At 36.2% G+C, this 105668-nt stretch overlaps 4 protein-coding genes across 11 annotated transcripts; 3 read left to right on the forward strand and 1 right to left on the reverse strand.

The window, feature by feature from the left end:
* Positions 1-13457: 13457 nt before the first annotated feature.
* LOC18424065 (squamosa promoter-binding protein 2) lies at positions 13458-23338 on the forward strand. Its single transcript, XM_011630596.3, has 2 exons — positions 13458-13962; positions 22712-23338. The coding sequence occupies exons 1-2, from the start codon at positions 13628-13630 to the stop codon at positions 22920-22922; spliced, it is 546 nt and encodes a 181-aa protein (XP_011628898.1). The 5' UTR covers positions 13458-13627; the 3' UTR covers positions 22923-23338.
* A 4752-nt stretch (positions 23339-28090) lies between these two features.
* LOC18424066 (Zn-dependent exopeptidases superfamily protein) lies at positions 28091-36337 on the forward strand. Of its 4 annotated transcripts, none has more exons than XM_088847582.1 (11): positions 28091-28517; positions 28796-28853; positions 28947-29051; positions 29805-29942; positions 30293-30368; positions 30463-30518; positions 31397-31522; positions 35147-35286; positions 35507-35579; positions 35668-35742; positions 35918-36337. In XM_088847582.1, the coding sequence occupies exons 7-11, from the start codon at positions 31460-31462 to the stop codon at positions 36245-36247; spliced, it is 681 nt and encodes a 226-aa protein (XP_088703708.1). In that variant the 5' UTR covers positions 28091-28517; positions 28796-28853; positions 28947-29051; positions 29805-29942; positions 30293-30368; positions 30463-30518; positions 31397-31459; the 3' UTR covers positions 36248-36337. The 4 variants fall into 4 exon arrangements, 3 of the variants coding, with proteins under 3 accessions (XP_088703708.1, XP_006828743.2, XP_088703707.1); XR_016041255.1 differs by having other exon boundaries at positions 28101-28517; positions 30293-30362; positions 31314-31522; XM_006828680.4 differs by having other exon boundaries at positions 28101-28517; positions 30293-30362.
* A 4905-nt stretch (positions 36338-41242) lies between these two features.
* Positions 41243-93010, forward strand: LOC18424070 (uncharacterized). 5 transcript variants are annotated; one of them, XM_020661614.2, is made up of 14 exons: positions 41243-42313; positions 44807-44893; positions 53207-53310; positions 53571-53621; positions 56825-56996; positions 57137-57436; positions 71294-71497; positions 71592-72107; positions 72257-72466; positions 74077-74265; positions 90141-90313; positions 91515-91667; positions 91775-91859; positions 91971-93010. In XM_020661614.2, the coding sequence occupies exons 1-14, from the start codon at positions 41612-41614 to the stop codon at positions 92373-92375; spliced, it is 3351 nt and encodes a 1116-aa protein (XP_020517273.2). In that variant the 5' UTR covers positions 41243-41611; the 3' UTR covers positions 92376-93010. The 5 variants fall into 5 exon arrangements, with proteins under 5 accessions (XP_020517273.2, XP_088703711.1, XP_088703709.1 ...); XM_088847585.1 differs by lacking the exons at positions 41243-42313; positions 44807-44893 and adding an exon at positions 47323-47746; XM_088847583.1 differs by lacking the exons at positions 41243-42313; positions 44807-44893 and adding an exon at positions 47735-48161.
* Positions 93011-95839: 2829 nt separating this feature from the next.
* Positions 95840-101740, reverse strand: LOC110008570 (putative flavin-containing monooxygenase 1). Its single transcript, XM_020676638.2, has 4 exons — positions 101174-101740; positions 99464-99700; positions 97719-98076; positions 95840-96296 (listed from the first exon to the last, which is right to left on the reverse strand). The coding sequence occupies exons 2-4, from the start codon at positions 99591-99593 to the stop codon at positions 95909-95911; spliced, it is 876 nt and encodes a 291-aa protein (XP_020532297.2). The 5' UTR covers positions 99594-99700; positions 101174-101740; the 3' UTR covers positions 95840-95908.
* Positions 101741-105668: the final 3928 nt, after the last annotated feature.

Consider the following 105668-nt stretch of genomic DNA (forward strand, 5'->3'; position numbering starts at 1 on the left):
TCAGTCTATAGGTGTGTTAACCGAGGAGTTGATGGGTGAAAGGAGTTCGAAGTTGAAATCTCTTCAAGATTTTCGTAGAGCTAAGGAGCTATATTAGAAGCAATGATCAAGGATAAAATGGTTAAAGGAGGGTGCTCTGAATACTAAGTATTTCATTCTATTGCGAGTGCGAGAAGAAAGCAAAAGGATATTTCTGGTTTGACTATTCCTAGTATTGAGTCAGATGATAGTGTGGCAATGGAAGTGGCTATTATTGACTATTTTAAGAAGGCTTTTTCGACGGAGGTGAAGTTCAATTCAAAACTAGAAATGGTACCTTTTAAAGTTTTGACAGTAGAGATGAGTTCTAATTTAGAGCGTAACATCTCTATGGAAGAATTAAAGGGGGCCGTTTTTGCTCTACCTGATGATAAGGCTCCAGGCCCATATGGTTTTCCTCTTTCTTTCTTCCATAGTTTTGGAACTCGATTAAGTCTGAATTATTAAAGATGGTTAGAGCTTTTATGACTAAGGGTGAGATATTCAAAGGGGTTAATGCCACTTATATAGCTATTATCCCCAAAAAATCAGTGATAGCAGAATTATCAGATATTAGGTTCATCGGTCTTCTGACCAGTCTTTATCAGATTGTGGCAAAAGTCTTGGCTGAAAGATTGAAATCAATCTTACCTTTTCTTATCTCTAACACTCAATCTACTTTCATTCAGAATCGTCAAATCACTTATAGTATTTTGGTGGCTCAAGAGTGTATTCATGATAGAGTGAAAAGTCAAATTCCTGGAGTCATTATTAAATTTGATATAGGAAAATCTTATGACAGAGTTGAATGGGGGGTGCTTATAGAATTTCTTAAGAATATGAGTTTTGGGGCTAAATGGAGGAATTGGATCCTTGGATATTTATCCTCTGCTCATTTTTTAATACTTTTTAAGAGAAGCCCGATTGGTTTCTTTAAGGCTTCCAGGGGTCTTCGCCAAGGGAACCCCATGTCACCATTCATTTTTTCAATCTATGCAGAATGTTTTACCTGATGATTCATAAAGTGGAAGGTTGTGGGAATTTCTCTGGTTTTAAAGTGGATGAGATGGTTCCAAGAGTTTCTCATTTTCAATATGCAGATGATGTATTTATTTTTTATGAAGCAGATGAGACGCAAGTGAAAAACATTGCTCGATTTTTAGATTGTTGTGAGGTGGCTTTGGGTTTGAATGTCAATTTCTATAAGACCTCAATGATAGATACTAACCAGTGTTTAAAAAAACGCCGAGTCGAACTGGACTCGCCAGGTTCGACTCGAGAATCACCATGGACGGTTCGAATCGGTGAAAAAAACGGGAATCGTCTGGTTCTAGAGAGAACCGGATGATTCTGCACAGTGACTCGCCGATTCACTGTACGGAATCGGCGAGTCCCGTACGAATTTTTTTTTTTTTTTTTTTTTTTTTTTTTGTTTGTGTAATCCATGATAGATTTTTTTGTAATCCTTGATCGATTTTTTTGTAATCCATTATTGAATTTTTTTTTTTTTTTTTTTTTTGTAATCCATGATCGAATTTTTTGTTTTTTTTTTTGTTTTTGTAACCCATGATAGAATTTTTTGTAATCCATGATCGAATTTTTTGTAATCCATGATCGAAATTTTTTTTTTTTTCTTGTAATCCATGATCAAATTTTTTGTTTTTTTTTTTTTTTTTTGTAACCCATGATAGAATTTTTTGTAATCCATGATCGAATGTTTTGTAATCCATGATCGAAATGTTTGTTTTTTTTTTGTAATCCATGATCGAAATGTTTGTTTTTTTTTTTGTAATCCATGATCAAATTTTTTGTTTTTTGTTTTTTTTGTAACCCATGATAGAGTTTTTTGTAATCCATGATTGAATTTTTTGTAATCCATGATCGAATTGTTTTTTTCTTTTTTTGTAATCCACGATTGAATTTTTTGTTTTTTTTTGTTCGTTTTTTTTTTGTAATCCATGATCGAATTTTATGTAATCCATAATCGAATTTTATGTAATCCATGATCGAATTTTTTGTAATCCATGATAGAATTTTTTGTAATCCATAATTGAATTTTTTGTAATCCATGATCGAAATGTTTGTTTTTTTTTCTTGTAATCCATGATCGAATTTTTTGTTTTTTTTTTTTTGTTTGTAACCCATGATAGAATTTTTTGTAATCCATGATTGAATTTTTTGTAATCCATGATCAATTTTTTTTTTTCTTTTTTTGTAATCCACGATGGAATTTTTTGTTTTTTTGTTTTGTAATCCATGATCGAATTTTATGTAATCCATGATCGAATTTTATGTAATCCATGATTGAATTTTTTGTAATCCATGATCGAATTTTTTGTAATCCATGATCGAATTTTTTGTAATCCATGATTGAATTTTTTGAAAATTTGTGATGTTTTTTTTTTAATCCATGATCGAATTTTTTTTTGTAATTCATTATAGAATTTTTTGAAAATTTGTGATTTTTTTTTTTAATCCATGATCGAATTTTTTTTTGTAATCCATGATAGAATTTTTTGAAAATTTGTGATTTTTTTTTTTAATCCATGATCGATTTTTTTGAAAATTTGTTAAAATTTTTTTTTAATCCATATTATTCAAAGAGAAAATGAGAGAGATGATGATTCTGAGGCCACCCTATCCTAGCCATATTATTCACATATCGAGTCCCAACAGCAACAATGTAGGGATGAGCACGATAGTGTAGGTGAGCATGAAGGATGAACAAGCTTCGGAGATTTTAGATTGGGAACACAACAAAACACTAACACTCAGAGATTTGGGAATAGTCAGACGCCTGCTAATATCAATGATTCGTTTTTAGGTCGAATCAATGAATTGTTAAACGAATTTAATCAATGGCACCAGCGTGACCAAGAAGAACAATAACGTCGTCTATCATTTTATTTTTAGATCATATGTTACTAATTTTATGCTTTATTGTAGTCCATGTATGTTGATATACTTATTCTATGATAATTCTATGTTTATCCTTTTGTGTGATGTAAATTAAATGCTGAATGGCGGTTCATGCAGGGAAAGTACATATCAATATTCGCATATTCATTCAAAAACATGAAAATTCTTAATGGAGTACCCTCATTTCTTATTGAATTCCTAAAAAACAATATTTATAATGAATTTTAATAATTTTTTCGGATTTTTTTTAAGCTTTATTTTGACCGATTCACCCGATTCCCGATCCGGATCGCCGATTCGCCGATCCGGATCGGTTTTTTGGGTGCCCGATCCGGGTCACCGATCCGTTTTTTAAACCATTGATACTAACTGTTCTCAAGCCTTGATTCAATATTTGGCAAATCTTTTGGGTTGCTTGGTGGGCTCTTTCCCCTTTACTTATCTGGGAACGCCAATCTAAAATTCTAAGCACTCTATAGCGGTTTGAGAAAAGGTATTAGAGAAAGTCCAAGTGAAGTTGGACCTTTGGAAACTGAAATACCTATCTATCGGTGGTAGGGTTACATTGCTAAGTTCTTGTTTAGCTAATTTACCAATCTACTTGATATCTCTTATTCAAATGTCAGCCTCAGTGATAAAGAAAATTGAAAAAATGATGCGTAATTTTCTATAGGGATCTTTTGAGGAATAAATGAAGTATCACTTACTTACGTCCGTGTTTGTAACCCGAAGAGTGAAGGTGGTAATAGGGGTAGCGAGTTCTTATCAAATGAATTCACAAACATTAGTGAGAATAATGAGATAATTTACCAAATTACTACTCTATATACCCCTCAACAAAATGGTTTAGCACAAAGGAAAAATAAAAAATTAATAGAAGATTATTTCTATATTAATAAATTCAGTTTGACCTTTTAATTTATGAGGGTGAAGCCTTACTTTCGACTTGTATAATAACAAATAGAACTCCATATAAGAAAGTTAATAAAATCTCATATGAGTTATGGGTCAAAAAAAAAACCTTCGTTACATTTTCTAATAGTGTGGGGATGTTAGCATATGTAACATTCTCTGAACTTAAACGAAATAAACTTGGGCCAAGAATTTCTAGATGCGGATATTCTTATAATAGTAAAGTGTATAGGTTCTTAGCACTTCGTTCAAATTTAATAATAGAATCTCGAGATGCATAATTCTTTGAGAAATCAACACATAAAATTGAACATGAAAATACTAATGCTCTATCAACTAGTGAAGAATAAAATGAAGATCAAAATACTTATATTGAAAAAGATGTCATAGAACCGGGAAGGAGTAAATGAGCAAGAGGTGATCTTAAATATAATTTTAGCCTACAATGTTTTATTTGTATAGTTGAAGCAAATCAAAATAATTAGTATACGACTAGATTGGAGAGGGGCCATTACCAGTAAAATAGAGTTTGTATTAAAACTGGAAAATTTGTGGGCCTACCACTTGGTTTATAGGGTATGAATAGATTTGTAAAAGAAAACATATTGTAGATGAGTCAATTAATTAAGTGTAAGACTTGATTGGTAACCAAAAGATTTAAACAAAAAAGAAAGCAAGGACTATGTTGATACATATGACCATGTGGCAAGGATATCTACTGTACGATTAGTTTAGCAATGGCATCTATTAATTATCTAGTTATTCACCAAATGGATATAAAAATGACATTCCTAAATGATGAATTAAATAAATTTTTTTGCATATAACAACTCAAAGGGTTTGTTGTGCACGATCATGAAACTAAAGTCAATAAATTGATAAAATCTCTTTTTGAACAAAAGCAGATACCAAAGTAATGGCACAAAAAATTTGACATTGTCACCATCATCATCATCAAAACCTAATTGGGGTCGGCTACACGAATCTTTGTTTGTTATTTTGTTTTATTAAAGGTCATACCCTCAGTGAGGCTATAAATACTCATATATTTTCTCTCTACTTTTAACCATGTCATTTGGGGCCTATCTCTTGCTCTGTTTTAGCATTTTACTTGAACTGACTCACACCTCTTAACAGATGTTGTACTAGATCTACGCTACACATGGTCAACCCATCTAAGTATACATTTTCTTATCTTATCACCTATTGGTACCACACCTGAATTCTCCTGAATGTATTCATTTCAAATCTATTCTTTCTTCTCTTACCATTCATCCATCTCAACATCTTCATCTCAACTACACTCATTCTATAGGTATATTGTTTCGACATCTTTATCTCAACTACACTCATTCTATGGGTATATTGTTTCTTGACCACCCAATAGTCTACTCATAAAGTAAAGTTGGTCTCACAATTGTTTGATGGAACTTGCCCTTCAGCTTCATTGATATGTGGTGATCACACAAAACTCCAATTCAACATCTCCACTTCTCTTACCTAGCTCTAATTCTATGTATGACATCTTTAATCTCTCAATTTTCTTAAATTATCGATCAAGATATCAAAGGTTTGCTCTTTTCGATATTAGTTGGTCGTCAATCTTAACTACTTCCTTGTCTATACTCCGATTATTATTAAACATACATTCCAAATACTGTCTTAGTCTAGCTAATTTTAAGACCTAAAGATTTTAGAGAAGAAATTTGATATTGTATTGATATCAAATAGTTTTAAAAGGAATAAGCCAGACAAATGGGTGTATAGTAAAGTAATTACTTTAGGTGTGTCAAATATATGCCTTTATGTAGATGACATATTAACTTTTGGCCTTAATCTGAAAATAATAGAGGAAACTAAAGGTTTCCTAACATCTAACTTTGATTTAAAGAACTTGGGAGAGGCTGGTGTGATACTAAGTATCAAAATAGTAAGAAAAGAAAAAAGAAATAGTATAGAGATAATCTCACTACATTGAGAAAATACTCCATAAGTTTGAGCATACTAACAGTAAGCCGGTCTCTACACCAATAGGACCTCATATAAAGTTAAAGAAAAATGACAGGAGATATATATCTCAAATAGAATATATAAATGTAATTGATAATTTAATGTATCCATTGAGCATCATGAGGTCTAATATTGCATATGCCATAGGTAAACTTAGTAGTCATACAAATTGCCCTGGTAGAGAGCATTGGGAAGCAATCTCTCGAGTGCCAAGATATTTGAATTGAACTATCAATTAAAGAATATATTATATCGGTTATCCCAAGGTGTTGGCAAGATAATAGTGATACAAATTGGAATATGGAAGTCTAAGATTCACTATTAACACCAGGATAGATATCTACTTTAGGTAGGGGAGTAGTATCATGGGGGTCAATTAGGTAAACTTGTGGTTCGCATTCTACAATGAAGTCAAAATTTATTGCTCTAGATTTCGCTTATGAAGAAGCATAATGGCATAAGAATATTTTATATGACCTACAAAAGCAGCCAAAACCGGTACATGCTATCTCAATATACTATGATAATCATGCTCCTATTGCAAGATTATGTAATGATGTATAGAATGAAAATCTAGACATATTGTATGTAGACATAACTTCATAAAAATGTTAATAAAAGATAAGAGTGTTAAGTCTAGAATATGTAAGTCGAATGAAAATTTGGCTGATCTTTTGACAAAAGGCCCTGCAAGGGATGACATTGGTAAAAAATTCAATAAGAATGGGGCTAAAGTATATAAAGTAATCATCTTTAGTAGGAGGATTTTTGTAACATCAAAATTCTAGGTTCAATTCGGCAATAATATATTGTATGTGTGATAGTTTGGTTATTGGACCGAAATTTTTTAAGTGCCCATTCTAAGCAAATCTATATGGTGGATAAGTCTAATAATGGCATGCTTGTAAGTAGGTTGAGTCAAGCTCTTAATGATGTCTATGGTTTTTTATAAGTCGGGGTGTTTTAAATACAAAGGCATTGTTTATAGACACATCTATATAAATGTGGAAGTAAAATCACTTCTTATAAGATGAGACTCGTCTCTAGAGCACTTATGAAATCCAGATATAAACATGAGGCCTAAAATGTGATGATAGCTAGAAACACCAGAGGTGAAAATTATTTGTGAGTTATACTACCAACCCGTTGAACAAATAATATGATTTAAAGCTATATGCTACTATGAAATTTGATAACCTTTATAGTATGCACTTTAAGTGAAAGTTCAAGTCGAAAGATACCTTCATGATATGTAAATAATATATGGTTTCCTATATTTTTCTTATGTTTTAAAAATAATGGAGGAAATGTTAGCATTTTTGTACTTAAAAAATGCCATATAGTATTTCAAAATACTATAGTTTCAAATGGTGTTTTCATAAGGATTTAATAGATACAGAGAGAGAGAAAGAGAATGAGAATGATCGGTTTTAGTCACACATTGAAGATAGTGGAGTTGGAGAGGCATTCTCATACATCATGTTCATAGAATAAAGGAGAGAGTTTGGTTTCTTGTACGGAGTACATGCACTCATGGGTGTGCATGTGCGAGGGCACAAGGGAAGTGAATAGACACTATTAATCACATCAAGAATCACTTCTAAGAGCCACTATACATTCCATAAATAGAGGTCAAACTCCCCATTTTAAACATACTTTTTACTAAGTCGATTCTCTCTCTCCACTTTCCTCTATTGTCTCTCTCTAGAAACTGTGCAACTTTCTCTTTCTACTTTGAGGCAACTTGGGTGTTGTGTACGCTTGCTTGCTTGCTTGCTTTGTGAAGTAATAAACGAGTTTCTATTATGATATTCTCTTTCTAGATATCTTAAGGACCGGTTTGTTCGGTCTTCTTTTTACGCACTATATTTTAACTATAAGGGGGCATAATACAGTCTTGATAAAAGCTTTTTTGTAGTATTTATATTTTACATGCTTGTTTGTCATGCACCAACATGTGCTTCTACAATGCCTGTACAAGCTGTAAATGCATCTGCATGCAAGCGTAGGGAAGCTAGCATTTGTGATCTTCTCCATGAAATCCGCTCATATCAAATTGCCAAGTGCCTTTTTAAATGTGTCCGGGCGGCAAGACTGCGGCCATGACGCGCCGTCTGTTTGTTACCGGATGGTATTTGTTTTCAAACAAATGTCAAAAATATGATGTGATTTGATGCCTATCAAAAGATCTTTGCCATCTGTTAAAAAATGTGGGCCTTGTGGCTGTTGTCATAGCCGCATGGAAATATTTCCCTTGTTCAGTAGTGAATGAACATATTGTGTAGTTTATATCAGGTGGCAACATTACATGTAGAAATGAGGTTGTGGTATCCAACATAGTCTGTTTTAGTTGGAAATTGTAGATTTCATACATATTTCAAAATAGTATCAAATTTAGAATTTTTTAAGACATTCAAATCTACACCATCCCGTTAAAATGAATAGTATATATTACTACAAACTTACTCATACAAATAAGATCGCAATTTTCTATGAATTTTTTCCAAATATAAATGGCTCTATTAGTATAATCCAGTTGTACCCTTGTACTATGGTAGGAAAAAGAAAAAGAGTAACATACTTGGGGTTTTTTTTTAGTGACTTTTGGTGGATTTATTTTACCTGAATTTTTTTAATTCCTATTTGATTCTTCTCACAAACAATTTTAAAAATTAAGTAGTGGAGACTTTAGAGATTTGGTCGTCCAACAAATGGACATTCCCCAATTGAACTATGATGTGAGATATTGAAGCATTTTCTTGAGCCTTCAAACAATCCTTGTAAGAATAATTTATCAAATTACACATGACTATTTTTTATCGAATTTCAAATATCTCATCGTTCTGTATCAAATTTCCAATAACCCATCAAATAAAAAATCAAAATGGGTTTTAAAATTTATCAAACTATACCAAATGTAAAATGTTTAACAGTTCAACTTTTAAATACATTTTAATACAACTACTGAAACGAATTGCTCTATATGAAGTGCTTATAGTGTACCCCAGGGGAGCATACTTCATAATTACTTCTTGGGGCAAAAGGCATAAAATTTTTAGCATGCGAAAAATATTTGGGCTCCTATTTAGAATGATCAGGTAATTAGTTTAAAAAACATTAATTGAGTTTGTAAAATCTAAGATCTGGCTATCGATAACTTCAGCGTTCTAAGTTCAATCAATCACATGAGTTTATACTCTCCCATGGAAGCATATTGTACATTCAATTCCTTCAGTAAAATCTTAAAAATATTTTTCGTATCCCATGTTTTAGGGTTATACTTTACTCAACCAAGCGACCAGCCTAAAAGAGATAAAAAATATACACATTCTATACATGCTTTAAGAAAATTATCATCATCATCATCCAAACCTTATCTCAATTAATTGGGGCATGCTAATAGGTTCAAAATTCATGACAACATGTGGCAAAGTTTTACTTTGGTTGCCTACCTTATATAACTCAGTGTAGCGTGTGGCAAAGTTTTATGCTGGCCAAGGTAAAAAGGAATAACTTTTAAAACGCAACCTAGTCTTCCAAAAATTTTACGTTGGCTACCTCCATAACCTAATAAATGACAAAGTTTTAAGGTCCTCACCCTTGTTAGCCTAATACATTTAAAAGGGAATAACATTCTAAAATTGAATAAAGGCCTTCCAATTTTTAGCCACTAAATTTTTTTCATGGCAATGGCAAGATCACACAAATAGTATATGATATATTGTACGCGGAAGCTCTAAACCCGATGGGTTTATTTTTGACAAATAAAGTACGAGAAATAAAAAATAAAACGCATACAACAAGAGCACAAATATTTACGTGGTTCACCCCAAAAATGCTATATACACGGGTACGACAAACTGAAATCCACTATTCCAATGAAAGTTACATCAAAGATTTTAGAACATAAAGTTACCTCTCTAATTTTGACAAAAAACCTAAGTCGGGCAAAATCCTTTTAAACTTACTCTCGCAAATGGTACCACTGTTGATATATCATCTCTATTCCATAACTAGACTAATGTCTTGGAAGAGAACTTTGAGAGCAAACAAGACTTTAACTCACTAAAAGGGAAACCACCCAAAATCTCTATGAAAATCGTTTTTTTTTAATAAACAAACCTTACGATCTTCGGGAGCCTACAAGAGGCACCATCACAATGTTTCTCTTCACAGGAAGTTCTATTCGCTACGAGAAAATTGTATCATATGCACAGGAGGCTCTGCCTCCCTCTTTTTAGAGGAACTACCATTCCTATATCGTGACCTAAATAGGGCACACAAGTTCCCTGCACTTTCATTTTATATATATATATATATATATATATATATATATAGAACTTCCTATAAATATTACACATATCTAAAAAACCAAGAGATGTATCTAATAATCCTTATCTTTTTGGATTTATATTTCTTTTAGAAAACTTATCAATATCAATATCAATCTTACATAATATGGGAATATATGAATCTCACATAATATGAGAATATATCAATTCCATATAATATGATAATATCTCAATCCTACATAATATAAGATTTTCTAATGTAGATGATTTTGGATAGCACCAAAACCAACATGATACACGTTCGATAAAGTGCTCAGAGGGCTAATCTCAAAAAACTAATTTGTGTAGAATACATAAATTTTGTGGCAAAGAGATGCAATAAAACCTATAGTGTGCAATATATTAGTAGCCAATTAGATGTAATGGCTGACAACAGTTTCAAAAATCAAAATCGGGCCTGAACCGGCCAAAGTAATTCAAAAGCATAAGAGAGACGGGGCGATTCCAGGATTTCTCAAAGAGAATCACTTTGCTCTCGATCTTGAGTGGATTCAGGCGATTTCAAGTCGGCTGATCACCCAACTGCAAGCGAAGTTTTGAATACAGGGGCATGAGAATTTGTGACCTCATGCGATACTAGTGAAGACATGACCATGGATTAGGAAACATGTATCAAATGTCCAATAATCAACTGGAGTACGGAAGAGTCCCTAATGATATTTAACAATCTTTTTCGCATTTTCAATTGGAAACTTTGTTGTTACACTGAACATTTGAACTGTAGCATTTTATGCATATGTTTGGGTTTAATTTCTATATGCACATTCATGACATACCAAAATGGATTATGAAATTTATTAAATTTGTTACGAAAGGAAGGTGATGAACTTGTTAAAAATCTCAGGTATTGATAAGTAATATTTTTTTACTGTAAATCGCAGAGAGCTAGAGCTTTTTTAAGACGACCGAGAACCGTTTCTTGTTTTTTTTGTGTTTTTCATGACCATAAAATCTTAATTTATTGAAAGATGGGAAGATGCCGTTCTCCAACGTTCGGCTTTTCTTCTTAAAATATATGAAAAGTTGTCCTCAATATATGAGAAACATGAGAATTTTCCACTATCAGAGTTTTCTCTTTTTAAAAAACTTTTTAAAGATAGATAAACGTGTCGCCATCTATAGAATAAAAATAATTATTTGTGATTTTTATCATGCAATAACCAACATATCTTTCCTTGTAATTCCCATAAATTGGACCTGTAAATTTACCCACATTATTTACCATATCTTACTAAATGAAATTGTACGGGATGCAATATTTGCTTTTCTATTCGATTTCCTTTAAACCTGACTCTCTTTTTAGTATTCACGAAATGCGCATGTTGCACATACGAGGTACAGCAGGATCTTTTTCAGTGGGGACCACCAAAACGATTCCTTTTCGTCGACGGCTAAGATTTCCCGTTGGCCATCGTTCTTCAAATCTGGACCGTTAATTCAAAACAAGGATTTCAAAAAGAAGAAGAGTAGTGCGGTAGGCGCCAACCGCTTTCCCGCGACCGAATTGCTCGTAACGTCGCTCTCTTAATAACACCACCACATTTTCCATATAACAATAATCTTCACCCTCGTTATCAAAGCTTTTTTCCCACTGATTTGATTTCGCTATACCACATCAATCAATGTGATATGATATAATGCTAACCTTTTAGTGGTTAGGTTTGTAGTGAGAAAAAAAGAGTGAAAAATATCAGAATAATTTTTACCTTCATCATAAAAGCTTTTTTCCGGCGAATTGGGTTCGGTTATGGTCTTTTATACCGCATCATTCGATGTGATATGATATTATGTCTAATTTTTTAGTGGTTAGGCTTGTAGTGGGAGAAAGAGAGTGGAAAGAGTTTAGAGGAGTGAGAACCTAAAGAGAAACCAAAGAGGAGTTTTTAAAGAAAGAAAACTCTAGATAGAAAGATTTAGAGAGGGGAGAATGTAGAGAGGGAAATGGACTGAAAAAAATGGTTGAGATTGAGAGGAGAGATTGAGGAAATAGTATATTATTTAATTTTGGTATAAAGAAATCACAATCAAGTTTAGCTATGGGATGTTCAATTTAATTTATTGAAATCTGTCACAACATTTGATAAACTTTATTTTGAACTTTGTGTTTAATAAATGGCATATCTTTAACAACTCGATTTCACTTCCAACGGTTGATAATAATTGTGATCTTTTTGTATTAAAAGTAAATACTTTCATCGTATACATTTCTTTGTACTATAGAAATAAAGTACACTTTTAAAAATCTAGTAGAAAAGAATGTCTTGAAGTTAGAAAGCTTTCCAATTAATAATCTAGATCTTGAGATAGTACGGATATTAGGAAAAAACAGAATTTCAAGTTTTAAAAATAATATATATTGTAACAAATTATCCAAACCGTCTATTTTTAATATTTTTTAAATATTTACAGATCTGGTTGATCGGTACTAGTTTTTAAAGTTTAAATTTCATAATTAAGATTGAATATAGATTTTTAAATCATGGTGAGATTTTCAATATCAGAACCACATCCCCATATTCGCCTTACTTGTATAATATAAGGCGGCACCTTAAATCTCACTTATTTTACAAAGGAAAATTGTTTCATGCGGGTTGGACCGCATGACTACATATGCGGTCCAAAACATGTAAAGCATTCAACTTAAGATGGATATAAAAACAATGGAAACTAACCGTCCAAACATTTTCTTATTAGAATTATTATTATTAAATTTTTAAAATTTATTTAATTTTTCATATTCGTGATCTCCGTATTAGAGATTACGTGTCTTTAAAAAATTAAGTCCAAAAATCCACTTCAAAAATAAATTTTTTAATAGGCCTGTATTTCTACGTATGCGGAAAAGCGGGTCCTCGTACAGATAACAGGAAACAGGTGGGAAGAGCCGAGGAGTTAGAGAGAGAAACAAGACGGACTGGTAAGTAGTGAACAACGGGCTTTCCGAGAGGCATTTGACTTATGACTGGTGAGAGTAGAATTAGGGCACTTCTAATTGGACACCATACTAATTTTTTACTCCTGCACTGGACTCCACTCATTTTCTACAGAGAAAAAGAGAGAGAGAGAGAGTACTGCAATGGCGATGGTAATGGGAGCGACTGCTACACACGAGAAAAAGGGCCAGTTTCTGAAAGGACAGCACGCATAAATAGTGTTTCTCTCTCTCTCTACTGTGTGTATCCTCTTCGTGGTGTGGTGGGCCTGCCACTATAATTCCCCTTTTATTCCCTTCCTCACACTCACAGAGGGGAGGAAAACCCTAATTTTAATTCGTACGACTGAGACTGCGATGTTTGCTCTACTACCACTTCAATGACTGGTCTCCTCATGGAAGGCCTTAACTCTAGCCCTAATTTCGGGTCCGCTCTCCCGTACCGTCTCTTTCCTCCAAGATCCATAGTTTGAGGCTTGAAGCTATGGTTAAGAGATCGCTTAGAGATGGGGAGAGAAGGAAGGAGGTGAAGCAGAGGCAAGAGGAGGAAGAGGAGGAGGAAGAGGAAGAGGGAGAGAGGGTAGAGAGAGAAGAGGATGAGGAAGAAGAGAGAAAGAAGAGAGCAGCTACTGGGGTTGGAGGAGGAGTGAGAAGGGGGATGAATTTGCAGGTCCCGTGTTGCCAAGCTGATAAGTGTGAAGTGGATCTGAGGATGGCTAAGAGGTACCACAGGCGCCATAAGGTTTGTGAGGCTCACGCTAAGGCATCGGTGGTCTTGGTTTGTGGGATCAACCAGAGGTTTTGCCAGCAATGTAGCAGGTATCTTCTCTCTCTAGTTTTCTCTCTCTCGCTCTCTTTCTCTCATTAAAGGTTGTGTTTGCCTTTGTTGATGCTGCAAAAGACTGTCTTTTCCTTTAAAGCTTTTGCCTTTGCTATTTTATGCTACTTCAAACGGGTCTCCCTCTCTCGTTTGGTTGCCTGTTTGCTGCTGCCACAAATGAATCTCTTTCTCTTTGTAAAGACTGCCTTTGCTTAGTGTGCATCCTCTTTTTTTATTATGCTTTACTAATTTTTCTTACTGTTCTTGGTCAAATAGAAGGATTGAGCTGACAATATTGTTAACTGTTCTCTCACTTTTTTTTGAATATTGGATACTTATGTTGGTTGATTTCTCTCTATAACTTGGCTTTTCTCTCTCCCCTTTTTATTTGTGGCTGAAATGTGGTAGTCTTTTATTTCTTTTGTAATTCGTTACTTTTTTAGCAAGATTTTTCTTAATGGTTGTTATTGTGATTGTGTATTATGCTCACGTTGGATTATTGGTTCTTTCGCTTAGTTGATTGTCATTGATCTGTTTGAAGTTTGAATCACTTTAATGGCTTAATTTAATATTGAAGATCAATGGAAATTGGGTCCCTTTTTCTTGGCATGGCTCATTGGCCATTGTTTCCTTTCCATGTTTCTATTTATCTTTATTGTGATCGTTTGTAGGATTTGTATTTGTTGGTTAATTACAGAATTCGGTGTAGACATTTGGGTCCTTGAGTTTAAATTATTTATACCAGAGTGCTTGGCTGGTGTATTTATTGGGTATCAGTATTGATTCCTTGTATTAGATTATGTATTGTTTATGGAAAGATGGACAGAATTTGGGGGTTGTACACTCTCTCTCTCTCTCACACACACACACACATTTTCATCAGTATTATCATTTTGCTCTTTTGTAATATTTCAGTGATTTCATGATTTATCATTAATTTCCTGGTTTTTTCTTTTTATATTTTAGTAATACTTACCTTAGAGTATGATAATCCCATGTTAACAATCTATCTTGCACTGGACAATTGGGCTCTCATGCAATAAGTGTGGTTTCCGCAAATTTGACAATTGGGAACATCTTTAGAATGGTAGCTCAATGGAATATTAATATTTGTTTTTTAGGGACCTGAGGTCTCTAGTAGTTCATATAAGTTTGTTGTAAAAGTTCCCTTCTTGAGGAAAAGGTTGTTCCAAAAGTTCTCTTCTTGAGGATTGAAGGTATTGGACTTGGATGACATTGGATGCCATTTGTGCACTTGTTGACTGCTAGGGATCAGGAAAGTTCAGTGTTATGCCCAAGATGGATGTGGACAAGGCACATAACCATACGCAATTGGCGCGTTAGTTTTGGCGGATCGAAAAACCCCACTTGTCTTAGATAGTGATCCCTTTAAGGATTGTTTTTGCAGTTTAATGGGCTTGGGGTAGCACAATCCATTTTTCATGTTTCTAAGTTTCTTGTTCTCTATTATCTGTGAGGTTTTTAACAAGGTGATAAGGGGCATCAAGACTGCAGTTGATGGAGGGGTTTAAAGTGGCTCGGAGCACACAATTGTTTCTCCTATAATGCTTGTGGATGGTACTATGGTCTTTTTGCAATATTTTTGGCACAGTTTGAGAATCTCATTGTGTTGCAGGTGTTATAACATGTTGTTTTTTGCAGAGACGGATTTTGAGGAAGACTTCTATGATGGATTTTGGCTTGATGGTTGCTTATCTTGGAGAATTTGTTTGTATATTGGCATTGCAGATTTTACTTTATACCAAGCTTGCATTTAGGGTGATTACATTGTGTAAGTAAGCGTCAAAAGCCACTAGAATCGGTCGCGGATATATTTGAGAAATAATGTCCTTGCAAGGGCCAAGCCTGGCCCTGACCATGAAGGACTCATCGCTTTGACCAAGTTGTTTGTGTTTTACATTCTTGTTCACTAGTTGTCTTTCTCCTAGATGCCTATTGTGATGGTGAACTTAGATTATGAAGTGGATTTGTTTGGGTTCTTTGGGTCAAAATGCATTCTTTGGTGTTCTGTTGGCCATGCCAAGTAAAAATCGCCTAAACACCAAAAATAAAATAGAAAATTAGAAACTAAAGGAAAAATGGGGAATTTTTGGAAACAGAGCAGCATAATACGAAGGCTAAATCAATAAGAAAAATGCAAGAAAATTAGAGATAAGGTATGTGGGCCTACTTGGAGCGAAGCCGGACCCACATTCCTGGCACCTGGAGTTGGCAGCCTGGATCAAAGTTTGTCAATGTAAGGGGTTGTTTTTGTTGTGTTGAAGTATTGAGCCATATATGCTCGGTTTTGAGTTCTTTGCTTGAGTCGAGAGGGTTTTCGAGGCGATATGAATCAGGGTGGTTAAATGTGGATATAGTAAAAATTTTGGGGTTTTATAGCGACTAAGATGGGCCGAGATTGAGTAACAGAAATCTGGGCTTAGTCCGGCAAGATTGCGGTTTAGGGTGCAGGGTTTAGTACCCTAAGCTAGTGAGAGAGATAGTATGAAAGGGTTGGAGAGAGTTGGTAAGAGGGAGTGAGAAGAGTTTGTATGAGGGAAATGTTCAACAAACACCCAACTAACACAAACCCATACATCACCTCTCTCATATGAACTCTTATCACTCCCTCGTACCAACTCTCTCCACCCTTTGATACCATCTCTCTCACTAGCTTAGGGCCTAAATTGAAATCTTGCCGGACTGAGCCCATATCTCTTTTGCTCAATCTCAACCCATTAGTCATTTAAAAACCCCAAAACTTCTACTATATGCACATTTAGGCTACCGCGATTCATATCGCCTCAAAAACCCTATTGACTCGAGCAAAAAACTCAAAATCGAGCGTATCTGACTCGATCCTCTGACAAACAACATGAACAGTCTCCTCGCACCGAGAAACTCTGATCCAAGCCACCAACTCTGGGTGTCGGGCTTGTGGATCTGGCTTCACTCCAAGTTGGCCCACATACCTTGTCTCTAATTTTTCTCATTGATTTAGCCTTCTTATTTTGCTGCTCATGTTTCCAAAAGTTCCCCATTTTACCTTAACTCTCTAGTTTTCTATTTTATTTTGGATTTTAGGTAATTTTTAATTGGAACAGCCAACGTACCACCAAAGAAGCGACCGTAGGATCATTTTTCTTTTATGGTCTATAATTTGATGGAACCCCATTTTCTACCTCTGAATCGACAAGTTTAAATGGGAAATTAGGCAGAAATATTATTTTTGTCGAAATTTCACATATAAATAGTTTGGCACCCACCGAGGGGCTCGTCAAGCTTCACGTAACGCTAAGTCGTTGAAGCGACTCTCCGGATTCACTCGCAAAGGACAGCCATCAACCGGAGCCCTTTTGGGTGCCTTTTCGTTGCTTTTTGGGGTCTGGAGCAAACAAACGACAATGTAAACTGTGTAATGCAGTTTCCACTACTGTCTGCCTACTTCTTGCCTCTCTGCTTTTCCTTTCGCGCCTCTGTTCCCGGGACGGTCAGAGCTCAAGGGGTTCTCAGTAATGGAGGTAGTAACTACCTCCACGTGGCTGCTAGTGCCATCATACCCTTGAGGCCCTGGGCATCCTGACCTTTTTTCCAGGGGCCTCTCTGTCTTCTGTTCTGAGGGTTCGAAGGGTGTCACCATTAATGGCTGTGAGAGTCACGTTAACGCCTGAGTCAACTGCGTCAGACCTTGACTGTGGACTACATCCTTGGGGGTATGGTTGTGATGAAACTGAAACTTGTGTCAACAGACCTGGCATTTGCATTGGCATTTGTCGTCCCTCTCTCCTTTTGGTTCGTTTCCTTCTCTATTTTTGCTCTTTGCGCCTCCAATACTCGAGAGTGCAAGAGGTTCTTTGGACGCAGTGGTGAGCGTCGTTGATGCCATTGATAACGACATTAAAGTCAGGACCCATTATAGTTTATCATGGGTTCTGGTTTCAGCGAGGGTGTCAGTTTCACCAATGCCTATTCCAGCAGTGTCGGCCTCGGGCATTCCCCAGTAATTGAGGTTTCCTCGTTGAAACCTTGTTTTCATTCTTTTCTTTCTTTCCATTTTTTGTCCCTTTCTTTTACTCTATCAAGGGCGCCTACGCCCTCACCATAACCACGTCTCAGGAAGGGCCATACCGGATTTTGGACGCATCCGCCAGGTGCGAGTCACCCGGCACCCAATTCACTCGTTTACCTTTTCAAGGTCCCTTACCCTTCATCAAAACTGCGCCTTCAATTGGGCTTCCGATATTAGGCATGCATCGCTGGGCGCCAATGTGCCCGTGCCCTATATTCATTGACTAGACCGGCCGAGGCGCCCAGCCTCTACATTTCCCATCATGCTCCGATCGGCTCTGTCGACTTGGAGTGCCTCTCGCTTAGGCACCGTTTGTGCCTTGCAATCACTTCACTAATTGCGCACCACTGCTTGTTATCACACTCTTGCATGTGCACCTGTGTTGATCTACACGCTTGCTCACACACATGCTGCACGAGTGAAAAACGTTTTGTAAATAAGTATTTGAAAACCCTATATTCGGCCTTAAGGTTCTCGGAGCAGGCACCTAGTTCCTGGAGGAAGGGCAGTTGGGAGTGCAGGCCCACAGCAGGAGCACACCCTTTGAATATTCCCAACCCTTAAGAACACCCCACAATGCTTTGGTCCAATAACTGCTTATAGGAGTGGTCCGGACCAAAGGTGGGTGTACCCTGATACCTTACCATATTTCAAAAATCTTACACTTAGGTAGGACCCTCAACCTTGGCCTCATCCAGTAGCGGTTTAGAGGTACCCAGTGGTCTCGCTTGTCCTTGTTTGCTTAGGTCTAGCGAGATGTACTTCGACCAGGAAGTGCGAGTGTGTGACTTGGATGCCGAGTTCACTGCCTCATCGCGGCCCCAATTGGGGGGTTCGACTCACCGTTCAGGGGGGCAATATGTTGCCAGTCCTTGGGATTAAGGGACCCAGCTCACCTATAGTGGATAGTACAGCAGACCCGACTCGTTATACAGGCTGTTCTCCAAGGTTTTGAGGGGATGGATCAATCAAGCAAAAGTTAGGCATCTTCCTACTATAAGTTTATTTGTTGTCACAGGACTCAGCCCTTTTTTTTTCTTTTTTACCAATAGTCCATATGAACGCAATAGATTTGTGGTAGAATTTTTTGAGGGCCTGACTGTCAAGGGGTTTGTGTTTGATCTATTTAGCTGTCGTATTAAGATCCTGGCCTACCATTGGTGTGGGCTGGGATTATGATTATTCATTCAGGAACTAGAATAATTTGGGCCCACTACTAGTCAATATGATAAAAAATGTGACATGGTCATGTTTGGGCTAATCTATTTATGTAAAACATTGGGAGGTTAGGTCCATCCCCACATACAGCTCGAACAATTCTGAGTGTGGAGAAAGAACTGATGTCTAATAATAGTGTTGGTATAACATTGTTGCTCATGCATGCCAGTGGTGCAGGAGGCAGAAGGCTAACCATTCATTATCTTATCCAATTTTAAAAGTTCAAGTTATGGTTCTACATAGGCGGGCAGCAGAGAATAATGTTTGATAAGTTATTTCATGATTATCGAATACTACATAGTTCATATCAATCGAATCCATCAAATCAGTACTTGCTTTCCTATTATCTTTCTATGCTATTAACAAGATATTTCTATATCTCTTAATCGTACATTAGAGTTGATGATGAAATGTTTGACTTATAAGATGGAAGGTGCATGATCCATAACTATTTTCTTACCTTTTAGTCATTCCTTTTTCTTATTGTTATTTTAGGCACTTTTATGACACTTTTGGTACTTATTGAATATGATCATGAGTCAACATACCCTTTACCTCACAAAGTCTTGAGTGGACTTTAGGTTTCAAAACATAGTGTGGATCCTTTTCAAGATCAAGCGAGACTTAATGTTGAACTAGCAATGTGTCATTCTCACTAGGTTCCCAGTGAGACTGGATCCCGGGCGGGTCAGCAGCAATGACATATCTTTATATCTCTCAATTGTACATTAGAGTTGATGATGAAATGTTAACTTATAAGATGGAAGGTACATGATCTATAAGTATTTTCTTACCTTGTCATTCCTTTTTCTTATTGTTATTTTAGGCACTTCTATGACACTTTTGCTACTTATTGAATTTGATCATGAGTCGACATACCATTTACCTCATGTTATCAAGATCAAGCGAGACTTAATGTTGAATTGCAATGTGTTATTCTCGCTAGGTTCCTGGTGAGACTGGGTCCCAAATATGTTCATATTTGTTATGTCCTATTATACTTCTATTTTGTTCTGAAGTATGCACTGTCGTAAACCTTTCATTTACTTGGTTTGACTTATGCTTTAGTGTGTTAGATGCAGATCTGGCTGGCATTTTCAAGTGTCTGCGCATTGTAGGATGTCATACACACAAGCAGATGCGCACATGCACACTCACACATGCACACACACCCATACACATAAACACAGACATATATATCAGATGTATGTGTATGTAAATTAATATTACCTCTTTTCTATATAATGCCCCGTGTTATTTAAGAGTGTTTCTTTTCCTTCTGACTGCAAAATGTGTTATATTCTAAAAGCACATGGTCCTTATAGTTAGAGTAGCTACTGATTGATGGTCCCAATTGACTGAAAACTCGAGTTCATTTCAGACAACTCATGCTCTACGAACCCAATGAAAAGGATCGACTTCGGTTAGAAAAAAAATTGCCCCGAGTGGCTGCTTTTATGGAGCCTCCCATATTTAAAGTCTAGATCATGATACGTAGTTCCTCTTAGGCTATAAACCAGGCTGTTATGGGATAGAAGGCTTGATACCTGCCCCCACACCCATTTGTAGCTGTGGCCTGATTGAATTGGGATCAGCTTCATTGAGGTGGAACCAACTGATTTTCTTCAGTACTAATAATAGTGAATAGAATTTTGATATGAAATCTAGTGCAGGACGAAGGCATATTATTACATCCTTCAGGATCTTTTTATGTCATAAGTTTCTAAAGTTTGAATTGGACAGGTTCTTTGAGTGGTTGTTATCCATGAGTCTTATGTAGTTTGATTTCTTGGAAAAGCAATGAATAAAGTTTCTACAAAATCCACCACCAAGGCTGAAGGTAGGAAAGCAATAGATGTGTTAGGGAACTCGAGATACCATTGTCAGTTAACATGCTGAGAACGATACATATCATTTATTGGCTTTAATGGGAGTGTTAGTACCACTCTCATCATCTTGAGGGCATTCTTCTCTCATTGCATCCTTCTGTTCCTTTTTGCTTTTATTTTGTTGAATAATATATTGGAACTTGCAATCATTTGTATGGCTAGTTTTCATTACACCCATTATTTTATGCATATTTTTCTGAAGGGCATATAGAGTATGTACTGATCTTTTTTTCCATGCCTCTACTGGTTAGAAAATTCATTCACATGGTAGATAGTGTTTTGGCTCAACTTTTAAAGGGAAATTTGAGGTTTTGGGTATTCTATCAGCTTTGCTGAGGCTCATCAACTAAAAAAGGAAACATTGCATGTTCAGCTTGTCTGTGCATGTATAAAACAACCCCACTACACATCAGGCTTAAAAAATATTAGTGCAAAAAATTTACAGGTTTCAAAGTTATTTTATATTTATTTTGCTAGACACATTATAGAACAGCATCAAGTCAATGAGCAGCAAAGAACTTAATTAGATTTTTCAACAATTATTAGAAAGTTTTTTTTAAGATTTTAAATTATAAATTTGGGTATTTCTAAAGTAATTAATGCTAATTTAATTAAGAGATTTAAAATGCTAGGAAAACTTGAGAAGTCCTACTTTCTACTCTTTCGAAAGAGACTCTAGGAATTGGCACGAATTGGAGATAGAGCATTTGTTGAATGTGCTTAGGATAGATCTAGGGCTTCTAAAATTATATTCTTGGAAAGGGATTTTAGGAAATCTGGAGGCAAAATGAGTCATTAAGAGGATTTCAAAAGTTACACTTCTATGTATTCTCCTTAGGAAGAACGATTAGTTATTTGATTTACATAATTATATAATATAAAATGTTTCTACAAATGCATAGACATGTGGACACCCCCTTTGAATAGATTTGAGGCAACTTCTGGTGTGCAACCTTGGATGACAGCCTTAAAAATAACAGATTTCAGGAAGTCATTTTTTATTGTAAAGACCCATAATGACTATTTAAAATGAGAATAGCAAAACACTCAGCTTATTACAAAGACTCATGACTGATATTAATGAGAATAACAAGGTGCATTTTTTGGTTGGATTTTTTCAGCAATTGTGTATTTTTATTGAGTTTATATAAGGTTGAGGGGCTAAACAATCAAATTAAGGCTCACCTCAAAAATTCACTAGAAGAGGTTGGTTCGATGTCGAAAAACCTTCAAATCAATTATCTCGACCTCGAGATGTATAGATGTAAAAAAAAAGAGGGTTTTCAAGTCTGAGAAATAGTGCATCTTGTAATGCATTATCTGAGCAGTCAATTTCGATATTTTCAAGTGTTTATAGATATGCTCGATCTACACTCTTTTTGAATCTTTAATTTTATAATTAGGGATAAAAATAAATTTTCAGGCCAACACAAAGATTTTGCTACTAAAAAATTATCTTACAACACTATTTAGAGGTACGCCTTATTTTGATTGTTCAGGGCATCGGCCTTATACAAACCACACCCTTTTCTAAATGTAATCGTTTTTAATGCTTCCATCCTGTCGATGCAGATTCCATGATCTCTCTCAGTTCGATGAGGCCAAAAGGAGCTGCCGCAGTCGTTTGGCTGGCCACAATAAGCGCAGAAGAAAGACGGTCTCTGAAGCTCAGGCTGAAAGCAAGAAAATGTCCAAACATGCTAAGGAGAACACTTGTAGGCATTTGGATCGCCAAGATACACTACAAGGAGGCCCTAACTTCAAACATTTTCAGATAAGGTAAAACCTAATGACCCAGAAGCTTTGGGCCACTTATCTCAAAGCTGCAGGGTATTTGCACAAACAGCTATACCACATTGAATGCAATTTAGGAGACCAAGATATTGTCGTAAAGCTTGGACTAAGATCTCCTTATCGGTCACATTGAAGCTCAAAGTTGTTGGACAAACTCATATTTAGGAGGCGGGGACCAATATTTTTGGTCTTCATTCCTCACTGTTTATCTTGTGACGGAGACCCCATTCCTCTGCTATTGACCAGAGGTTAGAGGGGTTTATAGGTACATATAGACTGTAAACATGGAGGTGAGGCTTTGTAAGATGCGGATCAGTTGATATTTCTGTTCTATTTATTGTTGGTAGATGCAGTCAACAATTGAGGACATGGTGAATTATGCAGTTTTCTGGCTCTTTTATCTTATAAGTTCTGATGGTTTTTTTTTTCTTGGGTAGGCCTCCTCTTTTTTAAAAAAATTATAATAAAGAAAGAAAGACAAAGGAGAAAAGAATCTTCGTATAAGTTCAGGTGCATTATTCGTGAGAATCATTTTTATTTTCCTTTCAAATTTCGTAATTTGTTTGGCACATTGGTTTCATAATCATTGTGACTACATTGGGAATTTGCTTTGGCATGGTGGACATGGTAGTTATTTCAAGGGAATCCACGGCCTAACGGTAATGATTTTATCAGGTGATGGGCTTTTCTGGATTTGATAAATGAACCTCATTGTTATGTTGGTCATCTTTTATTTTTTGGCGAGAGACACACCATAACTTACCCCATTGTATTGCTGTCATAGATAATGGTTTTAGCTTGGGGGCATTATAAATTTCAGTAACTGTGGAAGTGCGTTGGGGGGAGTCTTGCAAGGAGTATTTAGGTGCAAGTGATGGTTTTCATTCGTGAAAGCATGTGGTATTTTACATGCTTAAATGCTGCATGGACATCTAGGCAGATAGGTATCGGCCGAGAGTTGTGAGTGTCTTTCTGCTTCAATTCCCTCAGAAATTTTGACGGATTTCGAGGGAAGGAATGAAGCATTCCCAACAGTTCGTCGCTGACATTGGATGGTTTAGGGACATGTTAATTTGCATGTAGGATATAAACAGGTACCATTACATACATCCATTGTCATTTTTAGTTTTTAGTTTTTAGTTTTTAGTTTGTAGTTTTCTTGGCATGTTCAGTTTATTTTGAGTGATATAACGCTAATCAAATTTTGGGTGCGAAGGAAAATAAGGGCAACCAAATGGGCAGTACAGATTGGAGGTGTGTTGACACACAATGTTCCTGAGCTAAAATCTTAGAAGTTTGTTAGAAATAGTTGTTATAGCTAAAATCTTAGAAGTTTGTTAGAAATAGTTGTTATACATGCGAACTTTTAAGAATGGGTGTGGTTTCTATAAAGGTTGCAACAATTAAGGTGCACCTCCAAATTTTATCGTAATATGTAATTTTGAAATAAAAAATTCGTAGGATTATTTAAAAATCTACTTTTACATTTAATCATAAAATTTTAAACTTCAAAAAAGGTTAAAATCAAGTAGATCTATCAATATATGAAAATCTTAAAATAGTCTGTCTAAATAATGCGTTGCAAGATGTACTATTTTTGAGAATTGAAATCTTTTTGTTTTTTTTTTCTTTTTCATATTCCTACATTTTAATGTCGAGATGATCAATTAGAGGGTTTTTCAACATTAAAACAACATTTTCCGATGGATTTTGAGGTGCATATGTAATTCTACATTTTAAGGTTGCTACTTTATATAATTTTATTCCTTTAAGAATAATTAAAAAATTCAATTATTTTATCATGGTGGAGATTTTTTAGAAATAAATAAAAATGGTAATTAAAAGTATGAAAATTGTCTCTCCCAAATTTTGAATCTCTTGTTTGAATTGGCATTAATCGTGCTTAAAATAAATTATATTCATGCTTTAAAATTTTAAAACTCATTTATATATTAGAACAGTTTCGAGAATGGTTGAAATTTCTAATTATTTTATTATAAGGTCTAAAATAAAGAATATGATAAAGGGAAAATTTTATATAGAGCTTAAGCTCTAAACAATCAAATTAGAGCCTACCTCAAAACTTTCACTAGAAGAGGTTGTTTTGATGCCCAAATATCATCAAATTGATCATCTCGACATCAAGATGCATAGACATGAGGAAAAAAATTGAATTTCGAATTTTATAAATAGTGCATCTTGTAATGCATTTTTCAGCCGTCAATTTTTCAGATTTTCAAGTTTTCATAGATTTGCTCTATCTACAATATTTTTGTAGCTTTAAATTTTATTACTAAAGATGAAAATATAATTTAAGGCTATCACAAAACTTTCCAGTATTGAAACCATATTTTCGATACTATTTGAAGGTGAGCTCTAATTTGATTGTTTAGGACCTCGGCTTTATACAAACGGCACCCTATGATAAATGTCATAAAAAAAAAGTGATTTTTTTGTGACTTTCTACTATTTTTCCTTGCAATTTCCTAAAATCTCTCCATGTTTTTTCTTACTTTAAGCTCTTGGGGTCACTTCGCTTCAAAACTACGCGTAATATGTTTTAGGGTTTGGTATAAAGAGATCACAATCACTTATAACCTTCCGATGTAGAATCAAATGGTTTAGATGGTCACAAAGTTCGAGAAATAGCAATCATTATGGATTTTAATTACCATTTGATAGATTTTAAAATTTATCAAATTACACGGGATATTAAATAATTCAAATCTTAGACGTGAGTTTATAAATTTCCATACATTCAAGCTGTATCGAGTACAATTCAGACCTATTTAGCTTGTGCCCTCCACTTCACCTCCTCATGTACCGTTTCCTTAGTGATACAATTAGTAGAAGTCTTGACCTTGTGAGAAAAAGTTTTGCCACACTTCAAAACCCTCATGGAATCACCATGTGCAATGGCCAAAAAAATCTATTTTTGTTCATGTTATGAAATTTGAAGCTTTAAAAATTTTGTAGAATTTACGGATCTGTGAATATTTGAAAATGGATAGTCTAAATAATATATTACAAAATATATGCCTTTTAGACTTGATATCCTTAAATCTACAATTCTCGAGGCAAGAACAGAGGCTAGGAAGCATGTTTGAAAGCAACGAATTTGACATTTCCAAAATGATCAATTTGATGACTTTTTTCTATGCCAAAACCGCAATTCCAGTGAGATTCGAGGTGTGACTCTTACCTCTTGCATGAGGCACATGCCTTGTACTAACCTTTTTGATACTTGGAAGGGTGAGGTTAGGGTGTATCCCAAATTGCATGCGTCCACCCTTTCAAAATCTATCTTGGGGATGGATTTGTGATCCAAAACTCTATAGATCTATCATCTCAGCCTCTATGATCATATATTAGAAAAATAAATAAATAAAAAAGAAAAAAAGAAGAAGAAGAAGAAAAAAGCTTCAAGGGTTTTTGGTGCTCCAAATACAGTAGTTAGAGGTGTTTGCAGAAGTTTGCAGGGGTTTCGGCTCCTAAATCCATTGATGACCAAGAGGGACACATGCAGTTGGGACAATGAAAAACCTGTTGGCTTTTTTTTGGGGTGAGCCAGTGGGAAGAGGACCTCTACCTTACTAGGAAATGAACCTAGGATGCAACACTGCAAATTCTCAAGTGCTAACCAATTAAGCCCGGGTTTTTTTTCTAACTTATTGATACTTAAATCCCAACCTTTTAGATATCGACCAGTTTTTCCCCCTCTTCTTTACTTTTTTCTTAGTGTCAATTTGAGGCCTTGGCAGGAAGGGTACTCTAGACCATAGTTAGCAAATCGGCGACTAATCGCCGAACTTTTCAAAAAATCAGCGATTTTTTGGAGAACGTCTAAAATGCCGCTTTTTTGGAAAGTTTGGCAAAAAATCACAATTTTTTCATAATTCCGTTAAAAACACATTTTTTATGAGGAATGAAAAAAAAGGGACAAAAAAACGTTTTTTTTTTTTTTTTTACTTGTAATTTTTTTTAAAATGATCTATTAGGACCATAAATCATTGTTAAGCACCAAGAAAAGTCATCCAATGGTCATTGAAAGACAATTGAAATATATCTTTGAGTAATAATATGCTGAGAGGCTACCAAAAAAGATGGGTCCCGAAGCAACCATATGCCAACTGATGAACCTGAAGCATCCACACCCAAAAAATCCATAGATCTATTACCCCAACCAGACGAGCATAAGTAATATTCGAGCAAAGATCCAATCTTTACTTTTTTTGTAAAATGAGACCACATCTCTCTTGCGTGAAGCGTTGTTGAGACCCATGATATTCCAACACAAGATTTTCATTCTCTCAAGTAGCCATCTCTAGTTTGTTGATCTTAAACTGATCAGCAAACACAAAACGCACCGGCTCAGAGGGTGCACGAAGTCTAGAGTTTACCTCTCATCTGTCATAGTTAATGCTGCTTAATAGATTATCAAGCTCCCTTTGAACACAACATTTATTTATGGTCTACTTCCTCTTGCTACAAGACAACATATTTTCAATTTCTTTCTTATTATTCAGTTTCAATGCATCCGTGATGTTGTATAAGGATTCACCATAAATAACTTGCATAGCATCCAAAACCTTTTAACACTTCCAAAGTATGAATTAGGAGGGCCATCTCCTTATCATTATCATCGAAACCGTCTACATCAGAAAACTGTTCAGTAGGCTCAGCAAAATCTTTCATGGCAATAGGAGGAACGACGAGTGGCTCACCGGTAAAAACACTTCCTCATTTACCGGTGATATCTTTTTCTTCCGAATACAAGTATTCTCTTTCTTTGTTTTTTCATTCTTCAAACAATGAAGATATTCATCTTTCTCAATGATTTTAAGGTAATGTAATTCTCTTCTTCAATAACAAATTTCCCAATAAAGTGGCAATAAATCTCCTCCATCTTATCTAATGTAATCAAACTCAATATTTCCCCCAACTTTGGTTATAGAAGACCTAAAAGATATTATACCCCCGCATGAGCATCTTGTCCATTATATCCTCATGTAAAACTTAATCTAGAATTAATTACAGGACTCCAAATTTTCGGGATATAATATTTTCAAATCATAGGTTAACTCATTAACCTTAATAAAAAAAATTATATTTTTTATGCTCTACCCACTTAAAAATAATAATGTCCTAAGATTAAATGGAGACCATCCAATTTTTGGGTGGTGAGATTTAATTTTGCCCACAACATATTCTCTCCCTCTCTCACGTTTTGTCATAACATATCTCTCTCCTCTCTCTCTCTCTCTCTCCCTCTCCCTCTCTCATATATATCGACTTCTCTCTCTGTAACGGGAACGTATTTAACGGCTTTTCCCTCCCTCCATTTCTCTCTCACTTTCCATATCTCGCAGAGCGGACATCAGCGCTGTGAGCCGTCGGATCTCTAACGGAACCACCGGCGCCGTTGATGCGCCTCCGACATGGTGTCCCGCTATTATCCCTCTCTCTTCCCTCCATTATTTATGCTTATCTCACTCTCTCTGCAAGTAATATCCACAGTCAATGGAAGCCCACCTCGCAATTCCTCCGCCATAGCCTCAATCGATCCCCATCTCTATCACACCGGGTAAACCCGATCTCCATAATATCTTTTCTATGCCATTCTGACTGTTTTTTTAACTTATCTATTGTCTTTTCGAGATTAATCCAAGAAATGAAGCTTTAACTTCACAAATTCGTAACTCTCTAAGGTGGTTGTCTGTTTTTTCTTATTTGGGTATCTCTTTTTTCCCCTGAATTTTGCAGGGATTGAAGGTTTATTTTATTCATAAATAAAATTTGACATAAATCATATTTTTTTTCAAAGAGGTTTCATGTTTCTTATTGTTTTGGAAATTATTGCAGGGATGGTTTGATTCAGGAAGTAAAAGAATTGGTGGGCCGTCATCCTGAGAGATTAACAGTAATTGCAAATTATACTGAATCTCGATTTAATTCAGTTTAAATCATTTTTAAATGAATTTTAATTTTTTATTTTTATTTATTTTTTGGGAAGATGGAGACATGGAAGAGTAGGAACAAGAGTTATTTTGCAGAGATTCTCATCGTTACTTTCAATCACGGGGGCCATGAAAATCCGGACAAATATCGCATTCTTCTTGTAAGCAGTGATTGTTATAAATTAATTGTAAATTTATAATTATTTTTTTTTTTTTTTGTAGGAAATTACTGAAATAGACCTGAACATTTTCCGGAATGGCAGAAGCTTACCATCTCCCCTCTATTTTCTACCGAGTTTGTGACCATTTTGCCCCTGGAGTACATATTACATAGACTATGGACCACATTGCAGGAGTCAGTGGTGTAATTGCGATATATAGAAAAATAATTGGTGTTTTGTTCATTCTTAGAAACATCTCAATAGAATATAAACAATTTAAAAGGTCGACATTATTTATGTTTTAAATTTTTGTAATTTAGAGGAAAAATATCAATTTTGAAAATTAGATGAAATTATAAATTTATAGAATACTTAGCTTCTGATCTTTTTTTTCAGAATATATTGGATTTTTTTCTGACTTGTTAAAAGGAAATAGAAAACAGTAGAAGGAAGCTAATAGACTTCCTGAAAATATTATTTAAAATTTAAAATGAAGCTATGAAATATTTGGATATTTGCTTGAGGGACTGGGGTTTAAATGGGGAGTATAATTGTCGATGGGGTCTCTTTTCAAAATGTATATTTCTATATAACTTAAGTGAAAAATCAAGTTCTACTCGTATGATTTGTCCCAGTATTTTGTGATAATATTTTTCTTTCAGTTCTGTGACTATGATAATTCCAGAAAATGGTGATACACATAATTTTTTAGAACCTGATATTATGAATTGATTGATTTATGTTTTGTGGTAGAGTTTTGGACAACATGGAAGGGAGTTGATTACCTCAGAAGTTGCATTGAGGCTGCTGGGCATCTTATGTGGAGAGTATGTTTTGCCCGGTGTGGACCCGACGTCTTTGAATCATGCATTAGAGAAGCTTGTAATCAAGGTAGCCCTGCTCTAAAGCTTTTGTATTTTTATTTGGTGGGTTGTTGGAGAAAATGCATTCTTCTTTCTATTTTTTTTTTTGAGTAATTTACTTATCAACTTGTTAGTTAGTTGGATACAACAACTGGGCGATCATGTAAAATTTAATATGTTTCTCAATCTGTTGTTATTTCCTAAAATGGAAGCATTGATAGTGTAACAAAAACTCTCTCTCTTTTATTGGATATGTGATTGTTGTCACCAAATATCAAGTTTCCTGTCATTTCTTTGTGAATCTTCTTCATTTCATTTCTCCTGATGCATATGAAGTAATATGTTTCTCATTGAATTGCTTTCTCATTGAATTGCTAGATTGTGCCAATGGAGAATTTGAATGGCCGTAAACTTGTGGAGGCAGGGGATCTTTGTGAAAGGAGGAATGGTCATTGTATATTATGACACTTTATGAAATGTGGTGGTAGGAAAAGCCTATTCTTTTGTTGGTTTGGTAGAAATGTAGCTGAAGTATGCTTGTTTGGCAGGAAGGGGAGTTGATATCAACCGGAATTGGAGTGTAGACTGGGGTAAGAAAGAGAAGGTTAGTTTTGGTTTGCATAGCATACTTTTGTTTTGTGGGATTATTTTTCCTCACTAGCCCATTAAAAAACAGAGAATTCGGTATGTTATTTCTTATCAATAAATAACTTTTATGAGCCGATAAGCGTTATGATCATATCAATATCTGATATTTGGTTTGATTCTTCATGGTTTTGTATTCTACTCTGCTGATGTTGAGCTGAAAATTGTGTTTTGTTTGAGTTTTCTGCTGTGTTACATGGACACCGACACAGGTGTTGGCATCTAACACTATTTAAGTCTCTAATATTTCTCTCAAACAAGCCGGTACAGCAAGACATGTCTGTACAATTTATTTATAAAATAATATTTTTAATGCATATTTAAAAAGCCTTTCTTATTTTTAACACGTGAGAGGGTTGGTGGTGTGGTACACCATGTTTTTCTTGCTCAACGCATCCCAATTTCAAGCCCTAAGCTTGAACCTTTTGTATCTTTAATAAACTTTAATGCTACCCATGTCTGGTGGTGTCTACACCTCCTCTTGGGTGGCGTGTCAAGGTATAACTGGTTTTATGTGGGTAACATTTCAATTTTACTTCGCTTATCTACAAGTGCTAGAGCTGGAAAACTCTTTTCTTGCTTCCATTAATGTGAACTCCCCTAACATATCAAGAAATAATGTTCATCAGCTTCCACACCAAGAAATTGTGCTCAAGTGTTTCCATGTTTGTAATTTGTTCTTATGAAACTAAGCCATCACAAGTTAGTTTAAAAAATCATTTGGTTCACATATGACGATGGTCTCCTGTTACAGTCTATTGATGCACACCTCTTCAACCTTTTGAGTTCCGAGCCCATCTCCTGAGGTTTCTTTTGTTGCTTTCTGGCAATTTTTAGGATTATGATCCTTATGAAGAAAACCCTGGGAGTGCACCTTTTAGTGAACCTGAAGCTCAGATAATGCGAAAGCTCTCCCATTCATTTCGGCCCCATATATGGGCTAATGTACACTCTGGAATGGAGGTAACTCGCATCTCAAATCTGTATTTTAGTTTATGATCTTTTATATGATGGCTCTTTCCAGTGATGCATGTTTTTCTTCATCTCTGATATCACAGTGGTACTTTTTGAGAATCAGATACTCATCAAAGACAAATTTTGCTAATATATTTTGTAAACATGTGCTACGAAACAAAGAAGCAAGAGTTAAAGGAGAGCTAAAAGATGAACCATTGATATGATAGTTCTTTCTTTTTGGTGACATATGTTTTCTGTCATCTTCCATGCTGTATAATGCACATAATTGTTTTTCAGTGCGGTAGCAAGGTTCTCCATTGATGTTCATGATATGGTTAAATGGGGATCCAATCAACAAATAATGTGATGTTCATTGTCGGTTAACAAAAGAGCACAGGCTCCTTGTGATTGGAATTTCTGAATTGTGTACAGCTTGTGATTCAAAAGTGCAAAAATGCTGCTGCTTAAGCACTCCCAAACACTTGAACCAATGGAAGAAAATCCATTTACGTTGTTCTTCTGTTAGTCTACCTTCGATCCATGCATAAACTATTGCTATGTCACTCTTGACTCTTCAAACTGATGGGACACTTGGATAACGAGTCCCAGTCAATCAATCGCAATCATGTCTTTAGGAGGACGCTTTGAAAATGTATACCAAGACTAGAGCAAATTTTCAAGCCGAAAAACAAGGCAAAATGGACACATTCAACAAGCCACTTGCTAAAAACCAAGCTAAGTGAAAGTTATAATCCTTTTACATAACAATTACAACCATTTCTAGCCTTGTATAACCACTGTAAATAAACTCAAATACCAACAACCCCGTATGGGGCAATTACATATAAAGCAAGACTAGCTTATGAATTACACTTCATAGCACAAATTAGATAAGCTCTGTCCCAAAGCTTAAATATATCATGCAACTAATCTAAACAAAATTCTAAAGAATAAAATCAACTAAACAGGGAATTAGAATGCTAAATTAAAATAGGGAAGCCATGTTTCGAACCCCTTGTGCCGGGGCCACGCAATCGATCCCTATAAAGACTTAATTTTGTCCCTTCGGATTGTACAAAAGTGGTTCAATCTCACAAGAGTGTCTAATCAAATGGGAAGAAATTACACACCTTAAAATCACTTCTTAAGATCTCAACACACTGACATTATCATCCAAAACAAAATGCAAAAAGTTTGAATTGAATCGGATAAAAAACAAGAGAGTTATGGCCAAACTACACACGGTGGTCCTTCAGTCCACCACAACAGTCTTGCATGGAAAGATTATGAACCCCCATAGGTAAAAACGTGATGAAAAAGTTCTGAAAATAGAGTGATACTCTGAGACTAAATTATTTGATGGGTTTGAAGCAAAGTAATTAAAGGATACTATGCATGATCATGGATTCTTATGCATATAGGCTATAACTCATGAAGGACCACACTATGAATAAGCATGATGAAAAAGATGATCAAATGGGGATTCTAAGATCAATGAAACTTTTCTAAATTCAAAACTTCAACAACTATAGATGCTAAAGATATGATCTTATGAGAAAAGAAAATTCAATGGAGTTTACCTTGATAAATCCACACTATGGACTTAAGCATAAAAAAGGAGGACCACCATCAAGATCACCATTAATGGAACTCTAAAAGCTCTCTCTCTTCAATTTTTTCTCATAAATCCTTAGAAGAAGGAGGGGAGCAACAATTTTCCAAACTAATTCAAGAGTTGAGATAAATAAGGTTTGAGATCTCATGATGTGCTTTTATAACATGGATGTAACTTTGGATTCAATCAACACCCTTGATGCACTAATTCAAAGGCACATGAGAGGCTAATGTACCTAGCCACCCATCCCATCCCATCCAATCACTAGGATGAAAGGATGAGATTTTACACTATTATCATTTACCCTAACCCTAAGTTATGCCACTTTACCATTTTGTCCTTGGCCCATGTTTTTGTTCCAATTGTATTCAATATGGCTTTATAAAAATACCCTTAGTTTTTTTAATAATGTATTAGAGTAGATAACCACAAAGGCTAAAGGGCAAAAAAGTAATACATGTGGAGATATTCTTCTTTATCAAAGCCAATCACTTTATAGATCTAAAATTTCAAACCAATCAATTTAAAGATAATGTCCCCTTCACTCATGCGTGTGAAGATATTTTTCAACTCAAATTTGAAAATACATTTTCTCTTTAATATCAAATAAATAAATTAATTAAACTTCACACATGCCATGCATGATCCATGTGTGAGTTAATTAAGACATGTGATAAAAAGGGGGCCTTAATTTATAACATTATATAACAAAATATAATAATATATAACAAGACACCATAACACAACCCCTTACAAAACAAGCAATCAAATGCCAATCTAGTCCCTTGCCTAGGGATCAGTGCCCAGCTGAGCGGTGATCCTAGAGTGAGGTGTGGGGTGCCATGTGGCAGCCCTATGGCCACTCGGACGCCACATGGCACTACCAGGTCAGGATTAAAGTGGAATTTGAGTCAAATAATATGAAAACCCTTATTTTTTTAGCAAATAAAATTACGAAAAATTCTCTAAAACGCACAATAAATATTTAAAGTATTTTTAAGCAATTATTAGGTTTTTCTCATCATTATAAAATCAGACAAAAGGTATAGTGAGATCAGGCTAGTAACTATAGGTATTGGAGTACTCCATTGGGCTAGTCCCGAATGATGTTCTGCCGAGTATCAGATCGACTCAATAGACCTATGTTCCACAGTCTAAAGCAGGGACACATAATTGGCCATATCAAAGCCGTTGAGCTAGAACTTCCGATCATTCGGCTCTCAATGGATTACAGGTGTACCCCTGTGGGACATGATTTAACTCAATTACAGGGGTCCTTTCAAAACACATGTGCACTGACTCTTCCAAACTCGTATAATGTATTTGGAAGAGTGGTTTCCCGTACGAAATGAAAATGCACATGCTATGCAATGGTCTCGTGTCAGGATACGGACTTATGTCCCATAAGTTTTGACCATTCCATATAAGACGAATACTTAATAAGTACTCGTGTTCTATTTTTCTCATTTGGATTCTCCAAGCCCTGGCCAATTGCAGCTAAACATGAGGCTAACCTATAAAATCCTGACTAGGAGGTGACCCTCACACCTCCTTGAGAAATTGTTTTCTCAACACGTGAACTCTCGATGCCTCATGCGTACTCGGGGTAAAAGAATCTGGGCTCCATTTCACAAGACGTCAAGATTTCAATCTCTCAATCGCTCCCACTGAATGAGAGACTACTGTAATTTAGGCCCTGATGAGCCATATTTCCAACACGCTTAGCCCATTTGCTGAATAGTGCATACTGATTAATTACTGTTCATTTGAATATTATCATAATAACCAGAACTTCCAAACTTATTCCTCTTGGAAATTCATCTACTCTTCCTAGTTGGACAAACTGAAAGTCATCACTTATACACACCTGTATTATGTGCGTATGCTAGAGTGTGCGCCGGCGTGTGTGTATATATGCATCGATGGATATATAGAATTGCAATGCCTATATATGTGCTCGCCCTTGAAACTGAAACTGTTTGTTCTTTGTACAATCTGTTCAATTTGATCCCCAGGCTTTATTCATGCCATATGATCACCTAAACACGACTCCCAAAGGGATAGCATCCCAAGTAATGCGATCTATGCTGCAACACTTGAACCATTTGCATTGCCATGACAAGTGCATGGTTGGATCCGGAGGCGGCTCTGTTGGGTTGGTATCTTTTATTGATGATTAATCACAGTAGATGGTTATTTAGGGGCATTGGGAGGGGGGTTTGGAACCTCTCATTTTTTCTTTTTTTTTTGGGGGGGCCCAGGGAGGAGGGGAGGTGAGGGGGGTGGGGGGGAGTTTTTGATAAATTATTTTTATGTTAGTTCTTTTTTCTAAAATGTTTGGAATTAAACTGATATTGTGAACTTGGTGATTTCAGGTACTTAGCTCATGGGACAGCGACAGATTACATGTATGACATAGTCAAGGTTCCCATGGCATTTACCTTCGAGGTTGGTGGCAATGTTGACTTCAACACTCTTTTATTGTGGTCTGCAACACTCTACTGTTCACAATTATATTTCCCTTGTTTTCTGTCAGATATATGGGGATCTTGATGCCTCGAACAAAGATTGCTTTAGGATGTTCAACCCCATTGATGCTTTCACTTATAATGTATACCCCTAGCTCCTTTACTTTTTCCATTATATGCTCGATTTGTCGCTTTTGAGGTGCTCTTTTTAATATTTATAGTAATTGAGGAATTTTGGGGGTATACCCAACAGAATTCTTAAAAGCCCTTGTCAAGATCTTCTTTACAAGTTTCTTAAAATGTTCTCTCTTGTTTCAGCAAGTTCTTCATGATTGGTGCTCAGCATTTATCTCAATTTTTGCGAATACCCCACATCGGATACAGGGTATCATTGCGGGAAAAGGGACTAAGACAGGAGAGATGGAGCCAAGAAATGTCCACATGGATCAAGACTCAAAATGGGAAGATAGAAAAGCCTTGGTACTGGTGGATTCCGGGGAATGGCTAGATCTTGCGAGACAAGAATTGAGAACTTACGTTAAGTTTTTTGCCATTTCTTCCGCTCTTCTCATATTTTTCTTTTGTTTTAGAATGTCGAAAGGGAAAGCTGAATCCCAGTTACGAAAGATGTCAACCACGGGCATTTGAGGTCCCATAGTTTAATTTATTTTTGAGATGAGCATTTTTGCTATTTCATGTTCACTGGGATACAAAGATTGGAGATTTTGGCATTTAAAACTGAACATGAGCCCTGCAAACGCACGTGCGCGCACACAAACACACACGCACGCGATATATACTAATGATTGTGTGAGTTTATGCTTCCTTCTTTTCTTTCATGTAAATTATAGTATGATTTTTTTCTCATTTGATTATTGAGAAAAAGAAGAAAACAGCCCCATACCGGCCCAGACCGAAATTCACAATCAAGATGATAATCTGTCTATATTATTTCCATACACGTGCGTATGGATGGATGTTTGGTATGTCAGATGCACCTCAGTTTCATTGTCTTTGAGGATATTGTAAGTCTTAACTATTTTCATATGGTAATAGAAACTTCTCATGGGAATTCTTTCCCAGTTTTTTCAGAACTGATATGAATAAGAATTCCTTGTTTGGAAAACCAAAAATTGCGACAGTGCTCCATAAGACATCCAATCATTTGTCCAAAGAATTGTACAAGATCGACCATTTTGACACAATTTTTGGATAAAAATGCCAAAAAAAGTGTGCATTGGACGTTTTTGAAACTGCAGATTTATTAAGGAAGCAAATAAGCTTTCATTATTCCCTCCAGAATCATGTATCTTAAACCCGCAAGATAGATAGCGGAAACATGGAAAAGAAAAGTTATGGTCTATGGATTTCCACTAATACAAAAGCATAAAGAAATAAGTTTGTTACTTCTCAAAAAAAACAACAGAACAACATATTACATGAAGCAAATAAGCTTTTCATGATTCCTTAGCCCTCCTCCCATCATCTCCACTCCTCCCACTCTATCCATAGCTGCTTCAGCTAGCTATACTATATTTTCTCTATGCTCGAATCCTTAACCATTCTCATGTCCTCTTCCCTTGCAATGTCAACCAGCCTTTTGATTGTATTACAATTTGGGTTCACCTTTGGCTGCTTGATGATAATCTTTTCGGGACGCTGGTCCCCTGCAAGTGAGGTTGGTGTCAAAGTTGAGATTTCGGCATGCCAGGTTGGTGGTCCTTGGGTTCTATTTTGATGAGGATTTTGATCTTATTGATCCTAGTTTGCTCTATATTTCCTGTTTCTACATTGGAGATTTCAGGGAGGAATATGCTCTACGAGCTGCACTAGCTTCATAGGTAGAAGGGACCATGTTTCCTTCTTTTAACGGTGATCGAAAAGTCTTTGTTGCATTATCAGACTTGGACCTTCATGATTGGTGTTCAGTTTTGCACCATTTGGTATCAGAGCTGAAGGTTGGTGAGCTTTGTCAATGGTGATGAGTGCTAATGGTAGAGAATGTGACCAAAGATATGGGGCTCACGACCTCAATAGGTTGGCTGAAACATAATCTAATGGAGTTGGTGGCATTACTTATGCAAGATCGAAGTCCATGGAGATACGCCATGAACAAGAAAAGGTCCCTGGTTATAGATGCCATACAGGGGGGCTTGTTTGGTGAGCAAGGTGATGAGGAGGCTGATAAGACATTTTCTGGATTGGATTTCAGGTCTCATTCTAGTGACGGTCCTGATGCACAAAGGCCTCGACAAAGACGCAAGTAGAATGATGATTCAATGGGCAAACTTTGAGGAGTAGATGCACACGACATCATGATGACAATTCAGGTATAAAAGTTGAATTACCTGAATTTACTGCTATCCTATCACTGGAGGAGTTCTTGGATTGGTTGAGTAAGGTGGAGAGGTTCTTTGAATGGAAGGACTCGTTGGATTCCAAGAAAGTGAAATTGGTGCCATCAAGCTTTGACGACTTGCATCATTTGGTGGAGATCAAGTTCAAGAGGGGAAATGATCCGATCTTGGTCAAAGATGACACTAAGATGTGCTAATAATTTATTTATCCAAACTTTGCTCAATCCTTGTACCAACAATTTCATCAATTGCAACAGGGTCCGAGTGTTGGATTTGGTGATATCCAAAATCACTCACATTAAAAAATCCCATATTATGCGGGATTGATATATTCCCATATTATGTGGGATTGAGGTATTTATTTAATATGTAATATTCATATTGATAAGTTTTCTAAAAGAAATAGAAATCCAAAAAGATTAGGACTCTTGGATATATCTCTTTAGTTTTTGAGATATATGTAAAATGCATATGAAGTTTCCTATTTAGTGTGGATTCATAATCTTATATATATTTAGGATGAAAGTGCAGAGAATTTGTGTGCCCAATTTGAGTCATTATATGGGTATGATAGTTCCTCTAGAGAGAGCCTCCTATGCATAAGATGCAATTTCCTCTTAAAGAAGAGAGCTTCATGTGGAAAAAAACATTGTGATGGTGTCTATTTTAGACTCTTAAAGATTAAGAGATTTGTTTCTCTTAGAGAAACGGTTCCTATAGAGATTTTGGGTTGTTTACCTTTTAGTGAGAGAAAGTCGCGGTTGCTTTCAAAGTTATTTTCTTACACAGTGGTTTAGTTATGGAATAGAGGTGAGAGATCAATAGTAGCCCGTTTGGCAGAGCAAGTGTAAAAGGGTTTGCTCGACTTGGGTTTTTGTCGAGGTTTAGAGAGATAACTCTTTGCTCTAAAATATTTGATGTAACTTTTATTGGAATAATGCATTTAAGTTTGTCGAGCCCGTGGATGTAGCCCTTCAGGGATGAACCATGTAAATCTTTGTATTCTTGTGGTATGTGTTTCGTGTTTTATTTTTTATATTTTATTTACCAAAAAATCAACACATCGAGTTTAAAGCTTCCGCACGCACAAGGTCAATACATGAGTATACTGAGGACTTTCGTTGCTTGTCTTTGCACATGGGATTGTTGTGACGGAGGACTAGAGGTGGTAATGAATACATCTTGTTTACAACTTCAAATCCAAGATAAATTCTCCATGCAACATCTACCTTGAGTGGAAGTGGCATATTAGGTTGCCTTTCAAGTTGAGGAGAGGCAAAAAAGAGGTATTGGTTGCCGGCATGGTGTGGGGATGTCACAACCCGAGATGGTGAGACCTCCAACCTAGGGAGTTCCTAACTAGAGTAAGGAGCAAGCTATGGCTGGTTTGGTCATGGTTGTACCTATGCACAATACTCGATTGTTCACCCAGACAAACAAGCAATCGGGTGTTTGTTGTTTTCAATGCATAAAATTGGTCATAGGGCAACATAATGCCCGCCCAACAACATGCTAATCTTGCTAAAGCTGAACAATAATATGAGACTGAAGAGATGGAGGCTGCTGATTTGGGAGAACCAATGTATGATGCTAAGGTTGGTCAACACCAACCTCAACTGTGCAACACTAAAAAAAGAAAAAATCTCTAATTTCTTCTTCTTTTTTTGCTTGTTCTGCCCTCGAAGGTCGAACCAGCTTTAGATTTGACTAGGAGAGATACCAGATACTCCCTTTAAGGGTTGAACTAGCTTTTGTCAGGAAAGCTAGAATAGAGGTTGAACTTGAAGCTTGTTTGAACATTGAAGAGTCGAACTACATTTCAGCTTCTTTTTTTAATCCTCCTTTAAGCCTTTAAGAAGTAGTTCGACATTTGTCGAACTATGTTTTAGCATTTTCCCTTTGAGTGTAGTTCGAGCCTTGAGGATTGACCTACAATTTAGCCTTTTTTTCTCTTAAGAAGTAGTTTAACACTTGAAGAATTGAACTACATTTTTCTCAGTTCAAGCTGTAGCTCGACAAAGTGACAACAGCTCAGGCACAAGCTAAAACTAGTTCAACTGTTCAAAGATTGAACTAGCTTCTGGTTGAGAGACAGATCAAATGCTAGTTCCACCAGTCAAAGGTCAAACTAGCTTCTGGAAGGTTAGTAAGAGTAAGGGTCCAAGCAAAAGCTAGTTTGATCCTTCAAGGTTTTGAGAGAGAGAGAGAGAGAGAGAGAGAGAGAGAGTTTTTTAGGTTTCGGGTCTTCTCTTGTTGCAACCTAAGAGAGAATTGGATCTATTGCAGAAGCGTGTGACATAAAGAATTATGATTTTTAAGTTTGTTCCTATTACAAAACTTAAGAAGATTTGAGAGTGACATGAAACTCATGAAGATTTGACATGAATTCAAGAGTTCGAGTGAGAGGGTGACAGTATACACCTCCTCCCCTTTCGAGTGAGAGGGTGACAGTATACACCTCCTCCCCTTTGTCAAACACAACTTTTAAATTTAATTACGATTTGTATACAATCTAATTATATGATGCACATCCAAAATTTGTCGGGAGATGCAATTTTGGTGTCGAAATACTTACATCTAATTCTAAAATTTTGAGCTTTGAAAATAGTTCTAATCAATCATATCTATAAACACATGAAAATCTTGAAAATAGAATATCCAGATAATGTGTTGCAAGATGTACTATTTTTAGAACCTCAAATGTCATTTGTTCTCCATATTTATACATCTCGATACCGATATGATCGATTAGATATTTTTTCAACATCAAAACAACCTTTTTCAAAGGATTTTAGAGGTCACCTTAATTCAACATTTTAAGGTGTCAACCTTATATAAACTTTTTTCTTTAAGTTTTGGTTTAAACTTAAAAATTTCAATTCAATTAAGTTTAAAGCGAGACTGAAAGTTACGTTTTTTGTTTTAAACTTAATGTCGAGTTCAACTTAAATTGAAGTAGTACAATAATGTAGTTTGGTATTGAGAGTACCGAACACAAAAGGAAATAAATTTTCCAAAAACCTACTACATGCTAAAATAACAATTACTCTCAAAAAGCAAATATGAGAAATTAGTAATCCAACAAAAAGGACAAAAAAAGAAAAGAAAAAAAAAAGTCCTTTTTGCGAATGAAGCATGCACTGCAACTATATTGTTAAAAATAAATAAAAAAATTGCACTGTATGTAACCGTCCGTCTCACCATCGCAGACGCGAAGGCGTCTTCTCGAAGTCATTTATTACACGTGCCATTTGTACAACAAACACGCATTCATTCACTCAAGTAGAAGAAGATCGCGCGTCTTTTAAATCTCAAAGAAGTCCGCCAAACGAGCGGGAACTCAAAAGTCTGAATCTCTCTCTCACTCTCACTATCCCTCTGACACACACACACACTCTCTCTCTCTCCCTCTGCATTTCTTGACCTCTCTCTCTCTAAGTTGAATTTCCCATTAACACTCGTCTCTCTCTCTCTCTCTGCATTTCTTGATCAGAAACCCGGCAATCTCTCTCTCTCTCTCTCTCTCTGCATTTCTTGATCACAAACACAGCGAGCATGCATCTTGTCAGATTTGTTTCTCCAGTTTAGACCATAAGCGTTCATTCTTGATCGATCAGAAATCAATTGATCTTTTTCTTCTTTTGCAATCAAGAAAATGGCGAAGAGTTCTTTAAGCGATGATGATGATGAGGAGCTCCACAACACTGTGAACCGCCAAGAAAGCAGAGACAATTTTCGTGGCGCTCTCAGGAGAATCCAGAGAAGCGCTCATCTAGCGCAAGATGGCCCCAATTCTCAGTCTAACAGAAGCAGTTACTCGATGAGGCCATCTCTGCGCACTCAGCAAAATCCCTTGAGAAGAGGGATCAATTCAATCATCAGTTTCTTGATGAGGCCATCTCTTTGCTCTCAGCAAAATCCCTTGAGAAGAGTGATCAATTCAATCACCAGTTTCTTGATGAGGCCATCTCTTCGCCCTCAGCAAAATTCCTTGAGAAGAGTGATCAATTCAATCACCAGTTTCTTGATGAGGCCATCCCTTCGCTCTCAGCACAATCCATTGAGAAGAGGGATCAATTCAATTATTCAAAATTGGCGGTACTGGTGTTTTGGCTTGCTCGTAATTGTGGGTACAATTCCATTGATCATGATGAAGAGTGTTTCGGAAAAGAGCTCGTCGACGGTCACAGAAGGAGCATACATTGGGCTTCCATCTGAGAATGGATCTTTGATTGTTGCTCCTCATCAAATATTGATCAACTTTGAGCTCAATCAACGCTTTGCTGATAATGGTCATGAGCTACAAACTTTGCGCAGGCAGCCACGACTAGCAGTTCACCCTCCTCTCCTCGCAATTGTATGCTATTCCATCTCTCTCTCTCTCTCTCTTTCTCTGCTTTCCATTCTTAATGGCTCTGGTCTCTGTCTCTGTCTCTCTCTGTAGCCTGTGCTTAAATGGCTTCAGTTAAGAATGATCTTTTGATTTATGAGAGAATTGTATGATTGACCGGAATTACTTTGCTGGGATTCGTTATCCTATACATTCTTTGTAGATGTCTTCTTATGTGAAAGTATTGAGATTAGTGAGGCCCTGAGGAAAATACGACCATAGATTGATTGAGAGAATCCTATGGACCGCTTAGAATTACTGAGCTGTGCTTTGTTAGTTTCTTCTTTCATTCTAATTTGTGAATGTCTTCTTATGTGACAGTGTTGCGACTCGTGAAATCTCAAGGATAATATGAAAGTACTGTTCTTGGCTGGTTGAGAGAATTGTATGGATTGATAAAATTAATGTGATGGGATTTATTATGAACTTCGTCCTCTTTACTTTTTTTTGTATATGTTTTTGTGATAGGAATATTGCACTTTGTGATATATGGTGTGGATGGATTGAGAGAATTACGTGGGTCAATGGACATTACTTTGCCGGAACAGAGATATTTTTGTGAATGGCTTCTTATGTTGTAGGGAATCTTGTGATTTGGAATCTTGAGGGTAATGTGACTGTAGTTGTCTTGATTTATGTGTGTGGGTCAGTGTTTTACAAATGCCAGGTCGAACTGGAATCGCCTGGTTCAACTGAAGATTGATGGGATCTGCTTCTTGGAAAGTCTGGACCCACCCAATTCCCTCCGATTTTTTGTTTTTATCAGTTTTCTCTTATCCAGAACCGATACACCGATCTTCTTCGACCCAGAGGGTGACTGAGTCGGCCACCATGTTCTTTTTCTAAATCACTGGTATGGATTTGGTCGAATTTAATATCAAAGGGAGTCAGGGACTTTTATTTTCTACATTATTGTAAATGTCTTCTTATGTGATAGGGATATTGCAATCGTAGAAGTCTTGGGACTAGTGTGACACTAATGTTCTGGAGTGCTTGAGAGAGGACTAGTGAGAGAATGCTTTAGAGCATGCAGAATCTTGGATTTTATTTTGTTTTATTTTTAAGTTGGTGCATTTGGATGTTGTTATGAGCCCTTTTTAGCCAATGTTTTCTTATCTGAGGGGAGTATTGTTGGACAGTGAAACCTTTCAGATACTGTGATCCTAATGGCCTCCATTTAGTGATAGATTCTATGAGTTCATCAAATTTTATGCATTGGGATTTCTCTTTTGTGCTCGATTCTTTATCAATGTATTCCTATGAGACAGGAAAAGAGGATTCATAAAATCTTGTGAATGACATGAAACTGAGAGCTTGTAGCTGGGTTATTCATCAGAAAATTATTTTGTTTTCAACTGATGAGTGTTTATTGGGTGAGGTTTAGTTTAGATGCATATATGGCGATGTAATTGAAAGCACACAGTGGGTGTAACTCTCGTCCTTCCCATGGGTCTCAGAACTAGGAGTGCATGCTCATCTTTATGTTTCTTGCTAATTTTTATGTTTCTTCATTTGCATGTATCCCAGTGGCAGTGCTTTATGCAAACACACCCAATGAACATGCTTTTTTTATAACTGGAACATGTTCAGGACACACGCTGATGGCTCTAGTATCATATGGATGCGCTGTGATGTTACACACACACACACACTCACACACACAAAAAGAAAGAAACATGCCTTCACCCATAAATCTGCAATGAACATAAATAACACTATTAAAAAACATTTATAGTTCTGGGAGAGACAGGCTCAGCCATGAAAGATTGGTAGAGTAAAAGGCAGATTGTTGGGAACCATATAGTTTAGCTGCAATTGTTTCTTTCGGGACTGCTGTTTAATAGAAAAGGTTGAAATTTGTGAATCGACCAGTCAATCTCAGATGTGGTGCTACTGATGCCTTGCTATCCGTTCCAGTTGGGTTTCTCTATCTCCAGAAATTCATTTCTTGTTAAAATGTGAAAGAAAAGACAATTCTTATTATCTGCTTTCTATTGTTTGTTTGGAAGCATCCTTTGAAGTAAGTGAACTTCTGATCCAGAGACATGAGGTCGTCTGGCTAACACAAACTGGATGTCATCTTGCCAAAACAACTCATTTTCCTTAGAGCTGGCTTATGCAAGGATTTCTAGGAAAATAATATGGTGCACCAATCTTGATCTACTAAACATTGAGTCATTGATGCATGCAAGTATGGCTGTTAAACAATTACAGCTGTCCACAGTCCTTAATTTGAATTATAATGATTGGCAAGCCAAATCATGGGGCTTATCTCTTCTTGTATGGTTAAAATCTTTGTAGTGAATGTAGTTTATCCGGTATCAAAATGCATTGCTGTATGCATAGCTTCCACTCAGACATTACGTTAATAATGATTATATATATATATGTGTATGTGTGTGTGTGTGTGTGTGTGTGAAAATACATGTTGACATTGAATTGATCATTGCTAATCCTCAGGTTTTGTCACGTATGGATTGTGACGTTTCATCTTTGATGCTGATCACACTAGGGAGAAACTTACAGTTGCTTGGTTATAAGCTTCAGGTGTGTTATAGAATGAACATATTGTGCTGTGAATAGTTTATGCTTCTGAATGATTTATTTAACTCTTGTGCACTTATTCATCTATAAGAAAGTAGCTAATTTTTTGGTGGACAATCAGTATGTGTTACTTCCTCAAAAACGTGACTGTTTCAGTGGCATATGGGAACATGTGTATCCGTTGTTTTTGGAATATTTTGTATGCATAACCTAGTACCCTGTTCCTTACCCTTCCTTTTTTCTGCTGAAGTGATTCTTTACTAGGCTATGGTTTGTTGCATTTATTGTGCAGTTGTCTTCCTGTTCTAAAGGTTTCTTGGTTTGAAGTGTTTCAGGTAGGAATTTTTTGGTATATGTTGTACTTCTATTCTGTTTAGCCAAGTGTCCATAGAGAATTAGAGAAGTTCTATTCTTTTTTATTCATTGATTATAATATTTATAACCAAATTTCCATAATTCATTCTAAGGTGTTCTGGATTCCATAATATTTATAACCAAATTTCCATATCATATGATAGCATTTTTTGACTATGGGGGACTTAACGAGGTGTTCGGTTTGAGTGGAACATTCATATTTGTGCTTTTCATGTAGCCAAATGTCTCCATCTATCAAATCCAGGTTATTTTAGTCGAGAGACTATCAACTGAAATATATACAATGTGCCAATAAAAAGTTATTTAGGCAACAACTGAAATAATATATATGCTACTAAAGAGCTCCTTTTCACCTCTCTTCGCAATTTTACCATTCATCACTTGTTCTAGGCATATAGCAATAAACACAGCTTTTGTGAAAGAGATGGGGTTTGTCCAGATGCACTTTCATTTGACCCTTTACCATTGGATCACTCTTCTCTGAGATGTGGCAATTGTTTTGTTACTGTAAACCTAGGAATTACAATCGAAATCTGCACTTTCCTTGCACATGTAAACTTTGCAAAATTACCTAGATTGATCATCTGAAGGTCATCATTATACAATTCATTATGGATGAAAAACCTCAATGTTGACTGATGCTTCAGGCTTGGTGGAAATATCCATTAATCACCCACCAGTTCAGGTAAACATTTAAAATTCAATTTTACTTTTATGATAATAAGTTTTCTTTTTCTTTTGGTTAGGTAAGCTGTCTTTTGCTGGGTCCCTTTCCTTATTTAGAGAAAAAAGAAAATGTTAGTGATTGGTTTTTTATGACAAACTTTAAGGGTCGTATTGTTGACCTCCCATTAGAAACCATGAGTGTTTGCCATTATGTGAAACTGTAATGGACATTTTTCCATTGTACATTCTTACTGTGGCTGTAGTGAATAGCTTGGTTTATTCGATGAAATCATTGGCTAGAGAATGCATTCTGCTTCACTTTTTATAGTGCACAAGATACTGTGTGTATGATCCATGCCATGTGGTAAGAGTCTTGGCATGAAACACGGAATCAGTCACCTCAGCTTCGAATTCTAGCAATTGGTCCTGTTAGTCAATCTCCATCTCTCTGTCATTCTCACCATGATAATCATTCAGATCCGCAATATTAAATATGGGTGAAATATCATAACCTGCTAGAAGCTCCACTTTATACGTGTTTTCTCCCAATCTCCTTAAAACACGACAAAGCCCTATGCCCCTAAACTTCGGCTTTTGGTATTTGCCCTCAAGGAAATCTCTCCTTCTGTAGGTAGACCATAACTAAATTTCCCTCATTAAAATCTTTTTGTCGCATGTGTCGATCGGCATTCTACTTGTAATGCGCTGTGTTCGTCTTTAGCTTTTCTGTCATCTTCAGCTAGATGTCACGAACATTGTTTCAAAAAACACTAGGCGGTCCTTAGGCAGCTGGCCTGCACCTAATGCCTAGGTGCTAGGCAGGTGCCCTGAGGTGAAGAATTTATAGAAAATTGCATATATGCTGTTCAAAAGCACATATATGCTGACATTGGTGTTAATTTTGTATTTTTTGCATTCATATGTGTTCTAACTAACTTTTTCCATGCAAACATATATGCATGAATGTTGAAACATGTTCAAAACTTCAAATTATTGAAAATTTAGTGGTAAAAGTCAAAAACATAAATAAGTCCGTGGTGTATTAGCCTCAAACTGTCCAATTTAAACTAAGTATGGCATGCTCCATAGTGACACAGAAACATGATCATAGACAAGATGATATTAAAAAACCTTCACTAGCACCCTAAAAAGAATTCCAACAATGAAGGGTAAGCTTTTGGATGCTTCTTCAAACCTCAGATTCTCTCTTTGATTCAAAGAAATCTCAAAATCAATCGATTTGGGGGCTTAGATGGGAATTTGGTTTTCATTTGGGACTTTAGAATACCCCTAATAGTCATTTATGTAATAGTTTTGGGTCAAAATGAACCAAATTGTCCTTAGGGGTCACTTTGATCTTAAAAAAGGGGCCCATTACCTGAGTGCCTGGCGCCTAGGGAGGGGCACCCAGGCTTGGGCCCATGTCATGAGGTCCTTCCGGTGCCTAGGTGGGCGCCTACATGCTGGGTGGACCATTTTTTGGAACAAAGATCTCAAATATGCTCAGATCAAGCCTTTGCGTCATCACTAAGTTGCTCCACATCCAGCAAACCCCCAAATCCAATACCTGTTCTGGTTTCCTGCCATAAACCACTTCAAAAGGCAATTGCCCCATGGTCCTATTTCGAGCACTATTATCTGCGAATTCAGCTCAATTCAAAAACAAATTTCGTGCTATGGTCACCCTCTTGCTAAGTAGTGCAAAAGATTGCCCAAACACTTGTTAACTACCTCCTTCTGACCATCTTTTTTAGGATGGTATGTGCTGCAGATCTGCAATTTCGTCCCCATATTTGGCCATAAGGTCCTCCAGAAGTGAGTCTTAAAGCGTGTGCCTCATTCTGAACTTCTTAGAACACCGTGAAGCCAAACAGCATCTCTAAAGTATAGATTGGCTTCTTGTGTAGCATCCAAAGTATTTTAGCAAGCTATGAAATGCGCCATCTTCAAGTAACGATCAACTTCTACAAAGATAGAGTCCATCACCCGACAATCCTGCTACAAAATCCATACATCTACCCAGGGCTGTCATGGTAGTGATAATGGGGCGTACAACTAGGCATTATATGAGTTGGCATGTATGACCTTGTCCATATACAACGCAACATCTCTCCTCGATGCCAAATATATTGGTCCTCCATCAAAGCTAAAGTACGGTCTCTGCCAAAGTGATCTTGTAGTCCACCACCATGCAATTCAGAAAGTATCTTCAATCTCTAGGAGCCATCGGGTATGCAAAGGCAATTCCCTTGAAAAGAAAATCATCCTGCAGAACAGAATGCTTAGTAGCTTTAGGTCTCCCTTCTGTCTGTAGAACAATTTCAGCAAACTAGGGGTCAGTATTATATTCTTGTGCTACTGTTTCAATGCCCACAACTGACGCTGACAAAATACTCAATACCATGGATCTTTTGCTCAATGCATTTGCTACTTGATTTTGATGTGATCACAGATATAAGTTCATGCAATAATGAAAACCCTTGTATTCAAACTTTCTTTAGTACTCAGGAACCTCAAAGCCTCATGATCAAAATACAATATAAACTCCTGTTAAATCAAATAGTGCTTCCATTGCCTGAATGTTTGCATTCACATAGAACTTCAAATCATCATATGAGCCTTATCCCAAATATTTGGATCGACTACATGAATCCTGGTCTATAATTTTGCTCCACTAAGTGCCATGCTCTCAGTCAGATCATAACTCATAGAACTCCAAATCACATGTCGAATTTCATGACTTAGAATCTTCTTATTGAAGAAGCACCTGACTTATTCTCTTGCCTACGGGACCTATTCCCTTGGCTCAAAACAACCCCTATCCCAACACGGGACACATTACAATCCACCTAAAAACCTTATCGACATTCGGTAAAATCAAGACTGGTGTCTTTGTAATTTTTTCTTTAATGAAACGAGAGCTATCATTACCGTCATCTTTCCAAACAAAGTTGCCTTTATGCATATAAGCTGTAATTGGAGCTACCACACTGCCGAAATTTTTATTGAACCACCGATTAAACGTAGCTAGCCCATGAAAACTATGCACATCTCAATTCAAGTTGGAGCTGGCTACTCAATGATCACTTTAACCTTAATCGGGTCCACTCTAATCCCCTCAGCCAATACTACATACCCCAGAAAGGTAAGATTATCTATCATGAATGAGGACTTCGTAAGACTGATAAATAACTTTTCAGCCCGTATTGTTTCAAGAGTCTGCCTCAAATGAAATTCAATGTTCCTCAACTGTACTAATGCAAATCAAAATATCATAAAAATATGTTGCAACAAATTTCCCTATGAATAGTTTGAGGACCTGATTCATAACTCGCATAAAAGTGTTGGGGGTGTTAGACAAGCCAAAAGGCAACCCTAGCCATTCATATAACCCCTCTTGAATCTTAAACATTGCTCTCCATTCATCTCCTGGTCTAATTCTGATATGATGATACGTACTTCGTATGCCGATCTTGGAAAACATCTTAGATCCCGACAACACATCCAACATATCATCTAAGTAGGAATAGGGAATCTATAGTTCTATTGTTGATATTGATCTTGTTTATGGCCCTATTGTCCACCCACATTCACCTGGTGCCATCTTTCTTGAGAGTCAACGTTGTTGGGACAGCACCAGAACTTAAGCTCTCATGAATCAACCACTTACCAATAGGTTCGAAACTTGTCTATAGGTCATGCTCACGGGGACTCGTGCGGTAGAGCGATATATTTGGTATACTTGCACCTAGAACAAGTCTGTGCAGTGCTGGCTATCTCTTATAGAGGTAACCCACTTGGTAGTTCTTCGGGCATCAAATCCTAGAATTCATCCAAAAGTGGCTGAACTACCTCATTATCCACCTCAACACCACCATGATCCTTCATCACTAAGGCAAACATAGCTCCCCTTTCACTACTTTCTACCAAAAAAATGATGGATGGGCATAAGTAGTTCTTTCTTTTCCACCTAGCCCTCCTTGTCTTCATCATTTTAAGGGTGTAATTTTACATTCATACCATCCTTGGTAAACAAATATGTATTGTTCTGGCCATTTTGAATCACATCATCTATTGGTAATACCTCACACCATATGGAGTCATTATTACCACTTACCCATAGAAAAAGAAACTAAGAGACAAGAACCAACATGAACTTGGTTACCTTGTTTGAACCACTGCATCTTGTAGGGCTGGTGATGTTTTTCTTTGTTTAACTTTAATTTGTTTATCATCTCTTAGGAAACCATGTTCTTGCAGCTCCCGCTCTCAACAATGACCATGTATTTTGTGCGAAAGATGTTAGTGCTTAGCCATGGCTCATCAACAACCTTTGGTGCAGCTAACAGAGGTCAAATCACTAAGAGCTTTCCCTATCAGGGTGTATCCCCTTCACCTACCTTGATGTCAGTCTCACTCCCTTCATTAATGTGCAGATTTTCCTCTTCATTACCCTCCATGGATTCCCCTTGTAAATGTACCCCAGCATGGCTATTTGGGAAATCATAAGTTCTATGTCCTGGCTAGCTACATTTGAAACATATTGCTGGTTTACTGCTGTTCTGGGATTGTTGGGCTGTGCTGGTTTAGCGCTCAAACCAATCTATTTCTTCACCATTGGGATAATTTTGCCCCATATGCCTCCTCTGACTTGGTAGTGGGCCTAGTGGCTGGTCACACAAGTCTGCACAGTTTGGTCACGGCTTTCAAAGCGAGATGATACGTTTGATCCAAGGTAAAATCTGGTGCATAGATAACTCATCTTGTATCGCAACATGCAACCCTCCCACTAGTATATCACACAATCAACTGGGCATCAGACTCTCGAATATCATTCCGACTCAAGAATTGATAGAAGGATTTTGTATAATCCTGTATCAACCCATCATTCTGTCGTAAATGATGGAATCGCTGGTAGGGATCATAATCTGTGGGCAGAAACTTTCCTTTCAAATACTTCTTCATCTTCTCCCAACTGTGGACTTGCTTTTCTTTTCTTGTGCGATCAACTTGTATTTGCTGACACCACAATAAAGCACGTCCTTTTAATCATGTACCAATTAATCGTACCTCTTTATGATCTGCCTTATCCTTCCATTGAAAAAATTATTCGACACTTACAAGTCAGAAAGTTATTTGGCTATAATCTTCCTGTAAAACCAGAAACATCGACCCTAATACTTCGTTTAGAGCCTTTATGCGCCTGAACTAACTGATCTTCAAATGTTTTCAAATGGTGTAGGTTTCCTTGCCTGTGACCAGTGGGATCCCAGGCTATTTGAGTTTGAATCATCATCTGAATTCAGCTTTGGTCTTCGTCCTAAACCCTGGGGACGCATTTAATCATCCTTCATCCATGTTCATCCCTTCGCTAGCTCAATTCTAGGGTGACATCTCTGATCTGGTGCACCTCGACAGGCAATGTGTCAAATCTCTGAAGAACAATTCCAAATCTGCCATTGTGGGCCTAATTCCGCATCTCAACTGAGGCCTCCTTCACAACCCTTGTGTAGCCATTCTTGTGTTTCTGCAAAAATTAAATTCTGCAGTGCATGGAGAAATCGATATGCTCTGACAACAATTGATGCAACAAAAAGTGCAGATAAACAAGGTTTAAGGGAAAATAGGTCTTAAAATTCAGTAGATTCGATAAGATTGATGCTAGAGATGCTTAAATAGAGAAAAATCTCTCCATAATGATGAAATCAGCAAAACTAAGGCCTAAGCCCTATTACAGTTTTAAATAACCAATCTTAACTAATCTTCTAGATCCTCATTACAATAAAAGGCCAAACTACACACTCATCAAATAAATTTCTAACGAACTTCTGCAAAGTGCCATGCCACCCCTGAACATTATAAAATCCCAAAAGTGCTCTTTCCAAAGTCCGTGAAGAAATAAAATAAAAAATAAAAAAAGCAGAAATTATTGGAAGATGACATCAGCATTACATCCACATAATTGCAGCATAAACTTATCCTACTGTGACAACTCCTATGTCACTCAACCGGATCTACATTCTGTAGCTATAGTCAGCTAATCATTCATGTGTGTAGGACTGTAAACCTTATGGTTGTTCCGAGAATCGTAAGGCACCTAAGGTCATCATGAATAGCAGTATATTTTTTTAAATAAAACAAAATTTTAGTAAATAATATAAAGTACAATATATAAGTGTCAGTGAATTTATGGAGGCTGGTGTACTAGCAGGGATTGGGGACTTGAGCCTCTCTATTTGTTGAAAGGGTTTTGCATAGTCACTGAATTGTCACCTTTACACATCATGAATAGGAATCTTTAGTTTTCATTCTTTATTCAAGTGGCAATCTCAATATTACATCATCTTTTGACAGTCTCTGCCAGATCAATATGGGTCAGAACATTTCTTTTATGTTATTATAGATATCCCTCAGAAGCAATGTCTAGACATCCATGATCAAGTAGCAATTGTCTGTGTTCCCAGATTGACTGCTGAAGCTTCAGTGGGTACAATGCAATAGTACTTCATGTAAATTTGCTTGCTCAATTGTGGGTGACATGCCTGTGTCGGTGTCTTTTCCTGATAAGATGCTTAGCGATAATCTAACTAAAACTCAAAATGGAACTGCTCCATGAGATAGTGAAACATATAAATTGCATTGTCAATGTTAGAGAAATCAGTGAAGTTTAATAAAAGAGTATCTTGATGACTGTGTTAATAGTGAAGATGTCTAACACTGGCAGGCATGTGTAGAAATGCATCAAAAAGATGCTTAGTGATAATGTGACTAAAACTCAAAATGGAACTGCTCCATGAGATAGTGAAACATATAAATTGCATTGTCAATGTTAGAGAAATCAGTGAAATTTAATAAAAGATTATCTTGATGACATGTCAATACTGAAGATGTCTAACACTGGTAGGCATGTGTAGAAATGCATAAAAAATGATAGATTTATTTTTTACTTGTCAAGCTTTCAGATCTCTGCACCTGGTTGTGTTTTGCTTAAATGCATTCATATCTCGATTTTGTTAGATTCTGTTATAAGCTCTTATACATCAGAAACAGGCTGAGATCTTTCCAATTTTTTGTTGGATAATATATTTGAACTCCTTAAGGGGCTTTCTAGATGCATATAATATCTGGCATCCTACTTTATTTGTGGGTGATTTTTGGCGGTAACATGTAGATAAGTGTTTTCTCACAGCTTAGTTGCAGAGCCTGGATCTTTGCAAAATGCAAATGTTTTTTCCTTAAGTTCTAACTATTGTAGTTTCTCTTATGGGAGGACAGGTTTATGCATTTGTGATTGGTAAAACTCTTCGAGCTTGGGATAAAATTGGCTGTCCGGTTTCTGTTATCGATAATGAGACTCTTCACTCAATCGACTGGTCAAAGTATGTTAGATGCAAGAACGTTTGATTCTATGTTAATGATCATCTTGAAACTGTTAAATCTTACATAGACTTAAAATATTCTTTGAGCATTGAATAACGCCTGATGAGCTTTTACTGATGAGGGCAAAGTGCTTCTATTTTCATTTTATTTAGTTCAGTTTATACTGAAATCTACACAGTAGATGTTTTGGTCAAGTTTGTCATTCTCTAGTGCGGCTATGTTTCTAGTTGATGTATATTCTTTTGCTGAAATTTTACAGTTTTGTTGGGGTGCTATTGACCTCTCTTGAAGACAAAATAGTAGTTTCAAGGTAAACATTTTTGCTCTTTTCTGTACTGTTATTATCATGTTTCATGCTTTCTATTTTTCTCCAACAATTAATGAGCTTCCCATTGAAATCAGTGAGAGATTGAACCTATAATTGTAACTGGCATGCCTTGTTTTCTATTGATTTATTTATAGTTGCGATGAGTTTTGCAGGTAGCCAAATAAGTGGTGCAAAGTATTGAGCTTCCTCTGCTTTATAATAGAATTTAAACCTTATTGTTTTGAACTGCTACTCACTTTACTTAAAGGCTTTTGGAGATGAGTCTGTTCTTGAATGTGATCATTGAGCACAAAAAACTGCAATCACAGAGGTCTTTGTCTATGTTAGAAATTTATATCGAAGAAAGGTTATCATTCAAATATTGCATAATTACTGGTCCAGGAATCTGTGGTGTACTCAACCTATAAAGTATTAGCTGTAACTCATAAGAAAACTGTACTATTTTATATGCTTATTATTTCATGCACTTGGATTATGTTGAGAGACAAACTCAATGTCTGCTTTCTTGTGTTTGTCTTGATGTTTGCCCTTTGTCCTATATATTTAATGAATCATTTATTTCTTGTGTCTTGGCCTTAGTTCTGTATACTTCTCCAACTCTCTATTATGATATAAAGGGTGTCAAACAAACCCCTTTTACTAGTTGTTTGGTTCTTGGGCTAACTTGAACAATTTTAGCTTAAGGGTGCACACACACACACACACACAGAGGAAAAAGCTATTAATACCATTAGGTTGTCACCCAAAATGAATAGTAATTTCGGTTACATTCCCCGCCGTCAGATCTTGTTGGGTTGTTGCAAATTCATTTGACTATTTGAATTTTATTATTATTTCTTACAAATCATATTAAACTGAAATTTTGTGGTTTTTTACAACTTATTTGGACACACTAGAATAAAATATGGAACAAATATTTTCAAAAAAATAAAATAAAAATAAAATGACCAAAATACCCCTGAAATATTTCAGTGGTATTGAATATTTTTTTTCTGGTGTAAAAGGGTGTTGAGTGTACATGCTCAAATTTTCAACTTCATTGGATAAATAACAGGATTAAAAATTGAATAGTAACATTACACTCTAAATCATCTGGTCAAGATCTGAAGGCTTGGCCTTTGGTTACAGTATAGGCCTCTAGGTTATCAATCTTTATGTATATACAATATGATTATGATTTCATTATTCATATCCTCATAAAATAGAACTATAAAGCGGCAAAATGTCCTAAACTATTTGCTGGTTCCATTTCATGATAGTTAAATATCAAGCTGAAAGAAGTCATAGTAGCCCCTCTAAAAGTATCAATTGTGCTTTTGTTGCCATCAAAATTTGTATCCATTTAGACTTTCAAAGTTCGAATACACCTACTCAAAACACTAAAGAAGATCAATTTCGTGTCGATGACATAATCGATTCTCTATGTAGAAAACCAGTGTCGATATGGGTGTAGGGAAGTGTCTGACCCTGTGTGATATGCACATAGAAGAATCCAGGCAGCATTGCTGCTTTGAGTAATTTTTTTTCTGTTATTAAAGGGGACCTTCTTGTTCTAACCTCATTATTCTCTTCTACAACCCCTTTATTTTTTTTCTTGTAGACCCCTTTTCTGATTCTGATTAGAAGCTATTGTAGGAGTATTTTCTACACGTTATTTGCATGTTGTAGAATTTGTGAAACTCCCTCATCTATAATATAACTTGCACTATTCCCTCCAGTTCTTTTGTTCTATAATAATTTGCATAAGTTCCTCATTGGAGGCACGCATGCTTCCTGTTATGGAGCATGTTTGACCTGTGCCATTAAGGAGACATTTTGGGAACACATCCATTGCTCTTGCCATGGAGATAACTAGAGCAGCATTGGAAAATCGTATTTAATTTTTCTTCAATTTATGTCAGAAGTAGGCAACTGTCAGGAGGATGGCAAGGTACACCTCAACAAGGGCCTGGTCTCCGGTAACATGTAAAATCACAGACTTGATGCCATCGTTCCCTGGTGCATCTGCATTAGTCTTACGTAAATATGACATCTGGAAGCACAAATGTGAACAGTCTCCTCAAAATTCATGGTCGGTACAAAGAGGGTGGCATCTCTTTGCATATCCATCTAGTGACATTGACTTGGATTTTGCTTTCTAGATGGAGTTGATATGGAATTCTCTTTGAATTGAATTGGCTCGCTTGTTGAATTTTTAAAAAATCATTCTACCGCAGGTTTGCCAAGTTTTATTGTCAAAGAATGGTCTGAACTATGACTTGACTGAACTTTATAGTGTTTTCACTTGGTGTTTAAATTTTCTTTCATTTGACAAAGCATTACCTGTTTCTGACTGAGTTAAGTTGTCCATTTATAGAGTCCACTTCATTATTGGAATTAGCATTTAATATAAAATGTGTTTCCTATGGGTATGTAAATCGAGTATTTCTTTTTTGGGAAACATTTATATAAGGTTGCAACCTTAAAATGTGAATCACATGTGCACCTAAAAAATTTTAATGTTGAAAAACCCTCTGATTGATCATCTCGATATCGAGATGTATGAATATTAAAAAAACAAAGTTTTTGAGTCCAAAAATAGTGCATCTTGCAACACATTATCTAGATTGTCCAATTTCATGATTTTCAGATGTTTATAGATCTACTTGATTTTAACCATTATTGGAGTTTAAAATTTTCTAATTAGATATGAAAATAGGTTTTAAGATAATCCTAAAAAATTTTTACAGAAAAATTATATGTTATGATAAAATTTAGAGGTGCACCTTAATTGGATTGTTTAAGGTTGCAACCTTAATTTGCATTTATTCGTGAATAGCGTAAGTGTAAGGCTGTAAGGCTGTTCTTGTTTGGTGATCTCTCTTAAATTGTTGGCATATTTGTGTTGCATGTTTATATTATTAAGGAATTAGATACTATGAGACCATTATCTTTGTTACAAGGAGGTTACAATTGCTACTGGCCATTAGACGTCAAACTAGATGGTTTGGGATATGACACAAAGTTTTACAATTTTTTTTTTTGAACTTTTGGGTCTAATAAATGACACATTCACAACCACATGATTTGAAATCTGATGGATAAGTGTGATTGTGACCCCTTTGTATTGAAAGTAAATGATCTCTTTATATGTTTTCCCTAATATTAATTATTTAAAGAGACATTGAATTTCAAATATTCTGCAGCCTCATGCAAGAGCCGTTTCTTTCCGTACCGCTTATTTGGATTGTGCAAGAAGACACTCTTGGACAGTGTCTTCCGTTGTATGAAAAGAATAGATGGGCTGGTCTTGTTAGCGAGTGGATAAGTGCTTTTAGCAGGGCCAATGTTGTGGTCTTTCCAGATTTCACACTTCCAGTACTATCTCTGGTCTTTACTTCTTTTCAGTTTGAGCGTGTAAAGGTCTACATGTGCAGGCACGTGTGTGTGCTTGCACATCGTTTTTTTGGGTGGATTTGGCACTTTGACCCTGCTTGGTGTTCTGTTTTCTGTGGCAGATGATGTATAGCAAACTCGATACTGGAAACTTTTATGTTATTCCTGGATTGCCAGTAGAAGCAGGGGATTCAGAAGCCCGCGATCTGGGAGATGTAAATCAGCTTCGAGAAGACAATAGACTTAAAAAAGATGATCTGATTGTTTTTGTCACTGGGAACCCTTTTGCCAACAATGGTTCATCTTTGGAATATGAGGGGGCTATTCATTCAATAGTATCTTTTCTAGTGGACAAGTATATATCATTCAAATTCTTTTTCTTTCGTGGAAATGCTAGTGATGGTGGTCTGGAAGCTATGAAGGTATTTTGTTGATATTTCATATTATTGGAAATAGAATGTATCATATGAATTATACTTTTATCCATACATTGACATAGCAAACGTTTATTTGTTCTTGTTGTATGTGTTTTTGCATAATGTTTTGGGCAGGATGGTAGACATCTCAAGAAATGGTCCCCTTTATCTCATGGATAATGATATACATGCCTTGCAAGTTGGTAGAATTTAGTTGGTGGACAGGGTATAGTGATTCTTTCTTATGCTTTCAAAGAGAAAAACAATGAATTCTATTTAAGATACTTCTTTTGAATTAAAGATACATGAGATACCTGGATCGGCATACGAAGTACGTACTATTTAATTGCAAGCTCTTCTGGCCTTGTAGTTTCACTATTTAATTGCAAGCTTTGACAAGCCGATCATGAGCTCCTGCATGAGAGACTATGGGTCTCGTTGGGTTGGTTTGGGAAGATAGTCGAGGATCATGGTTACTTTGCTCATGTGGAGTGCCTTGATAATCACTTTTCTTGACCCATTGATGCCAATCCACTTTAAATATTTTGGTTACAATTTAAGAAATGTTTCATGTGAATTTTAGATTTTTTTTTAATTTTTAAAAATCATTTTCAGCAGTATAAACCCTTATTTTGATATTCTAGTATTATAGAGGGGCTAGTAGCAACATGTTTGGGGTCCTTGGATCTAGGTCCACATGTGCGCAACACCCACATGTGTGGAATGTGGAGCCCATAGGGGCCCACACATTCCATATAGAGGTGGGATGCCTCGTCCTCTCTCAGAAATTATTTAAAAATAAATGTCAACCTTTTCTTCAAAAAAAAAAGAAGAAATTATTTTAAAAATAAAAAGAATCTTTCTTTTAGTAGGAAAGCTTGAGGAAATCTTTGAAAATGATTGTATGTTATTTTTATGGGAGTAAACTAACATTTGGTTTTGGAAACATTCTTCAAATCTTTGACCCAATCTTTTGACTTTGACTTTCTACCATCTTTGCGATCGAAAAGGGCGTTCTAGTCCAAATAAGAGATATGTTTTGATTAGTCTTATCCTTGATTGACTAGAAGTCGATGTGGGTCAAAGATTCATGGTATACGGTTCCTAATTTCCTCATTAAATCATGATGGCTGATTCTTGAGATGGGTAGCTCAACTTTGTTCTGCTCTAACCTCACATATACGTAGAATCCTCTATTGGTCTTATATGATGAGTCACAATTAGATTAGGTGTACCTAAAACCTCCCTTGGAGGTTCTATAAAGGGGAGTGGTTAGGTACCTCGATCTCGCCATCTGGGTTGCGATGATCTGGTGGTGTGGCTCCAGGTTCGAGTCGAGCCTGGGACCAGAGATCCTTCTCGGGAATCGCATAAAGAGGAAGCGGACAGGGATACCAACCGGTGAGAGAGGAATTTGATCGTGAGGCGGGACTTACTTTATGTGGGTTCGTGACACTCTCGGACTGCTCGCGTGGGTGCCCTCTTAGATCGCGAAGAATGCCCCCTGGCCTGAGGCTGCTTTGGAATCGCCTCCCTTGACCTGTTTCTTCCTTCTTGCATCCACACGCACTTTAAGGGTACAGACAAGTGGGTCAGAAGACCCCACCTTGTCTTTGGGCGAATGCACACAAGCGTGTGCATTCAAAAGGAAAAAGGGGGAATGGTGCCATTGAGTCCTTGTCAATTGGATAGCCTTTCGGCGTCTTCTTAACAAGGGACTCACGACATCGTTCCTAAGTAGAGAGTGAGAGAAAGGGAGTAAGATGGAGATAATGAGAGAGGGAAGAAAAGAGATAAGAGGCAGAAAGAGAAGAGAATAGAGAGAGAAAAGAGAAACGATGACTAGTTTGGTTTTCACCCAGTTCTTCAGAAAGAGAGGAAAAGTGGAGAGAGAAAAGAGAAACAAAGGCTAGTTTGGTTTTCACCTAGTCTTTCAAAGAAGAGAAGAAACAAGAAAGAATGAGAGAGAGAAAAGAGAGACGAAGGATAGTTTGGTTTTCACCTAGCACTTCAAAAAGAGAGAGAGAAGAAAGTAGAGAGAGAAAAGAGAGACAAAAGGGATGAAGGTTAGCTTGGCTTTCGCTAATCCTTCCAAAAGGGAGAAGCGAAGAGAATGAAATAAGAGAGAGAGTGGAAGAGAGAAGAGAAGGAAAAGTGAGAAGGAAGAGAGAGACGAAGAGAAGAGAGAAGAGAAAGAGGAAGAAAGAGAAAAGAAGAGAAAGAGGAAGAAAGAGAAAAGAAGAGAAAGAGAAGAACGAAGAAAGAGAGGAGAGAGAAATATTAGAGACGACAGGTAGACCCTACCGTCCCTAGGAGAAGAGAGAGAAAAGAGAGAAGAAGAAGAGAGGTGAGGGCGGCGGGTAGACCCTGTTGTCTCAAAGATGAGAGAGAGTTTGGGATGGTGGGTAAGACTGTCGTCCCAGAGATGAGAGAGAAGAGAGAAATTTTAGAACGGTGGGTAAGACTGCCGTCTTAGAGATGAGAGTGAAGAGAGAAAGTTTGGGACAGTGGGTAAGATTGCCGTCCCAGAGATGAGAGAGGAGAGAGAAATTTTGGGATAGTGGGTAAAACTGTCATCTCAGAGATTAGAGAGAAGAGAGAAAGTTTGGGATGGCGGGTTAGCTTGTCGCCCCAAAGAGGAGAGAGAAAGAAGGTTCGGGAAGGTGGGTGAGCTTGCTGTCCCGAAGAGGATAGAGAAAGAAGAGAGATAACGAAGACAGTGGCTGAGCCTGCCACTCGAGAAAGGACTCGGGCTGCCGTCTCAGTCAGTAGAGAGAAGACAAGAGGGAGAGAAAGGAAAAGACAAGAAGAAGAGAGAAGAGAAACGAAGAAGAGAAAGAAAAAGAAAGAAGAAGAGAGAAAAGGGAAATAAGTAGAGAGAAGAGGAAATAAGAAGAGAGAGAAAAGGAAAGAAGAACAAAGAGAAGAGGAAATAAAAAGAAAGAGAAGAGGAAAGAAGGAGCGAGGAGAGAGAAAGAGAGAGTTTGGGATTTCTAGAATACCAGCATGCATGTATTGGAACTGTGCAAACAACAACTATTTTTGTTACCTTCTTCCCAAATTTTAATATCCCCATCAGAGACCCTCACCTAAGCTCAGCCTTTAAAGTTCAATTGCAAATCACAGGCACCAGACAAATTGAAACAACCACTGTAGCTACACTCCATTACCAAATGGTGTATAGATTACAGAATCATGCCTTTGACATGGTTACTCCTCTTTCCCTAGAGTAAGAAAACAAAGTCTTGTTTATAAAAGTAGATAACAATTCCCAACTTGTCTGTCATTATATTCCTAGACAAATCTCTAGAATAAGACTATTAGAATTGATTCCATCTACATAGGTGACAAATTATGAAAATCTGCAAAGTCAAGGAAGACCTCTTCAACAAACTGATTCCAGGATGACAAGAAATCCATCAGTAATGCTTCAGAATCATGGAAGTAGAAGAGAATTCTTCTGATTCATCTGTAGAACTAACTTCATCTTGAAGATTCTGTTGGATATGTTAAGTTCTTTAAAAAAGAACTTACATGATTGGGATTTTCTGAAGGGATGGTCATATGGGTTGGAACAGAAGAGGGTACAACATCTGAAACAATGATATCAGATTCTGTATCAGAATTCTAAATCATCTGAGTTTCATTTTTTGGTTGAGGGGATGTCTGGGGAATCTGTGTAACCACTGGTGTAGAGGCTAGCTGGGAACTTGGTATAGGATAAGAAGATGAAGATGGTACATTTGAGCTTTGTCTCTTTTTTAATTGTGGAAATATCAAATGCTCAAGGAACTGTCTCTTAGCTTCAAATGTTCTCAATGGTCTAAAGCTATAGTTTCTTGGAGGAATTAAACCAGTTGGAGGGTAAACGGTTCTGGTTGGAGGAAATGGGTCTGGGTTTCTTAAAGAAGGGTATGTTTGAGAAGTTGGTATTGGTAACAGAGGGTGATATTGAGTTTGGAATTGGTGCTGGGACTGGAATTGGTGCTGGGATTTCCAAAGGTCTTTTTCCAAACTTTGAAGTTGTTTTTCCAAAGAAGCTTTTTCTTGCCCTTTTTGTACCAGTAAATAGGACTGTTCATTAATTTCTTTGACTGTGTACAAAAGATTCATTAACTCTTCATGTAAGAGCTGAATTCTTTCTTTCAATTGGTGAATCAAGCTGACTAATCCCTGTACTTGAGTAGACATAGCATTCTGTTGTTCTTCAATCTCGAGTAGTGCTAAGTTACGAGATTTGGCATTTTCAGATTGCCAATTCAGATTAGCTTCTGCAGGTGAGATGGATTTTTGTATTCCATTTGGGTCTCTCATTGTGGGATTTTTAATTTTCCAAACATGTTTCTCATTTTCTTGTGGTCTTTTGAAATCATGTAAAGGAGGAAAATTTGTGGTATCGCTTGAACTTTGCGGGTCAAAAGCTAAACAACTTGGGATGTTGTTTTTATCTGAATCATCCCATCCTGAAGGGATGATTTCTGAAATCTGAGGTTTGGGTTCATCTTTAGAACTACCATATGTGACATAGTAGTTCCATTTTTCTGCACATTCATCAAGTAATCCAACATAAGGGTCACCAGTAGTATATCTTTCATGCAACATCTGTTGTGATGACTTTTTCTTTTCTCTTCCTTTTTTCTTCCTTTTTCCTTTGGAAAATCATTTTTCTTATCTGGTCTTTAAGACATGAATTACAGTTGCAAAACAAACCAATGATGTTTATCAGCTGTTCTTTGTTCCTAAATTGGGTTTCCATTTTTGTCAAAGGTGACCATAGGAACCTTTTCCAATAATCCATGAAACTGGGTTGGAAATATCTCTCTGGTTTGCTCAATTGGCTGATGAGTTAGAAAATCTATTCTAACTATTCCATCCATTATGAATTTCCAGTTTGGCTTGTTCCAAAAGTTCTGGATTTAAACCTCTGTGTGAAGCTTTTGTAGGGTTTATATCCTCATTCTTCTTATAAGGTAATTTGACATAAAAGTTTTGGTTTCTCCAAAGAGGATTGGTACATTTTTTGAGAAACTCAGTATGAGAATTTGCACAACAGTTTGTCAAAATCTTTTGTCTAACTATTTCTAGGCTTGGTGTTTTAATCTATGGATGCGATTCAGGGTAGGGTCAAGGATTTGTAGTGTAGTCCTTTGTAGGTCCATTGAAGTTTACCTGATGAAGAACATCAAAACCAAGCAAAAGTTCTTTGTTGGGTAAATAGGACCCTAACAGTTTGTGTTGGATTACCAGTTTGGGGAAAAGTTTAATCAAAATGGGTTTGCTGATCTGGTTTATGGTAAATTTTTTTCCATTAGCAGCTCTAAAGGTCTTGTGGCATGGTTCCCAAAATTGCTTTGGCAGTAAATCTGGTTTTAAATTACTAGTAGATGCACCTGTATCGAAAAAGCCAGTGATTGACAATGGTTTAGCATAATATTCTGGCAGTATTTGAACCATGGCTATTGGTGAAGGCTGCAAGGGTAAACTGACTATATCTGTCTCATTTTCCTGTGGTAACAAGATCTCTGAGGAGTCTGTTTTGCATATTTCATTGACTTCATTTTCTTCTGAATAATATGCAATAGACAATAATGTTTTTGGGGACTGCTCATCGTCTAATGAAAAAACTGATTCTAAATCATCTTCGATTTCTTCATTCATTACCTGTGAAAGGAGATGAATGATCTTGGCGGGTAGACCTTGCAGTCCCAGAGGGAAGAGAGAAAGAGAGAAGAGAGAGAGAAAGACAAGAGGAGAGAGAAAATTATCTCAATGGATCGCAAGGGTACCATCCCAAGTTTTCTCTCTTCTCTCTTTCTCTCTAAAAAAAAAAACTTGACCCAAACAGAAGCCAAAATTTTTGATTAATCAAAAGTGGTCCTTCAATGTTTACATCACGTACATTTATAGGAGTTTCATCCAAACATGGGTGGATGCCCAAAAGTTGACCTAATTGTTGAAAAATAGCATTAAAATGAATTAAATAAAAATAAAAAAATAGGGGAAAAATGACGAGTTTGCCTCTTGCTCACAATTCCAAAATTCTGAATTGGCCCCTCCAATGGCCATGCACGTTTTGCATCTTTTCGTGGCCCGTTTGGGGTCTTTCCGGCCTTTGTCCGGCCAAAAGAATATCGCTTTCTTGATCAACTCGAGGAGACGGTCGTTTTGGTATGCATCTCGAGCCGTGGATTAGGGTTTTAGGCCATGATCATGGTATGCGAAAAACATGAGAAACGTGAGATCTTTGATTCAAGATCTTGCTCGTCTCTCAATGTTTTTTCGTCGATTTCTTCATCGTAGATTGATGAGCAAGTTGTCATGAATGTTTTGCAAGAAGAACGGCTCGATTTGGTGTCCGAACGACTGTTTTTGAAATTAGGTATTTTGGCCGGAATTTGGTTTTCGGTAACCGGAAAGTGCAGCAATTTTATCCTTGTCGTGCGGCAAATCTAACCGTTCATCACGTACGAGGTTCAGCTCGGGTGAAGCCCTTGACGCTGTGGTCGCAACGGAACTGGTTTCAGTCCGATCCGATGTGCGAGCATCGTGATGTGGCTGCTTGATCAAGGAGCGCGTTTGCTGAAAATTCTGCAAGTTTGCTTCGAATTGTGATCTTCTCTCTAGGTTTTCTCTCGGCTCGGGCCACATCGTGGGGCATGCCATATATCAAATCGATCGGGCTGTCGAGACAAACATGCTCCCAAAATTTGGGATTATGCCGACCCAGGACAAAGAAGATACGAGTGTCCAAAGTTGAGCCCGAAATAAAAAACCTCAGTTTCCATTAGTGGAAACTGGTTCACTGAAGGTGCACCAAAAAGTGTGCGATCTATCCGTTTTGGGTAATTTTGCCATAACTTGGTCTAGAAACGTCCGATCAAGCCAAAACTTGATCCCTGTGGGTTTTCGACGGTTCCGGATCCAATGGCGGTGGTCCCATGATGGTTTGAAGTTGCGGCGATAGGGCTGTAGTTATAAGGTCCATTTTTATCACACTAGAAGCCGAATTTTAGAAACTGTTTTTGCATCTGCACTGCCTTAAACTCGTTGGATCACAACAAAAGTTGGCAGGTGGTCTTAGGAAGCATTCTTGGGCCATTCTGATATTGTCGAAATTTTCACTCTGGATCATGGCTTATTCACCTACAGCTTCCGTAGTCCACAGGCATTTTGGTACCTGCAGAGCTAGGTCGCAAATTGCTCTCTTTATTCGAACCGAGGATACAAGTATTGAAAAATGCCCTCAAACAGGGAGGTCTCTCCCATTCTAAACACCTGCTTCTAGCCTGTCTCTCTACTTTCTCCTCCACATCACCCCATTCTCTCTTTCTCTCTCTCTCTCTCTCTCCCCCTCTAGTCTCTAAGGGGTGGCACACATCACCCTAGGAAGCTAGGGGTGGCATGTCACCCATAATTTTGGAAAAGGGGCATATGCCCCCCTAATTTGACCAGGCGAGGTGCTGCTTGTAGAATGCCCTAGAAAGGTCCAAAAGGGGTATAAAAAAACTCCAATTCCTGTTTATTCTCTCAGATCCTAGATTTGAAAGGTGTTGCCTAAAGAAGCTTTCCGACTCTAAGATTACAGCGGGACCAATAAGATTAGTGTGTGCCATCGATTAGGTAATTGGGTTTGAGGTGTATCGTCCTAAGGGGATGACCCTAAGCAAACTCAAGTAAGTCTCCTTGGCTGTTCTAAGTTTCAGTGATTATTATTCAATTTATTGCAATTTATAAGAATATTATTTGTATCAGAATTCATAGTTTAAGTGTGTATTTAGTTCTTAGATTTTGTAATTTTTATTTGGCAGTAAAAATAAAGATCCTATGTTGTATTTAGGCTTTTATTTCTTGTTTGCAGCATTGCTTTGTGACACTTGTACGTGGAATTCCAATATATTAATAAAGAAAAAGGGAAATTTTTTTACTCTCTTGTATTCTACATAGCCATTTCTTTCAGGATGGTGGATGCCACAACATGACATCTCGAGTTATATTCCAACCATGGATAGGGAACTCTTCCCTTTTGAACCAAAAAAAGACCAATAGGTCTGCATTAAGGTGTCCACCACGCATTGTAAAACTAATTCTTGATGGTGAACATTGGGAAAGGCAAGAGTAGGTGGTGAGAACCGCAAAGGAGAGATTATTCTCTTCTTATGATCGTTGGAACCGTGCGATGTAAACAAGGCATAAGTTCATGTTGCATTGACAGATCTGCCAATCCTGAATCTACAAAGGCCAACTATTTTGGTTGAAGGTGATTTAGAGAATCATGCACTAACAAGAAGCAGATAGCCAATGGGGATTGACGTACATCCTCAAAGAGATTTTTCTGCTGTGTTTTAATCAAACTGTGATCACATTTGGGTTGATCTTGCTGATTCTTCGACAAAGGAAGGAACCTCTTGCTCACATCTTACAGTCACTTGAGTGGATCATGAAGTACAAACCAATTTTGTAATTGACCCTGATTAGAGATATATAGACACAATATATATAATTCATACAGCAACAATAAAGGTAATTTTCATGAACCAAAAAAAACTAGAGTTATTCATCAAAGAAAAAAATACATAACATATATAATTTATTTGTTGCTAAAATAATTATGTATATAAATGGTAGAGGGCAACATAGCTCAACTAGCAGGTAGTTGGGGGCGCATGTTTAATCCTTGATGTGTCAAGTGTGATTCGGCATGGACCCTTATTGAGTTCATAATGAGAAACAATGAGACTACAAGTGAACCACGCGGAGTCACTGTTTAACTAAATCAATTTAAATTGCAGTTGTGGGTTTGCTCCTAGCTTATGAGAAGTGAGAAAGAAGATATGGCAATTATGCATTTTTCAAAAAGAATGAATAGATGAAGGCTAATTTGCTCTTGAATGAACTCTAAATCGTAGTTGAAAACCAAGGGCAAATAATTTGTTGCAAACAATAATAATACTGAAAGGCTTTCTTAAGAATTTAGTTATTCAATGTTTTTGTCTGTCAAATTTCTACTTTATTAGAATGCAATATATATTTTCTAGGGCAAAATAACACTTGAACTATTTGTTGGCACGAGCCAATCAGGAACCCCTGCGTGAGACTGTGGTCATGGATCTTGTTGGATTGGTTTGAAAAGATTGTTGAGGATCATGGTTACAACATCAAGTGGAGTGCCCTGACAGTCACTTTTTTCGACCTATACCAGTCCACTTATAGATATTTTGTTTTTAGTGTAAGAAATATTATGTGGAGTTTAAAAATTTTCAGATTTTTTCAATTGTAAGAAACCTTGAAAGGGCCTTTTAGAAAATTTTATTTTGTGGATGGGCTAGTTAGTACACATGGGGCCCTTGGATCTAGTTGCACATGTGCACCACACCCACAAGGGTGGGGCGTGGAGAGCATGGGGCCCACACCTCACCTATGGAGGTGGGATGCCCCCTCCTCTTTTCTTTTGTTTTTGTTTTAAAAATAAAAGGTATTATGGTTGGTTAAGAAATGGATATTATTTCCCCATTTTGTGAGTGTTAGTTTTTGAAAATATCTTTGATAGGGTTGAGAATGGGTCGGATTGGGTCTAGATCCATTGGGATCCAGATTTGGATTCGTAAAGTACACATGGGATCCATATCCAGATCTGAAAAGTATACATGGGATTAAGATCCGGATCCGGACCTTATCGAATTCAAAAAAATTATTTTGTATATTATATTATATCTATAAAATAATATAAATTAATAAATAACAAAAAATATTATATAATATGCATATAATAATATATAACAAAAAAATACTATATAACATATATGTATATCAACATTCGTGATGAGTTTTGGCAAAATTTTATGTTGGCTGCCTACCTAACACAACCATGCCCCTTTACTCAGGCATGGAATGGGTTAAGGGAAAGTTTAAAGTCATCACCCTTCTTAGACCATATATGTATATATAAAATAATATATAGTATTCTAATAACGGTTGGATCCAGATCGGATTAAATCTTTTATTCTTTTCGACTTTCTACAATTTTTGGGAGACATAAAGGACGTTTTAAAAAATTGCTTCAGATTTATGTCTTCTCTCACCTCACATATTTCCTAAATCTTATTTGTCATGATGAGTCACAAATTGGATAGGCATACCTAGGGCCTTAGAGGCCTAAGGAGGGGATCCCCCTCATTCTCTACATAATTTTTTCTTAACCTCTCTCTCTCTCTTCCCCTTCTCTCTCCTCTACAGCCAACTCTCTCTTTCTCTTGGCACACCAACCCCATGAGGGCCTAGGGTTGGCATGCACCTCCACCACACCCTGCCTTAGTCTAGGTTAGGGGAGGTGCCGTAGAATGGCATGCTCCAAAGGTCCAAAAGAGGTCTAGGAACCCTAATCGTATTTATGCTCTCAAAGCCCCAAATTTGTGAGGTCTTTGCCTAAGGAAGCTTCCCAACTCAGAAAATTCAGCAAGGTCAATCGGATCAAGTACGCCATCAGATAGGAAATCGGTTGTGAGGTGTACTCAGTCCTCAGGGGGCTGTTTGGTTTTATTTTTTAACAATTCTTTGCTTATTTATTTGGGTATTCAGGAACATAATTTATTCTAAAATTTATAGTTAAAGCTTGTATTTCAATTCTGGATCATGTTTATTATAATTGGCAGTAAAAAGAAGTATCCTAGGTTGTATTTAAGGTTTTATTTCTTGTTTAAAATAAAGTTTTGTGGCACTTATAAGTGGAATTCAATACATTAAGAAAGAAAAGAGAATTTTTTATCTTACTCCATGTTAGCTATGTGACCTTTTCAAGGCCTTAAAGCCAAGAGTCTTACGCTTAGTGGGAGTTAGAGAGAGACCGAATCTAGGTGTTTGGCACATTGGGGCTTAGATTCATATACCCCGAGTATTTGAGGCATTGAGAGTATGCGTTTTGAGAGTGTGAACTCTCGGGGAGGTGTGAGGATCACCTCCTAGTCAGGACTATATTGATTAAAATGCCTCATAGTTGATGTGATAAACCAGGGCTTGGAGAATCCAATTGAGAATAATAGAACCCGAGTATTTAAAAGATTATTTGCCCTGTATGGAATGATCGGCTCATGGGACGTGAGCCCGTATCCTGACACGAGACCGTTTCCATAGCATATGCACCCAAAGTCATATGGGGAAACTATTCTTCTATAGTATTATCCGACTTGGAAGAGCTAGTGTACATGTGCTTTGAGAGGACCCCTATATTTGAGTAGGAAAATGTTCCACAAGGGTGCACCAGTAATCCATTGAACCTCCGGTGATGGGAAACTTTGGCTCATCAACTTTGATATGACCAATTATGTGTCCCTACCATAAACTGTGGAGCATAGGTCCGTTGTGTCGATTTAAGACACTGGTGGAACGTCATTCGGGTTAGCCTAATGGAAGACTCCGACTAGTGTTATAAGTCTAGAGATCTGATTTACCTTTGGCCCAAATTAATCTAAAATTGATGAGAAATTTTTTTATATTGATGCGAAAATGTGTAATAATGTTGAAAAATCATTTAGAGAATTTTTGGGATTTTTGGAGAATTTTTTGAAACTTTTAAAACACCAAAAATTATTTTATTGAAATTGTTTGGCCAAAATAACGATCGAGAATGAGCCATGGGGATGCCACGTGGGTCCCAAGTGGCCATAAGGATGCCACGTGGCACCCCACACCCCCTTGGGCAGTGACATCATGCTGATGTCATGCCCATGCGTGGGGGCATTGTTGTCTTTTGTAATTTGGTTATATTATGTTTATTTAAAACATTATATTTTATAATGTTGTGATTTAAGTGAGTTATTTTGTCATATGGTGTTTGTTCACATGTGGTTTATTTGACATAGGTGAAGTTATGGGATTTTGAAAATTAATTAGATTTAATATTATTATCCACATATGATTTTATGGCGTATGGGTATATCTTATGTGGCACCACCTTGTAGGCTTGACCCATGTGAACCTTTAGTGTTGTTGAAATCCTATTGGTGGTGTCGTAAGATATTTTATTCACATGTGTGGATGTCCCATATTACTTTTATGTCCATGTCTTTGTCTTTTATTAACTTTAAAAAATTATTCAAAAGCCATGGGCATAAGTGTAAACATGAATTTGGACTTAATGAGAAATAATACATGGAACTAAGGGCTTTAAGGTAAAATGACTACAAACCTAGGTTTTAAGGAGTGAAGGGTGTCAAAAGATCATCCATTGATCTTGGTGATAAGATATAGATGAGTCCTCTCATGTGCCATTAATCTTAGGCATCAAGGATCAAAATCAAATCCATCTTTATGATCTATTTATAAAAACAACTTATGGGAGCAATTATAACCCTAACTTGTGTATTCCCTCCAAAGAGAGACAAAGAGAGCCCCCTTGACAAAAAGGTGGCCACCCATGAGACTATCTTTTTCTTTGAGCTTTCATTTGAAACCCTTCTATGGAGTAGTCACTCATTTGTGTGATCAAGCCCATACTATTGCTTCACTAAGGTTTTTTTTTTTTCTGTATTTTAATTCCTACCTCATTTCCATTATCAAATCTTGCTGTAATTCTTAATTTACAGTAACTTTCTTCATTTTTGGTCATGAGAACTTGATATTTGAAGAGTTCCAAAGCAACAATGTAGTCAATACGTATGCTATGTGTAGCCTAGCTTGTTTACTTCATGATCTTGAGTAGTTTTACCTTGATTTTCTTGATCTTATTTTTCTGGATTTTTTACTGAGAATATACAACTGATGAGAGGTTTATTTCATCATATTTGAGTATATGAAATAGTCCCTTGAGTTTCTTTTTTAATGTTGAAAAGTTCGTGTGGTTCCTTATGGACCACATAATGTAGTTTCACAATAACTTCTTTATTTTGTGTAGTATCTTTTTCAAACTTTTAGCGACTATTTTGATACATGTCTCTCTCATAATTTGATCACCATTAAGTGAAATAAAGGTGATCATTTGCTTCCCATTGGATTGATCTCTATGAGTTATTATTATCACTCGTGCATTAGACAATGGGACAAAATTAAGTCTTCGAAAGGCCCTTTCGTGGCTCGAGCACAAGGGGTTCGAACCATGACTTCCCCCATGTATGTTTGGATGTTAATTTGATGTATTTACAATTATTAAGTGATTCATGATTGGTTAAATTGAGTATGTTAAATGAATATTGAGATTGTTCTTTTATCTTGTGGTATGGGCTTTAATGCTATGCTTTATTAGTTATGTGAATTGAAATCTCATTGGATTATTATGAACAAGTGTATGATGTGTATGAGACATTGTAATATATGATGAGGAAGAAGAATGGAGATGGAATTATCATATAATTTTGATATAATGAGGAATTGCGAGTACAGGTCATGTAATATGTTGTAAAGATGTACATTGTGAATATTGGGATATTGTATTGAGTTTAATTATATTTTTGAGTAAGGGATTTGTAAGGGACCGATTTGGGTTTAATTTTTATTATTCAAATGTGTATAAACTATGTTTGTAGGCTGGAATATATGTATTATGGTTTTGTATTGAGATATTCAATCATTTAAACCCTTGAGTTCTAATACAGTGAAATTTTTTTAAAAGATTGCATTTCTAGCCCATTGGTCGTAGACCACCAACACTCCATTGAATTCCACATAGCCACTTATTTCAATTTTGCACTTGATTGGCCATGCTAAGCCTATATTATCAAGCTTCAATAGTTCAATTGGTTAGGCTTTCATAACCTTGCCTGTATTTAAAGCCTGTTTATGGTGGTGAGTTTTAAGGCAGATGTGATTGAAACATTCTATAATAGTCATGACTTCTTAAAATTGTTAATCCTTTGTGTTGTGATCTGTGATCAGAATATAACTTCATGGTTGGGTCTCCCAGCGGATTCTATGAGGTTTTATGGTGAGAATGACAATGTTGATAATGTCCTATCTATGGCTGACATTGTTCTTTACGGGTCCTCTCAAGAAGAAGAAGTGCTGCCTCCATTATTCCTTCGGGCAATGGGCTTTGGAAAACTAGTCATGGCCCCTGATCTACCTTTCTTGAGAAGATATGTGAGTGTATGAATGTTTAGATTAATAGTTGAATAATTGATCTTTGTTTTTGGCTTTAGTGATCTTCATTTGTGCTAAATCAACACTTACGCAGATCCAGAATGATGTTAATGGCTTGATCTATCCCACGAATGATGCTGGGAGTTTGACTGCAATTTTCTCAAAACTTTTTACGCGTGGAAAGCTGAACAGGCGTGCTTATTTACTTGGTTCTACTGCAAGGTTACGTGTAAGATACATGATCGTTTTGGATTTTATCACTAGTTATGTGAAACTTCTAGAGAATGTTGTCCAGTTTCCTTCAGATGCAAGGCTGCCAAAACCTGTTTTAAGACTCCGTGCTCCTGATGTGGAATGGGCATGGAAACTTATAGGCGATGAAATGAATGCCGGAGACTATCAGATATTAGGGGAGGGTGTTAGAAAGCTAAACATTTTGCATAGAAATTCAAGTTGGATATTTGCTATAGAAGAAAGATGGAAGAGTAGCATGAGGGCATTTGACAATGAGGCTAAGAATTTCACAAAGGACATCCCTACCCAGCAGGACTGGGATGATGCAAGAAATATGGAAATATCCGAAGAATATGAAAGACGAGAAATGGAGGAGGTATTGGTTTTCTTCTTGTGTACTACTTCTATTTTATATAGTCTAACTTGATCCAAGCCAAAAAATAAAAATAAAAAGGTTTCCCTTGGGTGTCACTTTAGTGAGCAATCTTAATGTGTCTCCCTCTTTCATGGATAATGAATGTACAGCTAAATGGGAGGATGGAGAGCGGCGTGGAATCATGGGATGATGTACACAGAAATGCTAGGAAATGTGAAAAGGCGAATTTTGAATCAAATGAAAGAGATGAAGGGCAGCTTGAGAGGACAGGCCTTCCATTGTGTATCTACGAGATTTATGATGGGGCAGGTGCCTGGCCTTTTCTGCACCGTGGTTCACTCTATCGTGGCCTGAGTCTTGTGAGTTCAATAGCTCTCGCAATGTAAAAGTTTCCATTAAAAGCTCCCTATATGCTCTCTTGGCTTCTTGATCTGGTACCCATTTTTCTTCACCTTTTAAAATTATTTCTCATGTATCTGTCATTGCTCTTCATTTCCCTTTTCTTTTTGGGAAATTTGTCAAAATGCTCCTAATATATTAACTATTTAACATTTTACCCATATGTTTTGATTTAATTTCAAATGGCCGTCAAAATACACATGATTTTGACTTGGAATATTGGAAAAAGTGCAAAATGTTAACTAATTTAAAAGTGAACTTCCCTTTATTTTTTTAATTTCTCTCTCATGTACCAGTTATCTTGGGCTCATTGTATCTGCATTTTTAAAATGGTAAAGTCAATTTGATCTTATTGCTGAGAAATTTTTTGACTTAATTTAGATTTAAAATACTCTCTTTATTTTGTGAGTTCCAGATTTCTTTATATCTTGCATCGTGCTATTTATCCCAAAATTTGTGTGGCTTAAGAGCTGTTTTCTTTTCTTTATGTTGTTTTTGTTTGCTGTTGTGTATAGTTTATAGAGGACTTCAGATATATCACTCAAGTAATTAGAGTCGGTCTTGGTTTCTTACAAATGATAGCATATACTCTAGGACTGGTTTAACATTCTTCAGTTCCCTTTCTGTTATATGAAAGCTAATATTGTGTTGCATGCTCATTATTAGGCACTGAGTTAGACCATCTCAGTGATCGTTTATACTTAGTTGGATTCGAAAGACATTGATCTGTGTGCAGCATAATGTTTGGAGAAAAGTACTTATTTTGTATTTATATTTCATTGATCGTCATATGCAAATGTAAGTCTTCATTGAGATGGTTGTAAGTGGTAAACATTTTGGATGCTTATTTCCTGAAGATATATTTTTCTTGGATATGCAAGGTCTAATTCACATGTTCTACTTTATAAAAGCCTTTAGTTGCTTTATTGTGCCACTTCTGTTTTGGGTTCTGTCATTGTCCTGTGCAGTAGTGTTTTTTTTGGATAGGTCAGCGGGGGGATCTAAACTTGGGAAACAATGTTGCAATCAAGCTAGTACCTGAATTCCAATGATGCATTAATTGTCATTGGAAATTTTCATGGACATGGATGGTGCTGCATGCTAGATGACATGCCCTTTTGAGCTACAAAATTAGTTTGCTTGGTTATGAAATACATTAACTTTATCATGTTTGATATCCTAAATCCAAATACAGCTTCCAAAATAATATCCAATGATCATGTGCTTATACTTCAAGAGATAAATTCCTTTCCTAGCTGCCCTTATGGTTTCACCTTGTACGCCTTATATGATATTTCTTATACTATGCCAAATATTTCTGCAGGCATTTCTCTAGTTGATATCTTAAGTTTCCAAGCATTACTTATCCTAGTATCTTCTTTTTGCCTGCTAGTGATTCTATAGGAAGTACTTGCAAAAAAGACGAAGATGATCTATACGAAACTGTGTAGGTTTTTATGGGCTATGGTTGTGTGTGTATCTCCCTGGATATGTAATGCTGGCACCCTTGAAGGTCATATTTTTTAGACATATAGATAGAAGTCTTACCCTTTGAATTGCCTGTCTGCAGTCTGCAGGGTCACGAAGAACTAACTCGGATGATCTGGATGCGGTTGAACGCCTTCCTCTTGTGAATAACAGTTACTATAGGGGTGTTTTTTGTGAATTTGGTGGCTTGTTTTCTATTGCTAATGTGATAGATAACATCCACAAGCATCCATGGATTGGGTTTCAGTCATGGCGTGTCAGTGGAAGGAAGGTTTGTTCCGTGTTCTTTGGTTGATACTTGATAGCTATGTTTGTGGTTTCTTTGTCTATGCAATGTGTTTGCTAAAATTTCCTTCACTGCTTACCGTTGTATATGTAGTCATTTATGGATAATTATGTGTATGTAATTTAATAAAGTTCCACTACGTATATATGTGAATAAGTATACACAACTACACACATTTGTACAATGCAGAATTCCTTTCATGTGCATGCGTAAATTCTTTTGAGATTACCTCTTTCTACTGAAGTGCCAATTACATAAGAATAAGTGCTTGAGAAACTGTGCATTCTAATATATGAATATGTAGTTAAGTATGTGAGTATATGGAAGGCAGACATTAAGTTTTTATATACTCCTTTAGAAACCCATACCCTCCTTTAAATAAAATATTGTTGCGCTTCTGGAATATATATACTAACATATATTCGAACATACATATCATGCCTAATTATATTCATGAATATATGTGCGCTGGCATGTATATGAGTTTATATTCTTTTGCTAAAAGCTTTTCTGATCTACCGATTATATAGGAACAATTTTCCTTAAAATCACATTTGGTTGTTTGTGTATATCCAAGTACTTCAGTGCGAACCTATGTATCCAATGCATCTATATGCTTCATTAACTTATAAATGCCCCTGTTTTATTGAGTAAACTATATTTCAATTACAAAAATCAGTGTTGCATGGACATGGATACCCGTGTTAGTGTTTGATATAGGTATAAGGCATCAGATTCCTCATACCATTAAGAATATGATTCAATGACGTGGCTGTATTTTAAGATATAACGAAATCAGACTTTTTTATTTTTTACTTATATTCCTTTTCATGATGAGGAGCCAAATAAAAATCAATCATCACTCTGTACCTATTTTAAGAGTTTGTATGTGTCTCCTGAATAAAAAAGAAGAAGATCTAGTCTCTAGAATGATGTTGTCAATCGTTACTGAATAAGAAAAAGAATCCAGAAGAATCTATGTTAGTGTGTATGTCGATGTGTCCGGCATGGGTGTCATGCCCAAAGGCCATAAAAACATATGTGGATGGGTAATTCCATATTTAGACATTATATAATTCATTCATGCTTAGCAGTTCTTGCATTGTAGTGTTTTTTAAATTGGTGGCTTGTGTACATTTGTGGATTATTTTATGATCTTTGAAAAATCTTGGTTGCTGTAGATTCGATAGTTAAGATACGTAATATTAATTAGTTACATCCTCCCCAGAATGTACCCCTTTGTCACACCCCAAGAGATTTCAATACAGATATTCTTGAGATGTGACAGTCCAAAACATATATACATCTCTTGATAGGACAAATTTACAATGGCGAGGTTTTACAAAGTAAATAAAAAAAACTAGCACAACAACAATATCTTCCAAGGTTGATCTTGACTAGCACTCAAAATAAATCCGCAGTTATCCTGAAAAAAATGTTTCCCATAGTTTGATGAGTTTGGCTACTCAGTAAGTGATCATCATAATCCTAAAAATAATCATGGTTGAAAGATATCAATATTTTCAAAAATGAGATCTATTAACAGAAATGCATCAACAGTTTCACTTTCAATAAATACATAATTAAGTATAATCCGAATTATTGAAATGCATATAACACTTTAACGGCACTGCATAATTCAAAGGATTTCACAAAATACCCTACTGGCAACCCAAGTAGGTCACCTATATACCCCATCAGCGTCCTAATGGGTCCACTTAATCCCTATCGGCGTCCCAGATAGGTCCACTTAATCCCTGCAGGTCCACTTATACCTCACCGGCGTACCGGATGAGTCCACTTAATCCCTACCAGCGTCCCGGATAGGTCCACTTATACCTCACCGGCGAACTGGATGAGTCCACTTGCATACTTAAATTATTTCTAAATCTTTTTAAACATTCGAAAGTAGCAAATATCATGTACTCAACATATCACTGAAATCATTAATATGAATTTCACTGACACCATTAATAACAGTCACTTTCAATAACATTTCAACCAATCAAATATTTTGGGCTCAAATTTAGAAAGGTAGCAGTTCGTAAAGACATTCTAGCATAATTGCCAATCTAATATGTATAGAAAAACTCTTATAGAAATTAAAGAATACGGAATTATCACAATTTATGGGGTGTTAATTTGCAAATAAACATTTCACAACAATGCTATAATCAAATGCAAAAATATCAATTTTCAGATAATAAGGTAGTCATTTTCACATAAAATTTACAATGTCTAAATATTTAAAAACAGTAAAAAGAAATCTCACAATTTTACTAAAAGCAGAAATATCACATTTATTTCTAATAATTTGATAGTATCTAAAATTTTCTAACAATAGACAAGAAAAATAAATAAATTTATTTTTCTAAGAATTTACAGCATTTAAAATTTCTAACATAGATAAAATATCACAATTTTTATTAAAAAGATTATTTTTTAAGATAATGAGGTCGTGTGCGCATAAAATTTATCGCGCCTAAAATTCATGATAATAAGCAGAAATAATTATTTCATTTTATTTTTAAAAAGAATGGATTATTTTTCGAGACAATGAGGTCACTTACACACAAAACTTATAAAATAAAGATCCTGGACGGAAATATCACTATTTATTAAAAACAGACTATTTTTCAGGAAGACGATGTCACTTACACACAAATATTTGAGAGGGAGCTTCTGATAAAAATTCCGCTAGAGAGAAGAGTTCATTGTGTTCGACCAGAGATAAATATCTCATAAGTTTTCTAAGGTAAGAGTCCTCACCTCTCTGAATTTAAATTCTACTAATATATTATTTTATTCTTTTATTACGTTACAGGTGTGAGCGTTAGCTTACGCTTTAAAGGGTTAAAGCCCACGTCCTTTAGTGGACGTGGCAAGAGCAAGGAAGCAACAAAGCTTTTAAACCAAAAGCTTTTAAAAGTAACGAAGGTCCCTAAGGACCATCATGTTCAAACGAATTGTCATGTATTAAAAGTTTTTTTTTTTTTTTTTTTTTTTTCGAAAGTTTAAGATTGTTACATTCTTCCCCCTTAAAGAAATTTAGTCATTTGAATTTATGTACCTGATTACTAAAAAAGATAGGGATATTTTTCTTTGATATCGTCTTCTCGTTCCCAAGTCGACTCTTCTCTTGAATGGTACTGCCATAATACACGGACTAAAAGAATCTCCTTCTTGCGCAACACTTGCACCTTTCTATCCAATATGAAAATTGGCTGTTCAATGAAGGATAGGTCCTTCCTGATCGGTAAAGGTTCATATTTCAAGATATGAGATGGGTCGGGCTGATATTTTCGTAGTGAAGATACATGAAAGACATTATGGACATTTGCCAATTCGTGTGGTAAGGCAAGTCTATAAGCGACACCTCCGATTCTTTTCAGGATTTCAAATGGTCCGATGTAACGTGGGCTCAGCTTTCCTTTCTTGCCGAATCTCATAATGCCTTTTATTGGTGAGATTTTTAGGAAAACTCGATCACCTTCCTCAAATTCAAGATCTCTCCGTCGGTTATCAGCATAACTCTTTTGCCAACTCTGAGCTGTCTTGAGCCTTTCACGAATTAATGTTATTTTATTTGTGGTTATCTGGACAATTTCTGGCCCCAAAAGCTTTCTTTCACCAACCTTGTCCCAACAGATGGGTGACCTGTATTTCCTTCCATACAGGGCTTCATATGGTGCCAGGCTTGGAAGCTATTATTATAAGCAAACTCAATCAGGGGTAAATGATCATCCCAGCTTCCTGTAAAGTCAATAACACAGGCCCTCAGCATATCTTCCAAGGTTTGGATGGTCCTCTCTGATTATCCATCAGTTTGGGGGTGAAAGGCTATACTAAAGGTGAGTCTCGTCCCCATGGCTGACTGTAGTCTTGTCCAAAATTTAGAAGTAAACCGAGTATCCCTGTCCGACACAATACTGACAGGAACTCCATACAACTGCATTATTTCCTTAATGTACAATTGGGCCAGTCAATCCAAAGTGTACGTCGTACGAATCGGTAGAAAGTGGGCAGTTTTGGTTCGGTCTACAATGACCCAAATGCTATCATTTCTTGAATTTGTTCTAGGCAAGCCAGAGGCAAAATCCATAGAGATGTGCTCCCACTTCCATTCTGGCACGGATAAAGGTTGCAACAACCCAGCGGGCCTTTGATGTTCAGCTTTTACTTGCTGGCATGTTAGGCACTTAGATACAAATAGTGCTACCTCTTTTTTCATATTATTCCATCAAAAGGTTTTCTTCTGGTCCTGATACATTTTAATATTTTCAGGATGTATCGTATAACGAGAATGATGTGCTTCTTCCAATAGCTTTCTTCACACTCTCATCATTCGGGACACAAACCCGACCTTTGAATCTTAGCAAATTCTCACTACATATTAAGAATTCATCTCTCTTTCCTTGCTTCACCTCTTCAATAATTGTTATAAGCTGAGAGTCTTTCTTTTGTGTCAATTGAATCTGTTGGATTAATTGGGGTTCTGCCTTAATGTTGACAATCATACTTACCACACCATTAATGGATAGAGTTGGATGCCAATCCACTATTTCCTCTAACAATCTCATTTCTTGGATCATTAGATGAGCTAAGACTCCCGTAGATTTTCTACTTAGAGTGTCGGCCACAACGTTAGCTTTTCCTGAATGATAATGGATTGTACAATCATAATCTTTTAAGAAATCCATCTATCTTATCTGCCGCATATTTAAATCCTTCTGAGAGAAGAGGTATTTCAAACTCTTATGATCCGTGTATATTTCGAATTGCTCACCATATAGATAATGCCTCCATATTTTCAAAGCAAATACTATTGCAGCTAGCTCCAAGTCATGAATTGGATATTTTTTCTTATATTTTTTCAACTGTCTGGATGCATATGCCACTACTTTCCCATATTGCATTAATACACAGCCCAAGCCTTTATGTGAAGCATCACTATAAATCACAAATCCCCCACTCCCCTCAGGAATAGTTAAAATAGGTGTTGAAGTTAATCGAACTTTTAGTTTTTGAAAACTCTCCTCACCTTCACTTGTCCACTCAAATTTGACATTTTTCTGTGTCAATCGAGTCAATCGGGTTGCGATTCAAGAAAATCCTTCTACAAATTTTCTATAATATCCTGCCAATCCCAAAAAGCTTCGAACTTCAGTCACATTACTTGGTTGTTTCCAATTAACAACGGCTTCAACCTTTGAAGGATCAACTGATAGACCTTCCTTTGATATGACATGTCCTAAAATGTCACTTGTTCAAGCCAAAATTCACATTTACTAAGTTTGACCTACAATTTCTTTTCTCTTAATATTTGCAATACCATTCTTACATGCTACTCATGTTCCTTCTGATTCTTGGAATAAATTAAAATATCATCGATGAATACCACAATAAATTTATCCAAAAAGGGCTTAAAGATCTGATTCATCAAATCCATAAATGCAGCCGGTGCATTGGTTAATCCAAAAGGCATAACTAAAAATTCATAATGACCGTACCTTGTTCTGAAAGCTGTCTTGAGAACGTCTTCACTTTTAATCTTATGCTGATGATATCCAGATCTAAGATCAATTTTTTAAAACACTTGTGATCCTTGTAATTGATCAAATAAATCATCAATTCTAAGTAATGGATACTTATTTTTCACTGTCACTTGGTTCAACTGTCTATAATCAATACACAATCTCATAGTCCCATCTTTCTTTTTGACAAACAGTACTGGAGCACCCGAAGGTGACACATTGGGCCAGATAAAACCTTTATCTAATAATTTTTCTAATTGTTGTTTCAGTTCCTTAAGTTCTGTAGGTGCCATTCTGTAAGGTGTCTTAGAAATTGGTGCTACCCCTGGCAATAATTTAATGGAGAATTCAATTTCCCTGTTAGGCGGTAATCTTGGCAATTGTTTTGAAAAAACATCGGGAAATTATCGGATAACCGGAGTGGTATCCAAATTTATTTCTTCCTTTCTATCTTCTTTGATATAGGTAAGAAAGCCTTGACACCCTTTTCGAAGGAGGTGATTAGCTCGAATACAAGAGATTAAATATAATGGGGAGTCTTCTTTGACACCATTGAAGTAAAATACTGGTTGATTCGGAATGCTAAAGGTAACCATTTTCTTATAACAATCAATACTTGCATGGTATGCAGAAAGCCAATCCATGCTAAGATTTCATCAAAATCTTGAATTTTCAAGAGTATTAAATCAACCAACAGTTCATTTTCTTCTATCTTTATTACACATGATTTGTACACTATATTGGTGTTAATTGAATTTCCCATCGGTGTGGAATGTATTCTAATTGTTCTGGTTCTACTTTTAAGTGGCATGCAAAGTGTGATGCTACAAATGAATGAGTAGATCCAGGATCAATCAAAACATGAGCTACTTTTTGGAAGATAATAAGAGTACCTTGCATCACTGATTTTGAGGCCAGAGCATTTTGCTCGGTGATTGCAGATACTCTTCCCTTCATCTTCAGCTTTTGAGCTATCTCTCCTTGCTTTGGAAGCTGTTGCATCTGTAAGCTAGGTCATTGTCTAATTTGGTGTTCCAATTTTTGACATTTAAAATAAGCTCAGGTATTCCCATAACAAGGGCTGAATCCATGGTTTTTTCCACATTTCTTACATAGTTCTATTGGGCTTTGAAGTGGCAAGGGCCTTGACTTCTTGTTTGCCCTTTCAAACTGTTGTCGATTAGATGGTGTGGGTCTAACATGGCTTTTCTGATTTTTCGTCTTTTGGTAATCTTCAAAATCTTTTTCGACAATTCGGGCTCGATCCACTATTTCAGCATAAGTTCTTAATTTCAAGATTGATATCCTGCTTCTGATAGCTAGCCTGAGACCCCTTTCAAAATTTTTGACCTTTCTTGCCTCATTGTTAATCATATGTGGTGCAAACCTGGCCAATTCAGTAAACTTGGCCTCGTACTGTGCTACGGTCCTATTTTCTTGAATTAATTCCAAAAATTCCATTTCTTTTTGGTCACGAATAAAATCTGAAAAATACTTTTCATTAAATGCTTTTAGAAATACTTCTCAAGTCAAGGGTTTATTTTCTTTGACCAATACTCCTTTTACCAATCGCCACCAGTGTTGTGCTTCACCTTCTAACATAAAGACTGCCAAGGCCATTTTCCTATCATTAGGACATTCCATTACCTCGAATATTTTCTCCAATTGCATAATCCATCCCTCGGCTTCCAGTGGGTTTACAACACCCTTAAAAGAAGGTGGGTTCAATTTCTTACATTGTTTGATATTACTTCCACCATTTCCTGTAACTGACTGCCTGGGTGGATTGTTGTTTTCCATCTGATGTTGCATTAGAGCAACCATATTTTCCAAGGCTTTGTGAATTCTTGCCATATTGGCTTCAGCTATTCTGGATCTTGAATTTGTCCCGTTCTGTACACACAATAAATGTGATTTTAAGTGCATTCTTTTTAAATTTCATAAGAATCTTAAACCTATTGCTCTGATACCATAATTTGTCACACCCCAAGAAATTTCAATACAGATATTCTTGAGATGTGACAGTCCAAAACATATATACATCTCTTGATAGGACAAATTTACAGTGGCGAGGTCTTACAAAGTAAATAAAGAATCAAGAAAGCTAGCACAACAACAATATCTTCCAAGGTTGATCTTGACTAGCACTCAAAATGAATCTGCAGTTATCCTGAAAAAAATGTTTACCATAGTTTGATGAGTTTGGCTACTCAGTAAGTGATCATCATAATCCTAAAAATAATCATGGTTGAAAGATATCAATATTTTAAAAAATGAGATCTATCAACAGTTTCACTTTCAATAAATGCATAATTAAGTACAATCCGAATAATTGAAATGCATATAACACTTTAACGACACTGCATAATTCAAAGGATTTCACAAAATACCCTACTGGCGTCCCAAGTAGGTCACCTATATACCCCATCAGCGTCCTAATGGGTCCACTTAATCCCTATCGGCATCCCAGATAGGTCCACTTAATCCCTGCAGGTCCACTTATACCTTACCGGCGTACCGGATGAGTCCACTTAATCCCTACCAGCGTCCCGGATAGGTCCACTTATACCTCACCGGCGAACCGGATGAGTCCACTTGTATACTTAAATTATTTCTAAATCTCTTTAAACATTCGAAAAAATTATTTCTAAATCTCTTTAAACATTCGAAAGCAGCAAATATCATGTACTCAACGTATCACTGAAATCATTAATATGAATTTCACTGACACCATTAATAACAGTCACTTTCAATAACATTTCAACCAATCAAATATTTTGGGCTCAAATTTAGAAAGGTAGCAGTTCGTAAAGACATTCTAGCATAATTGCCAATCTAATATGTATAGAAAAACTCTTATAGAAATTAAAGAGTACGGAATTATCACAAATATTAATTTGCAAATAAACATTTCACAACAATGCTATAATCAAATGCAAAAATATCAATTTTCAGATAATAAGGAAGTCATTTGCATATGAAATTTACAATGTCTAAATATTTAAAACAGTAGAAAGAAATCTCACAATTTTACTAAAAGCAGAAATATCACATTTATTTCTAATAATTTGATAGTATCTAAAATTTTCTAACAATAGACAAGAAAAATAAATAAATTTATTTTTCTAAGAATTTACAGCATTTAAAATTTCTAACATAGATAAAATATCACAATTTTTATTAAAAAGATTATTTTTCAAGATCATGAGGTCGTGTGCGCATAAAATTTATCGCGCCTAAATTCATGATAATAAGCAGAAATAATTATTTCATTTTATCTTTAAAAAGAATGGATTATTTTCGAGACAATGAGGTCACTTACACACAAAACTTATAAAATAAAGATCCTGGACGGAAATATCACTATTTATTAAAAACAGACTATTTTTCAGGAAGACGATGTCACTTACACACAAATATTTGAGAGGGAGCTTCCGATAAAAATTTGGCTAGAGAGAGGAGTTCACTGTGTTTCGACCAGAGAGGAAAATCTCATAAGTTTTCTAAGGTAGGAGTCCTCACCTCTTTGAATTTAAATTCTACTAATATATTATTATTATTTTTTATTACGTTACAGGTGTGAGCGTTAGCTTACGCTTTAAAGGCCTAAAGCCCACGTCTTTTAGTGGACGTGGCAAGAGCAAGGAAGCAACAAAGCTTTTAAACCAAAAGCTTTTAAAAGTAACGATGGTCCCTAAGGACCATCATGTTCAAACGAATTGTCATGTATTAAAAGTTTCTTCTTTTTTATGTTTTTTTGTTTTTTGTTTTTTGTTTTTGTTTTGTTTTGAAAGTTTTAGATTGTTACACCCTTTCATAATCTAGCCTAACCCAACGGCAATGGGCATCCGGACAATTATTTTTACCAGTTGCATTTTAGCTTATGTTACCAGACCCAAGCATGATGTTGCTTCCAATCCATGTCAAAAATGCTGGAAACAGTCCACCTTTTGAAACACAATTCGAAAACTCAAGAGCCATTTATACAAGGGAATTATACTAATCTGTTCCTCTTTCCTATAATTTCCCTGAGCACTAAGGCTTGTCTGCTCTCATGGCTTTAGATAATGCATAAGGAACTTGAGGTTTCATGTCTCTAGGTTGCCCATGTCTATTCTATGGCACTTCCCCTGATTGAGTGAAAATGCTTGTCATAAGGTGGTAGGAAGCAATGCTAGGAATTAGGAAGAGCTTGATTTATGGAGGAGATTGGACTCACTGTGATAGGTTGTTGGCTCTCAGGCAAGAGAGGAGATTGCCCTGTCCTCTTAGTGCTAAGTGGGGCATCCTCTTTATCAGGAAAGTAAGTGAAGCCTCTGATTCTTTGAGACAGTTGTTTAATGCTGTGAGAGAAGATTGAAACCCTAGAATTATAATTTCATAACATTGGGAGTGAAGAAGTCCCTAACCAAGGCAACACTCTTTGACACTCTGGTATACTTTGGCTCCCTCTAGTTATCAATGAGTATAACAGTGGAGCTAGAGCACTTCTGGTGGAAATTTTTGTGGAAGGGATGCGATGAGGTGCATTACTTGTCTTGACTAGTCAAAAGTCTTTTCACCCCAAATGAATGGGATTTGAGCCATTGTTTAAATGTTGTCATTGTGCTATCTCTTAGCTCTTGAATTGGTTAGGATTTTCCGTTGATTATTTTTATTGCGATACTTATCCCTTATCACTCTGATGATAATGCTATCATGGTGTTATAATAATGTGGCCCAAGACCATATGATGAGGCAACCTTTCATTAACAGTCTCACATGAATCTACAAGTGAGAGCTGGCGCCAGTTGTGGGGCTTCTATATTAGAAATATGTCCTTGCAAAGCATTAAATTCTGACATTTTCAATAGCTCTTAACTTCAATGGGAGTAAAAGGGCATCATGACTCTAGGATCTTGGCGCACTGGGACCTAGAGGCATGGAACGACGATTAAGCCATAAGGAGGATTTATATGCATGGGAGGTACTGAGAGGATTGAGGGTTACCTCTTAGTCAGAGTCGGTTGTTATGTTTGCCTCATGATTGAGTGATGGGCCAGGGCAATACGATCTATGTATGAGCTCAATGACAAATAGCCCTGTACGGGAAGGTTAGGGCCAATAGAGAACATTGGCCTAAATCCCTAACTCCTAGAACCGTCTCGTGGCATGTGCATATACAATCGCAATGCATGAGAATCCTATCTTTCAGGAATCCACTGGTTAGAGGTATGTATATGTGCCAAGAGAGGAACCTTCAAACCATGTGTGTGCATGTCCTCTACGGGGTGCACTTGAAATCTACTTATACTTGGGGATTCAGGGTCACATAGTTGTTTGACTTTGATAATATGAGATCATGAGCCATTGATTATACACTGTGGAATTTAGGTGCACAGTGGGTCATGAGTCTGTTGGGTCATAACGAGAAGGTGGCTCTAGAATTTGGGTCTAGCTAAGTGGAGTGCTCAATTTAGTAATTCAACTCCAAGGATCTTAATTTCCCTTGTAAGTATTTTTAAGCAATGCCAAAAAGGACTTAGTTTGATGAAAAATCATTAAAATGATTTTTGTAGATTTTTGTAGATTTTTGTAGATTTTTCTGGATTTTTTTGAGCGAGAAAATTCGATTTTCGAAATTGTTTAGATGTAATGACAAACAAGAACAGTCCACTGGGACCCACACGAGACACCCAAATGGTCAATGGGTGTCCACGTGTTGGCTTGAGGAGTCACATGTCCCCCACACGTGGAGATGATGTCAGGGTGATGCATAGTTCAAAAAAATAGACCGCCCAGCGCCTAGGCGGTCTAGAAGGCCTAGGCGCATCGCCCAAGCCTAGGTGGTCAAACTGGGGGGTCTTCCCTGGGTGGTCGCTTAGGTGGGCCGTCTAGCACCCAGTCCTGAGCAGCCGCTCAAGGCCTGTGCCCCGCCCAGAGGAGGAAAACCTTTTTTTTTTTTTTTCATTTTTTTCAAAGATATAAAAGTTAAGAATGATGGCTTTTAGGTTCATTTGAAACCTAAATCCACCACAACCCCTTTTAGAGTAACAGAAACCTCCAAAAACTACATTTCATTGGATCAAATCATCGAAGTGTTTTTCAAAGTTTGGAGTTCAAGCAACCAAAGTAAGTGCATATTTTAGATTGCTTATTTTATTTTAAGATGTCTTCTTCAGGAGTTAGTCGGAGTAGACATCCAGGTTGAAAATATGGATACAACTCGAATCCAAATGAATACAACTCGAATACAATTTTAGTGAAAAAGATACAAAAGGAGGCATAAATCGGTTTAAGAAACATCTTGTTGGTATTAAGGGGGATGTTGCTACTTGTAAAAATATTCCTGAAGCTATCAAGGAGGAGATCAAGCAATTTTTAAGTTATGGAAAACAAAAGCAATAACAAAATCCTTGTCATAGATTTATTTCTACTACTCTTAGAAAAAGTAATTCGGGTTGGAAGTATGGGTACAACCCAAAACCAAATGATAAAAATTGTATAAGGTATAATTTTTGTGAAAAAGATACCAATGGGGGTATTAGCCTATTCAAAAAACACCTTGCTGATGTTAGAGGTAATGTTGCTTTTTGTACAAAAGTTCCTGAAGAAGTTCGAGATGAGATTATTCATCATTTGAATTTTGAAGAACCAAACAAGGATGAAAATAAGCCTTGTTTTATGGAAGTATCTTCTCCAGTTTCTAGTCGGAGTGGTGATTTGGATTGGAAGTATGGTTATAACTCGAATCTAAGTGATAAAAATCGTATTAAATATAATTATTGTGGAAAGGATACTAATGGAGGCATTCATCGGTTTAAAAAACACCTTGCTAGTATTACGGGAGTAGTTGCCCCGTGTAAAAATGTTCCTGAGGCTACCAAGGAGGAAATTATACAATATTTGAGTTCAAAGAAGCACAAAACGAAAGGTAGAGCAGCCAAGACTCCTAGGGCCTCATCTGCACAGACTGCACATACTAGTAAGGTAGAAGAAGAGGAGCAGGAAGAGGCAGATTCAGAAGAAACAGAGGAGAAAGAGCGTTATATTGAAGAGGGAGATGATTCTGATGATGATGGCCCTCAACTGTGATGCATATAATGAGGCTTGCCCTATTGATTTTCCTTCTGATGATGATGATGATGACTGAAGACTCTTGCCTCTTGGTGCTTACTGCTGAGTGTCGAGACTTGAGTCTGTTGACTGTTGTGTTGAGTCATAAGTGTTGACTTTTGTTAGACTGTATATTTTCTAAATTTCTATAAATTTCTGTTGTGTTAGAGTGTTGATTTTTATATCCTACACTTGTATGGTTTTACAGTTTACTGTATTAACAATATGGATTATCAAAGTTCTCTTCTCGACTTCTATCTTCTTCTTTTTTTAACTTGGAATATGGTATATTGGGATTTTTACTTTTTTTTCAACTGAGCAGCCGCCTAGGCGGCCGCCTAAGCGCTAGGTGGCCGCCTAGGACCCGCCTAGCGCTTTTTGATACACTGGGGTGACGTCAACCCCACAAGGGACCCCTTTGTTGTTTTGCATTTTGTTGTTTTAACTTAAGGATATTAATTTGTGATATTTTGTGAAATATTAAGTTTTTTCTAAACTATTTTGGCACATGTTAAATGATGAAAGCAAGGGGTTTGTGCACATGTGTGGAGGGTTCTAGAAGGGATATAAAGTTTGTAATTGCAAGCCTAACACTAAGGGTAGTACATGTGCAATTAACCACCTAGTTTATGAGGTGATTTTATTAGCCCTACTTGCTCTTATAAAATAGAGGGAATTTTGAGATTTGTTTTTTGATGGAATATTTGACTAATTACCATTAGGGTATACCATCCACCTTGGTTTTAGTTTTATTAAATGTAAAGAGGGTATTTTAATAACAAGGGAAACTTGAGTGAATTAAAAGATGATAAAGGTGTTTAAATGCATAACACATATCTTAATGGCTTGATAGTGGATGGTGGGCTAGGATCAAGCTTCTCTTTGTAGGCATTAGTAAATTACATGGAGGGCCAAGATTCATTCATCTAGAAGTATCCTCACACTTGAGGGTTAAGATGCTATAAACACCTCCTTGAGCCTTTTTTTCTCATAAAAGTTTACTTCACAAATTTTCCCTGCAAACATGGCACGCACCTTGCTCTTCTCCAATTGTATGGCATGCCCAAAGCAAGTCTCCCTCTTCCTTTCTCTCTCTAAATATCCTTCTTCAAATTAAGGTGAGAGAAAGGTCCATTGAAGGTCCTAAAATATTCCATTATTTGTGATCCAAAGCTCCAATTCAAGCTATGGATGATTTAGTCTTTAAACTTTCAATAATTAAGTAAGATCTTTTCTATTTTCATTGATCCAATTAGTTTGTCCTTGCTGTAAATTCTCAATTACAACATCTCTTCATGCTTAGATCATTAGATCTTTGATATTTTGAGTATTCATTGATCTCCCTTAATTCATATAGTCAAAGGCTTCATCCATCCACATTTTGACATAGTTTTCCATGAGTTAATTTCTTTGAATTTTGAAGTAATTTTGACTCATATTTCTCTGAGATTTTTATGATCATATCAGTCACTTAGATTTTATTTTTAATCCCTTAAATTGTTCGTTTTAATAGAGGAGACTATGCCGGAATTTTGTGAGCCACATTGTGAACTCAATTGAACCGGTTTTGTGTTTTAAAACCCTAGTTTTCTTCTATGTTTTTCCACTTGTTTTGATCTTTAGATCTCTGCAAATCCTTCCATGTTTTAAGTGTGTATCATTAGATGCTTGACTTCCCACCTGTTGATGATGAATTGGCTCAATTTTGTGGCATGCATGTCACTCAATGATACATAGCTAAGACCTGAGGCTGTAAACCGGGCACCCGAGAGCTCCGATTAACTTCTCATGGTCATGATGCATTACACATTTGAACATATCTATCTTAATACAATGGAGATCCTGTTCTCTTCATTGTAGTCCAAGTCAAGAGAATTGGTTTCTATACACTCACATTGTACCACTAGACAAAATTACTGTTATTAATCTTACAACCACTTTGTTTTCTTTTAGGTAGGAAAGTTTGGAATCTCAACAAACTTTTAGCGGTTATTAATTTATGTAATATTTAGTGTGTACTAATTCATTTTACTCCCCCCTATTGTGAAACTCTATAGTTGCTGACATTTTGAATGTTATCTAGAATTACCATGTGAGTTGAATTTATTGCTGTTGGTCTAACATTAATACAATCTTAGGTTCTCAGAATCACCAAGATTAATGCAACACTTGTGGGGTTTAACCCTTCAATCATTTGTGGGTATTTGTATTCTTGCAGTCTTAATAGGAGCTGGTCGTTTTTGTTCTCTAGATTTCTCTTGACATATTTTGCCTTTTGCTTTCTGAATTCTTCCTGGCTCTTTGTGTATGATTTAGTGTTGCATAGTATTTATTTAGGCCAGTATCTTTCTTATGTAAAGAAGTTTGTAATATTGTGCCATTTCACATATAATTCTTTGTTTATCCTTTAATTCATTCCCAAACTGTTTGTTTTATACTTTTATTTGATAGTCGGATACAATTATGTTTGCCCTGATGTGCTTTGCTTCTTTCTATGAGGGTTCTTTTGTGCCTTTCAATTTAACCTTTCATTGTCCCTATTTTAGCAGCTTTCGCTTTTCATATAATGTATGCTTTGGACCCTATTCTGTTTAGGGTGGGGTTTCTATGAGTCAGCTGACTCATATGTGCACATGCATCCCCCCTCTAAAATCTATCTTAAAGATGGAATATTGATCCAAATGTTTAAGCATTCATGATCTAGGATTAAGGTAATCATGAAGATATAAGAAAGAAAAGAAGAATAATGAAATGGTGATTTTTGTTTTCATAACATCCATCTTTAAGATGGGTTTAATGTTGTGGTCAAATTTGTTTTCATAGCATTAATTTTAAAGATGGAAATTTGAGTGTCAGTGGGCAATTGCGTCCGCTGACTCACATAAAACTTTTCCTTCTGTTTAAGGGATGGTGAACATGAGAGCTACACTAACTTATTTATGCGTGAAATATTTCCTGCTCTAGCTTTAGGATGGAACTGGAAATAAAAACTAAAAGTGGATTGAGTCTTGTCTGATTGAGGATAGGATAAATGCTTGGGAAAGCACATTTATGAACTGGGATCTAAAAGAAGTTATTTGAGATTATCACAGATATTGTAGTAGAATAAGTAGATCAGGAATAATGACCAATTTGTGGAGATAACTTTCTTAGTAGTTAGTTTATTTCCATTAATATAACTATTATTACTTGTTATACTTATGTTGCGAGTGCCTATTCTCCTTGAAGCAGGTGTCTCTATCCACTAAGGCTGAGCGAATATTGGAGGAAACTATTCAGGGAAAAACTGAAGGAGATGCTATCTACTTTTGGGCAAGCATGGCCAACACTTATCTTTTGGAAGTGAAGCATAAAAATCCTGATTTTTGGTCCATCTGTGACCTCTTAAATGCTGGGCATTGCAGGTAAATGGTCACAATTGGCTCGTACAATTCAGTGTTTCCTTCAATTGTTTATGTTAACGTCCATCTCATGGAAAATCCTTTTTGGCTTTTTCCTTCAACTAAAACAGTATGGAGTTTTTTTTTCAAAGTAGTTCTGGGGAATTAAGTATGGGCTACTAGTCCCTGATGTTACTAGCCCATCTACATAGATATATAGTTATCTACTTTGATAATGAACTGGTCTGGGATATATATTTGCAAGACATTTCTACAATGTGTTGTAATCCACTGGATTTTATTTTATTGGGAATTTTTGGTTTTCCTGTGTGTCAGGGCATTTTCTTTCTATCCAGTCCCCATTTTCCTTTATTTCCACTAGTTGGTTACACTTCTCTAAAGCAATGTCTTCTAGCTTTTGCTTGTGTCTGTCCAATTCTTGGAGCAAATAATACCAATCATTCGCAGAAAATACATTACTGAATTTGAAAAATACCCCATGAAACCTTAAAATCTAGAGATCTTGTGTTAGGAAGTTACTAGTAGGATAAAAAATAATGTTCTTCTGCTGAAAGGACATTCTTTTCCCATTGCAGTTTTAGTGTGATACACGTTTTAGGATTGCATTTTTCCTTGTTTTTAAATTTTTACTTCTCAAGTATGAATATTTGCTATCTACATACCCAGTTGTGCTTGTGGTTGTGCTTTATTTCTTGAGATTGAACAGATAAAATCAAAGTCTCAATAATCATTGTGTATGGTATGGATGAGGTTTGGTGCCTTCACATAGTGGTTAAGCCAAATGGAGCCACAAATTTAGCTAATCACCTGAAAATACAGGTGTGACAGGTGATGAAAATGTTATGACTATGAAAATGAAGATGGTTGATGGTGAGGTCATGATAAATTCATGACAATCTTGTGTTTGTATATCACCAGAGCTATTAGTTTCTAAAAGTTTTTGTCCTGGATTTATTTAGTTTCCTTGGAAGTTCATTTTGCAGATGAATTAAAGTATTCATGGGAAGTCCCACAAGTTGGATGCACTCTCTTTTACCGTCTATTGGTAGTCCTCGTGAATGTTGTTAATCATAATAGGATGCTCTTCTTATTTATTTGTATTTTGCAGAAGCTGAACACATTGTCCCTTGTAGGGCCTCTAGAGATAACTATTTTGTTCAATGTATTACATTTTGTATTAGCTTATTTTCTTGGGATGTGTCAGGACTGCTTTTGCAGAGGCCTTCAGGTTGATGTATGCTTTGCCATCGAACATGGCAACCCTCCCCCCAATGCCAAGGGACGGTGATCAGTGGTCTACCCTTCACAGTTGGGCCATGCCAACACGTTCCTTTCTCGAATTTGTGATGTTCTCACGGTGAGATTGCTTTTCCCCAAACCAGATATAACGAACTTCACATTTTGGGGCTTTTTGTGCTTGGTGTACATGCATGATCCAGACACATAATGTTTATGCAATCACAGGATGTTCACTAGTTCCCTGCTGGATAGCCAGAGACTTAATCCTGAGAACTACAGTAGATGCTTGTTGGGATCTTCAAAGATAGAGGTATGGTTGTTAAGCCTTTGTCTGTGTTAGGGGCTGAAAGACATGGACATATTATTACAAGCTTGAGTTCATTGGTTTGTGAAACATAAAAAAATTGTGTTATATTTGCAGAAAAGGCAATGTTACTGCCGTATTTTGGAAGTTCTGGTGAATGTGTGGGCATACCACAGTGCGAGAAAGATGGTTTACATAGACCCCATCTCAGGTTTGCTTGAGGAGCAGCATCCGATACAGAAGCGAATTGGATCAATGTGGGTCACTCACTTCAACTCCACGCTGTTGAAGGAGATGGACGAGGACTGGGCAGAGGAGGCTGGCGATGATGACCATCCCCTGAGCAGTAGTCGTGGTAGCATGTGGCTGTGGCCCCTTACTGGGGAAGTGTATTGTAACCTAATATTTGACAAAGAACATGCTGAGAAAGAGAGAGCCAGAATGGAAAAGTCAAGTAGGGACAAGGAGAAGCTCTTGAAGAGGCAGAAGCATGGTTATAAGCAAAGGCCACTAGGAGGCTGAGACAGATGGCTCAGGAAGAATGGGCATTGCAAGAAGCCTTGCCTTCTTTCTCTTCCCTTTTCAATCTCTTTTTGGGTTCTATTGGTAATCAATCATCTGCTAACCATTCATTGAAGCTAATGCAATAAACCAACCTCACTGCAACTATGGGGGTTCATCTGTCATGACCTGAGCTGCTTGAAAATGAGAACCAAGAGATTTTTTTTTTCCCCTTCTGAAATATGCCAAGGGATTGATATTCTTTTCCTTACTGAGGTTGGTTAACCTTGCTAACTACGTGATTAACCTTGTAAATACCAGAAAGATGCCATGTAATACAATCCCGGTTCATCTCTGTCCCATAAAGGTTGTCATACTCGATGGGTGGAATCACCCAAAGCGAGTGCAGTTCTATGAATCAGGCATGTCAATTGATTCATCGGTCTTTTGTTGTGTTTCTGTTAAATAGGAAGGATTGGAAGTGGTGCTGAATTCATATTTTCTGCTGTTTTGATAATAGTTTGAGAAATGATTGTACGTATGAGCATTCTTTTTAGCTCTCCTTCTCTTCATCTTTTTAATCTTGCGATCCCCGTGATCGAGATTTGTACTTTCTATGCACTGAAATATGGTGTTACAATGGGTTGCTTGGTTAACTGGTCCTGCTTTCAATGACAAAGCAGAAAACAAGAAGGGAAAATAACTTCATGAAAAGACACATTCTGATAACAGAAAAGTGTTTTTCAAATGAAGCGGAATCCCGAAAATAAATACTAAGTTACAGAATTTCATTTTTCAGAATACGTAATGTTTGATTGGCACTGCACCTTTTCTCTGTAGAGTTGGATTTCAAAATTAAATTCCCTAATCACACTTGAAAAAATTGCTTAGTAAAAACACCAGCCCTTGTCAGTTTATAACATCATGAGAATATTTTTTGATTCCATACATTATTCCTCTTATTACTATGCATAGAAGGGGAGGAGCCCGTATGAGATGGAAATCTCACGTATGGTTATGGAACGGATATCCTTTGAATGGAATGAACGACTGTAACGGATGTCAGCTCAATCTGAAGGAAATTATGCGGAAGCTTTATAGAATTATTATGAAGCTACGCGACCTGAGATTGATCCCTATGATCGAAGTTGTATACTTATAGTACAGGTATCATAGATGATACATAAAGGAATGCTTGCCTACAAACTCTCCAACAGTATGATACATGTTCATCTCCACTTTCCATTCCAAAACAAATGGGTGGTAGAAATAAGACATTTCCTACTTGAGTCAACACTGGTGGACATAAGGCTTAAGGCTTATCACCGTAATTGTTGACTGTGGGGCATTGAAATTGTATATCGGGTATTTTCTTGATAATTAAAATTACTACCCTTGAGGCATGCATATAGAAGAGATAGTATTTAATGATTTGCCTTTTTTTTACTGTTTTTATTTTGATTGATATTTTGGAATTAAATTTTAACAAATGGATAAAATGTGAAGGGATTATATACTATAAGATTATTTAATTTTAGTATAAAGAGATCACAATCATTTTTAACCATTGAATATAATGGGTTGGATCAAGTTTAATCAGCTAAAACATATTATATACTCTATATAATGTATATATTAGAACATATTATAGACTCTATATAATGTATATATTAGAACATATTATATACTCTATATAATGTATATATTAGAACATATTATATACTCTATATAATGTATATATTAGAACATATTATACACTCTATATAATGTATATATTAGAACATATTATACACTATATAATGTATATATTAGAACATATTATATACTCTATATAATGTATATATTAGAACATATTATATACTCTATATAATGTATATATTGTGATTATATATAGTTTAAGGGTGTGGTTTGAATAGAGCCTAAGCTCTAAACAATCAAATTAAAAACTACTATCAATACTGAAAATTTTTGTGATTAGCTTTAAAATATATTTTCATCTTTATTAATAAAATTTAAAACTTCAAAAATAGTGTAGATCAACATATCTATAAAAACTTGATAATCTTAGAAATTGACCATCCAAAAAATGCAAAAACTTGATAATCTTAAAAATTGACCATCCAAAAATGCAATCCATTTTGATGTTAAGATGATCAAATTGAGGATATTCGCGCGCTCACATATATCGAGTGGTTTTTTTTATCTCTCACCACTCGTTTTATAGCCTCGCATGCTCATTCTTTTCTACTTCATAACTGTGGGACTAAACATTTTTACCTAAAGCCTTATTTACTTAGTAATGTCTCTCTTTCTCTGTCTATCTTTATCATTACTCTCCTCCCTTACCATGGTTGTCTCATTTGACCCCTTTTTTCACCACCCTTCTGTCATGATCCTGTCATTTAAATCGCCATTACAAAGGCAAATAAATGTAAAGAGAGAGTGGAAAGTAATTCGTTAAAATAGGTTGTTGAAGAGAGAGAAAGAGAGAGCTTAGAATGAAGAGAGAGAAAGAGGACATTGAGTAATTTAAAAATAGATGAAGACAATGATGATCTAGAAGAAACAAACGGCAAGCACGAGAGAAGCCAAGGCAAAAATAGTTAAATTCGGTTTGATGTGAGAGAGAGGGGTCAAGAGAGAGAAAGAGAGCATTGAAAGAAGAGCAAAAAAGAGGACTCGGTTTGATGGGAGCGTTTGGGCATAGAGAGAGAAAATTGCAAAAACCCAACCACCTCTCAGTATGTTCTTACTGTATTCTTGGAGGTTTTCCGGAGAAACTTCATTGTTCCATATGACTTTTTTTATTTGATATCTCTCTTAGTTCTCTCTAGTGATCTGTCAATATTTTTTTCATTAAATTCTTATGTGATTCATTATTTCTCAGTTTCATTGATGTATCTCACGATGTAAAGAAGTTAATGGATTAGTCCCACGCTGAACATCAATAAAATAGGGTGGGTCGGTGAGTGTGTCTATAAATGAGAGTATGGAAAGAAACAGAGTATCGCTTCCTAGTCAATCAAAAGTTTATATGAGGTTGTAACATTATTATTATTTTATCTTTTATGATAGGTTGTAGAAGTAAAATTGCATTAATCTATATTATCTATTTTAATTGAATGATATAGATTTTGACACCATCTTAAAAGACAATGTTACTTTTTATGATGTATCAAATTTACACCGTCTTACTAAAATAGATATTGTATCGCAACTTTGTTTTCACAAATAAAGTTGCAATGTTATACAAACCAGACCGGCAGGTTTGTTCTAGTGTTGATACCTATGGCAGCACCTATGCGGATGGTCTCAAGTCCAAAACATCACCCAACTAGGTTATACAATATAAAGCCTTAGAATGAAATGCAAGCCAAAATTATGCAAGCCAAAATCTATTCATTCTTTGTGTTCTCAGGGGTTAGTTCAAGTGACAATTGGTTTCAATAAATAATGAGTTGCACACTGTGATAGACCCAGGAGAGCATTACTAACACTACTCATAAATTGTTCTTAATTTTAATGTTGTATCTGATTCATAATCTTCAATAACTTCAATGTGTATCACCTTGCACTAAGATTTCAATGTTCATCAATTCACAGTTTATGGTAATCCATGATACTATAAGGGCTAAAGAGCTCTCTGATAACAATCCCTTCTTTCTCCAAGGACTACAACCCATGTCCCTGCACAACTGATCATTGTGCCAAATGTGGAGAGAGGCCACACAGGATCTACTGTAGTATTTTCCAGCATAGGTTTTCCTGTGCTTCTCCCACCTCCTGATCTCTTCGTCCATCTCCCTTATGGGTGGAAGCCGAAAACTACCATCGATAAAATGACATAGCCATCGACTCAGCATCTCGGACATGTACATATTTGATACGTCCTCTGAGTATCCGATCACCACCAATTGAGGAATCCGAGGGTGTACCACCTCCCTAAGAAGAAAGAGAGAATGTATTGCATTAGAGGAGGGACACTATAACAGTAGTACACAAACAGATAGAGTTAAACTCATTTGTATGGACACAGGAGTATAGAGTCGGAACAATTGCCAAAAGATTTGCATAGGCTCACGTGTATGGAGTGAGAACAAATAACAAAAGGGCTTTTTGTTTTTTTTCATGTGGATTGTTTCGATGACACTAATGATAGGAGCTCGCCTGTTGAAATCTTGACAATATATATATGAGCAAATATAAAGGTAAGGAAAAAGTTTGTATACATTGTCAATTTTAAAGTGCGTCTCATCTAAAAAAGTGGTTTCGATGCGGAAAAACTATACAATTGATCATCTCAACCTCAAGATGTATGGATATGAAAGGAAAATGGATTTCAAGTTCTAAAAATAATGTCATATTTATCTAGATCGTCTATTTTTAAGATTTTTAAGTGTTTAGAGATCTAGATATGCAACAATATATTTGGAACTCTAAATTTCCAAAATAGAGTTTTGGCCATCGTAAGAGTTTTACCAGAACATCCATTTTAAGTGGATTTTTTTGATGCACCTTACTTTTGTAGTATAAGCACCTGGTAGGAAAAATATACAGTAAGACTATTTGTCTTTGATATAAAGAGATCACAATCAATTTTAGCATTTCCATGTAAAACCAGCTGGTTTTGGGATGTCCCATTAAGCTTGTTTAAAATCCAAACTGAAATTTATCGAACTACATGATCACCTTTGTATTAGATTCATTTGACGGCCAAGGATGTGGCCCTCTTGTACTAAAAACAAAATAGTCTCGCAATATTATCTATTTATAAAAGGAAACGAATTTAAAAATTAAAATGATAAAAAACCCTAATTGGTACTTTGCATAGAGTTGTTTTATATGATTACTGGGCCGAGCCAAATCGGACACTCCCGAGTATCTCAAGTTGGATGGTTCAACCTGGGGATCTTAAAAAAATTATAAAAATTCAAAAAAAAGAAAAGAAATTTATTTGTAATATGTTTTTTTTATGTTTTTTATAATTTTGTGAAAGATTGATATTTTTTTTTTCTAAAATACCCCTGGCAGAAATTGATTTTTTTAAAATCTATTTTTTCACTATTTTTCTAACCTCATTTGGACGTGTTTTATTTAATTTTACTTTAAACATATAATTTTAGGATTTTTTTTGTATTTTTTAATTCTTTTTAAAACTTTTTGGTTCGGCCAGAACTTAGCCCAACTCGGCCCGAGTACTCCCCTCTGGGCCAAGCACCGGTCTTGGGTTGCTCTTTCCAACACGGGTCTATAGTATAGCATACAAATATATATTCTTTAGTTAAACCCATACGATAGTCATTCGCCATGAAGGATCCTAAAATTACTTTCATAATTTACCAAAATACAGTATTTATCACTGACCTGTATAGAGGAACTATTCCATTAGCCGGACCCATGATGTAGTCCTTAAATTTGGGTGATACAAACAAGTCTCTCAACTTTTCGTCGCCTTTGGAACCTGTGGCTAGGATCACTAGGTCCACATCCAACGGCCTCGATTCATCTTCGAAACGTAATCCCCCTTCACAAAAACTCCAGTTTGAAGACACTCTTAGGAAAATGCTCCCCTCTTCTACTCTACTGAACAAATGCTGAGGGCAGGCTGCAAAAACACATGCTGAAATTGATTGTTGAAAGCTGTGTTTGGTTGGAAGCCATTCTTCTTTAAGGGGAGCTTCCATCTTAGGTAGCATTCCATAATCTTGATTATCACCCATCTCTGAAATTTAACACCAGTTCTTTTGTGAATCATTCTATCAGCTGTTTTTTTTTTTAATTCAGATGATATTTGTGTAGTACTTGTTGTTTTATACAGAAAAATTTATGAAAATACGCATTAATGACTGAGTGTTTAACATTTTATTTATTTCTTTGGATTTAAATTTTAAAATGGCCATTAAAAGACATGGTCATGATCTCCTAGACAGGTTCATGTTTTTTTGTTATAGGCATTTTGGATTTAAATCAAAAGAAATAGACGAAATATTAATATCCCTATAAGAAAAACCGATGAGAAGGGGGTGGGTGGGTGTGGTGTGAAAAAAGGCAAAAGTGCATTCATTATAGTCATTAGAAAATTTTCCAGCTATTTGGGGTCGACTAAAAAGGTAGAGGTGCATTCATAAATTTCAATATTACCGTAGAGGTGAGAAGAGTAGTTAAGAGAGCTAAGAAAAATCCTTCTCCGGGTTTATGAAGTGTTAACTCGAAGAAGTGCGAGCCGAAGAGGAGGCCCAAAAGCATCAGGCATTCAGGGGTTTGGGGAATGAGCCATATTGGAGTGCTGTAGATTAGTGTACAAGGGAACTCTGCATAGAGAGAGAGAGAGAGAGAGAGAGAGGGGATCAGAAATTAAAATTCCTACCGCATCCTTATGCCTAGTTAGATATCAAAGTGAGCCCATGTTGCAGTCTTAAGTGTTATGTTCTTATACCAACATCCATATTAAAATGAGAATACATGAGATATGATTGGTCTTTCAAATACAACATATCTGATAAATATAAAGTACGGTAAATATGACAAATGTAAAGTATGGTAAACAAGAGTGGCATCAGTCAAACTCTCCATTGATGACAAAAGAAGCCATCCATATTGGTGAACTAAATTTTACTCTTGCACGAGTGCCCATGCCATGCTAATGTGGGAGCGGATTGCGTACTTACTGCCTCGGATGGAAGACCGATTTAGGAGGTTTCATTTAGTCTGAAATTTTCGTATCCACCTTATAATCACCAAATGACTATTTTAGAGAAAGGAAAATGTATTTTGAGAATGTACCATTTTGATTTGGCCATCCAAAAGTCAAACAATTTTTATTCGATTTTAAGATGTTACTTTCTTAAGGTGCTTAAAGAATGTGGATGAAGGAAACGTTCTTGTAGGGTTGAGAATGGTTCGGATACACTGGGATCCGGATTCGGACCCAAAAAGTATACATGGATATGGATCTAGATCCAGATTTGATATATGTCAAAACATCTAAATTTGGATCCGGATCCAAATATTTTATATGAGATTTGGATCCAGATCAAGACCAGATGGGGTCCAAAAAAATAATTTTATATATTATTTCACAAAATCAAATCATGGTAAAGTTTACTTGCCATTTACGTTGGCACAATCGGTGGCTATGTCGAGGGCCGACTTCATCGACCCCACTACTGCAACTCGCTTTCCACGGACTAGCTCTACCGCATCCGAGTCTTCCAAGGCTGAGTAGTCCGTGGCATGCATAACCTTTTCTCCGAAACTTCAGATCATTTTCTCGGTTCAAATCGGGGTAATTTGGGCAGATCTCCGAATCGGCCCACACGTAAGACTGCAAACTCTACCTGATACACCTGTTTCACCAACACTGCAACTGAGAGCTACAATCATGTGAAGAAACAACAATCACCGAATCACCCCCATAATTGGAATTACCGAATTACGCCAAAATCTTAAAAAGTATTCTCAGTTTACCAAAAAGATGCGGTTAGAATGTGGCCAGCCCGCATATTGTAGAAATGTGGGCTTGGCAATAAATATATTTTTTAAATATAATTTGATCTTAATTTTTAAAAAATATATAATGTTTAACATGAAGATCATGAATATGAAATAAAGAAAAAAATTTTGAAAACTAGAAATAATAATTATATCAAAAAAAATTTGAACCGTTAGTTACAATTGTTTTTAGATGGACCACATCTTTGCATACATTGTTAAGATGGATGCTTCATACCTCTGGACCGCATATTGTAGAAAAACGGTCCAGCCCGCATGAAACGATTGTTCTTGCCAAAATGGCCATATCCAGCAAAAGGAAATTTGTTACACCTTCTCGAGTGAGTGTTTATATGATCGACAACTATAGAAAATCCCTGCCGTCCATCATATGTAATGCACCGTGTATGTCATGTTGGCGTACCATGTTTGTCATACTCCCTAATACACTCACGTTTTAGGTTGTGATTGCATTCCAAGTATTAGTATTAGTAGTAAAGTCTACCATGCAACAATGGAGTACAGTCTCAGGTGCAGAAAAAGGTTAATCATCGCCCATTTCCACTGAAGGATGGTTGTGATTAACTATATTGAGGTGAATGTGACAATGGGCTCGAATCTCCACCATCCATTGAGAGTGAATGGTGAATGTCAGATACCTTTGATCAAACTCCTTTAGTGTATGATATAATTTCCTTTGTTAGAATAGGTTTTTTTTTTTTTTTTTTTTGATGTGGGGGGTAATTAAGTGGAAGACAGGCCTGCCTGTTTTTTCAATAGGTTAGGGAGTTACATTAACGTTGGTATGCACTACAGATCTACCACAGCTGTATTAAAAAAAAAAAAAAAAAAAACAAAAGAGAAAATGGGTATGGGTGTAAACAAATGAGATTTTTATTCGTAATATAAAACAAGTAAGGGACATTTTTTGATAATTTCCCAATTATACATAAAATTCATAACTAAATTATGAAAAGACAAAGTTATGCTCATGTCCACTTAAATTACCATTATCTTTACTTCTTTTTTTTTTTTTATCTCAAAATGCCCAACTTCATACCAATGATTTCAAAATGACGACTGTGAATGGAAATGAACGTAGGAAGTCAAGAATTTACTTGTAACTTTGACATTAAGGTCCCCAGTGGGGGCACTAAAAAAAACACAGAAAAGTAAGGTACGAGCATTAAATACAAGAAATTGGGAAATTATTGTAAATACTGATATTCAGGGGGGTACGATTGTAAATTTCCCTTAATAAAAAGGCCCATTACTGAGAAAAAAAAAAAGACTACAAAACCCACTAAAATTACGAAAATACCCCGTACCTGGCATGATCCAAGATTCAGGTCCTGGACATTGACATCCCATGATCCTTGTGATCCAAAAGCCTCCCCAAAGACTCCACAACATCAGATCCTCCTCTCTCACCCCAACATACTCTAACTCCTTGAACTTCCCCTTCTCTATGACCCCAAAATGCCCACCACATGATTCTAAATACTCCAACACCTGGTTATGGTCTGGGAAAATCTCTTTCACACTCTCAGGCCATGGAAAATCAGCAAATTGGTATGTGTATTTATGTGACTGCAACTTTGTGGATTCGGGGGTGCCAGTCCACACTCCCCCAACATTGTTTTTGGCTTAAAAAACTACTGAATCAAAGCCTCTTTCCATGAGATATTTGCAAGCTAAGAGCCCACTGATGCCTGCTCCTACAATGGCCAACCTCTTCTCCATCTTTGGATCTTGGAACTGAGTTGGTCCTCTCTGCTGCACTTAAATCCTCTGTTATCTCCTTGTCTAATGAGGACCACTGAAGGTCAATTATAGTCGGGTAGTGGGGTATCCATAAAAAAATCCCCCCCCCCCCCCCAAAACCATGGTATCTTGCTTTAAGTTAAGTGCCTTTACTTATTAATGCTTAATGGGTGCAGCTGCATGCATCCGTAGTCGTAGAGGTAAGGTGCACCTTCAAATTTTATCATGGTATATAAGTTTGATGTAAAGTATTTTTAGGATTATCTCAAAATCTATTTTTATATCTAATTATAAAATTTTAAATTTAAAAAATGGTTAACATCAAGTAGATCTATAAACAATATGAAAATCTTGAAAATAGACGGTGTAGATAATATGTTGTAAAATGCACTATTTTTGAGACTTAAAATCTTTTTATTTTTCATGGTCGTACATCTCGATGTCGAGATGATCAATCAAAGGGTTTTCAACATTAAAAATACCTTTTCCGATGGATTTTTGAAGTGTATCCGTAGTTCTACATTATAAGGTTGCATCCCTTTATAAACTTTTTCCATACTTAATTGAACTTTAGGGCTATTTTTGCCAATAATACAACTCCTCTGTTTTAAAAGGACTAGGTTTCTATGTAGAAATGAGTCACCACTTAAAAATCTATTTTTGAGATGGAGGTTTGGACCTGATTTTTAAGGACATGTAATCTCTAACATGGAAACCATGCATATGACAAAAGAAATAATTTTTGAGAATTAGAAATAATAATTTTACTAATAAAACATTTGGACCATTAGTTTCAATTGTTTTTAGTTGGACCACCTATTTGCATCCATCTTTAAGATGGATGCTTTATAAGGGGACTGCAAATGTAGAAATTCGGTTCTGTTGCATGAAATAAGTTTTCATTTAAAAAAATTATAATAAATTTATTTTAAATTAAAAAAATAAAAATGATCTTACATCTCATTAGCACTCTACCAAATTAGAAAGATCATAGACTCCCTCCGGTAAAAACCTTACTATTTATAGGACCCTAAATTTCAAAGATATAACATCTTCGACCTAAAAGATCATGGATGAAAAAGAAAATAGCAATGCATATTTTATGTGCTTGAAGAGAGTAACATCCTAAGATTGAATGCATGCCGTCCAATTTTTGGATGATCGTATATGTTTGGGAACTCACTAGAAAATAATCTCTTTTTTTTTTAAAAGAAATTATAATACTCATCTAGTGCTTTTAAAGTGGAAACCCAAAATTTTAAATTGATACCTTACGTAAAAGCATATGGGATTTTTTAAGTATAAAGGCCCCCTTATATTTTAATTTTTTATTTGGCCTTTCCAAGATCCAGATATAACTAGTCAAAAAATAGCAAAGTTACTGATTGGGCCTTAAGCATTTTCTCGATCCAAGCATTGTGAACCTGATCAAACCCTAAAAGTAAATGAATTAAAAGAACTTTTTTAAAAGAAAATGCATTGGACTGAAAATGCATTGGAGTTAAGCTTGCTCATGGAGTACATAGGAAAAATCCCTTCGGGAATGATCAATAGAGAGAGAGGGTAGAGAGAGAAATTCAATCCACTTAGAAAGAGAGAGAGAGCTTGAGAAGAAGTCATTAGAGCTTCTGGGTTCATTCAAGTTCTAGAGAGAAAGTTTGAGAAGCCATTAAAGCCTCTGAGTTTTAAGTTTCAAAGAGAAAAACATAGGGAAAAAGTTATCTCCATTATCATCTTCCACTTGGGTTGCAAGTTGCACCCCTTTTTGTCTAGGGTTTCTTTCTCTATAGAACCTTTGGGATATTTTTGGATCTTTGGATCCATTAATGGGATTTTTCTCTAGGGTTTGTTGAAGCCATGGATGAGGAAAAGAGAAAGAAATCTAGGGTTTGGAGTACAGCAGAATATCAATGCAGATTTGATTTATTCTATGGAGAAGCTCCAAAAAGTTCAGGATAAATTGGAGAAAGCATTCTTCTCTTTTATTTTCTCCACACTTCTATTTTTCCCAATCTAGGAAGTTCACCCTCTCCAGAAAATTGGTTTTGCTTTTTTGTCTCTCTCAGGAAACTCAAGAATCACCAACCCTTGAATTGGATTTGACCTAGAGAAGAATTTGCTACATATATATATTTTTTTTTTCTCTTAATTTTTATTGTTCTTTTTTTATGCACCATTGGTGAACATTAAAGTAATTGGGTTGTTGTTGTTGTTTTTTTTTTTTTTTTAATGTTATCAACTCTTTTTATGTAAGCCAAAAACAAGAAAACTAAAAAACAAGGGACCAAAAGCAAATAAAACAAAAAGCAAGGAGTTCAAGATAAAGGAAAAAATATATCTTTCCATCCATGTCCTCTCTCTCATCTAATGCCCTCTTGGTATACCCCATTTCTTACTCTAAACCCATTTCTTGTATTTCTACAGCCTCTCAAATTTCAAGTTTCATAATTTACACAATGATGATCCACAAGAAATGAAAGGCAAGCACTAAGTGAAAAAATATTTCAATTCAGTGTATGATGATGATGTGAGAGAGAGAGAGAGCATTGGAAGAGGACTTATTATGGTCGGAGTCTTTTTTTTTTTGGATAATTTAGTGGGGAAGACAGACCCCTACTCATTTTTTTCAATTAATTTAGGAATTAGTTTTTTTTTAAGGTGCTATTGACGTGGTGTAAGTGGGAATAGAAATCATATCGGTGACTAGGGTGTGGGGGAACATAGAGAGATAAATTTGCTAAATCCAACCATCTCTCATTTTGTTCTTATTGCTATTCTTTTGGAAATTTTCTGGAAAGACTCCTTATAACTTTTATTGGATATCTCTGTCTTAGTTCTCTCTCTTGCTCTTTGATGTCAAATTTTATATCAACATCTTTTAGTTAAATTCTTATGGCCAAGCTTTTTATGCTTCCCCTGCCTCTCACTTTCATTGATTCTTATTTGGTTCATTATTCTCACTTTCATTGATGAATCTTCATTGATTCTTATTTGGTTCATAGTTCTCGCTTTCATTGATGAATCTTCATCGATTCTTATTTGGTTCATACTTCTCACTTTCATTGATGAATCTCACGATGTGAAAAAACTAAGGCTCTAGAGATTAGGCCCACATTGAACATGAAGAAAAATGGGTTGGGTGAGTTTGACTATAAATGAAAAATCAAGGTAAAGTTCTAAAGAGTTTATACAAGGTCGCAAGGAAAAGTTGTAAAAGTCTATGATGTCTATGTTATTTGGATGATATAGATTTTGACACTAGCTTAAAAGATATGTCATTTTTTGTTGATATCTTAAAAGATGTGTCCCTTCTCTATCATTCCAATTAAAATGGATGTTGTAGAAGCCTTGATACCCTTCGCTATCATTCCAATTAAAATGGATGTTGTGGAGGCCTCAAGACCCATTCCTACCCTTACCGACTAGGGGTGGCAATCGGGTTGGGTTGATACGACAGCACCCTTACTAACTAGGGGTGGCAATCAGGTGGGGTTGATGAGACAACTTGGTCGGTTGATCTGATTCTAGGTTTGGGTTTAAGTTTTGGATCCAATGGGTTGGATCGGGGTCCAAATTTCCTGACTTTCATCGGGTCTGGGCCTAGGTTGACCTAACTTGAACATATGTATACACACACTTACATTTATTTAGGATCCACGTTGACCTGACCTAAACATATATATTCACACACACTTACATTTATTTTTATATAGGGATTATATACGAATAGACCATTTACTTTTAGTACTAGGAGGTCACATTATTTTTTGCCATTAGATATAACATTTAATAGATTAGAGTGTATCATAAAATTTGAAAAATGTTATTATGGACTTTGTTCCCAATCAATGACACAACCTCAAACACATAATTTCAAATCTAATAGTCAATGATGATTGTGACGTCTTTGTATTAAACGTAAATGGTATCATTGCTTTATATAGAGCCTAGGCTTTAAACAATCAAATTAGAACCTACCTTCAAATAATATCGAGAAATGTGGTTTCAATACTGGAATCTTTGTGATAGCATTAAAATATGTTCTTCATATTTATTTAT

The sequence above is a fragment of the Amborella trichopoda genome, chromosome 9 (genome assembly GCF_054954075.1).
Source record: "Amborella trichopoda isolate Santa Cruz 75 chromosome 9, AtrichopodaSantaCruz75HAP2 v2.0, whole genome shotgun sequence".
NCBI classification, from domain to species: domain Eukaryota; kingdom Viridiplantae; phylum Streptophyta; class Magnoliopsida; order Amborellales; family Amborellaceae; genus Amborella; species Amborella trichopoda.

Bases quoted from the DNA above. Each gene is read 5' to 3' on its own strand.
- LOC110008570 (XM_020676638.2), bottom strand. From the start codon at position 99,593: ATGCATGCCACGGACTACTCAGCCTTGGAAGACTCGGATGCGGTAGAG. The intron at 98,077-99,463 runs GCAAGTAAACTT...GTTAAATTTCAG, and splicing joins CGATTGTGCCAACGTAAATG to AGATGGGTGATAATCAAGAT. The intron at 96,297-97,718 runs GTCAGTGATAAA...CTTTCTTCTTAG, and splicing joins GGAATAGTTCCTCTATACAG to GGAGGTGGTACACCCTCGGA.
- LOC18424066 (XM_006828680.4), top strand. From the start codon at position 28,372: ATGGTGTCCCGCTATTATCCCTCTCTCTTCCCTCCATTATTTATGCTT. The intron at 28,854-28,946 runs GTAATTGCAAAT...TTTTTTGGGAAG, and splicing joins GTCATCCTGAGAGATTAACA to ATGGAGACATGGAAGAGTAG. The intron at 30,519-31,396 runs GTTAGTTTTGGT...GGCAATTTTTAG, and splicing joins ACTGGGGTAAGAAAGAGAAG to GATTATGATCCTTATGAAGA.
- LOC18424070 (XM_020661614.2), top strand. From the start codon at position 41,612: ATGGCGAAGAGTTCTTTAAGCGATGATGATGATGAGGAGCTCCACAAC. The intron at 53,622-56,824 runs GTAAACATTTTT...AATATTCTGCAG, and splicing joins GACAAAATAGTAGTTTCAAG to CCTCATGCAAGAGCCGTTTC. The intron at 71,498-71,591 runs GTGAGTGTATGA...ACACTTACGCAG, and splicing joins TACCTTTCTTGAGAAGATAT to ATCCAGAATGATGTTAATGG.
- LOC18424065 (XM_011630596.3), top strand. From the start codon at position 13,628: ATGGTTAAGAGATCGCTTAGAGATGGGGAGAGAAGGAAGGAGGTGAAG. The intron at 13,963-22,711 runs GTATCTTCTCTC...CTGTCGATGCAG, and splicing joins TTTTGCCAGCAATGTAGCAG to ATTCCATGATCTCTCTCAGT.